This window comes from Sorex fumeus, unplaced genomic scaffold (assembly GCF_029834395.1).
Source record: "Sorex fumeus unplaced genomic scaffold, SorFum_2.1 ptg000051l, whole genome shotgun sequence".
NCBI lineage: Eukaryota > Metazoa > Chordata > Mammalia > Eulipotyphla > Soricidae > Sorex > Sorex fumeus.
Window position 1 is genome coordinate 263,369 of NW_026606108.1, and position 144,179 is coordinate 407,547.

The window sequence follows — 144,179 nt, forward strand, 5'->3', positions numbered from 1 at the left end:
TTATTCGAGCGGGTGCCAGTAATGTCTCCATTCATCCCGGTTGTGTGCTAGCGTAGCCCAATGGTATCTGTTCGTTTTAGGAACATGTAGAGCCTCAAACCGATCATTTAGGGTCTTGACGAAGAAGTCTGACCATCTTATAGGTGGGCGTCCACGTGATCTTTTGATGTCTCGTGGAATCCAATCAGTAATGGCTCTAGTCCAGCGGTTGTCTGTAAACCTCATTACGTGTCCAGCCCATCTGATTTTTGATGTCTTGGCAAATGAGACAGCGTCCCTGATTCTTGAGCGTTGACGAAGATCAGAACTCCGGATTCTATCTCTCATTTGAGTGAATCATGATATTCCAAGCATAGTTCTTTTGATTCCTCTTTGAGAGACCCGAATAGTGTTCTCATCCTGTTTTCGTAGGGTCCAGGTCTCTGAGGCATATGTTAATGCAGGAAGAATAGTGGAATCAAAGAGATGTGCTCGTAGCTGGAGGTTCTTTGTCCTTTTAGTTATTTCTTCAATGCTCTTGAAGGCATTCCAAGCCGCTCTCTTCCTCCTGCGCAACTCAGGTGCCAGGTCATTCATCATGTTGATTTCTCGACCTAGGTATATATAACTGTTGCATTCGGAGATGGTGATTCCATTGAGAGCAAATGGAGCGTCAGGAACAAGGCTGTTTCTCATAAACATTGTCTTCGCAAGATTCAGCTGTAGTCCGACCTTTCCACATTCACGGTCAAAGTCGTTCAGCATTTGTGCCGCTTGGTTGATGTTTGGTGTTATTAGAACGATGTCATCAGCAAAGCGGAGGTGGTGTAGTTGCCGACCATCTATCTTCACTCCCATGTTTTCTCATTCCAGCCGTCGCATGATGTTCTAACAATTTAATATTAATATTAATATTATAATTAGTATTAAATTATTAAATATTAATATGAATTAAAATATCAATATATTAATATTAATTTTATATATTATATGATATTATATATGAGGTATAATATTAATCAATATTAATTTATTAATATTAATATTAACTATTAATAATCATTAACTCCTTAATTATTATTAGATCATATACCTGAAGGTCTGTCTCAGGATATTCAAGTTATTGATCTAAGTGTTTGTGCATATGCCAACATCATGCTGCTGTACCTACTTGTGCTTTGCATTACATTTTTAAGTTGGGGAAAGTGATGTCTCCCTTTCCTCTCCACCCAAGTAATACTTCATTTACTTGTTGTGGAGAGGTGAGGGATATTTTTCTATATGAACTTCAGGAGTGTTTATCGCTTTCTTTTAAAAATGACATAGACATCTTTACAGGGACTGTTCCTTATCTATAACACTTTACTTTGAGCAAGGTGGCAATCTGGCCTTAGTACTGCCCACCTGTGTAACTGACTCAGTACTTTCTCTGACATGGCCACAAGCTCCATGTCCAAGAGTGGATGTGCCTGAAGGGCCGCCTCTCAGATGAAGCTCTACAGGAACATGATGCTGGAGACCTGCCAGCACCTGCGGGCTGTTGCTGAGGGCCATGTGGGGCTGACTTGCCGGGAAAGATCCACAGAGGCACCTGCGAGTTCAGAAGGGACCGGATTCTAATGGCCACAATGTTTGACAACAGTGGGGACTGCTGTTTCTCTGGGTCCTCTATTTTTCCGCTATTTTTGTTATTTTTCTTATTGGGCCACACCTGGAGATACACAGGACTTGTACTCCTGGCTCAGGGAACACTTTTGGTGGACTCTGGGTTCCAAATGGAATTCAGCAGATAGAATCCAGTTGGACACATCCAGGGCAAGCGCCCTCCACCCTCCACCCAATATGGTCGCTCGGAATCCTCTCAATAGTTCCCTTCTATTGCTTAATTATTATAGTATCCTTCACTTGAGTGTGTTCATTTTGGGTTTTGATTCGGGGGGCCGCATCCACATTTCTCCTGGCACTGTCCTGAAGAACAACACCTGGTAGTGCTCAGGGGCCCATGAGGGTACTGTGGTTAACCCTGTCAGCACCTTACGAGTGTGGTGCCTTTCCTACTGTACTACTGCACCAGCACTTCAACTTCATTCATTATTTTTTCCTTTGCTTCTATTTGATTTCCGGGCTACACCTGGTAATACTCAGAACATTCGTGAATATTTAGGAATTTCTCCCTACAGTGCTCCCGAACCATATAGAATACAGGGCTGAAATCCATAGTTGTGTATCAGGTGTGTGCCTGCCATGCTGTACTGTCACTGTGGTCACAGGTTCATTTTCTTTTCTATTTTTCTTTTTTGGGTATTTCAGTTTATTTCTGGCTATGATCAGTGATTGTTCCTGGCTCTGCCCTTAGGATTTACGTCTTGTGGTTCTCAGGGGACCATATGGAATACCTAGAATTGAACCCGTGTCAGCCATGTGCAAGGAAAACACCCTCCCTGTATTATCACTCTGGCTCTAAGAAGTTCGTTGCTTTGGGCCTCACCCTGTCAGCCGCTGCACTATTTCACTTTGTGGGTTTACTTCTGATGATCCTTGGGAGTCTTCAGCATGACTCAATATGTCTCTTAAACCTGGGTATTTTAACTCTTGATAGGCACCAATCTGGGCATATGTAAAATGGATATTTTCTTCATTCCTTTTCTGTATTTTTGAGGGTTTTATTAGGCACACAAGGGTGTTGACCTGTATCCTTTCCTTCTAACTAAGCTGAGCATTCATTTCTGTGGGGTCAGGATGTTCTGGAATGAAACCTTTATTAGTTGCTCAAACGTTTTGAGTCACAGGGAAACTCATCCTGGAAAAATGCTTTGTATATGTGAGAATCCTCTATTCTAAGCCTTAATGTGCATAGGAAAACTTATTCTAGAAAGAAGCCTTATATATGTCAGGAGTGTGGGAAGGGCTTCATTGACACCACCAGCCTTTGCCAGGATAGGATATTCTATACTGGAGAGAAATCTTTTCTATATCAGGAATGTGGGAAGATGTTTGCTCTTTCTTCAAGTCTTTGTAGTCATAGGAAAATACATACTGGAGAGAAACCTTTTTTTTGGCTTTTTGGGTCACACGTGGCAATGCACAGGGCTTACTCCTAGCTCTGCACTCAGGAATTATCCCTCCCAGTGCTCAGGGGACCACATGGGATGCTGGGAATCGAACCCAGGTTGGCTGCGTGCATGGCAAACATCCTACGCACTGTAATATTGCTCAAGCCCCAGAGAAACCTTATTTTTGTACGGAATGTGGGAACGTCTTCTCTCAATCTGGGGGCCTTACTAAATAGTGGAGAGAAAGTCCATCAATTGTCTGCCATGTGAGAAGGCCTTCACTCTTTCCGTAGGCCTTACTAGTTGTATGAGATTTTGTAGTGGAGAGAAACCTTATATATGTATGGTATGTGGGAAGGCCTTCCTTCATTCCTCAGCCTTCACCAGGCATATGAAAATGTATACTGGAGAGAAGCCTTTTGATTTTAAGGAATGGGTAGGTCTTTTCTCAGTCTGCATAGGTTTCTCAGCACAGGAAAATTGATTGTGGAGACAATCCTCATGCATGTCAGACATGTGGGAAGACCCTCAGTCTGTCCTCAAAACTTACTGAACATATGAAAATTCAGAGTGGAGAGAAACCTCATCAGTGTCAGGCATGAGGGAAGGCCTTCAATCTGTACTCAGGCTTTGCTGTGCATCTGAGAATTCACACTGGAGAGAAGCCTTATTTGCGTAAGGAACAAGGAAAGGCCTTTCTTGAATCTTCATGCCTTACTTGTCATGAAAATGCATACCAGTGTGAAATCTTACACATGTCAAGAATGTGGGAAGGCCTTTGTGTTCCACTCAAGCCCTAGTAGACAATGTTAATTTCATACTGGATGAGTGATGCCCTAATACCAAACCCCAAGAAAGTGATACCCTGACACCAAACCCATTCAGTAATACATGGTTTGTTTGTATAAGGATGTGGGATGCCTAATGTGGATATAAGATGGAAACTATCCCGATAGTGTGGGATACCAATCGCATGATGTCAGCACATAAGGGAAAAATACTTCTTGTTGTCACTCGGGTGCAGCTATATCACTGTTCCAGAAATTGGACTTGATGTGTCTGTTAATCTTTAAATAATGGATCTTGGTGATAGAACTCATGAAGCAGGTGATCAAATCAGAATTAAATAAACAGGTATGGAAACCTTCCCGCACTTCAGGCTGTCAAGTTTCACCACTGTTTCATTCTTTGCTTTAGTTCACAGGCCCTGGTTTGGTTTGCTGGGGCTCATGATAGATTAACCATGATGCCCAGCAAATCCTTTGAAATTAGAAAAACTGGTAAACATTCATTCTTCGGCCCCTCCTGTTGTGTTCTTGGGACACTCACTGAGCTGTGCTCAGGCCGTCATTCTGCCGCTAAGGTCAGTAGCCCATGACTGGGGGGACTCAGGGAAACTTATGGGGTCCTGGGGTTGGTGTCATGTCAGCTGTTTGCAAGGAAGCACCTTTCCTGCTCCAGTATGTCTGCAGTCTCTATATTCAGATTTCCATTAATTTTGTAAAACCATTAAGGAAAAAAATTCAGGAAGTACCAAAATGGAAGAATGGCCTAGGCAAGTTTCTTTAATAGGGTGGATAGCGACTTTACACGGACTTTACTGTGCATAGAAAGACATTTGGCAGTTCTTTGAGATGATACAGAGGCCCCTGAATTAAATGTTTTACAAATGGTGGGAACATGAGAGATTCACCAACATCTGCCCCCATCTCAATAGGCAATTCTACTTAACTGTGATTACTAGTAATAAAGAGTAATCACATACCTGGGATCCACTGACCTCAATTCAGCAGTAGTAGGGGTGGGCAGAAAAAGAAAGGTCAAACTTTTGCTTGGAAGTAGTAAAATTCCAACAAATTATTTTCACCAGAATGGTAAACACCATTGAGATCTCTCCAAAATGCCAAGCAAGGCCACAAAATGACCAGTCCAGTTTACTGCCTGTTAGCTTCATGTGTACCTCCATTCTAGGCTGGTCCACATGCTGCATATCATTCATTTAAATATATATGTATATACATATATATATATGTATTTAGTCTCCTGCCCCCCGCACCTGGCTGTCCTCACGGGGGCCCCTTGGAGGGAGGAGGGCTGAGTTTCTCCCCCCCCCCAGACCTGAGCAGAGCCCTAGCAGCAGAGGACCTCCAGAGACAGCCACGGCCATGCTGGGACCACTCTCCAAAGGTCCGGATGGGCCTCATGCATGAAAGAACTGGCAGAGGAACCCATGCATGCGGGTCCCGGGGCTGAGGTCTCCAAGCCTACTAGGATTGGGACTAGGCCTTCTCCAGCTAGATCCCCCATCTTCCAGTAGGTAGACATCACATCCACCAGCTGCCGCCAGTGCCAGTTTGGTCCCATCAATGGCCAAGATGCAGAGACTATAAAATCCAGTTCCTGGAGGAGAACAGCGCAGAGTCTCCTGCCCTCGCCCTTGGCTGTCCTCACTGGGGCCCCTTGGAGGGGGGAGGGTTGAGTTTCTCTCCCCCTTCCCTACCCCTAGCAAAGCCCCAGCAGCTGTGGACCTCGGGAGTCAGCCACGGCCATGCTGGGACCACTCTCCACACGTCCGAACGGGCCTCATGCATGAAAGAACTGGCAGAGGAACCCAGACATGAGGATCCTGGGGCTAAGGTCTCCAAGCCTACTCAGATTGGGACTGGGCCTTCTCCAGCTAGACCCCTCATATTCTAGTAGGTAGGTGTCACACCCACCAGCTACTGCCAGTGCCAGGTTGGTCCCATCAATGGCCAAGACGCAGAGACTATAAAACCCAGCTCCCGGAAGTGCGTGGCCACAGATGCAACCGTGCGACATCTTATTATCTTATTTTCCCTTTGGAGAACCTAGAAGGCTACCAAAAGTATCCTGCCCGCATGGCAGATTCTGGCAGACTTCCCGTGTCGTATTCAATATGCCAAATACCAGTAACAATGATGGGTCTCATTCTCCTAATCCTGAAAGAGCACTGAAACGGCACTTTAAAATCTCAGGGCTCGGGGGCTGGAGGAATAGCACAGTGGGTAGGGCATTTGCCTTGCACGCAGCCAACATGGCCGACACAAGTTCGATTCCCAGCATCCCACATGGTCCCCCAAGCACCGCCAGGAGTGATTCCTGAGTACATGAGCCAGGAGTAACCCTTGAGCATCGCCGGGTGTGACCTTCCCAAAAAAAGCAAAAAAAAAAAAAAAGAAAATCTCAGGGCTAGGAAGGAGACGTTACTGGTGCCTGCTCGAGGAAATCGATGAACAACAGGATGATCGTGATCGTGATATTTTTGTTTGTAGGCAAACTGGCAGTTCTTAAGGGTCACTCCTGGTGATGCTTGGGTCCCATTTGGGATGCCAGGGATGGAACTCAGGTCGACGAAGTTCATGGCAGGTGCTAACGCACTGTACTATCTCTCTGTGTTTTAATTTTTGTTCTTAAAATGCCCCCTGGGTTTTTCTTGTTGGCGAGAGTCTATTACTCGTGTGTTATCAAGGGGTAGAGCGGAGACTGAAAGTGCTCTCTGATGTTCTTACCAGCCTTTGCTTTTGTTCCAGCATCTCTCCAGCTGCTTGGGCTGCTGCTAGGCCAGTTAATCTGCAGTTCCTGGAGAGGGCTGGCTTCGAGTCACTGCTTTCACCCCATCTTGATTGATGTCTTCCCAGAGAAATTAATTGTCCCATGCCCCACCCGCTCCCTATCTGCCTGTTTTACTTTGAACGAACCACCTTTGCTTTTTTCCTGATGGACTGTGTGTTAGAGCATTCATTGTTTGTCCAGTACAAGACCAGGGGACTTCTCCTTACTTCCTGCTAGCCCCCACTGTGTGACAGGCCACTCCAGCATTGCCTCTCCACTCCTTTATGCGAGCCCATCCCCCTTGAGCCACCAATCCGTCTGGGTGGGCATAATGTTTCTCTGCACATCTGGGCTCTGGCCCTTTAATGCTGCTTTCTGAACCAGAAGTGACATCACAGTGGGCTCTTTCTGGTTCTTCTATTCCTGGAAACGTGGTGTGGGTAAAGGACAGAGTAGGGCCCTTGAGAAGAGGCAGGACTTTGAAGCCAATTTTCTGGAAGGCTGGGGACAGAATCCCGTGAGCACCCAGCACCTACCCATCTCCACACTGAGCTACGTGGGGGGCGCTTTAGCACCAGGATGGGGGGCACTTTTGCGCTTGTTTTTCACTTGTTCCCTCATATCCAGATGAGGTGCGGATCTTGGGGCGTGTAGTGGGACCTGTTCTGGGGTGCAGGTGTCAAGGGTGTGACTGTGTAATCCTGGGAGGCACCTATGGCACCCATTGCCCCCAGATCTGCGATAGGGCAGCAGCTGGTTGGCGCGGTGCTGGGTGTGGGGGCCTGTGGGCTACGGGCCTTGGGGCTGCAGGACCTGCTAAGTGCGGGGGCTTGGCTGACCCAACACTCAACGCTGACCCCTGTTGGGATCTTGGCCCTGGTCTCGCTGCTGTAGAGTCTCCAGATTCACTTTGAGGGGCAGAGCCACAGCTCCCCTGATGGCAAGACACCTTTTTCCTGTTCTACTTTCTCATTGGCTGCCCTGGTGGGATGGAGCAATTCTGAACAGTGGGTTTGTAGGTGACTGGGGTTTTCCAATGAAACTTTCCTTTGGGGGCTATTTTTGGTGTGGGGAATGCAGAGACTTTTATGGCCTGAGATACCCCGAGGGCTTACTCTGGCTCTGGCTCAGGTATTGTTCCTGGAGTGCTCTGGGGGCATGAGGTTGCAGAAGATTGTCTGGTGTGAGTGACACAAGCACCCTGCAGCTTTACTGTCTGTCTGTTTCCAGCGTTGGTGGATTTGTACATCAGGAATTTCTGCTCTCTCACATCAACTTGCAAAGCCTGTCGCATCTCTTCTCTCTCCCTGATCAGGTGTCCCAGGCTGTTTGGGTGATAATTGTAGGTAAAGGTAGTGTTTTTTTTTTAAGTATGCAAGGCCTTGGTTTTGTGAGTCCTTCCAAGGATAGGCAGCTTGGATTTCCTGCCCTCCCAACACAGGGTGTGCTGCTCCCTGACCTGGAGCCTTTGGCTTGGTCATCACAAGGGTAGAAAACTCAAAACTCTGATGGGCAGGAGGACACCCCATGAGACTTAGTTATCTTCTGTTCTCTCATTGTTTGCCATGATGAGTGCGGCCACCAGGCAGGTGGGTGGGTTTCCAAAATGAAACTCATTTTTTTATTATCATGTTTTTTAATTTCTGTACTACATTGAAAATGCTCAGAGCTTCCTCCTGGCAATGTGCTCAGGAATTCCTGTGGGCCCACTTAGTGGACCCTAAGGGATGCCAGGTATTTACTCGTGTTGACAGTGTGCAAGCAGCTTCCTCCCCACTTTACTGTCTCTTGCTCTAACTTTCTTTTCTTTTTTCTTTTTCCCAGTAAAGAATATCTCCTTCTGTGGATGTAATGACACTATAACAAGTAAGGCACTTTTCTTGCACGTGGCCAACCCAGGTTTGATCCCTGGTATCCCATATGTTCCCCTGAGCAACTGCAGGAATAATTTTGAGTGTAGAGCCAGGAGGAAACCCTGAACATTGCCAGGTATGATCCAAAAAGGAAAAAACAATATGTAGGAATATGTGCTTCTTAAAGTCAAGGAGCAAATTTCATCTCTCCCTTGCAATGCTAGCCCCGCTGTTGTTTTGAGTTGTGCTGGTAAATTAAGATATTTGAAGGAAGATATTTGATTTTTGAGAGGGCTTGGGGATGAACAGGAGCTTTGCCAAGGGCTCACTCCTTGTGTTCTAGAAATAATTTACTTAGAAAGGTCCAGATTATAGCAAGTATGGGGCTTGCCTTGCAAGCAGCCTACCCAGGTTCTATGTATGCCTGGTACCTCATATGGTCCGTGGACCCTACCAGGACTGATCACTCATCCCAGAGCTTGTAATACTCCCTGAGCACTATTGGCTGTTGCCCAAAAACTAAACACATACACCAAACTAACAAGTAAACACACACACAGAAACACACACACACACACACATACACACACACACCAGATGTGAGAGCAGAGAAAAAGAATGATCTGGCTGGAAGATGGAGCTCTGAGGCCAGGGAAGAGAGGTGTATGTGGAAGTGAGTTGTTTATGTTCATAAAATAAATGAGTGAGGTTGCGTAGACGCATGAAAGAGGGAACAGGCCTGCCAGGCTGGTTGGTGACCATTTGCAATTTATTGCATTCTGCACACACAACTGTTCCAGGTTCACTAAACTCCCCATTCCAGTCTCACCTTTCCCCTCAAACTTGTCTTCTTCTGTCCCCTATGGTGGTCTCTCCTCAGTCCATCTTGCAGCCTAGGTCTCCTGCCCACCCTGCAAGCATTCCTGGTAGCAGCTTCACCCAGGTGAGGTAGCACAATCAACACAGGAAAGCCATTCCTTCCCAGAGTACCCTTCTACGATAAGACAAAGACCTCCTCCCCAGTAGCCAGTCTGTGTCATTATCACAGGGTTCACAGGATTTATATAGAATTGGAATTTCTAGTGTCAGAGATAGGCCAGGAATGCATGCCCTGGCCATGGATGTAGCCTGCCACAGTCCAATCCTGGGAAAGCAGAGTCCCCTAGCACTTCCCAAAGTTCTTTCCCTGCTGTCCCCAAAACCAAAACCTGATCTTACAAGTTGCCTGTTGGACTTTGACTAATATCCACGTTCTTTTTTTATCTTTTGCTTTCTGGGTCATACCCTGTGGTAGCTGCTTCAGATACCCAGTTGATGCCGGGACTGACCCAGGTCAGTCATGTGTGAGGCCTTTAAGCTATGAGACTATAGCTCTAGCCTCTAAATGTATTGCTTTATTTTTGGTTGTTGGCCACTCCTGGTAATGCTAATAGGTTACTTCTGACTCTGCTCATTGATTACCCCATGAAGACGTGGGGACCCTTTGGTCTGATGGGGATTGAAACTTGGTTGAAGTGTGTGCCAGGCAGGCACCAAATGACCTGTGCTATTTCGGTGGCCATTAAAAAAAGCTTTTACTCTGGTTAAATTCCAGAAAGTTGTGATAGTAGAGGTTCTTATTTCTGCTAAGTACACAACTCACATTTCTTGAGCATGATTTTTTGTTTTGGGACCCCATCCAACAGTAGTCAGAGTATGGGCTTCCTTTTGAGTCTGCATTCAGGAATCTCTTGGTGGGCTTTGGGCGCCCTGTGGATGCGGGAATTCAAACCAGGGTAGCCCTGTGCAAGGCCAGTGGCCTCCTTCCCTTGTGTTCTATTTTCTGGCTTCCGCACTTAGGTTTTTGTTTTTTTTTTTTTAATGAATCAATTAATTTATTTTTTTTCTTTTTGGGTCAAACCTGGAGGTGCACAGGGGTTACTCCTGGCTCTGCACTCAGGAGTTACTCCTAGCAGTGCTCAGGGGACCATATGGGATGCTGGGAATCGAACCCGGGTCGGCCACGTGCAAAGCAAACACCCTACCCGCTGTGCTATCTCTCCAGCCCCTGCGCACTTAGTTTTTAGCCAGTCAGCTAGAAATTTCTGTTCAGATATTATAAAGTTTTCAGTTAGAATGGCATTAAGGGCCCTGAGAAACAGGATAGCAGGTCAGCTGCTTGCTTTTCCTTCCCTGAGAGAGATGGGCAGCCGGGATCCCAACCCACTTCTATGTCCCTGGAGGGAAATGAGGATCTGGCATCTGTGAGACATGCCTCAGGGTGGTCAGTGCCTTTCCAGCTTCAGTGCAGGGACTTCCGGTGACGGCTTTGGGGTTTGCTCCTCTCTAGTGCTCACGACTATTACTTCTTTTCCAGGGGTTTCCACGAAGCCTCCTGCTGATACTTGGGCACTACAGAAGCTGCAGACAATGGTGATGTGCCATGTGACACACTGTCCCCAGGTGGGAGGAGAAGGATCTGGTGACCTGACACAGTGACAGGCATGCACAAGCTTCTGCGGCCTTCTGTCTCTTGAGTTTCAGGAAGGAGGCCTGGGATGTAGTTTCTGGCATGTGTACTCATCTTTCTGCTATTTGTGGCCACTTTGTCCTTGTTTGTTTGTTTTGTTGTATTTGACTTTAGCCACAATGAGCAGTGCTCATGAATTCTCCAAACTCAGTGCTCAATGATCAATCCTGCCAGGTCTCAGGACCCTATTAGGTGCCGTGGATTCAAGACTGACTTCCGTTTCTTTTTGTTTTATGAGGTGTTGGGAGGGTCACTCCTAGTGATTGTCTGGGGTTTCCCCTGGCTCTGCATTTGACATTGTACTTGGCAGTGCTTGTGAGACCATATCAACACTAAATCCGCTGTACTGTAACTCTATCTGTTACTTTGTTTTCTGTTGTACTTGTTGTATTCCACAGTGGCAGTGCTAATGTGTTCCTCTTGGAGCTGTGCTCTGGATACATCTCTGATGGGCATGAAGGCCACAAGAGCCACATGATCCCAGATGTGCTCTGGCAGCTAAAATGACTTTGGGCACCGGGATATGTGTTTCCCTCTTTTTTCGTTTCCCTCTGGAGCGCATCACTTGCTCTGTCACACAGAATCATGCTGCTGTGTGCACCTTTTCAGGCATGCGACATTCCCAGGTACGCAGAGCAAAGCATCTCTGGGACCGCCAGAGAAGTTGGAGTTCAGGATACTTTCACATGGGGCCAGAGATCTAGGGCAGAAGTAGGCCTTTTGCCTATTACCCAGCTGGTCCAGGGTCAATTACATTCATCCCATATGTTTCCCGGACATCGCCAGTCATATGTCCGGAGTGCAGAGCCAGGAGAAACACCTGATCGTCACCAGGTGATTATCATATAAAGCTAACCAAATAATACAATTTTTCCTGATTCTGCAGGGTTTGGGGGCAGTCCGGAAATATGATTTCTAAGTCCTGCAGGGATATATGTCCTCACACAGCTTTGCATCACTTGCTGTATATCAAGTCTCCCTTTCTCATCCTTAGAACAGGGGATGTGGGGGTAGGACCCCATTAGGGTAATGTGAGTTAACCTGGGTCAACACCTACAAGGCAGGTGCTTTACCCGCTGTTCTAGTGTACCTGGCCTGCAACTTCATTTATTATTATGTTTTCGTTGTTGTTCAGTTTTGATTTGGTTCGGGGCCTACATCAAGCAGTGTTCATGGATTACTCATGGCTGTGCATTCAGGAATTTCTCATGGCAGTGCTCCTGGCCTATATGGTTACCAGGGGTCAAACCAATCTGTGTGTGTTACCAGGTGCCCGCCCTGCTGGATTGTCACTCTAAGCACGTGTTCATTTATTTTTTAGGTCCTCACCCCATCCGGTGCTATTGTATTTCAGTGCTGGGAGTCACTTCTAGTGCTTTGTGGGGATCTCAGATTGTCTCAATTGCAGATGAAATGAAAACCTGGGGGTTATGTCGCTAATAACTACCATTTTGGGGCATATCATGGGGTTGGCTTGTCACATTTTTCTTGGCACTAATAATACTTCGTCTCTGTGGGGACAGGGCTTTCTAGAGTGAAACCTGCTGTGGTCTCGTGGCTGGAAGGAGGAGCCCAGAGGCCGGGGAGGGTAGGTGTGCCTGCAAGTAAATGTCGGAGGACCCTCCCTAGCTCGGGCCCTGGGCTGTGTGTGGTTGCCCTGAGTGTGTATGAAATGCACTGCTGAGCCTGGGGCCCTCGAGCTCATGGATGCAGGCATCTGTGCCGCTTGCATGCTGATCTCCACTTCATGAACTGCCTGTCATGGAATGATCCTGCGAATTTCTTTCTCGTCTATGTCGTCATTATTCCATATCTGTTAGGCATGTAGAATATTCATTGGATTCACAACCCTTGTACCCCATCTATGATTCACCAGTCTGCCATACAGCTTCCAATAATGGCTTTCCCTTTCAGCAGCATCTAGATGCCACTCTACCCTCTCTTTAATGCTAATTTTTGCCCTCAGATCATTAGCAGGTTTTATCAGTATATTAACAGGGTTTTTTTGGTATTGGTTTTGGGTCCACGGTTTTTCATTGTTTACTCGTGGTAGTTTTCAGAGGTTACTTTTGGTGGTACTCAGCATCAGACCTTGTCAGCTTTATGCAAGTAAAATTTCCTATCTGCTTCCCTCTACTAAACTAAGAAATATCTTTAGCTTTTCTGTCTCAATAGTGAATGCATGAGTCTCTAACAAAGCTGATTTGAGATGGAGAGATAGTACAGCAGGGAGGATAGTTTCCTTGCATGTGGCAGGCCCAGGTTGAATCTCTGGCATCCCAAATGATCCCCATGTTTCACCATGACCGGTTAAAAAACAAAACTCAGAAGCTATTTAATGTATTCCCAATCTGCTCCCATCATTCCGGACAATGGACTTTATTCAACTATGTTCCATTGTTAATCATTCCATTTTGTTTTGTGTTTGATTTCAGAAGGCAAATTGCAGCTTCAGGGGTTTTCCCTGCAGCAATTTGATTTGAGAATTCAGACACCAAATACAAGTGTGCTGGTAAGATCCACATGTTGAATGTAACTATTATGTTGGCAGGATTATTCATGGGAACAAGAATATGACTTGAAAGGTGTCGTTCTGGCCACGCAAAGAGGAACTTTGCAGCCTAATGCTGGGAGTCGTGGGTCTGTAGTCTCACTGGGTGCTAAAATCAGTCATTTTAAAATCAAAGGATATAACTATTATTATGTTTATTATTTATTGTTCAACATTAACATACAGGCATGCTGATAGGAGCTTATATATGCGAGGAATGTGGGAAGACCTTCATTCTCACCTCCAGCCTTCATCAGAATAGCATACTTCATACTGGAGAGAAATCTTTTGTATATCAGGCATGTGGAAGGGTATTTCGCCTTTTCCCAAGTCTTTGTAAACATGAGAAAATACATACCAGAGAGAAACCTTATGTTTGTACTGAATGTGGGACTGTCTTCTCTCAGTCTGGGGACTATAGTAAATAGTGGAGAGAAATTCATCAGTGTCTGCCATTTGGGAAAGCCTTCACTCTCCCCTTAGGCCTTTCGATGCTTCTGAGAAGTTATACTTGAGAGAAGTCGTATCTATGTGAGGAGTGTGGGAAGGCCTTACTTCATTTTCAACCTTCATTAGTCATATGAAAATGCATACTGAAGAGAAAACTTTTGTTTTTAAGGTATGTGCGAAGATCTTTTCTCAGTCTCTATAGGTTCCTAACCCCCAGAAAATTCATTGTGGAGAGATTCCTCATGCATGTCAGACATTTTATTTTTTTATTTATTTTTTTTTTGCAGGAGTAAAAACGGGGTTTATTTAGACCAGCATGCTGGGGCTCCACAGCATACCCCAAAATGGGCAGTGGCTGAGAGCCCCGAACTTCTTCAAAGGGGATCTTATATAGGCCTTCACTGGCCGTTACAGAAAAGCCAGCGCATTTCATAGCCAATAGATTTGTAACAACATATACTTTCTTTTTTTATATTTATTTCTTTATTGAATCACTGTGGGAAAAGTTACAGAGCTTTCGGGTTTAGTCTCAGTCATGTAAATATCAAACACATTTCCCTTTATCAATACTTATTTTTAACCGCGAACCCCAATAGAACCCCACCTCCCACCCCTCCCAATTCCTGTGAGGCAGATGAGTTCTAGTTAATAGTCTATCTTACTTTGACTAGACACATTGTTTCGATAGAAGATGCACAATTATTGTTTAGAGTTTACGACCCCCCGCCCAATCAGATATGCTGAAACAGCGTTGTGAAATGATTTGCTTTCTACAGCTGGGTTTAAGAATAAAATGATGTCGCGCGGTTTTGGATTTCTGCTATTTTACTTATTAACCCTGGAAGTATTTCTATTAAAAGTTAGATAGTTAAGAGATTGGTTTCTGTGCTCTGGAGTCGTGGCCGTGCCGGAGAGCCGCTCGTGGGGGGCAGCTGGTGACCTCGGTCGGGCATGAAGGACGGCCCAGAATGCCCCCCTTCCCATGAGGCCCCTGCCGCCCCCCACCCCATGCTCAAACCTGCTGTCCACAAGGCTCCCGTGCGGCCACCATCTTTCTTTCCAGAGAGGAGCGGGTGAGTGGGTCAATACCCTTTCCCCTCCGGGCAGGCATGCTGGTGCGGTTTAACACATAGTCCATTTGCTTCTCTGCTCCAAGCGGGTGGCTCTATGTGCTAAGTCCTTGTGCTTCCGTGGCCGTGGCCGAGCCGGAGAGCTGCTCGTGGGGGGCAGCTGGTGACCTTGGTCGGGTGTGAAGGACGGCCCAGAACGCCCCCCTTCCCATGAGGTCCCTGCCGCTCCCACCCCCGGCTCAAACCTGCTGTCCACAAGGCTCCTGTGCGGCCGCCATCTTTCTTTCCAGAGAGGATTGGGCGAATGCAGCAACACCCTTTCCCCTCCACGCAGGCATGCTGGCACGGTTTAACACATAGTCCATTTGCTTTTCTGCTCCAAGTGGGTGGCTCTCTGTGCTAAGTCCTTGTGCCTCCGGGGCCGTGGCCGTGCCGTTGAGCCGCTCGTGGGGGGCAGCTGGCATGTCAGACATTTTAGAAGACATTTAATCTGCCCTCATGACTTAATCGACATATGAAAAGTCATAGTACAGAGAAACCACTTCAATGTCAGACATGTTGAAAGCCCTTTACTCAGGCTTTGCAATGCATCTGAGAACTCACACTCGAGAGAAGTTATATATATATATATATATATATATATATATATATATGAACGTAGAAAGGCTGTTACTGAATCTTCATGCCTTACTAGTCATGAAAATGAATACCAGTGTGAAATCTTATGAATGTCATATGTGGGGAGGTCTTTGTATTGCACTCACGCCCTAGGAGACAGTGTTCAATTCATACTGGATGACTGATATCCTAAGACCAAACCCCCAGTAAGAACAGGCCCCTTCAGTAATACATGGTTTGTTTGTATACGGAGGTAGGGGAGCCCCAATGTGGAGGTAAGAAGGAAGTAATCCTGGTAGTGTGGGACAACCTTCCCATGATGTCAGCCCATAAGGTAAAGGGACTTCCTTGTTATTGCCCAGGTGCATCTATGGCAATGTCCCAGCATTTGCACTTGATGTGTCAGTTAACTTATAATTAGTGGGACTTGGTGATAGAAGCCAGGAAAAATTAAAACTAAATAAACAGGTACCAAATCCTTACTTCACTTCAGATTGTCAAGACTCACCACTGTTTCATTCTTTGCTCCCACTCTGGTTTGGTTCACAGGCCCTACTTTGGTTTGCAGGACTTAATGACAGAGATTAACCATGAGGCTGCATGAAATTAGAAAAACAGGCAAACCTCCATTCTTCAAGCCCCACTGTACTATGTCTGGGGAGACACAGTGAGCTGTTCTCAGGGCCTTCTACTGCCTCCGAGGTCAGCAGTCCATGATTGGGGGTGCTCAGGGAAACTTATGGTGTCCTTGGGTTAGTGTCCATGTAAGCTGTGTGCAGGGAAGCACTTTACCTGGTGCAGCATCTCTGCACTCTCTATATTCAGGTTTCCATTAGATTTATAGAAGCATTAAGGAAAATAATCCAGAAGGTATCAAGTTAGCAAAATGAACTTGGCAACATTCTTTAATAGGCTGGATGGAGACACTTTGTTTGGACTTTGATGTGCATAGACTTTCGCTGGTTCTTTGAGATGATCCGTGGGCCCCATGAATCAAATAGTTTACATATGGTGGGAACATGAGAGATTCTCCAACTCCCACCCCCATCTCAGTAGGCCATTCTCAAAACTATGAATACTAGTAATAAAGGGCTGTTTCATACCTGGTTCCACTGTCCTCAATTTATCAGTAGTTGGGGGAGATAAAGAAAGGGCAAACTTTTGCTTGGAATCAGTAAAATTGCAACAATCTAATATTCACCAGAATGTTAAACACTATTGACATCTCTGTAAAATGCCAAGGAAGGCCACAAAATGACAAGTCTAGTTTACTGGCTGGTAGTTTCATGTATGCCGCCATTCTGGGATGGTACACATGTTTCAGTTAATTTACTTAATTCTATGTTTTTGTTTGGGGCACACCTGGCAGTTCTTACGGATCACTCCTGGTGGTGCGCAGACCCCATTTGAGTTGCCAGGGATGCAACTCAGGTTGACCAAGATCACGGCAGGTACCACTGCACTGTCCTATCTCTCTGTGTTTAAATTTTTGTTCTGAAACTGCCTCCTGGGTTTTCCTTATAGGTGAGAGTCCTGTACTCCTGTGCTATCAAGGGGTAGGTCCTTTACTAAAAGTGCTCTCTGTTGTTACCAGCCTTTGCTCCTGTTCCAGCATCTCTTCAACTCTCTGGGTGCTGCTAGGCAGTTCCTCACTGCATCTCCATAGATGCCTTGGGAGTCACTGCTTTCACCACATCTTGATTGATGACTTTCCAGAGAAACTCATTGTCCCATACCCCACCCACTCCCTGTCTGCATCTTTTACTTCGAATGACCCCCCTTTTCATTTTTTCTGATGGACTTTGTGTGAGAGGATTTGTTTTTTGTTTGTCCTGTACAAGACCAGGGGACTTCTCCGTACTGCCTTTTAACCCTCTGATGTGTTATCTGCGACTCCAGCATCAGCCTCTCCACCGCTTTTTGCGAGTCTATCCCCCTTGAGCCACAGCTCCACTTGGGTGGGCGTAATGATTCTCTCCACATTTCGAGTCTGGCCCTTTAAGGATTCTTTCAGGGAGGGAAGTGACATCACAGTGGGGCCTTCCTGGTGCTTGTATTCCTGGAAATGGGGTAAGAGAGTCATTGTTCCCGTAGGTAAAGGGTGAAGTAGGGCCCCTGTGAAGAAGTGGGACTCAGAAGGTCAATTCTGTAGCAGGATGGTGGTGGCCTCCTGTGAATGCCTGGTACCTCCCCATCTTCACACTGAGCTGTGAATGCCTGCTAGCTTGGGGGGGGCACTTTCGCTCTTGTGTTACACTTGTTCCTCAATATCCCAGTGGTTCCTGACGTGAGGCAGAGCTTCGGGGGGTGCTATGGGGGCTGTTCCGGGGCGCAGAGCTCGAGGGTGTGAGTGTGTGATCCTGGGGAGCTCCTGTGGCCACGTTGCCACCAGCTCTGCAATGGGGCAGCGGCGGGTGGGTGCGTGGCAGAACATGGGGATTGAGGGCCTTTGGTGTGAGGGACCTCCTGAGGGCCGGGGCTTGGCCATCCCGACCTTCCCAGGTGACACAGCAGTTTCACTGCTGTTGAATCTCTATATTCACTTTGAGGGGCAAAGCCGGAGCCCCCCCACCCCACCAATGGAAAGAGACCCTGTTTCCGTCGGCTGTTTCATTGGCTGCCCTGGGGTAACGGGGCCATCTGAAGCTCTGGCTCTTCAGGTACCTGGAGTTTGTCAATGCAATTTTCCTTTTACGGATATTTTTGGCGTGGAGAATGGGGGCTCTACATCCCTGGAGATACCCTGTGGGTTTAATCTGGCTCTGGATTTAGGTATTATTCCTGGAGTGCTCTGGGGGGCATCGGGATGTAAAGGAGTGATTGGTGTCAGCAAGACAAGCATCATACCAGCTTTACTGCCTCTCCGAACAGGAATTTCTGCAATCTTATCAAGTTATAAAGCCCTGTCCGGACCCCTTTCTATTGAGGTGAGTACTGTGGGTAAAGGTGGTGTGTGTATGTGTGTGTGTGTGTCTGTAGAAAGTTTGTTTTTTTGTTTTAGAGGAGAGGGGCTGCCCCTGTGATCAAGCCACATTCTGTGCTATGATTGCCATGGGAAGCCATCCTGCCAGCCTGCAGGTTGTGATGATGTGTGTGAGCTCCTGGATTTGGAGTCAGCCCCTGGCTGGGCCTGTAAGAACCTTCTAGGGGACCCAGGGAGGAGTCCACAGGCCAAGTCAGGGCTGAGTTTTCTCTCTTATAGCCATGCACAGGCCTGCTGGGAAAGGCAGAACAGATGCCAACCCACTTTGCTTCTCCTGGGGAAACAGAAGCATCTGGCATTGTCCCCAAGGCGGTTCTATGAGCCAGTGCTCAAGGGTGTGACTGGTCAGAGCTGGGGAGTAGTGCTCCTCTCCAGTGCTCACAGCTCTGACTTCTCCAATTTTCTGATTCTCAGGAACAACAGAGGCAGGGGAAGATGGTGACATGTCATCTGGTACACCATATCCAGGTAGGAGGAGATGCACAGGGCTTCCTCTTGGCTCTGTTCTCCGGATTCTGACCTGGTGTGTATCACAGGCCCCCTGGGGTCTGCTGGCCCTATTTGCTCCCTGGCAGCTACAGTGACTCATGTTCCAGGACATACATTTCTCTTATTTTGTCCTTCACGCTCTTGAGAGACTCACCTGCTCTGTCACACATTCCGCTTTTACTCGCTGCTCTGTGTGCAATTCTGGGCATGAGCTGGTCCAAGAGAGCCGGAACAATGGATATTAGGGGCCGGCAGAGCTATTGGGCTCTAGACACTTTTGCAGCTCCGGAGCCATTTGGGATGACCCTGAACCGTGATGAGAGTCCTACAGGCACATATGTGCATGCATAGTCGGTGACTGGACATTGAGTGTCCCCTTCTCCCTACAACATGGGCTGTGGGGTTCAGGGGGTGTATGTTTAGTGTTTGGGGCTGAAAGCAGGGTCACTCATTTGGGTCCCACTGGTTCCATGAAGTTGTTACTCTGCAGTGCTCATAGGAGCAGTGATTGGATGCCCTGGGGCCAGGTGCAAGACCACCACTTTTAGAAACCTTCTAGTAGAGCAAACTCAGATTTTATCAGATACAGTTGTCTTAGAAAGATGTTGGGGCCTGTCAGCCAGTAGTGTACATGGAGACTGGTTGCTCCAAAGGGAACAGAATCTGAGCCCCTCTAGGACTCTGTGGTCCTAGCCTCGCAGGCCAGGTCACAGAGTAGAAACAGACCCCGATTCTCGCTGCCCTGTGTGTTGGATCAGGATTTGTGACCTTCCCCGATGTGACCGTGCACTTCACCCCACAGGAGTGGATGTGCCTCTAAGCAGAAGCGCTACGGGTATATGGTGCTGTAGACCTACCAGCACTTACAGGCCATCGGTGAGAGCAGTGTGGGGCTGACCATGACTGGAGAGAACTGCATGGGCTCCCTGTCCCAGGCCTCAGCTGTGTATCCAACAGTAGCTGGGACTGTGATGGGCCAGGATATCAGACAGTCGTGTGGTAACTGTTCCTCTAGTTCCTTCCCTGGTTTTCTTTTTGGTGCAGTCTCTGGTGTGTTGGTGGGCCCCAGGCATGGCAAGGTCCCTATGTGCTGTACCATCACTCAGGTCCCTCTAAATAGTTCATGTCATTTCTAAGTTCACTTCTCAGTTTACTTCTTACGCTACATATTACTTCTGTGTATTTGTTTTGGTTTTGGTTTTATTTGGGGGCACATCGGCAATGCTCCTAATTGTGCTGAAGGATCACTTCTGGGAGTGCTCAGGGCCTATGGAGTGCTGAGTATTTAACCCATTTGCCAGGTTAAAAGGTTGCTGCCTTACTCCTCCTATTGTTGCATCTGTCCCTCAAGTTCAAAGTATTTGTTTTGCATTGATTTGGCTTTGGGATTACATCTGCAAGTATTCAGATTATTCCTGTCTTAGTATTCAGTTATTCATGCTGTAGTCTGGGACCATGTGTGATGCTGGGGATCAAATCTGTATGTGAGTGCACCGTCTGTGTCCTACCGCTGTGATGTCTCTCCTACCACAGTTCATTTATTTCTTAGGGTCTCACCTCATCAGATACTGCTCTATTTGAGTGCTCAGGATCACTTCCAGTGGTTCTTGCTTCATCAAGTTTCAAGGCTTACCTCTAGTGAGGGATCACAGCTGATGGCTTGAGGGACCCTATGGAATGTCACAATAAAACCTTTATTGGTTGTGAGCAAGGCCAGTGCCCCACATACTGTGCTGCCTGTCTGGATCCCTTTCTGTTTACTTTTTTTCATTTTTTTTCTTTTTATTAGTGAAACACCATGAAGTACAGCTGTAGATTTACTATATTTTGTGCTTGGGTTTCGATTATACAATGATCAAATACCCATCAGTGCCCACTTTCCACCACCATGGATAATATCCCTCCCACCCCCACCCCCCATCCCACCCTGCCTCTGTGGAAGGGCATTCCCTTTTGTTCTCTCTCTTCTTTTGGGTGTTGTGGTATGCAAAAGAGGCATTGAGTGACAAACATGTTCAGTCCATAGTCTACTTTCAACATGCATCTCCCCTCCTGGGAGGATCCTCCAAACACACTTTATTTGGTGCTCCCTTCTCTATCTGAGCTGCCCTTTCCCCTAGAATGACCGGCTGGCCTCTAAGCTATGGAGTAATCCTCCTGGTGCTGATCTCAGCTATTCTTGGGTATTAATCTCATATTTTGTTACTTTATATCCCCCAGATGAATGCAATCTTTCTATGTCTATCCCTCTCTTTCTGACTCATTTCACTTAGCATGATACTTTCCATGCTGTACCACATGTATATAAATTTTATGACTTAATCTTTCCTAACAGCTACATAGTACTCCATTGTGTAGATGTACCAAGGTTTCTTTAACCAGTCATCTGTTCTTGGGCATTCAGGTTTCTTCCAGTTTCTGGCTATTGTAAAGAGTGCTGCAATGTACAAACAAGTGCAGATGTCATTTCGAATATACATTTTTGCCTCCCTGGGATATATTCCCAGGAGTGCTATTACTGTGTCAAATGGGAGCTCAATTTCTAATTTTTTGAGAATCGTCCATACTGTTTTCCAGAGGGCTGAACCAGTCGACATTCCCACCAACAGTGAAGGAGTGTCCCTTTCTCGCCACATCTGCGCCAGCATCGGTTGCTTTTGTTCTTTTGAATGTGGGCCAATCTCTGAGGTGTGAGATGGTATCTCATTGTGGTTTTGATCTGCATCTCCCTGATGATTAATGATGTACAGCATTTTCTCATGTGCTTTTTTGCCATTCGGATTTCTTCTTTGAGAAAGTTTCTGTTCATTTCATTGCCCCATTTTTGAATGGGGTTGGATGTTTTCTTCTTGTGGAGTTTAACCAGTAATTTGTATATCCTTGATATCAACCCCTTGTCAGATGTGTATTCAGCGAATATCCTTTCCCATTCTGTAGACTGTCTTTGTATTTTGGTCACTGTTTCTTTGGAGGTGCAGAAGCTTCGTAGTTTAAGATAGTCCCATTTATCTATTTCTGCTTTCACTTGCTCGGCCAGTGGCGTGGCATCTTTGAAGATACCATTATCTTCAATGTCATGGAGGGTTTTGCCAACTTTGTCTTCAATGTACCTTATGGTTTCTGGTCTGATGTTGAGGTTTTTAATCCATTTTGATCTTACTTTTGTACACGGTGTTAGGCAGAGTTCTGAGCCCATTTTTTGCATGTAGCCGTCCAGTGATGCCAGCACAATTTGTTAAAGAGGCTTTCCTTACTCCACTTCACATTTTTTGCACCTTTATCAAAGATTAGATGATCATATGGTTGAGGGGAGATGTCAGTGTATTCAACCCTGTTCCACTGCTCTGCAGTTCTGCCTTTGTTCCAGTACCATGCTGTTTTAATCATTACTGCTTTGTAGTAGAGCTTGAAGTTAGGGAGGATGATTCCTCCCATTTTCTTTTTCCCAAGAATTGCTTTTGCTATTCGTGGGGGCTTATTGTACCATATAAAATTCAGGAGTGTTTGCTCCATTTCTTTGAAGAATGTCATGGGTTTCCTTATAGGGATTGCACTGATTTTATACAATACTTTCGGTAGTGTTGCCATTTTGACAATATTAAGTCTCCCGACCCATGAGCAGGGCATATCTTTCCATTTTCTCATGTCCTCTTTTATTTCCTGAAGTAGCGTTTTGTAGTTTTCTTTGTACAGGTCCTTTACTTCCTTAGTTAAGCTGATTCCTAGGTACTTGATTTTCTGGGGCACAATTGTGAACGGGATTTTTTTTCATGTCGCTTTCTTCTCTCTCACTGTTTGCGTATAGGAAAGCCAAGGACTTTTGGGTATTGATTTTATAGCCTGCAACTTTACTATACAAGTCTATTGTTTCTAGGAGTTTTTTGGTGGAGGTTATTGGGTTCTCTAAGTAGAGTATCATATCATCTACGAATAGTGAGACCTTTATTTCTTCCTTTCCTACCTGAATGCCCTTAATATCTTTTTTCTGCCTTAATCGCTATTGCAAGTGCTTCCAGTACTATATTGAACAGCAGTGGAGAGAGTGGGTATCCTTGTCTCGTCCCTGATCTTAAAGGGAAGGCTCTCAGTTTTTCCCCATTGAGGATGATGCTTGCTGTAGGCTTGTGGTAGATGGCTTTAACTATGTTGAGGAAAGTCCCCTCTATACCCATTTTGGCTAGGGTTTTCATCCGAAAGGGGTGCTAGATCTTGTCAAATGCTTTCTCTGCATCTATTGATATGATCATATGCTTTTTATCTTTTCTTTTGGTGATATGTTGGATTATGTTGATTGATTTTCGAATGTTAAACCATCTTTTCATCCCTGGGATGAATCCTACTTGGTCATGGTTTATGATCTTTTTGATGAGTAGTTGGATTCTATTTGCTAGTAGTTTGTTGAGGATCTTTGCATCTGTGTTCATCAGGGATATTGGCCTGTAATTCTCTTTCTTTGTGGTATCTCTGTCTGCCTTTGTGATATTTGCTTCGTAGAAACTGTTCGGACGTGTTTTTGATATTTCAATTTCGTGGAAAACCTTAAAGAGGATTGGGAGTAAGTTCTCTTGAAAGATTTGGAAGAATTCACTAGTGAATCCACCTGGACCAGGACTTTTGTGCTTGGGGAGACTTTTTATTACCATTTCAATTTCCTTGATGGTGATAGGTCTGTTCAAGTATTCCAGGTCTTCTTGGTTCTTCTTGTTTTGTGGCTCAGCATGTGGTCTATCTTGAAGAATGTTCCATGGACCCTTGAGAAGAATGTGTATTCAGCTTTTTGAGGATGAAGTGTCCTATACATATCTACTAAGTTCCTTTCTTCCATTGTTTCCCTCAGATGAAGTATATCCTTGCTAAGCTTGGGTCTGGTTGATCTATCAAGAGGTGACAAAGCGGTGTTGAAGTCTCCCACTAGTATTGTGTTGCTATTGATGTCTTTTTCCAAATCTATGAGTTGTTGTTTTAAGTACTTTGCTGGTCTCTCATTAGTTGCATATACATTTATTATTGTAAGTTCTTCCTGTTGTACAGATCCTTTGATCAATAAGAAATGGCCTTCACTGTCTCTTATCCTTTCTGTTTACTTTTAAAAACAATTGCAGTCTTTGGCCATCTTTGTCCATTTTTGGATTTGTTAAGCTTTTGGCTTTACTGCACTCAGGCATCACATCAAGTGTGCTGATGACATACCATGTGGTGCTGGGACTAGAGTGCCAGTTCAGTGGGTACGATGATTGTCTTGCAAGCAGTGGACTGGAATCCGATGAAGTCCCTGAGTAGCAGCATCAGAGGTGATTCCTGAGTACACCGTCAGGAGGAAGCCTTGAGCATCCCCAGGCGAGGATCCCAAACCAAACAAAAACAAAACTGCAAATTGTGATGCGATCAAACTCCTCTCAGCTTTGTGCACTGTCAGGGCTATTCTATCGCTGGTATTTTCTGGGGCCCCATATTACACTTATAAACTTAAAGCTAGATCTTAGCTCTTGGATAACCACAAATTTGTGGCATTCCAGAAGTGCAGATTCTATTCATGCCTTCCCACTCATTTACTCTGTTTTTGTAGTGACACACGGGGTTTACTTGTCACTTTTTACTTCTGACCAATCGATGCTCCATCTCTGTAGGGTTCAGGGCATTCTGAGTTGAAGCCTGCAGTGATATCCTGGCTAGAAGGAGGAGCCATGAGGCCAGTGAGGAAAGGCGTGCGTGCAGGTGAGTGTATGAGGACCTACCTGTCTCAGGCCCTGTTCAGTGTGTCGGTGTTCTAACGCATATGAAACACGCTGCTATACAGGCTAAATAGAGAGCACAGCTGTGGGGTCCTCAGGCTCCTAGATCCAGGTGTTTATGCAGCGCTCACACTGTCCTTCACACATTGGAATCTCCATCATGGAATGAGCCTATGCTTTACTTTCTTGGTTTGACATTATTTTTCCTTATCTGCCAGTCCATGAGATTTATGCTCTTTGTTTCCCCCACCTGCTGTACCTTACACCAGAACTGCATAGCCTATAATGTTGCTATACCTGCAAAATATTTTTTGCCTTTTTGTTTAGTGAATGAGTGAGCCCATAATAAAGCTATTTGGCTCTGAGAAATAGCAAGCAGGGAATGTGCTTGCCCTGCACACTGCTGACCCTGTTCAGTAATCTGGATTTCATATAGGTCCCCGAGCATCACTGAAATTGTTTCAAAAACAACACCCAAAAAGCTCTTGTAGAATTAATTGCCAAGTTTCTCACAGTGATCCTCCTAAGGGATCTTCCCTTTGCTCTGGGATGCTTTGGGCTATTACAACATAGAGTTGTCATCCATGTGCACTGCGCATTCAAGGCTGTTCCATTGGAAGTATTCTTACATTGGGTATTGTGTTTGGTTTCAGAACTTAAAGCATGACTTCAAGATTTGGCCTTTCAGCAGTTTGATTTAGGGACACAGTTCCTGAGTATGAGTGAGCTGGTAAGATTTGCAAATTAAAAATCAATATTATTATTCCAGTGAAGAAGATCAGTGGACCAGCATGTTATTTTTAACTTGCAGGGCTGTCGATGGCCGGGAAGAAATCCAGAATCCAATTCTTGGTGATAGAGGACCTTTAGTGTGTATTCTAAAAACAGATACCAATACCACAGCACCACTTGCCACCTATGTTCAGTGGTTTCACACTGCTTCCACCACCCTTAATGGCCACTGACCATGGGTCCACAAAGGAGGAAACATGGACTGGGCTGCTTGGTATCAGTTACAGTTTATTCCAACCTCATCTTCATTCACTTTTGATTTCCCTTCCCTCGATTCTCCCCTATTTTCTCTCTATTCTTCTTTATCCTCCTTCTCTTGATTCTCCTGGATTCCTCCTGGAGTCTTTCTTCTCTACTTTCCTCTCCATTCTTTCTTATTCTCCCCCTTGGATTCTCCTTCTAAAATTCTCCTTGGTGCTTGTCCCCTTGACCACTCTTCCAACCTCCTCCTCTTGATTCTTCCTCCTGCATTCTCCTCTGTTCTTCACTTGGATTCCTCCCTGATACCTCCTCCAACCTGCCCCCTGCCCACTGTTACAGCCTTATTTATATCCCAAGTCATAAGCCTTGGAAATATCATCAGGTTTATACTAGATAACCAAATCCCCTAATAAGAGCTTACAATGTCAAAACAGGCCCCCTCGGTAAAACCTGTTTTGTTTGCACCAGAGTGTTAGGTGTGCTTCAAAAGTACAGTCAAGGAAGGAAACAATCCTGGTAGTATGTGACAAGTTCCTGTGATGTCAGTCAGTAAGGGAAAGTCTATGTGAGTGTTCAGGCATTTGAATTTCACTCGTATGTTAACTTGTACTTTCTGGATCTTCTGGTGAAAGCCAGAAGGAATGTGGACAAATAAAAAGGCAAAACGGATGTTCCTTGATCAGGGGTGTCAAGACTCACCACTGTCTGATTCTTTGCTGTGACTCGGGCTTGACTTATTTCTTTTCTTTTTGGTCACACCCGGAGATGCTTAGCTTTACTCCCGCCTCCTAAGTCAGGAATAACTCCTACCATGGGAACCATATGAGATGGTGGCATTGAACTCATGCCGGGCTTTGTACAAGGCAAAAGCCCTCCCTGCTGGACTATCTCTCCAGCCCCTGTGGCTTGGCTTAGAGGCCCTAGGTTTTGGGGGATTATGGCAGAGAAACAGCCACACAATTATTCTTCAAATCCTCCTGATTCAATTTCAGTCTGGGGAGCCACACCCAGCTGAGCCCACTCCTGGCTCTGAGTTCAGGTATCTGTACCTCAGGATACTTATGGGGTACCTTATGGAATCCAGGTCTGCCATTTGTGACCATCTCCTTCCCTCCTGTGTCATCTCTGCCTCCCTTGTGTTCAGGTACTGATTAGCGTTGTGGAAGTATAAAGGATAAATATTTTTGAAAGTCTCTTAGCAAAATGGCACTAGCACGGTTCTTTAATGGAGTGAAATGAAGAGTTTGATTTTTAATTTTTAAACTTTTTTCGTCTTTTTGAGTCACACTGAGACATGCTAAGAGATTACTCCTGGTGGTGCTCTGGGGCCTGTTAAATCTGGTGGAAGACAGATATCCTACCTGCTGTCCTATCTCTCTACACCTAATGAAAACAGTTTAAATGAACTTTACAGTGTGTAGAAAGACATTTAAAAGGATAGAATGGGCCCCTTTATCAAATGTCTGACAGTGTTAGGAATATTGGTTAGTTTCCCAAGCTCCCCACTTCCCAGCAGGCTGTTCCATTTACCTGTTATTACTTGCAAGATTCGTCACCTTCCTGGATTCCAATAATTCATTCATTCATTCATTCATCATCCTGTTAATCGTCGATTGCCTCGAGCAGGCCCCAGTAACGTCTCTTTCATCCTAGCCCTGAGATTATATTCAAGGCTATTTAGGAGAATGAGACCCATCATTGTTACTGGTATTTGGCATATTTGGTGCACCACGGGGAGTTTGCCAGACTCTGCCCTGTGGGCAGGCTATATTCCATAGCCTGCAAGTTTGTCCAGATGTTCTGATAAGATGTCGCGCGGCCGCGAATGCGGCCGCGCGGTTCCGGGATCTGCATTTTGCAGGCTCTGAGTCTTGGCCGCTGATGGGATTACACGGCGCCAGGGAGCCAGGTGGTGGGTGTGACCCCCACCTACTGGAATTTGGAGGATCTGGGTGGAGGATGCTCGACTCCAATTCGAGTAGGCTTGGAGATCTCGGCCCCGGAACCCGCGTGGCTTTGTCCCTCTGCCAGTACCTTCATGTGTGCGGAGAGTGGTCTCAGCATGGTGGTGGCTGGTCCTGGAGGTCTTCGGCTGCTGGAGCCCTGGTCGGGGTGGGGAGGAAAGCTCAACCCGCTCCCCTCCAAGGGACCCCGGTGAGGAACAGCCAGGCGCAGGGACAGGAGACTCACTGCACTGGTCTCGTCCGGGATCTGCATTTTGCAGGCTCTGAGTCTTGGCCGCTGATGGGATTACACGGCGCCAGGGAGCCAGGTGGTGGGTGTGACCCCCACCTACTGGAATTTGGAGGATCTGGGTGGAGGATGCTCGACTCCAATTCGAGTAGGCTTGGAGATCTCGGCCCCGGAACCCGCGTGGCTTTGTCCCTCTGCCAGTACCTTCATGTGTGCGGAGAGTGGTCTCAGCATGGTGGTGGCTGGTCCTGGAGGTCTTCGGCTGCTGGAGCCCTGGTCGGGGTGGGGAGGAAAGCTCAACCCGCTCCCCTCCAAGGGACCCCGGTGAGGAACAGCCAGGCGCAGGGACAGGAGACTCACTGCACTGGTCTCGTCCGGGATCTGCATTTTGCAGGCTCTGAGTCTTGGCCGCTGATGGGATTACACGGCGCCAGGGAGCCAGGTGGTGGGTGTGACCCCCACCTACTGGAATTTGGAGGATCTGGGTGGAGGATGCTCGACTCCAATTCGAGTAGGCTTGGAGATCTCGGCCCCGGAACCCGCGTGGCTTTGTCCCTCTGCCAGTACCTTCATGTGTGCGGAGAGTGGTCTCAGCATGGTGGTGGCTGGTCCTGGAGGTCTTCGGCTGCTGGAGCCCTGGTCGGGGTGGGGAGGAAAGCTCAACCCGCTCCCCTCCAAGGGACCCCGGTGAGGAACAGCCAGGCGCAGGGACAGGAGACTCACTGCACTGGTCTCGTCCGGGATCTGCATTTTGCAGGCTCTGAGTCTTGGCCGCTGATGGGATTACACGGCGCCAGGGAGCCAGGTGGTGGGAGTGACCCCCACCTACTGGAATTTGGAGGATCTGGGTGGAGGATGCTCGACTCCAATTCGAGTAGGCTTGGAGATCTCGGCCCCGGAACCCGCGTGGCTTTGTCCCTCTGCCAGTACCTTCATGTGTGCGGAGAGTGGTCTCAGCATGGTGGTGGCTGGTCCTGGAGGTCTTCGGCTGCTGGAGCCCTGGTCGGGGTGGGGAGGAAAGCTCAACCCGCTCCCCTCCAAGGGACCCCGGTGAGGAACAGCCAGGCGCAGGGACAGGAGACTCACTGCACTGGTCTCGTCCGGGATCTGCATTTTGCAGGCTCTGAGTCTTGGCCGCTGATGGGATTACACGGCGCCAGGGAGCCAGGTGGTGGGTGTGACCCCCACCTACTGGAATTTGGAGGATCTGGGTGGAGGATGCTCGACTCCAATTCGAGTAGGCTTGGAGATCTCGGCCCCGGAACCCGCGTGGCTTTGTCCCTCTGCCAGTACCTTCATGTGTGCGGAGAGTGGTCTCAGCATGGTGGTGGCTGGTCCTGGAGGTCTTCGGCTGCTGGAGCCCTGGTCGGGGTGGGGAGGAAAGCTCAACCCGCTCCCCTCCAAGGGACCCCGGTGAGGAACAGCCAGGCGCAGGGACAGGAGACTCACTGCACTGGTCTCGTCCGGGATCTGCATTTTGCAGGCTCTGAGTCTTGGCCGCTGATGGGATTACACGGCGCCAGGGAGCCAGGTGGTGGGTGTGACCCCCACCTACTGGAATTTGGAGGATCTGGGTGGAGGATGCTCGACTCCAATTCGAGTAGGCTTGGAGATCTCGGCCCCGGAACCCGCGTGGCTTTGTCCCTCTGCCAGTACCTTCATGTGTGCGGAGAGTGGTCTCAGCATGGTGGTGGCTGGTCCTGGAGGTCTTCGGCTGCTGGAGCCCTGGTCGGGGTGGGGAGGAAAGCTCAACCCGCTCCCCTCCAAGGGACCCCGGTGAGGAACAGCCAGGCGCAGGGACAGGAGACTCACTGCACTGGTCTCGTCCGGGATCTGCATTTTGCAGGCTCTGAGTCTTGGCCGCTGATGGGATTACACGGCGCCAGGGAGCCAGGTGGTGGGAGTGACCCCCACCTACTGGAATTTGGAGGATCTGGGTGGAGGATGCTCGACTCCAATTCGAGTAGGCTTGGAGATCTCGGCCCCGGAACCCGCGTGGCTTTGTCCCTCTGCCAGTACCTTCATGTGTGCGGAGAGTGGTCTCAGCATGGTGGTGGCTGGTCCTGGAGGTCTTCGGCTGCTGGAGCCCTGGTCGGGGTGGGGAGGAAAGCTCAACCCGCTCCACTCCAAGGGACCCCGGTGAGGAACAGCCAGGCGCAGGGACAGGAGACTCACTGCACTGGTCTCGTCCGGGATCTGCATTTTGTAGTCTCTGAGTCTTGGCCGCTGATGGGATTACACGGCGCCAGGGGGCCAGGTGGTGGGTGTGACCCCCGCCTACTGGAATTTGGAGGATCTGGGTGGAGGATGCTCGACTCCAATTCGAGTAGGCTTGGAGATCTCGGCCCCGGAACCCGCGTGGCTTTGTCCCTCTGCCAGTACCTTCATGTGTGCGGAGAGTGGTCTCAGCATGGTGGTGGCTGGTCCTGGAGGTCTTCGGCTGCTGGAGCCCTGGTCGGGGTGGGGAGGAAAGCTCAACCCGCTCCCCTCCAAGGGACCCCGGTGAGGAACAGCCAGGCGCAGGGACAGGAGACTCACTGCACTGGTCTCGTCCGGGATCTGCATTTTGCAGGCTCTGAGTCTTGGCCGCTGATGGGATTACACGGCGCCAGGGAGCCAGGTGGTGGGTGTGACCCCCACCTACTGGAATTTGGAGGATCTGGGTGGAGGATGCTCGACTCCAATTCGAGTAGGCTTGGAGATCTCGGCCCCGGAACCCGCGTGGCTTTGTCCCTCTGCCAGTACCTTCATGTGTGCGGAGAGTGGTCTCAGCATGGTGGTGGCTGGTCCTGGAGGTCTTCGGCTGCTGGAGCCCTGGTCGGGGTGGGGAGGAAAGCTCAACCCGCTCCCCTCCAAGGGACCCCGGTGAGGAACAGCCAGGCGCAGGGGCAGGAGACTCACTGCACTGGTCTCGTCCGGGATCTGCATTTTGTAGTCTCTGAGTCTTGGCCGCTGATGGGATTACACGGCGCCAGGGGGCCAGGTGGTGGGTGTGACCCCCGCCTACTGGAATTTGGAGGATCTGGGTGGAGGATGCTCGACTCCAATTCGAGTAGGCTTGGAGATCTCGGCCCCGGAACCCGCGTGGCTTTGTCCCTCTGCCAGTACCTTCATGTGTGCGGAGAGTGGTCTCAGCATGGTGGTGGCTGGTCCTGGAGGTCTTTGGCTGCTGGAGCCCTGGTCGGGGTGGGGAGGAAAGCTCAACCCGCTCCCCTCCAAGGGACCCCGGTGAGGAACAGCCAGGCGCAGGGACAGGAGACTCACTGCACTGGTCTCGTCCGGGATCTGCATTTTGCAGGCTCTGAGTCTTGGCCGCTGATGGGATTACACGGCGCCAGGGAGCCAGGTGGTGGGTGTGACCCCCACCTACTGGAATTTGGAGGATCTGGGTGGAGGATGCTCGACTCCAATTCGAGTAGGCTTGGAGATCTCGGCCCCGGAACCCGCGTGGCTTTGTCCCTCTGCCAGTACCTTCATGTGTGCGGAGAGTGGTCTCAGCATGGTGGTGGCTGGTCCTGGAGGTCTTCGGCTGCTGGAGCCCTGGTCGGGGTGGGGAGGAAAGCTCAACCCGCTCCCCTCCAAGGGACCCCGGTGAGGAACAGCCAGGCGCAGGGACAGGAGACTCACTGCACTGGTCTCGTCCGGGATCTGCATTTTGCAGGCTCTGAGTCTTGGCCGCTGATGGGATTACACGGCGCCAGGGAGCCAGGTGGTGGGTGTGACCCCCACCTACTGGAATTTGGAGGATCTGGGTGGAGGATGCTCGACTCCAATTCGAGTAGGCTTGGAGATCTCGGCCCCGGAACCCGCGTGGCTTTGTCCCTCTGCCAGTACCTTCATGTGCGCGGAGAGTGGTCTCAGCATGGTGGTGGCTGGTCCTGGAGGTCTTCGGCTGCTGGAGCCCTGGTCGGGGTGGGGAGGAAAGCTCAACCCGCTCCCCTCCAAGGGACCCCGGTGAGGAACAGCCAGGCGCAGGGACAGGAGACTCACTGCACTGGTCTCGTCCGGGATCTGCATTTTGTAGTCTCTGAGTCTTGGCCGCTGATGGGATTACACGGCGCCAGGGGGCCAGGTGGTGGGTGTGACCCCCGCCTACTGGAATTTGGAGGATCTGGGTGGAGGATGCTCGACTCCAATTCGAGTAGGCTTGGAGATCTCGGCCCCGGAACCCGCGTGGCTTTGTCCCTCTGCCAGTACCTTCATGTGTGCGGAGAGTGGTCTCAGCATGGTGGTGGCTGGTCCTGGAGGTCTTCGGCTGCTGGAGCCCTGGTCGGGGTGGGGAGGAAAGCTCAACCCGCTCCCCTCCAAGGGACCCCGGTGAGGAACAGCCAGGCGCAGGGACAGGAGACTCACTGCACTGGTCTCGTCCGGGATCTGCATTTTGCAGGCTCTGAGTCTTGGCCGCTGATGGGATTACACGGCGCCAGGGAGCCAGGTGGTGGGTGTGACCCCCACCTACTGGAATTTGGAGGATCTGGGTGGAGGATGCTCGACTCCAATTCGAGTAGGCTTGGAGATCTCGGCCCCGGAACCCGCGTGGCTTTGTCCCTCTGCCAGTACCTTCATGTGTGCGGAGAGTGGTCTCAGCATGGTGGTGGCTGGTCCTGGAGGTCTTCGGCTGCTGGAGCCCTGGTCGGGGTGGGGAGGAAAGCTCAACCCGCTCCCCTCCAAGGGACCCCGGTGAGGAACAGCCAGGCGCAGGGGCAGGAGACTCACTGCACTGGTCTCGTCCGGGATCTGCATTTTGTAGTCTCTGAGTCTTGGCCGCTGATGGGATTACACGGCGCCAGGGGGCCAGGTGGTGGGTGTGACCCCCGCCTACTGGAATTTGGAGGATCTGGGTGGAGGATGCTCGACTCCAATTCGAGTAGGCTTGGAGATCTCGGCCCCGGAACCCGCGTGGCTTTGTCCCTCTGCCAGTACCTTCATGTGTGCGGAGAGTGGTCTCAGCATGGTGGTGGCTGGTCCTGGAGGTCTTTGGCTGCTGGAGCCCTGGTCGGGGTGGGGAGGAAAGCTCAACCCGCTCCCCTCCAAGGGACCCCGGTGAGGAACAGCCAGGCGCAGGGACAGGAGACTCACTGCACTGGTCTCGTCCGGGATCTGCATTTTGCAGGCTCTGAGTCTTGGCCGCTGATGGGATTACACGGCGCCAGGGAGCCAGGTGGTGGGTGTGACCCCCACCTACTGGAATTTGGAGGATCTGGGTGGAGGATGCTCGACTCCAATTCGAGTAGGCTTGGAGATCTCGGCCCCGGAACCCGCGTGGCTTTGTCCCTCTGCCAGTACCTTCATGTGTGCGGAGAGTGGTCTCAGCATGGTGGTGGCTGGTCCTGGAGGTCTTCGGCTGCTGGAGCCCTGGTCGGGGTGGGGAGGAAAGCTCAACCCGCTCCCCTCCAAGGGACCCCGGTGAGGAACAGCCAGGCGCAGGGACAGGAGACTCACTGCACTGGTCTCGTCCGGGATCTGCATTTTGCAGGCTCTGAGTCTTGGCCGCTGATGGGATTACACGGCGCCAGGGAGCCAGGTGGTGGGTGTGACCCCCACCTACTGGAATTTGGAGGATCTGGGTGGAGGATGCTCGACTCCAATTCGAGTAGGCTTGGAGATCTCGGCCCCGGAACCCGCGTGGCTTTGTCCCTCTGCCAGTACCTTCATGTGCGCGGAGAGTGGTCTCAGCATGGTGGTGGCTGGTCCTGGAGGTCTTCGGCTGCTGGAGCCCTGGTCGGGGTGGGGAGGAAAGCTCAACCCGCTCCCCTCCAAGGGACCCCGGTGAGGAACAGCCAGGCGCAGGGACAGGAGACTCACTGCACTGGTCTCGTCCGGGATCTGCATTTTGTAGTCTCTGAGTCTTGGCCGCTGATGGGATTACACGGCGCCAGGGGGCCAGGTGGTGGGTGTGACCCCCGCCTACTGGAATTTGGAGGATCTGGGTGGAGGATGCTCGACTCCAATTCGAGTAGGCTTGGAGATCTCGGCCCCGGAACCCGCGTGGCTTTGTCCCTCTGCCAGTACCTTCATGTGTGCGGAGAGTGGTCTCAGCATGGTGGTGGCTGGTCCTGGAGGTCTTCGGCTGCTGGAGCCCTGGTCGGGGTGGGGAGGAAAGCTCAACCCGCTCCCCTCCAAGGGACCCCGGTGAGGAACAGCCAGGCGCAGGGGCAGGAGACTGACTGCACTGGTCTCGTCCGGGATCTGCATTTTGCAGACTCTGAGTCTTGGCCGCTGATGGGATTACACGGCGCCAGGGGGCCAGGTGGTGGGTGTGACCCCCGCCTACTGGAATTTGGAGGATCTGGGTGGAGGATGCTCGACTCCAATTCGAGTAGGCTTGGAGATCTCGGCCCCGGAACCCGCGTGGCTTTGTCCCTCTGCCAGTACCTTCATGTGTGCGGAGAGTGGTCACAGCATGGTGGTGGCTGGTCCTGGAGGTCTTCGGCTGCTGGAGCCCTGGTCGGGGTGGGGAGGAAAGCTCAACCCGCTCCCCTCCAAGGGACGCCGGTGAGGAACAGCCAGGCGCAGGGGCAGGAGGCTCACTGCACAGGTCTCTCCGGGATCTGCATTTTGTAGTCTCTGAGTCTTGGCCGCTGATGGGATTACACGGCGCCAGGGGGCCAGGTGGTGGGTGTGACCCCCGCCTACTGGAATTTGGAGGATCTGGGTGGAGGATGCTCGACTCCAATTCGAGTAGGCTTGGAGTTCTCGGCCCCGGAACCCGCGTGGCTTTGTCCCTCTGCCAGTACCTTCATGTGTGCGGAGAGTGGTCTCAGCATGGTGGTGGCTGGTCCTGGAGGTCTTCGGCTGCTGGAGCCCTGGTCGGGGTGGGGAGGAAAGCTCAACCCGCTCCCCTCCAAGGGACCCCGGTGAGGAACAGCCAGGCGCAGGGGCAGGAGACTCACTGCACTGGTCTCGTCCGGGATCTGCATTTTGCAGACTCTGAGTCTTGGCCGCTGATGGGATTACACGGCGCCAGGGGGCCAGGTGGTGGGTGTGACCCCCGCCTACTGGAATTTGGAGGATCTGGGTGGAGGATGCTCGACTCCAATTCGAGTAGGCTTGGAGATCTCGGCCCCAGAACCCGCGTGGCTTTGTCCCTCTGCCAGTACCTTCATGTGTGCGGAGAGTGGTCTCAGCATGGTGGTGGCTGGTCCTGGAGGTCTTCGGCTGCTGGAGCCCTGGTCGGGGTGGGGAGGAAAGCTCAACCCGCTCCCCTCCAAGGGAGCCCGGTGAGGAACAGCCAGGCGCAGGGGCAGGAGACTCACTGCACTGGTCTCGTCCGGGATCTGCATTTTGCAGACTCTGAGTCTTGGCCGCTGATGGGATTACACGGCGCCAGGGGGCCAGGTGGTGGGTGTGACCCCCGCCTACTGGAATTTGGAGGATCTGGGTGGAGGATGCTCGACTCCAATTCGAGTAGGCTTGGAGATCTCGGCCCCGGAACCTGCGTGGCTTTGTCCCTCTGCCAGTACCTTCATGTGTGCGGAGAGTGGTCTCAGCATGGTGGTGGCTGGTCCTGGAGGTCTTCGGCTGCTGGAGCCCTGGTCGGGGTGGGGAGGAAAGCTCAACCCGCTCCCCTCCAAGGGACTCCGGTGAGGAACAGCCAGGCGCAGGGGCAGGAGACTGACTGCACTGGTCTCGTACGGGATCTGCATTTTGCAGACTCTGAGTCTTGGCCGCTGATGGGATTACACGGCGCCAGGGGGCCAGGTGGTGGGTGTGACCCCGGCCTACTGGAATTTGGAGGATCTGGGTGGAGGATGCTCGACTCCAATTCGAGTAGGCTTGGAGATCTCGGCCCCGGAACCCGCGTGGCTTTGTCCCTCTGCCAGTACCTTCATGTGTGCGGAGAGTGGTCTCAGCATGGTGGTGGCTGGTCCTGGAGGTCTTCGGCTGCTGGAGCCCTGGTCGGGGTGGGGAGGAAAGCTCAACCCGCTCCCCTCCAAGGGACCCCGGTGAGGAACAGCCAGGCGCAGGGGCAGGAGACTCACTGCACTGGTCTCGTCCGGGATCTGCATTTTGTTGTCTCTGAGTCTTGGCCGCTGATGGGATTACACGGCGCCAGGGGGCCAGGTGGTGCGTGTGACCCCCGCCTACTGGAATTTGGAGGATCTGGGTGGAGGATGCTCGACTCCAATTCGAGTAGGCTTGGAGATCTCGGCCCCGGAACCCGCGTGGCTTTGTCCCTCTGCCAGTACCTTCATGTGTGCGGAGAGTGGTCTCAGCATGGTGGTGGCTGGTCCTGGAGGTCTTCGGCTGCTGGAGCCCTGGTCGGGGTGGGGAGGAAAGCTCAACCCGCTCCCCTCCAAGGGACCCCGGTGAGGAACAGCCAGGCGCAGGGGCAGGAGACTCACTGCACTGGTCTCGTCCGGGATCTGCATTTTGTAGTCTCTGAGTCTTGGCCGCTGATGGGATTACACGGCGCCAGGGGGCCAGGTGGTGGGTGTGACCCCCGCCTACTGGAATTTGGAGGATCTGGGTGGAGGATGCTCGACTCCAATTCGAGTAGGCTTGGAGATCTCGGCCCCGGAACCCGCGTGGCTTTGTCCCTCTGCCAGTACCTTCATGTGTGCGGAGAGTGGTCTCAGCATGGTGGTGGCTGGTCCTGGAGGTCTTCGGCTGCTGGAGCCCTGGTCGGGGTGGGGAGGAAAGCTCAACCCGCTCCCCTCCAAGGGACCCCGGTGAGGAACAGCCAGGCGCAGGGGCAGGAGACTCACTGCACTGGTCTCGTCCGGGATCTGTATTTTGTAGTCTCTGAGTCTTGGCCGCTGATGGGATTACACGGCGCCAGGGGGCCAGGTGGTGGGTGTGACCCCCGCCTACTGGAATTTGGAGGATCTGGGTGGAGGATGCTCGACTCCAATTCGAGTAGGCTTGGAGATCTCGGCCCCGGAACCCGCGTGGCTTTGTCCCTCTGCCAGTACCTTCATGTGTGCGGAGAGTGGTCTCAGCATGGTGGTGGCTGGTCCTGGAGGTCTTCGGCTGCTGGAGCCCTGGTCGGGGTGGGGAGGAAACCTCAACCCGCTCCCCTCCAAGGGACCCCGGTGAGGAACAGCCAGGCGCAGGGGCAGGAGACTGACTGCACTGCTCTCGTCCGGGATCTGCATTTTGCAGACTCTGAGTCTTGGCCGCTGATGGGATTACACGGCGCCAGGGGGCCAGGTGGTGGGTGTGACCCCCGCCTACTGGAATTTGGAGGATCTGGGTGGAGGATGCTCGACTCCAATTCGAGTAGGCTTGGAGATCTCGGCCCCGGAACCCGCGTGGCTTTGTCCCTCTGCCAGTACCTTCATGTGTGCGGAGAGTGGTCTCAGCATGGTGGTGGCTGGTCCTGGAGGTCTTCGGCTGCTGGAGCCCTGGTCGGGGTGGGGAGGAAAGCTCAACCCGCTCCCCTCCAAGGGACCCCGGTGAGGAACAGCCAGGCGCAGGGGCAGGAGACTCACTGCACTGGTCTCGTCCGGGATCTGCATTTTGTAGTCTCTGAGTCTTGGCCGCTGATGGGATTACACGGCGCCAGGGGGCCAGGTGGTGGGTGTGACCCCCGCCTACTGGAATTTGGAGGATCTGGGTGGAGGATGCTCGACTCCAATTCGAGTAGGCTTGGAGATCTCGGCCCCGGAACCCGCGTGGCTTTGTCCCTCTGCCAGTACCTTCATGTGTGCGGAGAGTGGTCTCAGCATGGTGGTGGCTGGTCCTGGAGGTCTTCGGCTGCTGGAGCCCTGGTCGGGGTGGGGAGGAAAGCTCAACCCGCTCCCCTCCAAGGGACCCCGGTGAGGAACAGCCAGGCGCAGGGGCAGGAGACTCACTGCACTGGTCTCGTCCGGGATCTGCATTTTGCAGACTCTGAGTCTTGGCCGCTGATGGGATTACACGGCGCCAGGAGGCCAGGTGGTGGGTGTGACCCCCGCCTACTGGAATTTGGAGGATCTGGGTGGAGGATGCTCGACTCCAATTCGAGTAGGCTTGGAGATTTCGGCCCCGGAACCCGCGTGGCTTTGTCCCTCTGCCAGTACCTTCATGTGTGCGGAGAGTGGTCTCAGCATGGTGGTGGCTGGTCCTGGAGGTCTTCGGCTGCTGGAGCCCTGGTCGGGGTGGGGAGGAAAGCTCAACCCGCTCCCCTCCAAGGGACCCCGGTGAGGAACAGCCAGGCGCAGGGGCAGGAGACTGACTGCACTGGTCTCGTCCGGGATCTGCATTTTGCAGACTCTGAGTCTTGGCCGCTGATGGGATTACACGGCTCCAGGGGGCCAGGTGGTGGGTGTGACCCCCGCCTACTGGAATTTGGAGGATCTGGGTGGAGGATGCTCGACTCCAATTCGAGTAGGCTTGGAGATCTCGGCCCCGGAACCCGCGTGGCTTTGTCCCTCTGCCAGTACCTTCATGTGTGCGGAGAGTGGTCTCAGAATGGTGGTGGCTGGTCCTGGAGGTCTTCGGCTGCTGGAGCCCTGGTCGGGGTGGGGAGGAAAGCTCAACCCGCTCCCCTCCAAGGGACCCCGGTGAGGAACAGCCAGGCGCAGGGGCAGGAGACTCACTGCACTAGTCTCGTCCGGGATCTGCATTTTGTAATCTCTGAGTCTTGGCCGCTGATGGGATTACACGGCGCCAGGGGGCCAGGTGGTGGGTGTGACCCCCGCCTACTGGAATTTGGAGGATCTGGGTGGAGGATGCTCGACTCCAATTCGAGTAGGCTTGGAGATCTCGGCCCCGGAACCCGCGTGGCTTTGTCCCTCTGCCAGTACCTTCATGTGTGCGGAGAGTGGTCTCAGCATGGTGGTGGCTGGTCCTGGAGGTCTTCGGCTGCTGGAGCCCTGGTCGGGGTGGGGAGGAAAGCTCAACCCGCTCCCCTCCAAGGGACCCCGGTGAGGAACAGCCAGGCGCAGGGGCAGGAGACTCACTGCACTGGTCTCGTCCGGGATCTGCATTTTGTAGTCTCTGAGTCTTGGCCGCTGATGGGATTACACGGCGCCAGGGGGCCAGGTGGTGGGTGTGACCCCCGCCTACTGGAATTTGGAGGATCTGGGTGGAGGATGCTCGACTCCAATTCGAGTAGGCTTGGAGATCTCGGCCCCGGAACCCGCGTGGCTTTGTCCCTCTGCCAGTACCTTCATGTGTGCGGAGAGTGGTCTCAGCATGGTGGTGGCTGGTCCTGGAGGTCTTCGGCTGCTGGAGCCCTGGTCGGGGTGGGGAGGAAAGCTCAACCCGCTCCCCTCCAAGGGACCCCGGTGAGGAACAGCCAGGCGCAGGGGCAGGAGACTCACTGCACTAGTCTCGTCCGGGATCTGCATTTTGTAGTCTCTGAGTCTTGGCCGCTGATGGGATTACACGGCGCCAGGGGGCCAGGTGGTGGGTGTGACCCCCGCCTACTGGAATTTGGAGGATCTGGGTGGAGGATGCTCGACTCCAATTCGAGTAGGCTTGGAGATCTCGGCCCCGGAACCCGCGTGGCTTTGTCCCTCTGCCAGTACCTTCATGTGTGCGGAGAGTGGTCTCAGCATGGTGGTGGCTGGTCCTGGAGGTCTTCGGCTGCTGGAGCCCTGGTCGGGGTGGGGAGGAAAGCTCAACCCGCTCCCCTCCAAGGGACCCCGGTGAGGAACAGCCAGGCGCAGGGGCAGGAGACTCACTGCACTGGTCTCGTCCGGGATCTGCATTTTGTAGTCTCTGAGTCTTGGCCGCTGATGGGATTACACGGCGCCAGGGGGCCAGGTGGTGGGTGTGACCCCCGCCTACTGGAATTTGGAGGATCTGGGTGGAGGATGCTCGACTCCAATTCGAGTAGGCTTGGAGATCTCGGCCCCGGAACCCGCGTGGCTTTGTCCCTCTGCCAGTACCTTCATGTGTGCGGAGAGTGGTCTCAGCATGGTGGTGGCTGGTCCTGGAGGTCTTCGGCTGCTGGAGCCCTGGTCGGGGTGGGGAGGAAAGCTCAACCCGCTCCCCTCCAAGGGACCCCGGTGAGGAACAGCCAGGCGCAGGGGCAGGAGACTCACTGCACTGGTCTCGTCCGGGATCTGCATTTTGCAGACTCTGAGTCTTGGCCGCTGATGGGATTACACGGCGCCAGGGGGCCAGGTGGTGGGTGTGACCCCCGCCTACTGGAATTTGGAGGATCTGGGTGGAGGATGCTCGACTCCAATTCGAGTAGGCTTGGAGATCTCGGCCCCGGAACCCGCGTGGCTTTGTCCCTCTGCCAGTACCTTCATGTGTGCGGAGAGTGGTCTCAGCATGGTGGTGGCTGGTCCTGGAGGTCTTCGGCTGCTGGAGCCCTGGTCGGGGTGGGGAGGAAAGCTCAACCCGCTCCCCTCCAAGGGACCCCGGTGAGGAACAGCCAGGCGCAGGGGCAGGAGACTCACTGCACTAGTCTCGTCCGGGATCTGCATTTTGTAGTCTCTGAGTCTTGGCCGCTGATGGGATTACACGGCGCCAGGGGGCCAGGTGGTGGGTGTGACCCCCGCCTACTGGAATTTGGAGGATCTGGGTGGAGGATGCTCGACTCCAATTCGAGTAGGCTTGGAGATCTCGGCCCCGGAACCCGCGTGGCTTTGTCCCTCTGCCAGTACCTTCATGTGTGCGGAGAGTGGTCTCAGCATGGTGGTGGCTGGTCCTGGAGGTCTTCGGCTGCTGGAGCCCTGGTCGGGGTGGGGAGGAAAGCTCAACCCGCTCCCCTCCAAGGGACCCCGGTGAGGAACAGCCAGGCGCAGGGGCAGGAGACTCACTGCACTGGTCTCGTCCGGGATCTGCATTTTGTAGTCTCTGAGTCTTGGCCGCTGATGGGATTACACGGCGCCAGGGGGCCAGGTGGTGGGTGTGACCCCCGCCTACTGGAATTTGGAGGATCTGGGTGGAGGATGCTCGACTCCAATTCGAGTAGGCTTGGAGATCTCGGCCCCGGAACCCGCGTGGCTTTGTCCCTCTGCCAGTACCTTCATGTGTGCGGAGAGTGGTCTCAGCATGGTGGTGGCTGGTCCTGGAGGTCTTCGGCTGCTGGAGCCCTGGTCGGGGTGGGGAGGAAAGCTCAACCCGCTCCCCTCCAAGGGACCCCGGTGAGGAACAGCCAGGCGCAGGGGCAGGAGACTCACTGCACTGGTCTCGTCCGGGATCTGCATTTTGTAGTCTCTGAGTCTTGGCCGCTGATGGGATTACACGGCGCCAGGGGGCCAGGTGGTGGGTGTGACCCCCGCCTACTGGAATTTGGAGGATCTGGGTGGAGGATGCTCGACTCCAATTCGAGTAGGCTTGGAGATCTCGGCCCCGGAACCCGCGTGGCTTGGTCCCTCTGCCAATACCTTCATGTGTGCGGAGAGTGGTCTCAGCATGGTGGTGGCTGGTCCTGGAGGTCTTCGGCTGCTGGAGCCCTGGTCGGGGTGGGGAGGAAAGCTCAACCCGCTCCCCTCCAAGGGACCCCGGTGAGGAACAGCCAGGCGCAGGGGCAGGAGACTCACTGCACTGGTCTCGTCTGGGATCTGCATTTTGCAGACTCTGAGTCTTGGCCGCTGATGGGATTACACGGCGCCAGGGGGCCAGGTGGTGGGTGTTACCCCCGCCTACTGGAATTTGGAGGATCTGGGTGGAGGATGCTCGACTCCAATTCGAGTAGGCTTGGAGATCTCGGCCCCGGAACCCGCGTGGCTTTGTCCCTCTGCCAGTACCTTCATGTGTGCGGAGAGTGGTCTCAGCATGGTGGTGGCTGGTCCTGGAGGTCTTCGGCTGCTGGAGCCCTGGTCGGGGTGGGGAGGAAAGCTCAACCCGCTCCCCTCCAAGGGACCCCGGTGAGGAACAGCCAGGCGCAGGGGCAGGAGTCTCACTGCACTGGTCTCGTCCGGGATCTGCATTTTGTAGTCTCTGAGTCTTGGCCGCTGATGGGATTACACGGCGCCAGGGGGCCAGGTGGTGGGTGTGACCCCGCCTACTGGAATTTGGAGGATCTGGGTGGAGGATGCTCGACTCCAATTCGAGTAGGCTTGGAGATCTCGGCCCCGGAACCCGCGTGCCTTTGTCCCTCTGCCAGTACATTCATGTGTGCGGAGAGTGGTCTCAGCATGGTGGTGGCCTGTCCTGGAGGTCTTCGGCTGCTGGAGCCCTGGTCGGGGTGGGGAGGAAAGCTCAACCCGCTCCCCTCCAAGGGACCCCGGTGAGGAACAGCCAGGCGCAGGGGCAGGAGACTGACTGCACTGGTCTCGTCCGGGATCTGCATTTTGCAGACTCTGAGTCTTGGCCGCTGATGGGATTACACGGCGCCAGGGGGCCAGGTGGTGGGTGTGACCCCCGCCTACTGGAATTTGGAGGATCTGGGTGGAGGATGCTCGACTCCAATTCGAGTAGGCTTGGAGATCTCGGCCCCGGAACCCGCGTGGCTTTGTCCCTCTGCCAGTACCTTCATGTGTGCGGAGAGTGGTCTCAGCATGGTGGTGGCTGGTCCTGGAGGTCTTCGGCTGCTGGAGCCCTGGTCGGGGTGGGGAGGAAAGCTCAACCCGCTCCCCTCCAAGGGACCCCGGTGAGGAACAGCCAGGCGCAGGGGCAGGAGACTGACTGCACTGGTCTCGTCCGGGATCTGCATTTTGCAGACTCTGAGTCTTGGCCGCTGATGGGAATACACGGCGCCAGGGGGCCAGGTGGTGGGTGTGACCCCCGCCTACTGGAATTTGGAGGATCTGGGTGGAGGATGCTCGACTCCAATTCGAGTAGGCTTGGAGATCTCGGCCCCGGAACCCGCGTGGCTTTGTCCCTCTGCCAGTACCTTCATGTGTGCGGAGAGTGGTCTCAGCATGGTGGTGGCTGGTCCTGGAGGTCTTCGGCTGCTGGAGCCCTGGTCGGGGTGGGGAGGAAAGCTCAACCCGCTCCCCTCCAAGGGACCCCGGTGAGGAACAGCCAGGCGCAGGGGCAGGAGACTGACTGCACTGGTCTCGTCCGGGATCTGCATTTTGCAGACTCTGAGTCTTGGCCGCTGATGGGATTACACGGCGCCAGGGGGCCAGGTGGTGGGTGTGACCCCCGCCTACTGGAATTTGGAGGATCTGGGTGGAGGATGCTCGACTCCAATTCGAGTAGGCTTGGAGATCTCGGCCCCGGAACCCGCGTGGCTTTGTCCCTCTGCCAGTACCTTCATGTGTGCGGAGAGTGGTCTCAGCATGGTGGTGGCTGGTCCTGGAGGTCTTCGGCTGCTGGAGCCCTGGTCGGGGTGGGGAGGAAAGCGCAACCCGCTCCCCTCCAAGGGACCCCGGTGAGGAACAGCCAGGCGCAGGGGCAGGAGACTCACTGCACTGGTCTCGTCCGGGATCTGCATTTTGTAGTCTCTGAGTCTTGGCCGCTGATGGGATTACACGGCGCCAGGGGGCCAGGTGGTGGGTGTGACCCCCGCCTACTGGAATTTGGAGGATCTGGGTGGAGGATGCTCGTCTCCAATTCGAGTAGGCTTGGAGATCTCGGCCCCGGAACCCGCGTGGCTTTGTCCCTCTGCCAGTACCTTCATGTGTGCGGAGAGTGGTCTCAGCATGGTGGTGGCTGGTCCTGGAGGTCTTCGGCTGCTGGAGCCCTGGTCGGGGTGGGGAGGAAAGCTCAACCCGCTCCCCTCCAAGGGACCCCGGTGAGGAACAGCCAGGCGCAGGGGCAGGAGACTCACTGCACTGGTCTCGTTCGGGATCTGCATTTTGTAGTCTCTGAGTCTTGGCCGCTGATGGGATTACACGGCGCCAGGGGGCCAGGTGGTGGGTGTGACCCCCGCCTACTGGAATTTGGAGGATCTGGGTGGAGGATGCTCGACTCCAATTCGAGTAGGCTTGGAGATCTCGGCCCCGGAACCCGCGTGGCTTGGTCCCTCTGCCAATACCTTCATGTGTGCGGAGAGTGGTCTCAGCATGGTGGTGGCTGGTCCTGGAGGTCTTCGGCTGCTGGAGCCCTGGTCGGGGTGGGGAGGAAAGCTCAACCCGCTCCCCTCCAAGGGACCCCGGTGAGGAACAGCCAGGCGCAGGGGCAGGAGACTGACTGCACTGGTCTCGTCTGGGATCTGCATTTTGCAGACTCTGAGTCTTGGCCGCTGATGGGATTACACGGCGCCAGGGGGCCAGGTGGTGGGTGTTACCCCCGCCTACTGGAATTTGGAGGATCTGGGTGGAGGATGCTCGACTCCAATTTGAGTAGGCTTGGAGATCTCGGCCCCGGAACCCGCGTGGCTTTGTCCCTCTGCCAGTACCTTCATGTGTGCGGAGAGTGGTCTCAGCATGGTGGTGGCTGGTCCTGGAGGTCTTCGGCTGCTGGAGCCCTGGTCGGGGTGGGGAGGAAAGCTCAACCCGCTCCCCTCCAAGGGACCCCGGTGAGGAACAGCCAGGCGCAGGGGCAGGAGACTCACTGCACTGGTCTCGTCCGGGATCTGCATTTTGTAGTCTCTGAGTCTTGGCCGCTGATGGGATTACACGGCGCCAGGGGGCCAGGTGGTGGGTGTGACCCCGCCTACTGGAATTTGGAGGATCTGGGTGGAGGATGCTCGACTCCAATTCGAGTTGGCTTGGAGATCTCGGCCCCGGAACCCGCGTGCCTTTGTCCCTCTGCCAGTACCTTCATGTGTGCGGAGAGTGGTCTCAGCATGGTGGTGGCCTGTCCTGGAGGTCTTCGGCTGCTGGAGCCCTGGTCGGGGTGGGGCGGAAAGCTCAACCCGCTCCCCTCCAAGGGACCCCGGTGAGGAACAGCCAGGCGCAGGGGCAGGAGACTGACTGCACTGGTCTCGTCCGGGATCTGCATTTTGCAGACTCTGAGTCTTGGCCGCTGTTGGGATTACACGGCGCCAGGGGGCCAGGTGGTGGGTGTGACCCCCGCCTACTGGAATTTGGAGGATCTGGGTGGAGGATGCTCGACTCCAATTCGAGTAGGCTTGGAGATCTCGGTCCCGGAACCCGCGTGGCTTTGTCCCTCTGCCAGTACCTTCATGTGTGCGGAGAGTGGTCTCAGCATGGTGGTGGCTGGTCCTGGAGGTCTTCGGCTGCTGGAGCCCTGGTCGGGGTGGGGAGGAAAGCTCAACCCGCTCCCCTCCAAGGGACCCCGGTGAGGAACAGCCAGGCGCAGGGGCAGGAGACTGACTGCACTGGTCTCGTCCGGGATCTGCATTTTGCAGACTCTGAGTCTTGGCCGCTGATGGGATTACACGGCGCCAGGGGGCCAGGTGGTGGGTGTGACCCCCGCCTACTGGAATTTGGAGGATCTGGGTGGAGGATGCTCGACTCCAATTCGAGTAGGCTTGGAGATCTCGGCCCCGGAACCCGCGTGGCTTTGTCCCTCTGCCAGTACCTTCATGTGTGCGGAGAGTGGTCTCAGCATGGTGGTGGCTGGTCCTGGAGGTCTTCGGCTGCTGGAGCCCTGGTCGGGGTGGGGAGGAAAGCTCAACCCGCTCCCCTCCAAGGGACCCCGGTGAGGAACAGCCAGGCGCAGGGGCAGGAGACTGACTGCACTGGTCTCGTCCGGGATCTGCATTTTGCAGACTCTGAGTCTTGTCCGCTGATGGGAATACACGGCGCCAGGGGGCCAGGTGGTGGGTGTGACCCCCGCCTACTGGAATTTGGAGGATCTGGGTGGAGGATGCTCGACTCCAATTCGAGTAGGCTTGGAGATCTCGGCCCCGGAACCCGCGTGGCTTTGTCCCTCTGCCAGTACCTTCATGTGTGCGGAGAGTGGTCTCAGCATGGTGGTGGCTGGTCCTGGAGGTCTTCGGCTGCTGGAGCCCTGGTCGGGGTGGGGAGGAAAGCTCAACCCGCTCCCCTCCAAGGGACCCCGGTGAGGAACAGCCAGGCGCAGGGGCAGGAGACTGACTGCACTGGTCTCGTCCGGGATCTGCATTTTGCAGACTCTGAGTCTTGGCCGCTGATGGGATTACACGGCGCCAGGGGGCCAGGTGGTGGGTGTGACCCCCGCCTACTGGAATTTGGAGGATCTGGGTGGAGGATGCTCGACTCCAATTCGAGTAGGCTTGGAGATCTCGGCCCCGGAACCCGCGTGGCTTTGTCCCTCTGCCAGTACCTTCATGTGTGCGGAGAGTGGTCTCAGCATGGTGGTGGCTGGTCCTGGAGGTCTTCGGCTGCTGGAGCCCTGGTCGGGGTGGGGAGGAAAGCGCAACCCGCTCCCCTCCAAGGGACCCCGGTGAGGAACAGCCAGGCGCAGGGGCAGGAGACTCACTGCACTGGTCTCGTCCGGGATCTGCATTTTGTAGTCTCTGAGTCTTGGCCGCTGATGGGATTACACGGCGCCAGGGGGCCAGGTGGTGGGTGTGACCCCCGCCTACTGGAATTTGGAGGATCTGGGTGGAGGATGCTCGACTCCAATTCGAGTAGGCTTGGAGATCTCGGCCCCGGAACCCGCGTGGCTTGGTCCCTCTGCCAATACCTTCATGTGTGCGGAGAGTGGTCTCAGCATGTTGGTGGCTGGTCCTGGAGGTCTTCGGCTGCTGGAGCCCTGGTCGGGGTGGGGAGGAAAGCTCTACCCGCTCCCCTCCAAGGGACCCCGGTGAGGAACAGCCAGGCGCAGGGGCAGGAGACTGACTGCACTGGTCTCGTCCGGGATCTGCATTTTGCAGACTCTGAGTCTTGGCCGCTGATGGGATTACACGGCGCCAGGGGGCCAGGTGGTGGGTGTGACCCCCGTCTACTGGAATTTGGAGGATCTGGGTGGAGGATGCTCGACTCCAATTCGAGTAGGCTTGGAGATCTCGGCCCCGGAACCCGCGTGGCTTTGTCCCTCTGCCAGTACCTTCATGTGTGCGGAGAGTGGTCTCAGCATGGTGGTGGCTGGTCCTGGAGGTCTTCGGCTGCTGGAGCCCTGGTCGGGGTGGGGAGGAAAGCTCAACCCGCTCCCCTCCAAGGGACCCCGGTGAGGAACAGCCAGGCGCAGGGGCAGGAGACTCACTGCACTGGTCTCGTCCGGGATCTGCATTTTGTAGTCTCTGAGTCTTGGCCGCTGATGGGATTACACGGCGCCAGGGGGCCAGGTGGTGGGTGTGACCCCGCCTACTGGAATTTGGAGGATCTGGGTGGAGGATGCTCGACTCCAATTCGAGTAGGCTTGGAGATCTCGGCCCCGGAACCCGCGTGCCTTTGTCCCTCTGCCAGTACCTTCATGTGTGCGGAGAGTGGTCTCAGCATGGTGGTGGCTGGTCCTGGAGGTCTTCGGCTGCTGGAGCCCTGGTCGGGGTGGGGAGGAAAGCTCAACCCGCTCCCCTCCAAGGGACCCCGGTGAGGAACAGCCAGGCGCAGGGGCAGGAGACTGACTGCACTGGTCTCGTCCGGGATCTGCATTTTGCAGACTCTGAGTCTTGGCCGCTGATGGGATTACACGGCGCCAGGGGGCCAGGTGGTGGGTGTGACCCCCGCCTACTGGAATTTGGAGGATCTGGGTGGAGAATGCTCGACTCCAATTCGAGTAGGCTTGGAGATCTCGGCCCCGGAACCCGCGTGGCTTTGTCCCTCTGCCAGTACCTTCATGTGTGCGGAGAGTGGTCTCAGCATGGTGGTGGCTGGTCCTGGAGGTCTTCGGCTGCTGGAGCCCTGGTCGGGGTGGGGAGGAAAGCTCAACCCGCTCCCCTCCAAGGGACCCCGGTGAGGAACAGCCAGGCGCAGGGGCAGGAGACTGACTGCACTGGTCTCGTCCGGGATCTGCATTTTGCAGACTCTGAGTCTTGGCCGCTGATGGGATTACACGGCGCCAGGGGGCCAGGTGGTGGGTGTGACCCCCGCCTACTGGAATTTGGAGGATCTGGGTGGAGGATGCTCGACTCCAATTCGAGTAGGCTTGGAGATCTCGGCCCCGGAACCCGCGTGGCTTTGTCCCTCTGCCAGTACCTTCATGTGTGCGGAGAGTGGTCTCAGCATGGTGGTGGCTGGTCCTGGAGGTCTTCGGCTGCTGGAGCCCTGGTCGGGGTGGGGAGGAAAGCTCAACCCGCTCCCCTCCAAGGGACCCCGGTGAGGAACAGCCAGGCGCAGGGGCAGGAGACTGACTGCACTGGTCTCGTCCGGGATCTGCATTTTGCAGACTCTGAGTCTTGGCCGCTGATGGGAATACACGGCGCCAGGGGGCCAGGTGGTGGGTGTGACCCCCGCCTACTGGAATTTGGAGGATCTGGGTGGAGGATGCTCGACTCCAATTCGAGTAGGCTTGGAGATCTCGGCCCCGGAACCCGCGTGGCTTTGTCCCTCTGCCAGTACCTTCATGTGTGCGGAGAGTGGTCTCAGCATGGTGGTGGCTGGTCCTGGAGGTCTTCGGCTGCTGGAGCCCTGGTCGGGGTGGGGAGGAAAGCGCAACCCGCTCCCCTCCAAGGGACCCCGGTGAGGAACAGCCAGGCGCAGGGGCAGGAGACTCACTGCACTGGTCTCGTCCGGGATCTGCATTTTGTAGTCTCTGAGTCTTGGCCGCTGATGGGATTACACGGCGCCAGGGGGCCAGGTGGTGGGTGTGACCCCCGCCTACTGGAATTTGGAGGATCTGGGTGGAGGATGCTCGACTCCAATTCGAGTAGGCTTGGAGATCTCGGCCCCGGAACCCGCGTGGCTTTGTCCCTCTGCCAGTACCTTCATGTGTGCGGAGAGTGGTCTCAGCATGGTGGTGGCTGGTCCTGGAGGTCTTCGGCTGCTGGAGCCCTGGTCGGGGTGGGGAGGAAAGCTCAACCCGCTCCCCTCCAAGGGACCCCGGTGAGGAACAGCCAGGCGCAGGGGCAGGAGACTCACTGCACTTGTCTCGTCCGGTATCTGCATTTTGTAGTCTCTGAGTCTTGGCCGCTGATGGGATTACACGGCGCCAGGGGGCCAGGTGGTGGGTGTGACCCCCGCCTACTGGAATTTGGAGGATCTGGGTGGAGGATGCTCGACTCCAATTCGAGTAGGCTTGGAGATCTCGGCCCCGGAACCCGCGTGGCTTGGTCCCTCTGCCAATACCTTCATGTGTGCGGAGAGTGGTCTCAGCATGGTGGTGGCTGGTCCTGGAGGTCTTCGGCTGCTGGAGCCCTGGTCGGGGTGGGGAGGAAAGCTCAACCCGCTCCCCTCCAAGGGACCCCGGTGAGGAACAGCCAGGCGCAGGGGCAGGAGACTGACTGCACTTGTCTCGTCCGGGATCTGCATTTTGCAGACTCTGAGTCTTGGCCGCTGATGGGATTACACGGCGCCAGGGGGCCAGGTGGTGGGTGTGACCCCCGCCTACTGGAATTTGGAGGATCTGGGTGGAGGATTCTCGACTCCAATTCGAGTAGGCTTGGAGATCTCGGCCCCGGAACCCGCGTGGCTTTGTCCCTCTGCCAGTACCTTCATGTGTGCGGAGAGTGGTCTCAGCATGGTGGTGGCTGGTCCTGGAGGTCTTCGGCTGCTGGAGCCCTGGTCGGGGTGGGGAGGAAAGCTCAACCCGCTCCCCTCCAAGGGACCCCGGTGAGGAACAGCCAGGCGCAGGGGCAGGAGACTGACTGCACTGGTCTCGTCCGGGATCTGCATTTTGCAGACTCTGAGTCTTGGCCGCTGATGGGATTACACGGCGCCAGGGGGCCTGGTGGTGGGTGTGACCCCCGCCTACTGGAATTTGGAGGATCTGGGTGGAGGATGCTCGACTCCAATTCGAGTAGGCTTGGAGATCTCAGCCCCGGAACCCGCGTGGCTTTGTCCCTCTGCCAGTACCTTCATGTGTGCGGAGAGTGGTCTCAGCATGGTGGTGGCTGGTCCTGGAGGTCTTCGGCTGCTGGAGCCCTGGTCGGGGTGGGGAGGAAAGCTCAACCCGCTCCCCTCCAAGGGACTCCGGTGAGGAACAGCCAGGCGCAGGGGCAGGAGACTGACTGCACTGGTCTCGTCCGGTATCTGCATTTTGCAGACTCTGAGTCTTGGCCGCTGATGGGATTACACGGCGCCAGAAGGCCAGGTGGTGGGTGTGACCCCCGCCTACTGGAATTTGGAGGATCTGGGTGGAGGATGCTCGACTCCAATTCGAGTAGGCTTGGAGATCTCAGCCCCGGAACCCGCGTGGCTTTGTCCCTCTGCCAGTACCTTCATGTGTGCGGAGAGTGGTCTCAGCATGGTGGTGGCTGGTCCTGGAGGTCTTCGGCTGCTGGAGCCCTGGTAGGGGTGGGGAGGAAAGCTCAACCCGCTCCCCTCCAAGGGACCCCGGTGAGGAACAGCCAGGCGCAGGTGCAGGAGACTCACTGCACTGGTCTCGTCCGGGATCTGCATTTTGTAGTCTCTGAGTCTTGGCCGCTGATGGGATTACACGGCGCCAGGGGGCCAGGTGGTGGGTGTGACCCCCGCCTACTGGAATTTGGAGGATCTGGGTGGAGGATGCTCGACTCCAATTCGAGTAGGCTTGGAGATCTCGGCCCCGGAACCCGCGTGGCTTTGTCCCTCTGCCAATACCTTCATGTGTGCGGAGAGTGGTCTCAGCATGGTGGTGGCTGGTCCTGGAGGTCTTCGGCTGCTGGAGCCCTGGTCGGGGTGGGGAGGAAAGCTCAACCCGCTCCCCTCCAAGGGACCCCGGTGAGGAACAGCCAGGCGCAGGGGCAGGAGACTCACTGCACTGGTCTCGTCCGGGATCTGCATTTTGCAGACTCTGAGTCTTGGCCGCTGATGGGATTACACGGCGCCAGGGGGCCAGGTGGTGGGTGTGACCCCCGCCTACTGGAATTTGGAGGATCTGGGTGGAGGATGCTCGACTCCAATTCGAGTAGGCTTGGAGATCTCGGCCCCGGAACCCGCGTGGCTTTGTCCCTCTGCCAGTACCTTCATGTGTGCGGAGAGTGGTCTCAGCATGGTGGTGGCTGGTCCTGGAGGTCTTCGGCTGCTGGAGCCCTGGTCGGGGTGGGGAGGAAAGCTCAACCCGCTCCCCTCCAAGGGACCCCGGTGAGGAACAGCCAGGCGCAGGGGCAGGAGACTGACTGCACTGGTCTCGTCCGGGATCTGCATTTTGCAGACTCTGAGTCTTGGCCGCTGATGGGAATACACGGCGCCAGGGGGCCAGGTGGTGGGTGTGACCCCCGCCTACTGGAATTTGGAGGATCTGGGTGGAGGATGCTCGACTCCAATTCGAGTAGGCTTGGAGATCTCGGCCCCGGAACCCGCGTGGCTTTGTCCCTCTGCCAGTACCTTCATGTGTGCGGAGAGTGGTCTCAGCATGGTGGTGGCTGGTCCTGGAGGTCTTCGGCTGCTGGAGCCCTGGTCGGGGTGGGGAGGAAAGCTCAACCCGCTCCCCTCCAAGGGACCCCGGTGAGGAACAGCCAGGCGCAGGGGCAGGAGACTGACTGCACTGGTCTCGTCCGGGATCTGCATTTTGCAGACTCTGAGTCTTGGCCGCTGATGGGATTACACGGCGCCAGGGGGCCAGGTGGTGGGTGTGACCCCCGCCTACTGGAATTTGGAGGATCTGGGTGAAGGATGCTCGACTCCAATTCGAGTAGGCTTGGAGATCTCGGCCCCGGAACCCGCGTGGCTTTGTCCCTCTGCCAGTACCTTCATGTGTGCGGAGAGTGGTCTCAGCATGGTGGTGGCTGGTCCTGGAGGTCTTCGGCTGCTGGAGCCCTGGTCGGGGTGGGGAGGAAAGCTCAACCCGCTCCCCTCCAAGGGACCCCGGTGAGGAACAGCCAGGCGCAGGGGCAGGAGACTGACTGCACTGGTCTCGTCCGGGATCTGCATTTTGCAGACTCTGAGTCTTGGCCGCTGATGGGATTACACGGCGCCAGGGGGCCAGGTGGTGGGTGTGACCCCCGCCTACTGGAATTTGGAGGATCTGGGTGGAGGATGCTCGACTCCAATTCGAGTAGGCTTGGAGATCTCGGCCCCGGAACCCGCGTGGCTTGGTCCCTCTGCCAATACCTTCATGTGTGCGGAGAGTGGTCTCAGCATGGTGGTGGCTGGTCCTGGAGGTCTTCGGCTGCTGGAGCCCTGGTCGGGGTGGGGAGGAAAGCTCAACCCGCTCCCCTCCAAGGGACCCCGGTGAGGAACAGCCAGGCGCAGGGGCAGGAGACTGACTGCACTTGTCTCGTCCGGGATCTGCATTTTGCAGACTCTGAGTCTTGGCCGCTGATGGGATTACACGGCGCCAGGGGGCCAGGTGGTGGGTGTGACCCCCGCCTACTGGAATTTGGAGGATCTGGGTGGAGGATTCTCGACTCCAATTCGAGTAGGCTTGGAGATCTCGGCCCCGGAACCCGCGTGGCTTTGTCCCTCTGCCAATACCTTCATGTGTGCGGAGAGTGGTCTCAGCATGGTGGTGGCTGCTCCTGGAGGTCTTCGGCGTCTGGAGCCCTGGTCGGGGTGGGGAGGAAAGCTCAACCCGCTCCCCTCCAAGGGACCCCGGTGAGGAACAGCCAGGCGCAGGGGCAGGAGACTCACTGCACTGGTCTCGTCCGGGATCTGCATTTTGCAGACTCTGAGTCTTGGCCGCTGATGGGATTACACGGCGCCAGGGGGCCAGGTGGTGGGTGTGACCCCCGCCTACTGGAATTTGGAGGATCTGGGTGGAGGATGCTCGACTCCAATTCGAGTAGGCTTGGAGATCTCAGCCCCGGAACCCGCGTGGCTTTGTCCCTCTGCCAGTACCTTCATGTGTGCGGAGAGTGGTCTCAGCATGGTGGTGGCTGGTCCTGGAGGTCTTCGGCTGCTGGAGCCCTGGTCGGGGTGGGGAGGAAAGCTCAACCCGCTCCCCTCCAAGGGACTCCGGTGAGGAACAGCCAGGCGCAGGGGCAGGAGACTGACTGCACTGGTCTCGTCCGGTATCTGCATTTTGCAGACTCTGAGTCTTGGCCGCTGATGGGATTACACGGCGCCAGGGGGCCAGGTGGTGGGTGTGACCCCCGCCTACTGGAATTTGGAGGATCTGGGTGGAGGATGCTCGACTCCAATTCGAGTAGGCTTGGAGATCTCAGCCCCGGAACCCGCGTGGCTTTGTCCCTCTGCCAGTACCTTCATGTGTGCGGAGAGTGGTCTCAGCATGGTGGTGGCTGGTCCTGGAGGTCTTCGGCTGCTGGAGCCCTGGTAGGGGTGGGGAGGAAAGCTCAACCCGCTCCCCTCCAAGGGACCCCGGTGAGGAACAGCCAGGCGCAGGGGCAGGAGACTCACTGCACTGGTCTCGTCCGGGATCTGCATTTTGTAGTCTCTGAGTCTTGGCCGCTGATGGGATTACACGGCGCCAGGGGGCCAGGTGGTGGGTGTGACCCCCGCCTACTGGAATTTGGAGGATCTGGGTGGAGGATGCTCGACTCCAATTCGAGTAGGCTTGGAGATCTCGGCCCCGGAACCCGCGTGGCTTTGTCCCTCTGCCAGTACCTTCATGTGTGCGGGGAGTGGTCTCAGCATGGTGGTGGCTGGTCCTGGAGGTCTTCGGCTGCTGGAGCCCTGGTCGGGGTGGGGAGGAAAGCTCAACCCGCTCCCCTCCAAGGGACCCCGGTGAGGAACAGCCAGGCGCAGGGGCAGGAGACTCACTGCACTGGTCTCGTCCGGGATCTGCATTTTGCAGACTCTGAGTCTTGGCCGCTGATGGGATTACACGGCGCCAGGGGGCCAGGTGGTGGGTGTGACCCCCGCCTACTGGAATTTGGAGGATCTGGGTGGAGGATGCTCGACTCCAATTCGAGTAGGCTTGGAGATCTCAGCCCCGGAACCCGCGTGGCTTTGTCCCTCTGCCAGTACCTTCATGTGTGCGGAGAGTGGTCTCAGCATGGTGGTGGCTGGTCCTGGAGGTCTTCGGCTGCTGGAGCCCTGGTCGGGGTGGGGAGGAAAGCTCAACCCGCTCCCCTCCAAGGGACCCCGGTGAGGAACAGCCAGGCGCAGGGGCAGGAGACTCACTGCACTGGTCTCGTCCGGGATCTGCATTTTGTAGTCTCTGAGTCTTGGCCGCTGATGGGATTACACGGCGCCAGGGGGCCAGCTGGTGGGTGTGACCCCCGCCTACTGGAATTTGGAGGATCTGGGTGGAGGATGCTCGACTCCAATTCGAGTAGGCTTGGAGATCTCGGCCCCGGAACCCGCGTGGCTTTGTCCCTCTGCCAGTACCTTCATGTGTGCGGAGAGTGGTCTCAGCATGGTGGTGGCTGGTCCTGGAGGTCTTCGGCTGCTGGAGCCCTGGTCGGGGTGGGGAGGAAAGCTCAACCCGCTCCCCTCCAAGGGACCCCGGTGAGGAACAGCCAGGCGCAGGGGCAGGAGACTGACTGCACTGGTCTCGTCCGGGATCTGCATTTTGCAGACTCTGAGTCTTGGCCGCTGATGGGATTACACGGCGCCAGGGGGCCAGGTGGTGGGTGTGACCCCCGCCTACTGGAATTTGGAGGATCTGGGTGGAGGATGCTCGATTCCAATTCGAGTAGGCTTGGAGATCTCGGCCCCGGAACCCGCGTGGCTTTGTCCCTCTGCCAGTACCTTCATGTGTGCGGAGAGTGGTCTCAGCATGGTGGTGGCTGGTCCTGGAGGTCTTCGGCTGCTGGAGCCCTGGTCGGGGTGGGGAGGAAAGCTCAACCCGCTCCCCTCCAAGGGACCCCGGTGAGGAACAGCCAGGCGCAGGGGCAGGAGACTCACTTCACTGGTCTCGTCCGGGATTTGCATTTTGTAGTCTCTGAGTCTTGGCCGCTGATGGGATTACACGGCGCCAGGGGGCCAGGTGGTGGGTGTGACCCCCGCCTACTGGAATTTGGAGGATCTGGGTGGAGGAAGCTCGACTCCAATTCGAGTAGGCTTGGAGATCTCGGCCCCGGAACCCGCGTGGCTTTGTCCCTCTGCCAGGACCTTCATGTGTGCGGAGAGTGGTCTCAGCATGGTGGTGGCTGCTCCTGGAGGTCTTCGGCTGCTGGAGCCCTGGTCGGGGTGGGGAGGAAAGCTCAACCCGCTCCCCTCCAAGGGACCCCGGTGAGGAACAGCCAGGCGCAGGGGCAGGAGACTCACTGCACTGGTCTCGTCCGGGATCTGCATTTTGTAGTCTCTGAGTCTTGGCCGCTGATGGGATTACACGGCGCCAGGGGGCCACTTGGTGTGTGTGACCCCGGCCTACAGGAATTTGGAGGATCTGGGTGGAGGATGCTCGACTCCAATTCGAGTAGGCTTGGAGATCTCGGCCCCGGAACCCGCGTGGCTTTGTCCCACTGCCCGTACCTTCATGTGTGCGGAGAGTGGTCTCAGCATCGTGGTCGCTGGTCCTGGAGGTCTTCGGCTGCTGGAGCCCTGGTCGGGGTGGGGAGGAAAGCTCAACCCGCTCCCCTCCAAGGGACCCCGGTGAGGAACAGCCAGGCGCAGGGGCAGGAGACTGACTGCACTGGTCTCGTCCGGGATCTGCATTTTGCAGACTCTGAGTCTTGGCCGCTGATGGGATTACACGGCGCCAGGGGGCCAGGTGGTGGGTGTGACCCCCGCCTACTGGAATTTGGAGGATCTGGGTGGAGGATGCTCGACTCCAATTCGAGTAGGCTTGGAGATCTCGGCCCCGGAACCCGCGTGGCTTTGTCCCTCTGCCAGTACCTTCATGTGTGCGGAGAGTGGTCTCAGCATGGTGGTGGCTGGTCCTGGAGGTCTTCGGCTGCTGGAGCCCTGGTCGGGGTGGGGAGGAAAGCTCAACCCGCTCCCCTCCAAGGGACCCCGGTGAGGAACAGCCAGGCGCAGGGGCAGGAGACTGACTGCACTTGTCTCGTCCGGGAGCTGCATTTTGTAGTCTCTGAGTCTTGGCCGCTGATGGGATTACACGGCGCCAGGGGGCCAGGTGGTGGGTGTGACTCCCGCCTACTGGAATTTGGAGGATCTGGGTGGAGGATGCTCGACTCCAATTCGAGTAGGCTTGGAGATCTCGGCCCCGGAACCCGCGTGGCTTTGTCCCTCTGCCAGTACCTTCATGTGTGCGGAGAGTGGTCTCAGCATGGTGGTGGCTGGTCCTGGAGGTCTTCGGCTGCTGGAGCCCTGGTCGGGGTGGGGAGGAAAGCTCAACCCGCTCCCCTCCAAGGGACCCCGGTGAGGAACAGCCAGGCGCAGGGGCAGGAGACTGACTTTGGATTCCAATAATACCAGAGAAAAAATAAGTATTATAATTGGAATTAGCAAAGTCCCATCAGTCTAGTTGTCCCTAGAATGATAAAAATGATTCAGATCTTTTGAAGTTCAAAAAAGGCTCCATGGTGTCTGGAATGCTTTGCTGCCCATTAGTCTCCATTCATAGGGTCAGAATATACTCCAGAGTTTTATGTGTACATACATGTACACAAATCTAAGTAAATTATATATATGTAATTTATATGATATATTCATATATTATGTATAACAGACAAATACTCTCTCCATATCTTTGTTGTTGGTGCAAACCTGCACTGCTCAGGGCTTAATCATGGATTTGTACTTCTTTGGTGCTCAGAGGGCCATTTGGAATTCTGAGGATTGACCCCAGATTGACCACATGCAAGGCAAGCGCCCAACCCCTCTTGTTCCATACTGTTGATTTGGAATTGTGTTTCTGAAACTGCCTCCTGAGATTTTCCTAGTAGGCAAGAGTACACAGGTCGTGCATTTTCAAGAGGTAGTGTGTTGGCTAGACAGTGCTCTCTGATGTTCTTTACCAGCCTTTTCCCTTTTCCAATGTCTGTCCAGCTCTCTGGGCTTCTGCTAGGCCAGTTCCACTCTGCATCTCCAGGGCTAGCTTTGGAGTCACTGCTTTCGCCCTATCTTGATTAATTCCCCGGGAAACACAATGTCAGGTGCTTTGTACCAACCTGCCAGATGTACCTTGATTTTACCCACATGTGCTTTTTCTAATGGACTGTGTCAGAGCGTTGTTTCAATGTTCGACTGACCAGTACAGGATCAGTGGTCTTCTCTTTATCCCCAGCCCCCCGCTGTGTGAGCAACCACTCCAGCAGCTGCCTCTCCAGTCCTTTATCATTTCATCCTCCTTGCAGCACGGATTAACCTGGTTGGGCAAAGAGGGTCTCTCTGCATCTAAATCATGGCCCTTTAAGGCTCTTGGCGGAAGCACAAGTGATGCCATAGACGGGTCCTTCAGAAATCCTATCTATTCTAGCTGTGGTTGCTTGTCACCATTGGTCTCATGGGTAGAGGAGTAATTGGAGGCCAAGCAGGACGGCATGACAGAGCGACTGTGAAGGCTGATTTTGTGACAGGACATGAGCTGCGTCCCGGAGCACCCCGTGCCTCTGTATATTCACACTGTGAGCAACGAGGCCACGCCAGCTTTCTTGGCGGTTTCACGCTTGTTTTTCACTCATTCCCCGTCTCCAGGAGGTTTCTGAGGTGCGACAAAGGCTTTTGGGGGACCCAGAAGCTTTGGGCATTGCAGTGGGGGCTGTGCGGTGGTGCTGGGGTTGAGGGTATGAGTGAGTTACCTTGGCCAAGATCATTTCCAACTCCAGAAAGTGTCATAGGTGGAAAGGGTCAGAGGCTGGTGGGTGAAGTACTGCAGGACGTGCCAAGGGTGGGGCTTAGCCCTCCAGAATTTGCCAGCACAGACAGCACTACGCTCTGTCCGGAAACTTTTGTCCCTGGCATCGCTAGTGTAGACCTTCAGATTCACTTAGAAGGGCAATTCTGGGCCTCCCTACAGCTGGAGAACCAGTTGTTCTCTGTCCTTTGATTGACTGCTTTATGGTGCGGGTTCACCCTATGGCTTGGGACTTGGGGGTAGGTGGGGTTTACAAATGAAACTTTTTTCATTATTATTGTTGTTTTGGTTGGGCTGTGTACCATATCTGGAGATACTCTGGGTTTACTTTTGGCTCTGCACTCAGAAATTCCTGCTGGTGGTACTCGGGGACCAAATGGGATGTTGGGGATTAATATGGGTTGGTTGCATGCAAGGCAAGTTCCATACCCGCTTTGCTGTCTCTAGTCCCAAATTTTGTGTTTTTCCCTAGGTCAAGTATTTCTGCTTCCTAAGGTCCTGCTGCAAAGCACCCCATACATGGACTGACCAGACGACCGTCAGCTGTTGTGGTGAGTACTGGAGCTAAAGTTTTGGGGGTTTTATTTTGAAGAGAATGGTTGATTTTCAGGGTGGGTGGTGGTGTTGGGGAATCTTTGCTGGTGGCCACTCCTGATATGATTGCAATTATTCACTTAGAAAGCAATCCATACGTCAACTCCATGGGGATGCAAAGATAGGTGGGATGTCTTCTAATGGTGATCAGAATAGAGAGAGTAACCTGATCCTAAAGAAGCCCTATTCTAGGAAAAGCTCCTCCCAGTCCGCTGTCCACAGTTTTTGGACACAACTGCCCTGGGAATGTGGGAGGAGAGCACCATTTATAATGAGTCCCTCATGCCGACAGGTCCACAAGCAAAGTCACCATGGATAGTCACCCGTCCAAGACTAAAGAATGTGCAGGAGCATTTCTGTGTCCTTGGCACTGGGATGTTCCATTAGAAACCCACCGTGGTAGAATCCCCAGGATTGTTACCGGGGACAACAAACTTTGAATCATGTGTCATCCCATTGTGACAGTCTAAAGATCCAAACTGGAGAGAAACCATTTATGTGTATGGACTGTGGGAAGTTTTTCACTTTCCCCTCAAAATATATTATACACAGGAGAGTTCATACTACAGTTCATGCATTTGAGGAATGTAGACAGGCTTTTACTCAGTTCTCACAGCTTAGTGTCCACATAAAAATTCATACAGGAATGAAAACTTACTCATGTCAGGATGGTGGGAAGGTCTTCACTTGGTACTCAAACCTTTCTCGTCACAGGAAGTCAGTCTGCAGAGAAACCATATTCATGACTTGACTGTAGTAAGACCTTTGATTATCCTTTAAGCCTTTGTATCACACAAAAATTAATACTGAAGAGAAGGATTACGTATGTCAGGCGCGTGGGACGGCCTTTAGCACATACTCAGTGCTCACAGTACATCGAAGAACACTTTCTGGAGAAAAGCTTTTTGTATGTCAGGAGTGTGGGAAGGCCTTTAGCACACACTCATATCTTACTGTACATAGGAGACTTCACACTGAAGAGAAACCTTAGAAATGTAAGGCATGTGGAAAGGCCTGCAGTTAATTTTCAGGTCTTAAGAGCCAGATGAATATTCATACTGCAGAGAAGCCTTGTATATGTCAGGAGTTTGGGAAGCCTTTAGCACATCCTGACATCTTGCTGTACGTAGGAGAATACACACTTGAGAGATCTTATAAATGTAAGGTTTGTGGAAAGGCCTTCAGTAAGCAGTCAACCCTGACTGGGCATATGAGAAATCATATTGGAGAGAAGCCTTATGCTTGTCAGGAGTGTGGGATGGCCTTTAGCGCATCCTCAGTGCTCACTATACAAAGGAGAACTCATTCGGAAGAGAAGCCTTTTGTATGTCAAGAGTGTGTGAAGACCTTTCACACATACGCAATGCTTACTATACATAGGAGAATTCACACTGCAGAGGAAACTTATACATGGAAAGTATGTGGAAGGGCCTTCGTTCATTTGTCAGCCCTTCAAAACCCTATGAATACTCATACTGGAGAGAAGCCTTATGTTTCTCAGGAATTTGGGAAGGCCTTCACCAAGAACTCAGGTCTTGGTAGGCATATGTAAACACACAGTGGCAAGAACCCTTAAGTGTCTAAAGAATATGGGATGACCTTCATATTCTTCTGAAGCCTTAGGAAACATAGTCAAATTCAAAGTGAATGACTCCACCCCCTAATAATAATCCCTTGGGTAAGAACTAACCCCCTTCAAAAAATAATAGTTTTGCTTGTACATGGTTGATCAGGGGTTGCAAAAGTACAGTTGAGAAAGAACTCATCCTGGTAGAGAGTGCTTTGTTTCTGGTGGCCTTCAGTACTATGAGGGAAAGGTAATTGCTGATTATTGCACATACCTTGGCGTGCTAATGATTAGCATTACTATGGCAGCATCCCAACATTTAGACTTGCCGTGTATGTTACCTTGTGAACAATGGGTTATGGTAATGGAATCTAGGTGGAAATTGATTAAATAAGAACTGAATAAACTGGTATAAAAACCTTCCTTCAATGAAATGTCACTGTCTCATTTGTTTTGGCTAGGATTCTCGCTTGACTCAGACCCAGATTTGTGAGCTTTATGGTAGAGATCAATGAGGATGTTGCAGTGAATCCTTTGGAATGGAAAAATGGGGAACCTCCATTCTTTGGACCTTCCTTTGTTATGTTTCAAGGTGCCACACCTGCTTTCCTCAGTCCATATTCTTGGCTCTGAGCTCATCCATACCTGCGCAGGAGGAAACAGGTATCATTATGGGGATCTGGGCTTGGAATCCAGTCAGTCTTCTGTAGTCAAGTACCTACCCACTGTATCAGTTCTGCACTCCTTGTATTCGGATGTTTATTAGAATTACCTTAGCATGGAGGAGAAAAATTTCTGAAAAGTATAGGAAAATGACCCTGCCAGTGTTCTTTAATAGGGTGGATTGGATAGAGTTGAAATAGACTTGACTTTGCGTAGAAAGACCTCTGATGGTCCTATGACAGGATGGAGTGGGCACCTTGAACAAAATGGTTTACAAATGGTGGCAGCCTGGGAGAGCCCCCCAACACCCATCTCAGCTGGATATTACATCAGCTGTGATGACTGACAATAAAGGGTGGTCACATTCCTGGATTCCAAACTCCTAATTTCAGTTATACTAGGAGAAAAGAAGACAAAATGTTTGCATTTCGAATTAGGAAAATCTCTTTCAGACATTAGAATGATTAAAACCGTTTTGGATTTGTCCAAATGACCAAGTCTACCAAATGATGCAGTACGGTTTGTTACCCATTAGCTCTCATGTGCCTCTATTCTTAGGGTTGCTCCACACATGGGATATATTTATTGAAGTATAAGTAAAGTAAGTAAAGTAAAGGCCCTCCTGTTGATCATAGATTTGTTCGAGCGGGCCCAGTAACGTCTCCATTGGAGACTTTGTTGTTACTGTGTCTGGCATATCGAATACATCACGGGGAGCTTGCCAGGCTCTGCCGTGCGGGCGAGATACTCTCGGTAGCTTGCCGGGCTCTCCCAGAGGGGCGGAGGAATCGAACTCGGGTCGGCCATGTTGGCTGCATGCAAGGCAAATGCCCTACCCGCTGTGCTATCGCTCCAGCCCATATGTTTTATAAGTATGTTTGTTTTATATAATTCATGCCATACTTGGAAGGTCTTAGGAGTTTGTCCTTGTGGTGTTCTGGATGCCATGGATGAAACTCAGGGAAACCATTTTCATTACAAGCATTAGGCCACAGTAATAATACTCTGGGTTGAAAACGTTTTTCTAAAACTGCGTCCTGGAGTTTCCTTAAAGGTAAGAGTTCTCTGCTCACGTGTTATCTGCTAGAATATTCACTGTATAATGCTCTGTTATGTTCTTACCAGCCTTTGGTCCTATCCAGTGTCTCTCCAGCTCTCTGGGTGTCTGCTAGGCCAATTCCTTTCTGCATCTCCAATACTGTCTTCAGAGCCACTGTATTCATCCCATCTTGATTGACTACTTCCTGGAAACTCATTGTCCCAATACTAATTCACAACCTACTTGCCTGTTTTACCTTGAATCAACATGCTTCTGTTTTTCCTGATGTACGTGTGTGTTTGAGAGCATTGGTTCAGTGTTTGATCAGTAGAGATCAGGGGACTTCTCTGTACATCACTGACTTGAACTATGTGACCGGCCTCTCCAGCAGTTGCCTCTCCTCTCCTTTATCCTAGCTTGTTCCTCTTGTAGCACATTCACCTGGACTGGCTTAGTGGTCTATCTGCACCTGAAACCTGGCAATTTAAGGCTCCTTGTTGAATGAGATGATGTCACAGACAGGAGTTTTCCAGGTTCACTTATTCTTTCTGATGATGTCCAGTGTATCAGGCCACCTCTGGGCACGTGTGTAAAGGACAACTTGATACCCCACAGTGGAAGGGGGGCACTGAAGTGCAATTTCGCAGAAGGGCATGGGCACCTATCACTTTTAGTCTCCATACTGTGACCGAGGGGGCCATGCTAACTCATAATTTTTTCTCACTCCTCCACCCCCAACATCCAGGCGGTTCATGGGGTCCAACTTGCTCTGGAGGCTTTAGGAGGATGTGGAGCTTTGTTGTACGTAGTGGGATTTAGCAGGAATGGGGTCGCGGGTCTGAGTCACACGAGTTTTGGGGGCAGCTTCATCTCCAACTCCATGATGGGGCACTGTTCCCTGGTCATGGACGTGGTCATGGGAGTGCGGACTGTGGGCCTTGGGGGTGTGAAACCTGCCAATAGAGGGAGTCTTCGACATCCCCATCCATCGAACACGGGGCAGTGATGGGCTCTGTCGTGCAGCTTTTGGTGTAGACATGCTCATGTAGAATCGCCAATCACTTTGAGGGGCAGCGACTCGACACCCCCCGCATTGGTGAGAGACCCTGTCGATGCCTGTCATTTTCATTGGCTGCTGCAAGGAGGCAGGCCATCCTGGGGAACTGGTCCTTCCCTGTGGCTAGGGTTTGTAAATGAATATTTACTTTAATTTTCTGACAATTTTTGGTGTTTTTTGGAGGAGGGAATACCTATTGGTGCTCATAGGTTGCTCCTGGCTCTCTAGGATGTACACTCAGAAATAATTTCCATCATTCCATCAAAATAATTGTCATCCATTACATGAAACCATCTGACCATGGTTTCACATGGGATGCCAATGATTGATCTTTATCATTAAGGGAAGCACTGTATACTCATTTATTTTCCTTTTTGGGTCATACCCCGTGATGCTCAGGGTTTACTCCTGGCTCTTCACTCAGGAAGATCTCCTTGCACTACTCAGGGGACAATATGGCATGCTTGGAATCAAACACGGATTGGCTGCGTACAAGGCAAACACCCTTCTTGCTCTTCTATCGCTCAGCCCCAAGTACCATATACTCTTCTTTTTTAGTTTTTATTAGTGAAACACTATAAGGTACAGTTGAAGACTTCCAATTTTTTGTGCTTGGGTTTCAGTTATACAATGATCGAATACCCATCCTTCCATCAGTGCCCATTCTCCACCACTACTGATCCCAGTATCCCTCCTACCCCCCACCTCCCCATCCCACCCTGCCTCTGTTTCAGGGCAGTACCATAGACTCTTAATTATCTAACCTGCCTCACTTTGGTATCTTTTTTCCTGATAAAGAATTTATGGCCCCTCAGGTCAAGTTGAAAAAGTATTCTTCCATTCTTTATCAACTCCTTGACCCTGACTAGCGAGCCCTGGATGTAAGGATGTTATTGCATGTAGTGAGTTTCCTTTAAAAGGTAAGGTAAAGGTAAAGGCCCTCCCGTTGATCATCGATTTACTCGAGCGGGCCGAGTAACGTCTCCATTGGAGACTTTGTTGTTACTGTGTCTGGCATATCGAATACTCTCGGTAGCTTGCCGGGCTCTCCGAGAGGGGCGGAGGAATTGAACTCGGGTCGGCCATGTTGGCCGCTTGTAAGGCGAACGCCCTACCCGCTGTGCTATCGCTCCAGCCCTTCCTTTTAAAGCAAGCTATTTTTGTGTGTGGGTGGTAGGAGGAGATACTTGTTCAGGGGTCAATTCTGATTTGTTGGAATGAATTTATTTAGGAAGGACTGGAGTGGTAGTATTTCGGGGAGGGCACTTCCATTGCATAGGGTCAATCCAGGTTCAATTCCTGGATTTTCTAAAGTTCCTCAAGCCACACTACGGGTGATCCCTCAGTACGAAGCTAGGAATAAGCCCTGTGTGCTTCCTGTTTTGGCCCCCGAATCAAAACACTAAATACACACACAAAATTCTTTGAGCAAAATGAAGCTAAAAGTTTGTCCATCAGAGGCACTATGACTGCCCCTGTAGCAGAAACTCTTTGGAGACTGCGTTTGCTGCGAGTAACCTTGAAGCTCTCAGGGTGCTTACTCAAAGGAGCTCCTGGTCTAGGAGTCAAACCCTGGCTGGGCCCATAAGGACCTTCCTGTGGTGCCCAGGGAGGAATCCCGGGTCTCAGGGCTGCAGTTTCCTGCCCTGTAGATAGAGCCAGCAGTCCTGTCCCGACAGCCCGAATTCCAGCCTTATATGCATTCCCGGGAAAGGAAGGAGCATCTGGTATGTCTCTTCAGGTGGGGCCGTGACCTGGTACCCAAGGGAGCCTGCCATCTGGACATTTCCAGGTCCAAGGCAGGAACTTTCCAAGTCAGGGCTAGAGGTTTGTCCTTTCTCGGCTCACAGCTCTGACTTCTCCGGGTTTTTCTTGGGAGTCTAATGCTGATCCATGGAATAATGGGCAAGATAAGATAGTCCTGAGGCTTGGTCCTGGAGATTGTTGGCAAAAAATCTGGGTGAACTTTATTCCTTTAATAAAAACATTTAAAAAGACTTTCTGCTGCATATGCAATCTCCTCAGTCCCTCACTCTCCATCTCTCCTGGATCTGGCCGCCCCCAGATGTCCTGGTCACATGATTGAAAGCAAGAAAAAAAAATATGTTCCTTACCAGAAAGAATCTGGTCAGGAAAACTCGGAGCCTGGCCCTTTAAGCCTGTGACTAGCAGTGCTGGTGACTTCACAGAACCCAGGTCTGTCCCTCAGGCCATCCACCAGCAGAGGCTCCGCTTTTCCAGTGGCAGTTCCTCTCTGCCATCATTGTTGGCAAAGGTGAGGAGCTGGGAAGGGGCAGGCGTTGGGGTACCCACGGGAACAGAGGGTCCCGATTTCCCTGACGGCCACTTTGGGCGCCCTGGGCCTCCGTGGTCTCCACCTTGTGAGTGGCGGGGTCGCTCCGTGCTGGCTCGGGGTGGCGGCCTGAGCCCCTGCCCAGAGGTTTGTCTGATACATCAGTTGTTTTTTAAGAAACGAGGGGAGTTTCCTGAAGAAAACTGATTTAGGAAGATGCCTGAGGGGGGGCCCGAGTCTCGCAGGGGGTCACTGACCTCGCACGCAGCCCCCGGGTTTGATCTCGGCGACCACATGGGGTTCCTGAGTGGAAGAGTGATCTCCCCAACATCTAAAGAAAGTGGGTGGTCAGAAGCATCGGGTTGGGGCAGTGAGGGTTGCTTGAAAAGTTTCAGAGGCAACGAAAATAACGGAACAAACAAGAGAAAGAATTTAAATTATTGCTGTTTGTATTTCAAGGTGCCCTGGGACCGAATCAGTCACTCACCCAGACATTCACGACACAGACCAGAGTGTAGAAGACATCCCAATGTCCGAGCCAACTCTCAAAACCCAGAAAACCAGGAGTGTAGAAAAATGGTGCACAACCCCCAGAAAATAGTGCTGCCTCTGGAACAACATCAGAGGCCTCAGTGGCACCTGCATTCCTGTATTTCCTGTACAGGCCCAGTGCCACCTCTGGAACTCCTGTCAGAGGCTTCGGTTGCAAATCCTCCAGCAGGGAGATCAGTCCTGGGGAACCCAACTCATCATTCAAGGCACACCCAGCAGTGCTTGGGGTTACCCCTGGCTCTCCACTCAGGAATCACACCTGGCGGTGTGGGAACCTTGTGCCTACACCCCAATAAACGATGCCCCATGGCCCCCCGTGGGGTGACAGAGTAGAACCTGGCCCAGCCGTGTGCAAGGCAAACCATATCCATCCATGGGTTTTCAGCCACCATTACAGGCCTGTTTCCCAGGTTTTACTGCCAGCCTCCAGAACCCCAGCATGCATGCATGGCTTGGTGCTCATCATGTTCCACCAGCGACTCACGTGGCTGTTCCTGCCGCAACACTGTCAGCTTCCCGCTCCAGAGTGCCTGAGATGGAGGCACTGTGCAGTTGAGTCATCGCCGATCACACACAACGCACAAGTGTCACATGCTCATTTTCACATCACGTGGACAAGTTTTGTTCCATTCAACTGTGGTTAATCTTTTCCAATTTTTACAGTGCCTAAGTATGATTCAGGAATGAAGTTTCTCTATACAGTGAAACATGTGTAATGAACAGAACTTTGCTGCACGTCTTCTGTGTCTGTTCGTTTACATCATGCAGCTGTTTCCTGGGTGTGTTCATTGACATCACAATAGAACATGATAAGGGATTAGATTTTCAAAAATCCACCATTTGCTTCATGAAGGCGTAACAGTTGCCAGGCTCTAGGTTTTTTCCCCCCTAAAGTCCAGGCATTGAGCACCTGGGGTATGGTCCAGAAATGACCCCTAAGGCAGGATTGTGGGATTTCTGCTTCCCTCCAGGCGCTGCAGATGGGCCCATGGTAGCCCCAGGGCATGCTTGACTTGTCTTACAACTGAGCCACAGGGACCACAGAGCGGGCAGGTCAGGACCCTCAGGCTTGCACATTGCCTTGCTGTGGTTGGTACCAATGTGCCAGAGACTCAACGGACCCAGGGACAGAGATTCTGTGCTTGCTCCCACCAACCACAGGTGACAAAGGGATTATAAGCAGGAGCCCCACCCTACCCTGCCCTGTCTGCTTCCACCAACCACCAGAGACCCAGGGATCGGATTGCGCACAGAAGACCCACCCTACCCATACCGGGACCAGATAAATACCCCACTGGCAGACCTCCACTACCAACACAACCTCCTCTACCCAGCCGCCGCCACACTCCAGGATACTTTCCGGACCCATTGCCTTGTTGGACTGTTTATTGGGTTATAAAAGATCCATCTGAATGGTTCAGTCTGCTGTGATGTACTACTACTATACAATTGTAACCATTGCAGAGTCCTTTTATTGTGAAGTTCACCTCATGACTCTCAGTTGTTCAGATTGTATTTCCATGGTCTGTAAGCGGTAGCTCCACACTTTAGCTGTGTGCGTTTGTGCTATGACAATGTTGTTTCTGCTATGTTCAGTACCCAATGTCACTGTGAACTTTAATTCTCTGATTTTTCTCCTGCTGGTTTTAATGTTCTTGAAGCTTTCCGACAAACTACCTTAGCCTTGTCAAAGGACTGGAATGTACTCCCCGTCTTTGGGGGTACTTTGGCTGATTATTACCCTGAGTAACAAATCCCCAGAACACACTCAGTCTTGGAGCTTCACTCACTCTTTCATCAGGGATCCGCTCCTTCAGTTTTGGGTCCTCCTCACAGTTTATTGGGGTTTTCTGATTAGATTCTATATCAGAGAGTCCTTACCGTTGCGGTCCCTCTTCTGGTGCCAGTAACCTGGGACCAGACAGAGTTGAAAAGGCTTTGAAGCAGTAACATTGTGAGGATTCAGGAAAGAGACAGAAATGAGAGAGAAAACATGGGATCAGTCAGGGGCCTCATGAACTGAGGACCTGAATGTAAGCAAACACAGATGCTCTCACAAATTCAAACCTCACATAAGATGCATTTGCAGAAATCACCATTATCTAGCAGGCTGTTTGACACAAGAGTAAGTCATGACTCATTCTCATGTATATGCTTTTTTTTTGAAAAATGGCAGTATGTTCCATGCTCTGCAGCACTTTCTTTGCATGTTCATGGCTCCATGTCCCTCTGGTGGCTCTTGGTTGGACGTCGCATCTGATTGTCTGCATGGCATGCCTTGTTATTGTTCAGAATTTGTTTTGCAGTCTGTGCATTTTGATTTTGTGGCTTGCATTTACGTTTTAATGGCTTGATTTCTAACAGACGCACACAGAGCATCACTGCTCATGTGCCGTATAGTGGCAGTGCCTTTTCCACACAGTTGCACAGACCAACCCTATCACAGTGTCAGGTCAGAAATGTGTCTGCATCTTGTCTCAGGCACCATTACTTCATACTTTCTCCAGTGCTGTGTTCCTGTATATGCACTCTTGTGGCACATGTCTGTGACACATGATTTACTAATGATTTACTAACCACACATGCACACACCCATGCCTAGAGACACAGAACGTGGTTTTATGCCTTAGTTACTTGCACATGTACTTGCTTGTGTGTTTTCTCTTGTCACCCACATTCTGTGGTCTCCGGACCACCATTTCCCCCACCGTGGGGAGGCTGATGTCTATAGGTAGGCGAAGGAAGGAACAAGGACCAGGCTGGTTGGTTTTAATTGTAGTTTGTTCCAATCTTCACTCCCCTTCTGCTTCTCTCTCTCTCTCTCTCTCTCTCTCTCTCTCTCTCTCTCTCTCTCTCTCTCTCTCTCCTATTCTCCCCTCCCCCACCCCAAGCTCCGCTCACTTCTGACTCCCCCACCTCATTATCCTTCCTGTCTCTGGATCTGACTCTGACCGCTGGAGCCCGAGCTCCTTCCGACCTAACAGTCTTAGTTTATACAGCAATCATGTAGGTGGTGACACAAAGGTGGGTTGAACATTAACAAATCAACAAAGACAGGTAAGACCATTCCTCCAGGAGATTAAGTCAAGGATAAAATCTCATCTAAAGAGATGACTCCAGATTACTAGGAGATCTGCTCAAGGGTGGGATCCAACGAGGGTGTGTTCTTTCCTCAGCTAGTAATCCACTTAAATAGTTGTAGTAAATCTACTTCTAATATTTCTAGCAATTTAATTCTGTAGGAGAACAGTAAGAGAGATAAACTTAAGGTTTGGTTCTTTCTGAGGACATCTCGCTATATATTCCGCAGTCCTCAGGCCAGGTTAGTCTTCCTAACCCCAGCAGGGTCCTAGTCTCATCGTTATCATGGCAGCTCTTGTTCATGATAATGCCCTCAACTTATAGTTGAGTATTGTGGCGCTTCGGCCTGGCTCATTTTGATGCCAGGGTAGCTCACAGCTTGCCCTGGGTCAATTCAGTCCCTTGTCGGGACCCTGCTTTTGACGTGCTAGGAACTAAGGACAACTGAGTAAAGAAAGCAGATGCCCAGGTGTTAATATTATTTGGAGTCAATCAACTCCCAAGTTACAAAAGCATAACATTAACTGACTTCCTGTGTCCATACAGAAAGGACATTGCTTTAAGATGTAACTTAAACTACAAGTTCTGTGTTCTTAGAAGGATCTGATCGTATAAGCGAACAGAATCTGATTAGGGAGAAACGGTGATTAGCTGACTGGGGAGGAGAGCACAGAGAAGAGTTTACAGATAAATACAGATGAATGGGAGTGACTCTGGAGCACTGTGATGGGTGTAACCAATAAACCCAAGCTCCCTGTGCCATTATTATCCTACACTTGCTGGCATGTGGCCTGCAGAGCTCACCCTCTGGGTAGGATCGCCATTGCTTTATTTCCTGCATTTGGGTACAGGAAGTTTCAGGGATTGCATGCTGTCATCTGCATGTAACACAGCTGTACTTGCACTGAAGATTGGTCATCTTTTCCCACAAGGAGCTTCCTGGGAAGCACCATCTGTATTTTATGACAATAAGTACTGAAGAGCTTTTTAAGACTCTGCAACTCCATGACAAGCACACTTTGAAAGACCACTGTCAACATATGTACTATGTTGCAATATACATATATGTATATATGCAATAGATATGCAAAAATATATGCAATATTTCTGATGGATTTCCACTCTCACATGGATGCAAAGTGAGTCCTCGAGTTTCTTTTGGGGAGTCCAGACTTGTTGCATTCTTTTATGGATTTGACACCCCTGCATAATATGTGGCATGCTATACTGTTTCCATGTATTATCCAAGGGTGCTTTTATTCTCTACTGAGACTGTATTAGTAGTTGCAACAGTGTCAGTGTTTTGGATTGTCTGCTACTGCATTCATCCTGAAGGATGATTCGTCTATGGACTGGTTCTTTCAGTATGTGGCTTTGCAAGTTTTCTCCCTTTACTGCCATAGAAGTGGGCCAGAGAGGAAGTCCCAGTGAGAGAGGGGAAGTGAACTGGGGGACGTGGGAGGCCCATGTTTTCAAGGTACCCATCGATCCTGAAGAAGGTGCATTTATGACGACATTCAAGGCACGTAATGAATATGTATCAGAGTATTCACTGTAAGTACGAACACTTGGGAGGCCTTTATTTCTCTTTTCAGTTTACGCTGTGTCTTTTGCCAACTTGGAGTGAAACCAGACACTTTGGGTAGACTCCTGCAAGTTATGTGTGTATGGTCAAGTCTGTGGATGGGCATTTCAGTCCATGTTGCTCTATTTGGCATTCCGGTAGTAACTCAGGAATGCCCCTGGTGAGTGAATGGAGGAGTGTTAGCTGGGTTCCTAGTCTTACTCAGGACTGCCTCGTGGACATTTGCACATCTTTTATGATGCTGGCCATTGACTTGTATTCTGGACATCCTGTAGAAGTTTGACTTGGTGTGGTTGGGGTGCTGTTGCAGTGTGTCTTTCACTACAACTAGATGGTGTCGGGTGTTTTAAGTTTTCATTACAGTTTGGCTGTGTTTTCTCTCCTGAGCAGGGATCACCCATTCACCATCACTGGGTGTGTCTTGAGGAGACTGCTCCCATATATTTATGCGATGTGTTAGTGTGTGCTTCATGGTGCTGCTTCTTTTGCTGTTAGGTTTTCCATCGTGGCTGAAATGATCATGACTTAGTGTTTCTGAACATTGGTGTGGTTACATTAGATTAATGTTACAATGGTTATGTGGGGATGTTAAGATTGTGGTTACTGATGTTTATAAAACTCACTGAATCTGGGATTACAGGATACAGGCGAACACAGATGGTCTCGATAATTCATTGCTCATATAAGATGCATTTGCAGAAATCCCCTATTTCCAACCAGCTGCTGAAAACAGGGTTCAAATTATTACTTATTCTCACGTGGTTTGGTTTTCATGCTTTGGCTTTTACTTAAGTAAGCCATTGATTAACATGTAGTGCTAACCATTTTCTTAAATTCTCTATGCACCCTATTTCTTATTTTACCTGTATATTTTGTATTTCTTGCTATGCCTGTATATTGCATATTTCTTGTGTACCTATATTTTGCATATTTCTGTTCCATAATTCTCTGTCACAGAAATGACTTAATAATCATAAGTATTCTTTGCTTTATTTCCTGATCCTGATCCTTAGAGCAGACACAGGCATGCGTGTTCATTCACATGCCTGTGGACTCCCATCCACGTGAGCACATTCACTGAAGGTTCCTTTTAATCAGTCATGTTCTATGGAAGTAACTGGCAGATGCAAACTTCACAGCCAAATGTCGATCTACTATCTCTTGCATGTGCACTCCCCGCCCCCCCCCCCGGCACACACACCCCTACATGCACACACACGCTCAGACCATGGCAATTTATTTGCGTAGGAAACAGGAATTTTTGGCTAAGCTTCTCTGAGCCAGGCAGACTAACACACACCTTCTTGTGTTATGTTGGTGCTCACTTGGGTGTGCAAATTTGCTTTACCTTTCATTTTTATCACATGCTTAAATTGTATCCTAAGTGCTGTGTTAGTTTTTAGTGTGCAAACAGCTTAAGCTGTCACAAGCAGCTCTTGCTTCAGTGCTCATTGTACTGTTTTCAGGATAGTCTGGCTTATGGCACTTGAACTACTTTTCAGGATGCTGCTGCTGTTGCCTCTTGTGGCTCACACTTATATGTGACATTTGATAGACTAACAGGAATCAAATGTTCTGTTGTCCAACATCCCTATTTTGAGGTTGGCATCTTTATAATTTCATGGCACAAATATCATAGTTATAAATATTTTATTCCGTGATCACACATGCCCAGTGTTAGTACTAGTTAGCCACAGTTGAAGCATGCATATCTCAACTAGTGTTTCTCACATCAGTTCTAAAATCAGGGTCATGAAGGTGCAGTCCAGTGTATGGGCCCTTCTTTGGGAATCCTTTCCCTGAGCACTGCTGTGCACCCCTGTGTGCATTCCTGTGATATTTGTGTGAGCACAATTACTTCCTCATTGCAGAGAACATGGAGTTTCTCCTTTCTCACCTAGTCACATGCGAGCATTTGTTGTGTTTTGCCACCCCAGCATGTTTGCTAAGCAGACACCTGCTTGTGGTTACCTTAATCCTCATTTGGACATGCAAAGTTGATTTACCTTCCAGATTGTCACGTGCTTGAATTTGATTCTCAGTACTGCGTTTGGTTTGTGGAGTGTGATGATAGCTTAAGCTTTCGCAGGCAGGCCTTTCTTCAGTACACATTTCACTGGTTTACCTGTAGTCCAGCTCGCAGCACTTTACACTGTTGTGTTCACTGCAGTCGGCAGTAATAAGCACTGCACCTTCCCTCAGGTTCAACACCTGAACATAGGGGAAAATATTTTATTCTTCTTGACTTCACGTGGTAGGTTTCCCAAGTGGCATTTGTGACTAGACTTTGAAAAGGGCGTCCTTCAGCCTGTTCTTTCATTGATTAAACATTTTATACTACCGCTATTATTTATTTCCTGATACTTAACCTATGCTCTCTGTCTCTGACTTACCCTATAACACAGTGGCTATAATCGTCTCCTACTCATATCAATAACTGTTTATTTATGTTCTCTACTTTGTGGCTTGAAGTGATAGTGCAGCATGTAGAGCAGTTCCTTGCACCCTGGCCAGCTGGGGTTCAACCCATGACTTTCCATATGGAGTCATCACTGCCAGCAGTTATCACTTAACACAGAGTCATGCGTCAACCCTGACTGTGTAAGGTCCAGTAACATTAAGGAAAGGCATCTTTTTGTTGCCTGACGGTGAGCAGCTATCAGTACCCTCATTCCTGTGAACACAGTGATGCCTGCAGGCAAACTCTCATTTCTGTTCATGGCATACACTTAATGCATTCCTTATATTTCACGTTTGGTTTCACTTTGTATTATGTGATTTTGGTGCAAGGGATTAATGCCATGAAAGTATTTGGAGGATTTAGAGCAATTGGAGGATTTGGAGGATTTGGAGGCTGGAGCAATAGCACCGCAGTAGGACGTTTGCCTTGCACGCAGCTGGACTGTGGAGCCGGGTTCAATACCTCTGCCCCTCTCGGAGAGCCCGGCAAGCTCCCCAGAATATCAAGCCAGACGTGTCGTATTGGATATGCCAAACACAGGAACAACAAGTCTCAAGATGGAGACGTTATTGGGCACGCTCGAGAAAATCGATGAACAACAGGAGGACCGTGACTGTGTCCATCAGAGATATCGGCCAGTAGTTTTCTTTTCTTGTGGTGTCTTTGTTTCCTTTTGGTATTAGAGAGATATCATAGAAATTCTTTGGGAGAGTCTCTGTTTTTTCAATTTCCTGGAAAAGCTTGAGAAGGACTGGCAGTAGGTCCTCTTTATTTTTTTTAAATTTTATTTATTTATTTATTTTTAATAGTGAGACATCATGAGATACCATTACAGACTTACACATTTTTGTGCTTGGGTTTCAGTTATAAAATGATCAAACACCCATCCCCCCACCAGTGCCCATTTCCCACCACCACGGATCCCAGTATCCCTCCCACCCCCAATCCCCCATCCCACCTTGCCTCTGTGGTAGGGCATTCGCTTTTGTTCTCTCTCCCTTATTGGGTGTTGTAGTTTGCAAAAGAGGCAATGGGTGACAATCCTGTTTAGTCTATAGTCTACTTTCTGCATGCTTCTCCCATCCTGGGAGGATCCTCCCAACACCTTTATTTGGTTTTCCCTTCTCTATCTGAGCTCCCTTTTCCCCTAGTATGTGTGCTTGGCCTCCAAATCATGAAGTAAAATTTCTGGTACTAATCTCGGCCATTCCTGGGTGTTAGTCTCCTATTTTGTTACTTTATGTTCCCCAGATGAATGCAATCTTTCCCTTTCTTTCTGAGTCATTTCACTTAACATGATACTTTCCATGTGGTACCACTTGTATGTAAATTTCATGACTTCATCTTTTCTAACAGCTACATAGTACTGCATTGTGTAGATGTACCAAAGTTTCTTTAACTAGTCATCTGTTCTCAGGAACTCAGATTTTTTTCAAGATTCTGGCTATATTAAAGAGTGCTGCAATGAACAGACAATTGCAGATGTCACTTCGACTATACTTTTTTTGCCTCTCTGGAATATATTCCCAGGAGTGGTATTGCTAGATCAAATGGGAGCTCAATTTCTAATTTCTTGAGAATCGTCCATACTGCTTTCCAAAAGGGCTGAACCGGTTAGTCGGCATTCCCACCAGCAGAGGAGGAGGGTCCCTTTCTCGGCACATCCGCACCAGCACTGGTTGCTTTTGTTCTTTTCGATGTGGGCCAGTCTCTGTGATGTGAGATGATATCTCATTGTGGTTTTGATCTGCATCGCCCTGATGATTAATGATGGGGAGCATTTTCTTATGTGTCTTTTAGCCATTCGGATTTCTTCTTTGTGAAAGTTTCTATTCATTTCATCTTCCAATTTTTTGATGGGGTTGAATGTTTTCTTTTTGTGGAGTTCAACCAGTAGTTTGTATATCCTTGACATTAACCCCTTATCGGATGTGTATTTGGCGAATATCCTTTGCCATTCTGTAGACTGTCTTTGTATTTTGGTCACTGTTTCTTTTGAGGTGCAGAAGATAGTCCCATTTGTCTATCTCTGTTTTCACTTGCTTGGCCAGCGGTGTGACATCATTTGCTTCTATATCATGGATGATTTTGCCAACTTTTTCCTCAATGTACCTGATGGATTCCGATCTGATGTTGAAGTCTTTAATCCACTTAGATCTTACTTTTGTACGTGGAGTTAGTTAGAGATCTGAGCCTATTTTTTGCATGTAGCCATCCAGTTTTGCCAGCACAATTTGATAAAGAGGCTTTCCCAGCTCTACTTCATTTTTCTTGCCCCCTTATTGAAGATTAGGTGCTCGTATGCTTGCGTGGAGATGTTTGTATATCCAACCCTGTTCCATTGGTCTACAGCTCTGCCTTTGTTGTTCCAGTAGAGTTTGAAGTTAGGGAGGTTGATTCTTCCCATTTTCTTTCTCCCAAGAATTGCTTTAGCTATTCGTGGGGGCTTATTGTTCCGTATAAATTTCAGGAGTGTTTGCTCCAGTCCTTTGAAGAACGCCATGGGTATCCGAATAGGGATTGCGTTACATTTATGCAGTGCTTTGGGAAGTATTGCCATTTTGACAATGTTAATTCTTCTGATACATTAACAGGGGATATTTTTCCATTTCCTCGTAACCTCTTTTATTTCCTGAAGTAGTTAAGGTGATTTCTAAGTACTTGATTTTCTGGGACATAATTGTGAAAGGGATTGTTTTCTTCCTGTCACTTTCTTCTCTTTCACTGTTTTCAAATAGAAAAGACATGTCTTTTGGGCATTGATTTTATAGCCTGCAACTTTACTATACAAGCCTATTGTTTCTAGAAGTTTCTTGGTAGAGGTTTTACGATTCTCTAAGTATCGTATCATATCATCTGCGAATAGTAAGAGTTTGATTTTTTCCTTTCCTACCTGGGTTCCCCTAATCGTTTTTTTGCCTAATCCCTATTGCAAGTACTTCCAGTACTATGTTGAACAGCAGTGGAGGGAGTGGACATCCTTGTCTTGTCCCTGAGAAGGCTCTCAGTTTTTCGCCATTGAGGACGGAGCTTGCTGGGTGCTGGATCTTGTCAAATGCTTTCTCTACATCTATTGACATGATCATATGATTTTTATCTTTCATTTTGTTGATATGGTGGATTATGTAGATTGATTTCCGAGTGTTAAACCAGCCTTGCATCCCCGGGATGAATCCTACTTGGTCATGGTGTATGATCTTTTCGATGAGTAGTTGAATTCTATTTACTAGTATATTGATGAGAATCTTCGCATCCGTATTCATCAGGGATATCAGCCTGTAGTTTTCTTTTCTCATAGTGGGAGACACCGTTTTCTGATAGATCTTCAGGATCCGCTGAACTACTGTTAAATCTCCAGGTTGATGATGTAGTTTAGCTCTTTTCCTTAGTTTTCCATGAATAGTGGTGTGCTGACAACCCTGGGAAGGAATATTTTTCTCTCCTGGGGGTTCCAGACTCCAAAGCGGCTCACCTTTCATTGGACAGAGAACTCTTCATAAAGGCTCCACTAGGCTGAAATGGACATAATTCGGACCAGCAGCGAATTCTCCAAATACCTTTCCTGTCCCTATTCCCTCACGGTGGTGAGGATTTGGAGGATTTGCAGCATTTGGAGGCTGGAGCACTAGCAGAGTGCAGCCACAGCCGGACCCACCTTGCTGGCTTGAACTACCGCCACTCTCTCAGGATTCCAGCAAGCTCCTCAAAGTCTCTGGCCCGCAGAGAAATGTCTGGCAGGCTCCTCCTGTGTCCTAATTTTTGTATTCCCGAGGCCAAACACACAACAACCCAAGTCCCAAAATGGAGACATTACTGGGTCTGCTCGTGAAAATTGAGGAACCGCGGGAGGACAGTGCAGTGCTAACGCAACAGGAATCCCACCCTTCTTCAGAGTTTGGATCTGGGCATCCAATGTTCCATCTCCAATCCACCAATGTTTCCGGCCTCTCCTCCACCCCACCGCTGTCCGAACGTGCCTCCTTGACAGGCACCTTAAAAATCATGTGAGGAAGGTTTGAGTCTTGGAGTTGCAGGGTCAGTAACTGAATAGCCCTTTGAAGATTTTGCTCCAGCTTTTTGTCACTCACACAGATGTACCCGCGTCCCCTTTGCCACTGTCCCTAACTCTCTCCCTTCTCACACTTCCTGTCCTCCATCTCTATGCTCTGGGTCCAAGGGGCTACATATCTTCTCCAGTTCCCCAAAATACCGCTTCTAAGCAGTATCCTCTGATGGTTCTCCTTCTCTGGTCTTCCAGTGACCACGAAAAGGTCCGGTTCTCTTTCATGCTGCAGCAAGTTGCAGGACTTCTTCGTTTCTGAGAGCGGAGTAGAATATCTATGTACATGGAGACACCATTTTTCTGGTATGTCTTCAGGATCCGCTGAACTGCTGTTGAATCTCGAGGTTGATTATGAAACTTAGCTCTTTTCCTTAGTCTTTCCATGAATAGTGCTGTGCAGACAGCATTTGGAAGGAATAATTTTCTCTCCTGGGGGTTCAAGACCCCAAAGCAGCTCAGCTGGCAATGGACTTAAAACTCTCCATACCGACTCCGCCAGGCTGAAACGGACATAATTCGGACGTGTAGCTAATTCTCCATATACTTTTCGTGTCCTTATGCCCGGCTTAAGGACATGAAAAGGATTTGGAGGTTTTGCCGGATTTGGAGGCTGGAGTGCTAGAACAGCAGCGGGGCTTTTGCCTTCCGAGCAGCCGCAGCCAGCCCTGCCTCGCCGACTTGAACTCCTCCGCCGCCCCTCTACCAGCAAGCTTCCCAGAGTCTCTGGTCCTCCGGGAAACTCCTGGCAAGCTCCCCCGTGCCCTATTCCATGTATTCCCGAGGCCAAACACAACCAACCCAAGTCTCAAAATGGAGACGTTAACTGCGTCCACTCGTGCACATCGAGGAACCGCGGGAGGACAGTGCAGTGCTAACGCTAAACGAACCCCAACCTTCTTCATGTGTGGCTTTTGTCGTCCGATTTTGCATCACCAATCTCTCCACCAGTTTCTCTGGACTCTCGCTCCACTGCCCTTCTCTCAGTCCGAACTTGCCCTCTCCACTGGCACCGTGAATATATTGTGAGGAAGGCTTGCCTCTTGGAATTCCAGTGTGAGGAACTGAATATAGCTTTGAATATTTAGATCTAGCATTTTGTCACTCCCACGGATGTACCTGAGTTTCCTTCACCTCTGTTCCCAACTCTGTCTCTCTGTCTCTGTCACTGTCTCTCTCTCTCTCATCTCTATTACTCTCCTCAGACTTTCCTTACAACGTCTCAATGGTCTGGGTCCAAGGGAATAAACATCTCTCCAGATCCCCAAAATACCACTTGTGAGCGATCTCCTCCACTGTTCCTCCTTCTCCTCCCGTCCTCCAGTGAACACGATCTGGTCCAGTTCTCTTTTATGCTGCAGCACGTTGCAGGACTTCATCATTTCTGATAGCTGAGTAGGATATATATGTACACAGAGACACTCTTTTTCTTATCCATCTTCAGCATCCGCTGAATTGCTGTTGAATCTCTAGGTCGATTATAGAGGTTAGCTATTTTCCTTAGAGTTTCCATGAAGAGTGCTGTGCTGACAGCGTTTTGAAGGAATATTTTTCCCTCCTGGGTCTTCCAGACCCCAAGACGCTCACCTTTCAATGGACTGAAAACTCTCCATACTGAGAACTCTCCATACTGGTTTCACCAGTCTGAAACACACATAATATGGATGAGCAGTGAATTCTCCAAATCCTTGTTTGTGTCCTTATTCCTTCACGGGGAAATAAGGACATGAAAAGGAATTCGAGGGTTTGCAGGATTTGGAGGCTGGAGCTCTAGCACAGTGGCAGGGCGTTTGCTTTCCGCTCAGCCAGCCTTGCCGGCCCCCAGCCTTGCCAGCTTTAATTCCTCTGCCCCTCTCTCAAGAGTCTGGCAAGCTTCCCAGAGTCGTTGCCAGCTCGGGAAATGCCTGCAAGCTCCCCGTGTCGGATACCATGTAGTCCCTGTGCCAAACACACAATAATCCAATCCCAAAATGGAGACGTTACTGGGTCCGCTAGTGCAAATCGAGGAACCACGGGAGGACAGTGCAGTGCTAAAGCAACTCGAATCCCCAAATTCTTCAGAGTGTGGCTTTTGGCATTCAATGTTCCATCCCCAATCCTTCCACCAAGTATTTCTGAACACTGTCTCCTCCACCTCATAGTCCGAATGTGTCCTCTTGACAAGAACCTTGAAAATCTTTCGAGGAAAGTTTGAGTCTTGGAATTGCAGTGTTATGAACCAAATATCGGTTTGAATATTTAACTCTAGCATTTTGTCACTCCCACGTATGTACCTGAGATACCTTCACCTCTACCCCCATCTTTCTCTCTCTGTCTCTGTCTCTGTCTCTCTCTCTTTCTCTCTCTCTCTCTCTCCTTCCTCCGTCTCTATGGTCTGGGTCCAAGTGTTTAATGTCCTCCAGTTCCTCGAAATGCCACGTCTAAGCGATCTCCTCTGCTGTTTCACCTTCTCCTCCCGTTCTTCAGTGAAGACGATCTGGTCCAGTTCTCTTTCATGCTGGAGCAAGTTGCAGGACTTCATCATTTCTGAGAGCTGAGTCGGACACGTATGTCCACAGAGACCCCATTTTTCTGATCCATCTTCAGGATCCCCTGAACTGCTGTTGAATTTCCAGGTTGCTTATGTAGCTTAGCTCTTTTCCTTAGTCTTTCCATGAAGAGTGGTGTGCTGACAGCCCTTGGAATTGCAGTGTTATGAACTGAATACCGACTTGAATATTTAGCTCTAGCATTTCCTCTCTACCACGGATGTCACCTGAGTTCCCTTTGGCTCTGCCCCCACCTTCTCTCTTCTCACACTTTCCTTCCTCTTTCTCTATAATCTGGGCCCAGGGGTCTACACATCTCCTCCAGTTCCCCAAAATACACTTCTAAGCGATATCATCCAGTGTTTCTCCCTCTCCTCCAGTCCTCCATTGAACACGACATGGTCCGGTTCTCTTTCATGCTGCAGCAGGTTGCAGTACTTTATTTCTGAGAGCTGAGTAGGACACATATGTCCACGGAGACCCCTTTGTTCTGATCCATCTTCATGATCCACTGAACTGCTGTTGAATCTCCATCAGTGTTTTCTGGGCTCTCTCTCCTTCACCCCTCCCCTAGACTGAACGTGTCCTCTTGACAGGCACATTTAAAATCTGGTGAGCAGCGATTGCATCTTGATATTGCAGTGTTATGTACTGAATACGGCCTTGAATAATTAGGTCTAGCATTTCGTCACAACCGTGGATGTCACCTGAGTTCCCTTCTGCTCTTCCCCCACCTCTCTCTCTTCTCACACTTTCCTTCTTCCATCCCTATGATCTGGGCCAAGGGGTCTACACATCTCCAGTTCCCCTAAACCCCACTTCTAAACGATATACTCCGGTGGTTCTCTTCTCTGGTTCTCTAGTGAACATGACGTGGTCCAGCTCTCTTTCATGCTGCAGCAGGTTGCAGGACTTCATCATTTCTGAGAGCTGAGTAGGACACGTATGTCCACGGAGACCCCGTTTTTCTGATCCTTCTTCAGGATCCGCTGAACTGCTATTGATTCTCTGGGTTGATTATGTAGCTTAGCTATTTTCCTTAGTCTGTCCATGAAGAGTGGTGTGCTGACAGCCCTGTGAAGGAATATTTTTCTCTCCCGGGGGTTTTAGACCCCTACACAGATCACCTTTCAATGGACTGAGAACTCTCCATACTGGCTTCATCAGGCTGAAACAAACATAATTCGAACTATAGCAGTGAAGTCTTCAAATCGTTTTCGTGCAAAGGATTTTGGATGGTTTGCAGGATTTGGAGGCTGGAGCGCTAGCACAGCGGCAGGACGTTTGCCTGCAGCGCAGCAGCTGCCCGCCCCACCATGCTGGCTTTAACTGCTCCGCCCCTCTCTCTGGAGACTGGCCAGCTGCCCAGAGACTCTGGCCTGAAGGGCAACGCCTGGTAAGCTCCCCCATGCTGGATTCTATCTATTGCAGAGGCCAAATAAACAACAACCCAAGTTCCAAAATTGAGACGTTACTGGGTCCGCTCGTACAAGTTCAGGAACCGCGGGAGGACAGTGCAGTGCTAAAGCAATGGGAATCCCAAAATTCTTCAGAGTGTGGCTTTTGGCATCCAATGTTCCATCCCCAATCCCTCCACCAGTGTTTCTGGACTCTCTCTCCTCCGCCCCTTCCCCAATCTGAACGTACTGTTTTGACAGGCACCTTGAAAATCCTGTGAGGAAGGTTTGAGTCTTGGAATTGCAGTGTTAGGAACTGAATATCGCTTTGAATATTGATCTCTAGAATTCTGTCACTCCCACAGATGTACCTGAGTTCCCTTCAATTCTGCCCCCATCTCTCTCCCTTCTCACACTTTCCTTCCTCTGTCTCTATGGTCTGGTTCCAAGAGTCTACCCATCTCTTCCAGTTCCCCGAAATACCACTTCTTAGTGATATCCTCCGGTGTATCTCCTTCTCCTCCTGTCCTCCAGTAAACACGACATGGTCCGGTTCTCTTTCGTGCTGCATCAAGTGGCAGGTCTTCGTCATTTCTGAGAGCTGAGTAGGATATATAGGTACACGGAGACACCGATTTTCTGATACATCTTCAGGATCCGCTGAACTGCTGTTGAATCTCTAGGTTGATTATAGACCTTAGCTCTTTCCTTAGTCTTTCCATAAAGAGTGGTGTGCTGACAGCCTTTTGAAGGAATATTTTTCCCTCCTTGGGGTTCCAGACCACAAAGCCGCTTACCTTTCAATGGACTGAGAAGTCTCCATATTGGCTCCAACAGGCTGAAGCGTACATAATTCTGACCAGCAGTGAATTCTCAAAATCCTTTGTGTACCAGCAGTGAATTCTCAAAATCCTTTGCGTACCTTATTCCCTCATGGCCGTGACTGAAAAGGACACGAAAAGCATTTTGAGGGTTTGCATTATTAAAACCGAGAAAGAACCGCACAATGGGTTTTGGTGTGGGGAGGCTGGAGGTCAAGCGGTTCTTCATCTATTAGACTTTACACAGAGGTTTACATATATGTAGTTCAGGGAGCATTGTAGCACACATACCACGTTCACCTAGTCACAGCTCGGTACAGATTCAGCTAATTATTTACATTTCCCGCTTTCAGGACAGGTGTGCATCACAGGCAGACTGTAAATGTCACAACCGTTCCGTTATCTCTTCAACCAGAGTGCCTATGTGGGCAGAGTGCTGGGGAGAGTTTCTGGGCCACTATGAACAGGGCCCGCTCCTGTTCCCAGTGACAGGGGATTTGGTCAATGTCTTAGGCTCAATGCTGAGACCCTAACAGGGGATCACATGGGATGCTGGGAATCCAACCTGAGTTGGCTGCATGCACGATAAATACCCTCCCCGCTGTGCTAATGGCTCCACCCCCCTCACTTTTGTTTTCCCGCTTTTGTCCCACACCTGAAAGTGCTCAAGGCTTCTTCCTGGCTCTGTGGTCAATCAGACCTGACAGAGCTCAGGGAACCCAGTAAGTAGGGTGCCAGAAATCAAATCCAGGCTACCCACGTGTAAGGCAAGCACCCTCATAGAGACAATAGCCCCAACAGGCCCAACCCAACTTGGTCTCTTAAGAAACTTAAGGATTTGGGGACAGAGCCTTAGTCGAGCAGTGGAGGCATTTGTTTTACATGCAGTCGACCTGGGTTTAATCCCTGGCATCCCATATGGTCCCCTGAACATCACCAGGAGTAATTACTGAGTGCTAATCCAGAAGTATGCCCTGAGCACCTCCGGGTGTGGCCCAAAATGGGCAGCATGGGAGTGAGAGGGCGAAGAAAGAAAGAAACTGAGATTAACAGTAAACTGCTGGGGCTGGAGTAATAGTATAGCGGGTAGGCCATTTGACTTACACGCAGCCGACCTGGGTTCCATTCCCAGCAGCATCCCATATAGTCCCCTGAGCACCGCCACGAGTAATTCCTGAGTGCATGAGCCAGGAGTAACCCAGTGCCTCACCCGGTGTGATCCCAAAAAAAGCAAAACAAAACAAACAAACAAAAAGCAGTAAACTGCTGAGTATTCCCAAGTGCATGGCATGGGAATTCACCTGTGTCCCATCTCTCGAGACATCCGTTACAAAACAAATCGAAGCAAAAGACAGGACCAAAGAGAGCACACTGGAGGTTAAAGCACTTGCCTTGCATTGTAGCTACTTCAACCTCTTCACTGTCTAGAATCCCTGGAGCATGGCCTGGCTCACTCCTGAGCATAGAGCCAGGAAGAACTGAATCATTTCTGGTATCTCCCAAAGAAAAGTCACCTGTGACATCAAGCACCAATGTCCACTTGCAAATGGTCCCCCAGGCTTGGATTGCGTCTGCGTGCATAAAAAAGCTAAACAATCTTGAGGACATAATCAGCCACCGTGGTTGGACCCCCCCCCCCCAAGAAGGCACAGAATGAGTGACCAGTGAACCTATTTTCCTCCTTCTGATGTTTGGAGTATTATCACAAGCCACAGAGTGTTTTCATGTGTGGCCCCGGTACCCAAGCGTGTTGGTGGTCAGATGACCCTGTAGTAAATCCCAGCGTGTTTGTTACTCCCTGTCCCTTGGTAAATGTTCAGCCTCCTTCCCCCCTGAGACTGTTCGTTACCTCATATCTGTCAGGTGACAGACACTGACTTTATTGTTACACTTTCCTGTTCCTGTGTCATTGTATCACTGTTGTTCCATCAATCGAAGGGGACACCGGTAATGTCTCCATTCATCCGTGTCACGTGCTAGTGTGACTGTGTCATGTGATAGCTTCTGCTGGCTCCAGGAGCAACTGAGGCCAGTTATTGTTACTATTTTTAGCATATCAAATACACCACAGGTAGCTCGCCGGGCTCTTCGAGAGGGACTGAGGCTTTTGGGCTCCAGGAAAAAACTACCCATAACAGGAACATTTGTAAATGGCTGGGTCACAGACATAGCAAACTGGCTTCAGAAGCTTTCCTGCTCACAGCGAAGAGAACAGCAACAACAAAAGGACAATAATTGCATTCTTTGTTCCAGATCGGGATCAAACCCCTGCACTCCTCATTGTCCAGAGACCAAACTGGGACAAACCAACCAAACCCCAGAGGACATTTCGCCATGTACCCCACAAAAGTCTGAAGGTGGGAATCAAATTCTGGTCATCCGTGTGAATGACAAGCACTCACATGGGTCTCCTACCACTGCACCTGTAGAAGCTGCATGCTTGATCCTTAATTACCCCATTTGCCTTGCAAGCGGCCAACATGGCCGACCCAAATTCGATTCCTCCGCCCCTCTCGGAAAGCCCTGCAAGCTCCCGAGAGTATCTCGCCCGCACGGAAAGTCCTGGAAAGCTCCCCGTGACGTATTCGATATGCCAAACCCAGTAACAATTGTCACAATGGAGATATTACTGTGCCCGCTCGAGCGAATTGATGAACAACCGGGAGAACAGTGACAGTGATAATGTAAGACATTGACGCAAACCCAAGGGTGGGAAATTTTTAGAGAAAATGGCCTGGGGATGGATGGAAATGCCCACAGCAGCATATCTTACCAATTCACTGGAACTATTTAGGCTTGATTTTCCCACACTTAAGAAAGATTTTCAGCTCTATTTATTCTTCGCTTCAAGTAGCACTGTAGCACTGTCCTCCCGTTCTTCATCAATTTGCATCGATTTGCTCGAGCGGGCCCAGTAACATCTCCATTGTGAGACATGTTACTGTGTTTGGCATATGGAATACGTCACAGGGAGCTTGCCAGGCTTTGCTGGGTGGGCGAGATACTCTCAGTAGCTTGCCGGGCTCACTGAGAGGGGCAAAGGTATCAAACCCAGCTCGGGCGGGCCAGCTGCTCACAAGGCAAACGCCCTCCCGCTGTGCTATCACTCCAGCCCAATGTTAAGTATAGGGTCATTGAGAATCAAGCAAGCCACTTGGGCCTATATGCAGCGGAAGCAGAGCAGTTAGGGCTCTTGCCTGCAGTCACAAGACTCTGGTTTTTTCTTCGGCTATCCATAGGGTCCCACCCTCGTGTCAGAGTGGTTTCTGAGTGCAAACCCAGGAGAACCCCCTGAGCATATTAGGGTGTATCCTCAACCATAAACATCAAGCAAACAAAGAAATAAAAACAAAGCAGCTTCCGTTGCTTGATGGCAGATTCCCTCACCCCGACTTGAGGAGCTGTATCTTTGTCCATCCAGCACATCTTTCTAGACGAGGGTAGGCACACCCTCAGAATGTGAGGTTATCGGGTGTTGGTTGCCCAAAACCCAGAAACATTCAAAAGGCTCGGACACAGACATCACAATGTGGGTTCAGAAGTTTTCTTGCTCAAAGCGAAGAGAACAAAAAAATAAAAGAAAATAAACTTGCTTTGCTCGTTCTACACCAGGATCAAACCTGCACTGCTCGTTGTCCAGAGACCAAACTGTGTCAACCCACCCGAACGGTGGTACATTGGCGGAAGAGCCATGGCCCAACTTTCCTCCCTAAAGATTTCCAGCCCTTGGGTTCGCTTCCATGTGAACCTGTGGGTCAGGTGGATGCTGCAGGCCGCAGCGGTACCGAGCATTGAGGGCTCTGGCCCCGCATAGGGTGACCCAGGTTTCGGGACCGAAGCCAGTAGCATGGCAAAGTTCTTTGCCCTTTTGCGAACAATTCCTGTCCTGGTCACCCCACACCTTCGCAGTCTTCCTTGGAGGAAGGTGGTGGAAGCAAGACTCGACTCGGCATGCCCCCCTTTGACGTTAAGGAATCCTCCGTGAAAGGCTTTTGTTTGTGTTTCCGGGACCACACCCAGCGAGATTCGGTATCATCCCCGCCCCTGCATTCAGGAATCACTCCTAACGGTTCTTGGGGGAATGTATGAGGTTCAGGGATAGAACCCGGGTCATCCCATACAAGGCAAGCAAGCACCTTCCCGGCTCAAAATTCAATCCATGGCTGGTCCTAGGCTGCCTGCTTTGATCCTTAATGACCCTAATACTTAACACTGAAGCGAAGTAAAGGGCTGGAAATCCTTTTTTTTAATTCATTTATTTATTTTCCTTATGGGGGTCATACCCAGCGATGCACAGGTGTTCCTCTGGGCCCTGCACTCAAGAATTATACCTGCAGGTGCTCGAGGGACTATATGGGATTCTGGGAATTGAACCGGGTTGGCTGCATGCAAGGCAAACACCCTACCTGCTGCGCTATCGCAGGCTGCTCTATCGCACAAGATGGCGCTGTGGGGCATTTCTGTTGCTCCCCAGGGACATTTCTCTACAAATTTCCTCCCTTGGGCTTGCTTCAGTGTTAGATATGGGGTAATTAAGAATCAAGCACGCAGCTTCGGCCTTTCCCTGCCTTCACAGGACCATCATCTGTCCATCGGCTCCCCATCTGGTACCCCAGTTGTGCCAGGTGGGATTCCTGCAGAGCCAGGAGAGTCCCCTGAGCGTCTCTGGTGTGGCCCCAACCATAAACAAAAAGAAAATTAAAACAAAGTAGCCTCAGTCCTTTGATGGAGAATTCCATCGTCCTAAACTTGGGGGTTCCAAGTTGTAACTTCTTCCATGCCCCTCTCCTCCTTGTAGAAGAAGGTTGGGGCACCCTCTGAATGTAGGATTTGGGTTGACCATAACAAAAAACATTTGAAAATGTCTTGGTCACAGTCATAACAAAATAGTTTCAGAACTTTTAATTTATTTTTTATCTTTTGCCTATTGGGTCACACCCAGCGATGCACAGGGATTATTCCTGGCCCTGCACTCAGGAATTACTTCTGGCGGTGACAGGGGACCAAATGGAAGGCTGGGAATCATACCCAGATTGGCTGCGTGAAGGGCAAACGCCCTTCCCTCTGGGCTATCGCTCCAGCCCCTTCAGAACTTTTCTTGCTCAGAGCGTTAGTAGAGAACAAAAAATAATAGGAAAAATAACACTTCCTTGCTCTTTCCAGACAAAAATCAATCCAATGCACCCGTTGTTGTCCAGAGATCAAACCGGGGCAACCCACTCCAACTCCCAGAGGAGATTCAGCTATGTACCCCACAGATGTCTGAAGGCGGAAATCGAACGCCAATCGCCCGTGTGAAAGGCTCCCGTACTGCTGCACCTGTGGAAGCTGCATGCTTGATCCTTAATTGGCCGATACATAGCATTGAAGCAAACCTAAGGGTGGAAAATTCTTAAGAGAAACGAGTCTAGGGAGGGACGGAGATGTCCACAGCGCCATCTCATTGCAATTTACCGGAACTGCCGCGACCCGAATTTTCCCACGCTTAAGCTTTCCAGCCCTTTTCTTTCATTCAATGTGAAGTATAGGGTCATTAAGGATCAAGCAAGACGCTGTTGCCTAGGCAGCCGTAGCAGAGAGGTTATAGGCTGCTGGACTTGATTCATAGGACCCGGGTCCATTCATACCTCCCCACAAGGTTCTCCAGTCATGCTGGAGTGATTTCAAGTTAAGTGTAGGGTAATTTAGAATCAAGCACATAGTGGGAATGCCGACTGGTTCAGCCCTTTTGGAAAACAGTATGGACGATTCTCAAAAAATTAGAAATTGAGCTCCCATTTGACCCAGCAATACCACTCCTGGGAATGTATCCCAGAGAGGCAAAAATGTATAGTCGAAGTGACATCTGCACTTGTTTGTTCATTGCAGCACTCTTTACAATAGCCAGATACTGGAAGAAACCTGAGTGCCCAAGAACAGTAGACTGGGTAATGAAACTTTGGTACATCTACACAATGGAGTACTATGTAGCTGTTAGAAAAGAGGAAGTCATGAAATTTACACACAAGTGGTACAACATGGAAAGTATCATGCTATGCGAAATGAGTCAGAAAGAGAGGGATAGACATAGAAAGATTGCATTCATCTGAGGGATATAAAGTAACAAAATATGAGATTAATACCCAAGAATTGCTGAGATCAGCACCAGGAGGATTACTCCATAGCTTAGAGGCCAGCTGGGTGTTCTATGGGAAAGGACAGCTCGTATAGAGAGGGGAGCACCAAATAAAGGGTGTCTGGAGGATCCTCCCAGGAGGGGAGAGGCATGTTGAAAGTAGACTATGGACTGAACATGTTTGCCAAGCACATAGTTTGGGCATATGCAGCACGAGCAGACAGGGTGCTCTTGCCTGCAGTAGCAGGACCCCAGAACTTTCTCTGGATCTCCATACAGTCCTCACGTCATGCTGAAGTGATTCCTGAGCCAGATCCAAGAGAACCTCTGAGTGAAAGGAACTGGTGGTTGGTTAAGAAGAATTTCAACTAACACACAAATAATGAGCCCAAGATAAACAAGGGATGCAGGGGTTTGAGCTGGGCCTGGAAGAGCAAGGAAGGGCTATTTTCCTTTTGTTTTATCGTTCTCTTCGCTCTGAGCAAGAAAAGTTCTGAAGTGGCTGGTGTGATGGCACAGAGGGTAGGGCGTTTGGCCTGCATGCAGCCAATCCGGGTTCAATTCCCAGAATCCCATACGGTCCCTTGAGCACCACCAGGAGTGATTCCAGCGTGCAAAGCCAGGAGTAACCCTTGAGCATCTCCGAGTGTGACCTGAAACAGAAAAAAAATAATGAAAACTCAACCCACTCGTGGTGATGATCTGATGCATCTAAAACTCTTCAGGGCTGGGATTCTTCTGCATGTCCAAGTTACCAAATTCAGGTGTTCAGCCGCCTGTTCAAATTCTGCAGGTGTGGTGTTCTCTGGTATCCACACTACACTGGATAGCACTTCATTTCCCTGTCCACACAACACAGATTTCTGAAATCATTGAAATCTCCACTAAAGAATGTCTGTTCATTCACTGTGAGTCTGGAATTCATCTGAATCTCCACTTTAGGCATGCTTTCGTTTCTCAACTAGTGAGTCTACCCAGAAACTTGAAATCATCTGAATCTGCACTCTACAATCCTACATGGTCTCCTTTTCATCTTCCTATCCACACTGCTGATCTGGCGCAATAGCACAGTGGTAGCGCTTTTGCCTCGCGCAGCCAGCCTGGCCTAACCAGGTTCAATTATCACCTTATCAGAGGGTGCGGGAATCTACCATAGTTACTGTCTACAAGACAGAGCCTGGCAAGCTGCCCCTGAAATATTCCATATGCCAAATCAGTCACAAAAGGTCTCCAAACAAAGATGTTACTTAACGGCTCCAGCCAATCAATGAACACAGGTCGGACAGTGAGCTGTATTGCGGATTCACTACCAGGATCTCACCATTCTACAAAGAAGTGATCGTTGATGTCAAGAGAGGAGTGCGGCAGGGTGATACCATTTCACCAAAACTCTTCAGTGCCACCCTCGAGAACATCATGCGATGACTGGAATGGGAAGGAATGGGAGTGAAGATAGATGGTCGGCAACTACACCACCTGGATTTCATCTGCCTGTGCACTCAATCAAACCGAACTTTTCATCATCCCGTCCAGTCTACCCAGGCCTGGGGTGCATCTACCTCTGAATCAATTCAGACGATATATTACTCACCCTGTCCACTCAACCCAGTCGTGGTGATTACCGGATGCTGATAAAACTTTTCACAGCTGGTAATCATCTGCTGGGGGACCCACCAGAACACTCTCCGGCCTGCGGAGATGGCCCTAGTATCCCAAGATGCAGGGAAGGACTGACCGAATGAACACGAGACACAAGAAACAGAATGCATCTTAGAAACAAAGAGAAAAAGGTACAGTCTTTATTGAGGGTGATTGGGGGTATATATTAGTGAGGCAGCTACAGGATTACATACCACAGGCTTCACCTGCTGAGGGTCACGTAGGTCAGGATAGCCGTACCAAGCACAGGCACCTAGGCTCTTGGTTAGTTAAAGGGAAGCGTCCCACAATCATCTCCATGTCCAAATTACCAAATGCTGGTTTTCATCGACCTATTCACATATCACAGGTGTGCTGTTCACTGGCTGTCGACCCAACCCTGCTCAGCTATTCATTTCACTTTCAACACAACCCAGACTTCTGAAATCATTTGTATCTTCACTAGAGAATGTTCCATTCATTCACTGCAAGTGTGGAATACATCTTAATTTCCACACTACGTAGGCTTTCTTTTATCCACGGAGGAGTCTACACAGAAACTTGAAATAAACTGAATCTGCACTCTAAAATCCTACAAGATCTGCTCTTCCTATCCACTCTGCCATTCTGAAGAGATAGCACAGCAGTAGGGCGCGTGAGTCGCGCGGTCAGCCTGGCCGAGCCGGGTTCAATTCCTCGTCCTCTCAGAGGGCCCAGGGAAGCTACCGAGACCATCTGGCCCTCGCGGAAAAGCCTGGCAAGCCACCCGTGAAATATTCTATATGCCAAAATCAGTCATCACAAGTCTCCAAACGAAGACATTACTGAACCGCGCCAGCAAATCAATGAACTCCGCAAGGACAGGGAGAGTGACAGTGATCCACACTGCCGAGTGTTGAATTCATCTCAATCGCCAATGTAGCTGGCCTGTTTCTCATTTGTTTCTCTCAGAAATCGAGTCGAATAAGAAATCTGCCAAGTGAGAATTTGCTCTAAACTCTCCCCAGGCTTGATGTTCAGCTCCCTATCCACTCTAATTTAGTATAATGTTCATTAACCTTGCCACACGACCGAGCTACTTGAGTTCATCTAAATGACATAAACTATATATCTGGATTTCATCTGCCTGTACACTCAATCAAGCCGAACTTTTCATCATGCCGTCCAGTCTACCCAGGCCAGGTGTGCATCGACCTCTGAATCAATTCAGACAATATATTACCCTGTCCACTCAACCCTGTCTTGATTACCGGATGCTGATAAAACTCTTCACAGCTGGTAATCATCTGTGGGGGGGCCCGCCGGAACACTCTCCGGCCCGCGTAGATGGCCCTTGGACCCATAGGTGCAGGGAAGGACTGACCAAATGAACACATGACACAAAAGACAGAATGAAGATTAGAAACAAAGAGAACAAGGGACGATCTTTATTAAGGGTAATTGGGCATATATATTAGTGAGTCAGCTACCGGATTACCACACCACAGGCTTCACCTGCTGAGGGTCACGAAGGTCAGGATTACCATACCAAAGACTTCACCTGCTGAGTGTGACATAATTCAGGATTACCATACCACAGGCTTCACCTGCTGAGGGTCACGTAGGTCAGGATAGCCCTACAAAGCACGTAGGCTCTAGGTTAGTTAATGGGCCCATTTCCCACAATCACCTCCATGTCCAAGTTACAAAATCCTAGATTTCATCGACCTGTTCACATATCACAGGCGTGCTGTTCACTGGCTATCCACCCAACCCTGGTCAGCTATTCATTTCCCTTTCAATACAACCCAGACTTCAGAAATCATTGGTATCTCTACTACAGAATGTTCCGTTCATTCACTGCAAGTCTGGAATACATGTGAATCTCCACTCTACACAGGCTTTCGTTTTTCCACGGAGGTGTCTACACAGAAATTTGAAATAAACTGAATCTGCACTCTAAAATCCTACATGGTCTGCTTTTCATCTTCCTATCGACTCTGCCATTCTGTCGAGATAGCACAGCAGTAAGGCGCGTGACTCGCGCTGCCAGCCTGGCCGAAAAGGGTTCAATTACACGCCCTCTCAGAGAGTCCAGGAAGTTACGGAGAGCATCTGGCCCTCGCGGCAAAGCCTGGCAAGCCACCCGTGACATATTCCATATGCCAAAATCACAGTCACCAAAAGTCTCCAAATGAAGACATTACTGAACCGCGCCAGCAAATCAATGAACTCCGCAAGGACAGGGAGAGTGACAGTGATCCACACTGCCGAGTGTTGAATTCATCTCAATCTCCAATGTAGCTGGCCTGCTTCTCATTTGTTTCTCTCAGAAATCGAGTCGAATAAGAAATCTGCCAAGTGAGCATTTGCTCTAAATTCTCCCCAGGCCTGATTTTCAAGCTCCCTATCCACTCGAATTTAGTATAATATTCATTATGCTGGCCAAACTAACGAGCGACTTGAGTTCATCTAAATATTTATCTCTAATTCAACTATGTATCTGATTTTCATCTCCCATTGCACTCAATCAAGCCGAACTTTTGATGATCACGTCCACTCTATCCAGGCCTGGTGTGCATCAACGTCTGAATCAATCCACACGAAATATTATTCACCCTTTCCACTCAACTCAGTCCTGGTGATGATCGGATGACAATAAAACTTCACGGCTGGGAATCATCTCCATTTCCAAGCTACCCAAAGCTTGTCTTCGACGGCCTGTTCACATATTGCAGGTGTGCTTTTCACCCAGGTCAGCTCTCTATTTCCCTGTCCACACAACCAAAACGTTCAAAATCATTGGAATCTCCACTACAGAATGTTCCGTTTAGAGTTAGGAAATCATTGATATCTCCACTAAAGAATGTTCCATTCTTCACTGCGAGTCTAGAATTCATCTGAATCTCCACTCTACTCAGCCTTTCGTTACACCACTGGTGAGTCTACCCAGAAAATTGAAATCATCTGAATCCGCACACTACAATCCTCCATGGTCTGCTTTTCATCTTCCTATCCAAACTGCCGGTCTGGCCGATAGCACAGGAGTAGCGCATTTACCTCCCGCAGCCACCATGGCTGAGCCGGGTTCAATTCCTTGCCGTCTCAGAGAGCACAGAAACTACTTCGAGTATCTGGCCATAGCGTCAAACACTGGCAAGCCACCCGTGAAATATTCCAAATGCCAAAATCACAGTCACCACAAGTCTCCAATCTAAGACATTATTGAACCGTGCCAGCAAATCAATGAACAATGTTCCATACTGCTGAGTGTTGAATTCACCTGAATCTCCAATGTAGCTAGCCTGCTTTTCATTCCTTTCTCTCAGAAATAGAGTCGAATTAGAACTCTGCCAAGTGAGCATTTGCACTAAACTCTCCCCAGGCTTGATATTCAGCACCCTAGCCACTCTAATTTAGTATAATGTTCATTAATCTTGCAACATGACCGAGCGACTTGAGTTCATCTAAATGTCATCAACTATATATCTGGATTTCATCTGCCGCTTGTACTAAGGTCTTCCCTACTCACATCCGCTTGTACTCATGACCTTCATACTGACTTCCGCTAGTACTCACGTCCTCTTTACTTACTTCCATTTGTACTTCCGCTTGGACTCACGGCCTTTTACCCACTTCCGCTTGGATTCACGTCCTTTCTGCCCACTTTGCTTGGATTCATGTCCTCCCTACTCACTTCCGCTAGGACTCACGTCCTCTCCACACTCTTCCGCTTGGACCCATGTCCTGTCTACTCACTTCCGCTTGGACTCACATCCTTTCTACCCACTTCTGCTTGGACTCACGTCCTCTCTACTCACTTCTGCTTGGACTCACGTCCTGTTTACCCACTTCCGCTTGGACTCAGGTCCTCCCTAAGCACTTCCGCTTGGACTCAGGTCCTCCCTAAGCACTTCCGCTTGGACTCATGCACTGCCTACACACTTCCGCTTGGACTCACTTCCTCCCTACACACTTCTGCTTGGACTCACATCTTCCCTACTCACCTCCGATTCAACACACGGCCTGTCTACTTACTTCCGCTCAATTCCGCTTGTACTCACATCCTCCCTACCCACTTCTGCTTGGACTAACGTCCTCTCTACTCAACTCCGCTTCAACACACGGCCTGTCTACTCACTTCCGTTCAATTCAGCTTGTACTCACATCCTCCTTACTCAGTTCCGCTTGTACTCACGTCCTCCCTACCCACATCCGTTTGGACTCACGTCCTGTTTACTCACTTCCGCTTGGACTCACGGCCTCCCTACACACTTCCGCTTGGACTCACGTTATCGCTACTCACATCCGCTTGAACTCACAATTTTTCTATTTACTTCCGCTTCTACTCATGTCCTGTGTATTCACTTCCGCTTGTACTCACGTCCTGCCTACTCACTTCCGCTTGTACTCCCGTTCTCCCTACTCACTTCCGCTTCGACTCATGACCTGTGTACCCACTTCCGCTTGGATTCATGTCCTTTTTACCCACTTCCGCTTGTATTCACGTCCTTTCTCTCCACTTCCGCTTGGATTCACATCCTGCCTACATACTTCCACTAGGACTCACGTCCTCTCCACTCATTTCCGCTTGGACTCATGTCCTGTCTACTCACTTCCACTTGGACTCACGGCCTTTTACCCACTTCCGCTTGGATTCACGTCCTTTCTGCCCACTTTGCTTGGATTCACGTCCTCCCTACTCACTTCCGCTAGGACTCACGACCTCTCCACTCTCTTCCGCTCGGACCCATGTCCTGTCTACTCACTTCCACTTGGACTCACATCCTTTCTACCCACTTCTGCTTGGACTCACGTCCTCTCTACTCACTTCTGCTTGGACTCACGTCCTGTTTACCCACTTCCGCTTGGACTCAGGTCCTCCCTAAGCACTTCCGCTTGGACTCAGGTCCTCCCTAAGCACTTCCGCTTGGACTCAGGTCCTCCCTAAGCACTTCCACTTAGACTCACGCCCTGCCTACACACTTCCACTTGGACTCACTTCCTCCCTACACACTTCCGCTTGGACGCACATCTTCCCTACTCACCTCCGATTCAACACACGGCCTGTCTACTTACTTCCGCTCAATTCCGCTTGCACTTACATCCTCCCTACCCACTTCTACTTGGACTAACGTCCTCCCTACTCACCTCCGCTTCAACACACGGCCTGTCTACTCACTTCAGCTCAATTCCCCTTGTACACACATCCTCCTTACTCAGTTCCACTTGTACTCACGTCCTCCCTACGCACTTCCGTATGGACTCACGGCCTTCATACTGACTTCCACTTGTGCTCACATCTTCTTTACACAATTCCAATTGTACTCACGTCCTCTTTACTTACTTCCGTTTGTACCCACGGCCTCTCTACTCACGTCCGCTTGTACTCACATCCTCCCTACTCATTTCTGCTTCTACTTTTTCCTCCCTACTCACTTCCGTTTGTACCCACGGCCACTCTACTCACGTCCGCTTGTACTCACTACTTCCCTAATCACTGCATCTAGTACTAACGTCTTACCTACTCACTTCCGCTTCTACTCCCGTCCTCCCTATTCATTTCCTCTTGTACTCACGGCCTCCCTTCTCACTTCCACTTGTATTCATGTCCTCTATAATCAATTCCGCTTGTACTAAGGTCTCCCCTACTCACTTCCGCTTGGACTCACGTCTACCCTACTCACATCCGCTTGTACTCAGGTCCGCCCTACTCAATTCCGCTTGGACTCACAATATCCCTACACACATCCGCTTGTACTCACATCCTGTCTATTTACTTCCGCTTCTAATCATGTCATGTATATTCACTTCTGCTTGTACACTCGTCCTACCTACGAACTTCCGCTTGTACTCATGTCTTTTCTACTCACTTCCGCTTATACTCATGTCTTACCTACTGATTTCCGCTTTTACTCATGACTACACACTTCCGCTTGTACTCACGACTTCCCTACTCACTTCTGCTTGTACTCACTTTAGCTGTATTCACTTCCTTCCTACTCTCTTCCAATTTTACTATGTTGCTCCGTACCCACTTCGCATTAAAGTCAATTCCTTTCTACTCACTTCCGCTACTACTCACGTCCTTTCTAATCACTTCCGCTTGTACTAACATCATTTCTACTCATTTCCGCTTGTACTCACTTCTTCTATACTCACTTCCGCTAGCCCTCATGTTCTGTCTGCTCACTTCCACTTCGGGTCACGTCCTGTCTACACACTTCCGCTTGGACTCACGTCCTCCCTACACACTTCCGCTTGGACTCACGTCCTCCATAGACACTTCCGCTTGCACTCATGTTATCCCTACTCACATCCGCTTGTACTCACACCCTGTCTATTCACTTCCGCTTGTACTCAAGTTCTGTCTACACACTTCAGCTTGTACACTCGTCCTTCCTACTCACTTCCGCTTCTACTCTCGTACTCCCTACTCACTTCCGCTTGTACTCACGGCCTCCCTTCTCAATTGCGCTTGTATTCACGTCGTCTTTAATCAGTCAGGTGTTCCCTACACACTTCCGCTTCCACTCAACTATCCCCTATTCACATCCGGTTGTAGTCATGTCCTCCCTTCTCACTTCTGCTCGTACTCACTTTTGCTATATTCACTTCCTTCCTACCCTCTTCCGATTGTACTCCCTTCCTCTGTACCCACTTCCGATTACAGTCAATTCCTTTCTACTCACTTCCGCTTCTACTCACGTCCTTTCTACTCACTTCCGCTTGTACTCACATCCTTTCTACTCATTTCCGCTTGTGCTCACTTCTTCTATACTCACTTCCGCTAGCCCTCATGTCCTCTCTGCTCACTACGGCTTCGGATCACTTCCTGTCTACACACTTTCGCTTGGACTCAAGTCCTCCCTACACAATTCCGCTTGGACTCACATCTTCCCTATACACTTCTGCTTGGACTCATGTTGTCCCTACTCACATCTGCTTGTACTCACATCCTGTCTATTCACTTCCGCTTGTAGTCAAGTCCTGTCAACACACTTCCGCTTGTACACTCATCCTCCCTACGAACTTCCGCTTGTACTCATGTCTTCTCACTTCCGTTTATACTCGTCTCTACCCTACTAACATCCGCTTTTATTCACGACTTGACTGCACACTTCCGCTTGTACTCACGACTTCCCAATTCACATTCGCTTGTACTCACGTGCTCCCTACTCACTCCCGCTTCTACTGTTTCCTCCCTACTCCCTTCCATTTGAACTCACGGCCTCTCTACTCATGTCCGCTTGTACTCACGTCTTCCCTACTCACTTTCACTTCTATTCACGTCCTGCCTACTATCTTTCGCTTCTACTCCAGTCCTCCCTACTCACTTCCGCTTGTACTCCTGTCCTCCCTACTCACTTCCGCTTGTACTCACGGCCTCTCTACTCACGTCCACTTGTACTCACGTCTTCCCTAATCACTTCCACTTCTATTCACGTCCTGCATACTATCTTTCGCTTCTATTCCAGTCCTCCCTACTCACTTCCGCTAGTACTCAGGTCTTCCCTACTCATTTCCGCTTGTACTCACGTCTTCCCTACTCACATCCACCTGTACTCATGTCCTCCCTTGTCACTTCTGCTCGTACTCATTTTCGCTGTATTCACTTCATCCCTACTCTCTTCTGATTGTACTCCCAACCTCCGTACCCACTACTGATTAAAGTAAATTCCTTTCTACTCACTTCCGCTTCTACTCACGTCCTTTCTAAACATTTCCGCTTGTAATCACATCCTTTCTACTCATTTCCGCTTGTAGTCACTTCTTCTATACTCATTTCCGCCAGCAGTCATGTCCTGTCTGTTCACTTCCGCTTCAGCTAACTTCCTGTCTACCAACTTCCGCTTAAACTCACGTGCTGTCTACCCACTTCCGCTTAAACTGACGTACTGTCTAATCACTTCTACTTGGACTCACGTCCTGTCTAACCACTATGGCTTGGACTCACGTGCTCCCTACACACTTCCTCTTGGACTCATGTTATCGCTATTCACATCCGCTTGAACTCACATTTTTCTATTTATCTCCGCTTCTACTCATGTCCAGTGTATTCACTTCCGCTTGTACTCCCGTCCTCCCTACTCACTTCCGCTTTGACTCACGACCTGTGTACCCACTTCCGCTTGGATTCATGTCCTTTACACCAACTTCCGCTTGTATTCACGTCCTTTCTCTCCACTGCTGCTTGGATTCACGTCCTGCCGACTCACTTCCGCTAGGACTAACACCCTCTCCACTCACTTCAGCTTGGACTCATGACCTATCTACACACTTCCGCTTGTACTCAAGTCCTGTCTACACACTTCCGCTTGTACACTCGTCCTACCTACGAACTGCCGCTAGTACTCATGTCTTTTCTACTCACTTCAGCATATAATCATGTCTAAGCTACTCACTTGAGCCTTTACTCACGATTTGACTAAACACGTCGCTTGTACTCACTACTTCACTACTCACTTCCGCTTGTGCTCACTTTCGCTGTATTCACCTCCCTACTCTCTTCCGATGGTACTCCCTTCCTCCGTACCCACTTCACATTAAAGTCAAATCTTTCTACACACTTCCGCTACTACTCATGTCCTTTCTACTCACTTCTGCTTGTACTCAAATCCTTTCTACTCTTTTCCGCTTGTAATCACAGCTTCTATACTCACTTCCACTAGCCCTCATGTCCTGTCTGCTCACTTCCGATTCAGGACACGTCCTGTCGACACACTTCTGCTTGAACAAACGTCCTCCATACTCACTTCCGCTTCAACTCAAGTCCCCCTACACATTTCCGCTTGGACTCACGTTATCCCAACTCAAATCAGCTTGGACTCACGTTATCCCAACTCAAATCAGCTTGTACTCACATCCTGTCTATTCACTTCCAGTTCTACTTAAGTGCTGTCTACACACTTCCACTTGTACACTTGTCCTCCCTACCAACATCCGCTTGTACTCATGTCTTTTCTACTCCATTCCGTTTATATTCATCTCTACCCTACTCACTTCCGCTTTTATTCACGACTTGACAGCACACTTCTGCTTGGACTCACGACTTCCATACTCACATCCACTTGTACTCACGTGCTCCCTACTCACTCCCGCTTCTACTTTTTCCACACAACTCACTTCCGTTTGTACACATGCCCTCTCTACTCACGTCCACTTGTACTCTCGTCTTCCCTACTCACTTCCACTTCTACTCTCGTCCTCCCTACTCACTTCCACTTGTACTCACGGACTCCCTTCTCAATTCTGCTTGTAATCACGTCATCTTTTATCACTTCCGCTTGTACTCAGGTCTTGCCCACTCACTTCCGCTTGTACTCACGTCTTCCCTACTCACATCCGATTGTACTCATGTCCTCCCTTCTCGCTTCCGCTTGTACTCACTTTCGCTGTACTCACTTCCTCCCTACACTCTTACGATTGTACTCCCTTCCTCTGTACCCACTTCCGATTAAAGTCAATTCCGTTCTACTCACTTCCGCTTCTACTCACGTCCTTTCTACACACTCCCACTTGTACTCACATCCTTTCTACTCATTTCCGCTTATACTCACATTTTCTATACACATTTCTGCCAGCAGTCACGTCCTGTCTGCTGACTTCTGCTTCGGATCACTTCCTGTCTACCCACTTCCCCTTAAACTCATGTCCTGTCTACCAACTTCCGCTTCAACTCACGTCCTCTCTAATCACTTCCGCTTGGACTCACTTCCTGTCTACCCACTTCCACTTAAACTCATGTCCTGTCTAATCACTTTCGCTTGGACTCACGTTATTGCTACTCACATCCGCTTGGACTGACATCCTTTCTATTTACTTCCGCTTTGACTCATGTCCTGTCTACACACTTCCGCTTGTACTCACATCCTGCCTACTCACTTCCGCTTGTATGCCCGTCCTTCCTACTCACTTCCGCTTTGACTCACGACCTGTCTACCCACTTCCGCTTGGATTCATTTCCTTTTACCCACTTCCGCTTGTATTCACGTCCTTTCTCTCCACTTCCGCTTGGATTCACGTCCTGCCAACACACTTCCGCTAGGACTAACGTCCTCTCCACTCACTTCCGCTTGTACTCAAGTCTTATCTACACACTTCCGCTTATACACTCGTCCTACCTACGAACTGCCGCTAGGACTCATGTCTTTTCTACTCATTTCCACATATACTCATGTCTAACCTACACACTTCCGCATTTACTCAAGACTTGACTACACACTTCGCTTATACTCACTACTTCACTACTCACTTCCGCTTGTACTCACTTTCGCTGTATTCACTTCCTCCCTACTCTATACGGATTGTACTCCCTTCCTCCCTACCCACTTCGCATTAAAGTCAATTCCTTTCTACTCTCTTCCGCTACTACTCACGTACTTTCTACTCACTTCCGCTTGTACTCAAATACTTTCTACTCATTTCCGCTTGTACTCACTTCTTATATACTCACTTCCGCTAGCCCTCAAGTCCTGTCTGCTCAATTACGCTTCGGGTCACGTCCTGTCAACACACTTCTGCTTGGACTCACGTCCTCCATACCCACTTCCGCTTCGACTCAGGTCCTCCCTACACACTTCCGCTTGGACTAACATTATCCCAACGCAAATCAGCTTGTACTCACATCCTGTCTATTCACTTCCGGTTCTACTCAAGACCTGTCTTCTCACTTCCACTTGTACACTCGTCCTCCCTACCAACTTCCGCTTGTACTCATGTCTTTTCTACTCACTTCCGTTTATACTCATCTCTACCCTACTCACTTCCGCTTTTATTCACGACTTGACTGCACACTTCTGCTTGGACTCACGACTTCCATACTCACATCCACTTGTACTCACGTGCTCCCTACTCACTCCCGCTTCTACTTTTTCCACACAACTCACTTCCGATTGTACCCACGCCCTCTCTACTCACGACAGCTTGTACTCACGTCTTCCCTACTCACTTCCGCTTCTACTCTCGTCCTCCCTACTCACTTCCACTTGTACTCACGGACTCCCTTCTCAATTCTGCTTGTAATCATGTCGTCTTTTATCACTTCCGCTTGTACTCAGGTCTTGCCTACTCACTTCCGCTTGTACTCACATCTTCCCTACTCACATCCGCTTGTACTCATGTCCTCCCTTCTCAATTCCGCTCATACTCACTTTCGCAGTACCTAATTCCTCCCTACTCTCTTCCGATTGTACTCCCTTCCTCCGTACCCACTTCCGATTAAAGTCAATTCCGTTCTACTCACTTCCACGTCTACTAAGGTCCTTTCTACTCACTTCCGCTTGTACTCACATCCTTTCTACTCATTTCCGCTTGCACTCACATTTTCTATACTCATTTCTGCAAGCAGTCACGTCCTGTCTGCTCACTTCCGCTTTGGCTCACTTCCTGTCTACCCACTTTCCCTTAAACTCACGTCCTGTCTACCCACTTCCGCTTCAACTCACGTCCTCTCTAATCACTTCCGCTTGGACTTACCTCCTGTCTACCCACTTCCACTTAAACTCATGTCCTGTCTAATCACTTCCGCTTGGACTCACGTTATCGCTACTCACATCAGCTTGGACTCACATCCTTTCTATTTACATCCGCTTCTACTCATGTCCTGTCTATTCACTTCCGCTTGTACTCACATCCTGCCTACTCACTACTGCTTGTATGCCCGTCCTCCCTACTCACTTCCGCTTCGACTCACAACCTGTCTACCCACTTCTGCTTGGATTCATGTCCCTTTTACCCTCTTCTGCCTGTATTCTCGTCCTTTCTCTGCACTTCCACTTGGATTCACGTCCTGCCAACTCACTTCCACTTGGACTCATGCCCTGTCTACACACTTCCACTTGTACTCAAGTCCTGTCTACACACTTCCGCTTGTACACTTGTCCTACCAACGAACTGCCGCTAGTACTCATGTCTTTTCTACTCATTTCCGCATATACTCATGTTTAACCTACTCACGCATTTGCTCACGACTTGACTACACAATTCGCTTGTACTCACTACTTCACTACTCACTTCGGCTTGTACTCACTTTCGCTGTATTCACTTCCTCCCTACTCTCTTCCAATTGTACTCCCTTCCTCCCTACACACTTCGCATTAAAGTCAATTCCTTTCTACTCACTTCCGCTACTACTCACGTCCTTTCTACTCACTTCCGCTTCTACTCAAATCCTTTCTACTCATTTCCGCTTGTACTCACTTCTATACTCCCGCAAGCCCTCCTGTCCTGTCTGCTCACTTCCGCTTCGGGTCACGTCCTGTTGACACACTTCTGCTTGGACTCACGTCCTCCATACCCACTTCCACTTCTACTCACGTCCTTCCTACACACTTCCGCTTGGACTCACGTTATCCCAAATCAAATCAGCTTGTAATAACATCCTGTCTATTCACTTCCGGTTCTACTCAAGTCTGTCTACACACTTCCACTTGTACACTCGTCCTCCCTACGAACTTCCACTTGTACTCATGTCTTTTCTACTCCCTTCCGTTTATACTCATCTCTACCTTACTCACTTCCGCCTTTATTCACGACTTGACTGCACACTTCTGCTTGGACTCACGACTTCCATACTCACATCCACTTGTACTCACGTGCTCCCTACTCACTCCGGCTTCTACTTTTTTGCCCAACTCACTTCCGTTTGTACCCACGCCTTCTCTACTCACGTCCCCTTGTACTCACGTCTTCCCTACTCAAATCCGCTTCTATGCTCGTCCTCCCTACACACTTCCACTTGTACGCACGGGCTCCCTTCTCAATTCTGCTTGTAATCACATCGTTTTTTTATCACTTCCGCTTGTGCTCAGGTCTTGCCTACTCACTTCCGCTTGTACTCAACTTCGACCCTACTCACATCCACTTGTACTCATGTCCTCCCTTCTCAGTTCCGCTCGTACTCACTTTCGCTGTACTCACTTCCTCCCTACTCTCTTCCGATTGGACTCCCTTCCTCCGTACCCATTTCCGATTAAAGTCAATTCCATTCTACTCACTTCCGCTTCTACTCACGTCCTTTCTACACACTTCTGCTTGTACTCACATCCTTTCTACTCATTTCTGCTTGTAATCACATTTTCTATACTCATTTCTGCCAGCCGTCACATCCTGTCTGCTCACTTCTGCTTCGGCTCACTTCCTGTCTACCCACTTCCCCTTAAACTCATGTCCTGTCTACCCACTTCCGCTTCAACTCACGTCCTCTCTAATCACTTCCGCTTGGACTCACTTCCTGTCTACCCACTTCCACTTAAACTCATGTCCTGTCTAATCACTTCCGCTTGGACTCACGATATCGCTACTCATATCCGCTTGGACTCACATCCTTTCTATTTACTTCCGCTTCTACTCATGTCCTGTCTATTCACTTCCGCTTGTACTCACGTCCTGCCTACTCACTTCCGCTTGTACGCCCGTCCTCCCTACTCACTTCCGCTTCGACTCACGACCAGTCTACACACGTCCGCTTGGATTCATGTCCCTTTTACCCACTTCCACTTGTATTCAGGTCCTTTCTCAGCACTTCCGCTTGGATTCACGTCCTGCCAACTCACTTCCGCTTGGACTCATGCCCTGTCTACACACTTCTGCATGAACTCAAGTCCTGTCTACATACTTCCGCTTGTACACTCGTCCGACCTACGAACTGCCGCTAGTACTCATGTCTTTTCTACTCACTTCCGCATATACTCATGTCTAACCTACTCACTTCCGCCTTTACTCACGACTTGACTACACACTTTTCTTGTACTCCCTACTTCCTACTCACTTTGCCACGCCGGCAACGGCGTCGCCCACGGAGCAACATGCTGCAAGGGGGCTCAGGCAAGGGCCTGGGTCCCTGGGAATGGGAGGTTCGCGACCCACGGGTCTATGCCTTCGGCAGCCCCCTTTCTCTGTTTTCTAGGCGCCTCTGACATGCAGTCTTCACTTGCCATTCTGTGGGAATAGGAGCCTGCTTGTTAGATATTTTGATTTAACTTTTGGCCTTGGAAAGATGCTTGCTAGTAGAGTTAATATTAGTTTTTGTAAAGTCCTGATTTTTATATGCTTGCTAGTAAAGTAGAGTTAATATTAGCTTTTGTAAAGTCCTGATATTTTTTAGTTTATGGGTAGGCGTTTTTAGGGAAGTAAAAACTTAAATGTCAGTAAAAGTAGACAATAAAGGAATTATAAGGAACATAATATTTTACTCAGATATTTTATTGGAACAAGCGGATCTTCTGCCATAATCTTAGAACGTTTACGTGCCCCTTGATGTCTTGGGAACATGACCCATGGTCTGATGTAATGTGTGCTTTCCCACGTTGTTTCTGTAACTGTATAAAAGAAGAACTCTGGATGCAATAAACCGCAGCAGCACTCACTTCTCTTGTGTTGGTGTCTGTCTGTCCAACACACCGAATATCCTGCTTTCCTGTGCACCTTCGCCTGGTCTCCCCTCAGCCTGGTGGTCTTCGACCGAGCCAGTCTGCGGCATCACTTCCGCTTGTACTCACTTTCACTGTATTCACTTCCTCCCTACACTCTTCTGATTGTACTCCCTTCCTCCCTACACACTTCGCATTAAAGTCAATTCCTTTCTACTCACTTCCGCTACTACTCACGTTCTTTCTACTCACTTTCGCTTGTACTCAAATACTTTCTACTCATTTCCGCTTGTACTCACTTCTTGTATAGTCACTTGCGCTATCCCTCATGTCCTGTCTGCTCACTTCCGTTTTGGGTCACGTCCTGTCGACACACTTCTGCTTGGACTCACGTCCTCCATACTCACTTCCGCTTCGACTCACGTCCTCCCTACACACTTCCGCTTGGACTGACGTTATCCCAAATCAAATCCGCATATACTCACATCCTGTCTATTCACTTCCGGTTCTACTCTAGTCCTGTCTACACACTTCCACTTGCACACTCGTCCTCCCTACGAACTTCCGCTTGTACTCATGTCTTTTCTACTCCCTTCCGTTTATACTCATCTCTACCTTTCTCACTTCCGCTTTTATTCACGACTTGACTGCACACTTCTGCTTGGACTCACGACTTCCATACTCACATCCACTTGTACTCACGTGCTCCCTACTCACTCCCGCTTCTACTTTTTCCACCCAACTCACTTCCGTTTGTACCCACGCCTTCTCTACTCACGTCCGCTTGTATTCACGTCTTCCTTACTAACTTCCGCTTCTACTCTCGTCCAACCTACTCACTTCCACTTGTACGCACGGCCTCCCTTCTCAATTTTGCTCATAATCACGTCATCTTTTATCACTTCCGCTTGTACTCAGGTCTTGCCTACGCACTTCCGCTTGTACACACGTCTTCCCTCCTCACATCCCCTTGTACTCATGTCCTCCCTTCTCACTTCCGCACGTACTCACTTTCGCTGTACTCACTTCCTCCCTACTCTCTTCCGATTGGACTCCCTTCCTCCGTACCCACTTCCGATGAAAGTCAATTCCGTTCTACTCACTTCTGCTTCTACTCACGTCCTTTCTACACACTTCCGCTTGTACTCACATCCTTTCTACTCATTTCCGCTTGTACTCACATTTTCTATACTCATTTCTGCCAGCCATCACGTCCTGTCTGCTCACTTCTGCTTCGGCTCACTTGCTATCTACCCAGTTCCCCTTAAACTCACGTCCTGTCTACCCACTTCCGCTTCAACTCACGTCCTCTCTAATCGCTTCCGCTTGGACTCACCTCCTGTCTACCCACTTCTACTTAAACTCATGTCCTGTCTAATTCCTTACGCTTGGACTCATATTATCGCTTCTCACATCCGCTTGGACTAACATCCTTTCTATTTACTTCCGCTTCTACTCATGTCCTGTCTATTCACTTCCGCTTGAACTCACGCCCTGCCTACTCACTTCCGCTTGTACGCCCGTCCTCCCTACTCACTTCCGCTTCGACTCACGACCTGTCTACCCACTCACTTCCGCTTGGATTCATGTCCCTTTTACCCACGTCCGCTTGTATTCAGGTCCTTTCTCTGCACTTCTGCTTGGATTCACGTCCTGCCAACTCACTTCCGCTTGGACTCATGACCTGTCTACACACTTCCGCTTGTACTCAAGTCCTGTCTACACACTTGCGCTTGTACACTCGCCCGACCTACGAACTGCCGCTAGTACTCATGTCTTTTCTACTCACTTCCGCATATACTCATGTCTAACCTACTCACTTACGCATTTACATACAACTTAACTACATACTTCGCTTGTACTCACTACTTCACTACTCACTTCGGCTTGTACTCACTTTCGCTGTATTCAATTCCTCCCTACTCTCTTCCGATTGTACTCCCTTCCTCCCTACCCACTTCGCATTAAAGTCAATTCCTTTCTACTCACTTCCGCTACTACTCACGACCTTTCTACTCACTTCTGCTTGTACTCACTTCTTGTAAACTCATTTCCGCTAGCCCTCATGTCCTGTCTGCTCACTTCCGCTTCGGGTCACGTCCTGTCAACACCATTTACTTGGATTCACGTCCTCCATACTCACTTCCGCTTCAACTCACGTCCTTCCTACACACTTCCGCTTGGACTCACGTTATCCCAAATCAAATTCACTTGTACTCACATCCTGTCTATTCACTTCCGGTTCTATTCAAGTCCTGTCTACACACTTCCACTTGTACACTCGTCCTCCCTACGAACTTCCGCTTGTACTCATGTCTTTTCTACTCCCTTCCGTTTATACTCATCTCTACCTTACTCACTTCTGCTTTTATTCAAGATTTGACTGCACACTTCAGATTGTACTCACGACTTCCATACTCACATCCACTTGTACTCACGTGCTCCCTACTCACTCCCGCTTCTACTTTTTCCACCCAACTCACTTTCGTTTGTACCCACGCCTTCTCTACTCACGTCCGCTTGTACTCACGTCTTCCCTACGCACTTCCGCTTCTACTCTCGTCATCGCTACTCAATTCCGCTTGTACTAACGGCCTCGCTTCTCAATTCTTCTTGTAATCACATCGATTTATCACTTCCGCTTGTACTGAGGTCTTCCCTAATCACTTCCGCTTGTACTCACGTCTTCCCTACTCACATCCTTTGTACTCATGTCATCCCTTCTCAATTCCGCTCATACTCACTTTCGCTGTACTCACTTCCTCCCTACACTCTTCCGATTGGACTCCCTTCCTCCGTACCCACTTCCCATTAAAGTCAATTCCGTTCTACACACTTCCGCTTCTACTCAGGTCCTCTCAAATCACTTCCGCTTGGACTCACTTCCTGTCCACCCACTACCACTTAAACTCATATCCTGTCTAATCACTTCCGCTTGGACTCACGTTATCTCTACTCACATCCGCTTGGAGTCACATCCTTTCTATTTACTTCCGCTTCTACTCATGTCCTGTCTATTCACTTCCGCTTGTACTCACGTCCTGCCTACTCACTTCCGCTTGTATGCCCGTCCTCCCTACTCATTTCCGCTTTGACTCACGACCTGTCTACCCACTTCCGCTTAGATTCATGTCCCTTTTACCCACTTCCGCTTGTATTCACGTCCTTTCTCTCCACTTCCGCTTGGATTCATGTCCTGCCAACTCACTTCCGCTAGGACTAACGTCCTCTCCACTCACTTCTGCATGGACTCATGTCCTGTCTACACACTTCCGCTGGTACTCAAGTCCTGTCTACACACTTGCGCTTGTACACTTGTCCTACCTACGAACTGCCGCTAGGACTCATGTCTTTTCTACTCACTTCCGCATATACTCATGTCTAACATACTCACTTCCACCTTTTCCACCTTTACTCACGACTTGACTATATACTTCGCTTGTACTCACTAATTCACTACTCACTTCCACTAGTACTCACTTTCGCTGTATTCACGTCCGCCCTACCCTCTTCTGATTGTACTCCGTTCCTCCGTAGCCACATCGCATTAAAATCAATTCCTTTCTACTCACTTCCATTACTAATCACGTCCTTTCTACTCACTTCCGCTTTTACTCAAATCATTTCTACTCATGTCTGTTTATACTCACTTCTTCTATACTCACTTCCGCTAGCCTTCATGTTCTGTCTGCTCACTTCCGCTTCGTGTCACGTCCTGTCGACACACTTCTGCTGGGACTCACGTCCTCCATACACACTTCTGCTTCGACTCACGTCCTCCCTACACACTTCCGCTTGGACTCACGTTATCCCAAATCAAATCCGCTTGTACTCACATCCTGTCTATTCACTTCCGGTTCTACTTTAGTCCTGTCTACACACTTCCACTTGTACACTCGTCCTCCCTACCAACTTCCGCTTGTACTCTTGTCTTTTCTACTCCCTTCCGTTTATACTCATCTCTACCTTTCTCACTACCGCTTTTATTCACGACTTGACAGCACACTTCTGTTTGGACTCACGACTTCCATACTCACATCCACTTGTACTCACGTGCTCCCTACTCACTCCCGCTTCTACTTTTTCCACCCAACTCACTTCCGTTTGTACCCACGCCTTCTCTACTCACGTCCCCTTGTACTCACGTCTTCCCTACTCAAATCCGCTTCTATGCTCGTCCTCCCTACACACTTCCACTTGTACGCACGGCCTCCCTTCTCAATTCTGCTTGTAATCACATCGTTTTTTTATCACTTCCGCTTGTACTCAGGTCTTGCCTACTCACTTCCGCTTGTACTCAACTTCGACCCTACTCACATCCACTTGTACTCATGTCCTCCCTTCTCAGTTCCGCTCGTACTCACTTTCGCTGTACTCACTTCCTCCCTACTCTCTTCCGATTGGACTCCCTTCCTCCGTACCCACTTCCGATTAAAGTCAATTCCATTCTACTCACTTCCGCTTCTACTCACGTCCTTTCTACACACTTCTGCTTGTACTCACATCCTTTCTACTCATTTCCGCTTGTACTCACATTTTCTATACTCATTTCTGCCAGCCGTCACGTCCTGTCTGCTCACTTCTGCTTCGGCTCACTTGCTATCTACCCAATTCCCCTTAAACTCACGTCCTGTCTACCCACTTCCACTTCAACTCACGTCCTCTCTAATCGCTTCCGCTTGGACTCACCTCCTCTCTACCCACTTCCACTTAAACTCATGTCCTGTCTAATTCCTTACGCTTGGACTCATATTATCGCTTCTCACATCCGCTTGGACTAACATCCTTTCTATTTACTTCCGCTTCTACTCATGTCCTGTCTATTCACTTCCGCTTGAACTCACGCCCTGCCTACTCACTTCCGCTTGTACGCCCGTCCTCCCTACTCACTTCCGCTTCGACTCACGACCTGTCTACCCACTCACTTCCGCTTGGATTCATGTCCCTTTTACACACGTCCGCTTGTATTCAGGTCCTTTCTCTGCACTTCTGCTTGGATTCACGTCCTGCCAACTCACTTCCGCTTGGACTCATGACCTGTCTACACACTTCCGCTTGTACTCAAGTCCTGTCTACACACTTGCGCTTGTACACTCGTCCGACCTACGAACTGCCGCTAGTACTCATGTCTTTTCTACTCACTTCCGCATATACTCATGTCTAAACTACTCACTTACGCATTTACATACGACTTAACTACATACTTCGCTTGTACTCACCACTTCACTACTCACTTCCGCTTGTACTCACTTTCGCTGTATTCAATTCCTCCCTACTCTCTTCCGATTGTACTCCCTCCCTACCCACTTCGCATTAAAGTCAATTCCTTTCTACTCACTTCCGCTACTACTCCCGTCCTTTCTACTCACTTCTGCTTGTACTCACTTCTTGTAAACTCATTTCCGCTAGCCCTCATGTCCTGTCTGCTCACTTCCGCTTCGGGTCACGTCCTGTCAACACCATTTGCTTGGATTCACGTCCTCCATACTCACTTCCGCTTCAACTCACGTCCTCCCTACACACTTCCGCTTGGACTCACGTTATCCCAAATCAAATTCACTTGTACTCACATCCTGTCTATTCACTTCCGGTTCTACTCAAGTCCTGTCTACACACTTCCACTTGTACACTCGTCCTCCCTATGAACTTCCGCTTGGACTCATGTCTTTTCTACTCCCTTCTGTTTATACTCATCTCAACCTTACTCACTTCTGCTTTTATTCAAGATTTGACTGCACACTTCAGATTGTACTCACGACTTCCATACTCACATCCACTTGTACTCACGTGCTCCCTACTCACTCCAGCTACTACTTTCTCCACCCAACTCACTTTCGTTTGTACCCACGCCTTCTCTACTCACGTCCGCTTGTACTCACGTCTTCCCTACGCACTTCCGCTTCTACTCTCGTCCTCCCTACTGACTTCCGCTTGTACTAATGGCCTCCCTTCTCAATTCTTCTTGTAATCACATCGTTTTTATCACTTCCGCTTGTACTCAGGTCTTCCCTAATCACTTCCGCTTGTACTCACGTCTTCCCTACTCACATCCGTTTGTACCCATGTCATCCCTTCTCAATTCCGCTCGTACTCACTTTCGCTGTACTCACTTCCTCCCTACTCTCTTCTGATTGGACTCCCTTCCTCCGTACCCACTTCCCATTAAAGTCAATTCCGTTCTACACACTTCCGCTTCTACTCACGTCCTCTCTAATCACTTCCGCTTGGACTCACTTCCTGTCCACCCACTTCCACTTAAACTCATATCCGGTCTAATCACTTCCGCTTGGACTCACGTTATCTCTACTCACATCCGCTTGGAGTCACATCCTTTTTATTTACATCCGCTTCTACTCATGTCCTGTCTATTCACTTCCGCTTGTACTCACGTCCTGCCTACTCACTTCCGCTTGTATGCCCGTCCTCCCTACTCACTTCCGCTTTGACTCACGACCTGTCTACCCACTTCCGCTTGTATCCACGTCCTTTCTCTCCACTTCCGCTTGGATTCATGTCCTGCCAACTCACTTCCGCTAGGACTAACGTCCTCTCCACTCATTTCTGCATGGACTCATGTCCTGTCTACACACTTCCGCTGGTACTCAAGTCCTGTCTACACACTTGCGCTTGTACACTTGTCCTACCTACGAACTGCCGCTAGGACTCATGTCTTTTCTACTCACTTCCGCATATACTCATGTCTAACATACTCACTTCCACCTTTGCTCACGACTTGACTACATACTTCGCTTGTACTCACTAATTCACTACTCACTTCCGCTTGTACTCACTTTCACTGTATTCACGTCCGCCCTACCCTCTTCTGATTGTACTCCGTTCCTCCGTAGCCACATCGCATTAAAATCAATTCCTTTCTACTCACTTCCGTTACTAATAACGTCCTTTCTACTCACTTCCGCTTTTACTCAAATCATTTCTACTCATGTCTGTTTGTACTCACTTCTTCTATACTCACTTCCGCTAGCCTTCATGTTCTGTCTGCTCACTTCCGCTTCGTGTCACGTCCTGTCGACACACTTCTGCTTGGACTCACGTCCTCCATACTCACTTCCACTTCGACTCACGTCCTCCCTACACACTTCCGCTTGGACTCACGTTATCCCAACTCAAATCCGCTTGTACTCACATCCTGTCTATTCAGTTCCGGTTCTACTCTAGTCCTGTCTACACACTTCCACTTGTACACTCGTCCTCCCTACCAACTTCCGCTTGTACTCTTGTCTTTTCTACTCCCCTCCGTTTATACTCATCTCTACCTTACTCACTTCCACTTTTATTCACGACTTGACTGCACACTTCAGATTGTACTCACGACTTCCATACTCACATCCACTTGTACTCACGTGGTCCCTACTCACTCCTGCTTCTACTTTTTCCACCCAACTCACTTCCGTTTGTACCCACGCCCTCTCTTCTCACGTCCGCTTGTACTCTCGTCTTCCCTACTCACTTCCGCTTCTACTCTCGTCCTCCCTACTCACTTCCGCTTGTACTAACGGCCTCCCTTCTCAATTCTGCTTGTAATCACGTCGTCTTTTATCACATCCACTTGTACTCAGGTCTTGCCTACTCACTTCCGCTTGTACTCATGTCCTCCCTTCTCACTTCCGCTCCTACTCAATTTCGCTGTACTCACTTCCTCCCTACTCTCTTCCGATTGTACTCCCTTCCTCCATACCCACTTCCAATTAAAGTCAATTCTGTTCTACTCACTTCCGCTTCTACTCAGGTCCTTTTTACTCACTTCCGCTTGTACTCACATCCTTTCTACTCACTTCCGCTTGTACTCACATTTTCTATACTCATTTCTGCCAGCAGTCACGTCCTGTCTGCTCACTTCCACTTCGAATCACGACCTGTCTACCCACTTCCGCTTGGATTCATGTCACTTTTACCCACTTCCGCTTGTATTCACGTCCTTTCTCTGCAGTTCCGCTTGGATTCACGTCCTGCCAACTCACTTCTTCTTGGACTCATGCCCTGTCTACACACTTCCACTTGAACTCAACTCCTATCTACACACTTTCGCTTGTACACTCGTCCGACCTACGAACTGCCACTAGTACTCATGTCTTTTCTACTCACTTCCGCATATACTCATGTCTAACATACTCACTTCCGCCTTTACTCACGACTTGACTAAACAATTCGCTTGTACTCACTACTTCCTACTCACTTCCACTTGTACTCACTTTCACTGTATTCACTACCTCCCTACTCTCTTCCGATTGTACTCCCTTCCTCCCTACCCACTTTGCATTAAAGTCAATTCCTTTTACTCACTTCCGCTACTACTCACGTCCTTTCTACTCACTTCCGCTTGTACTCAAATCCTTTCTACTCATTTCGGCTTGTACTCACTTCTTGTATACTCACTTCCGCTAGCCCTCATGTCCTGTCTGCTCACTTCCGTTTCAGTTCCCGTCCTGTCGACACACTTCTGCTTGGACTCACGTCCTCCATACCCACTAACGCTTCGACTCACGTCCTCCCTACACACTTCTGCTTGGACTCACGTTATCCCAAATCAAATACGCTTGTACTCACATCCTATCTATTCACTTCCGGTTCTACTCAAGTCCTGTCTACACACTTTCACTTGTACACTCGACCTCCCTACGAACTTCCGCTTGTACTCATGTTTTTTCTACTCACTTCCGTTTATACTCATCTCTACCCTACTCACTTCTGCTTTTATTCACGACTTGACTGCACACTTCTGTTTGGACTCACGACTTCCATACTCACATCCACTTGTACTCACGTGCTCCCTACTCACTCCCGCTTCTACTTTTTCCACCCAACTCACTTCCGTTTGTACCCACGCCCTCTCTACTCACGTTTGCTTGTACTCACGTCTTCCCTACTCACTTCTGCTTGTACTCACGGCCTCCCTTCTCAATTCTACTTGTAATCACGTCGTCTTTCATCACTTCCGCTTGTACTCACTTCTTCCCTACTCACATCCGCTTGTACTCATGTCCTCCCTTCTCAATTCCGCTCATACTCACTTTCGCAGTACCTAATTCCTCCCTACTCTCTTCCGATTGTACTCCCTTCCTCCGTACCCACTTCCGATTAAAGTCAATTCCGTTCTACTCACTTCAGCTTCTACTCACGTACTTTCTACTCACTTCCGCTTGTACTCACATACTTTGTTACTCATTTCCGCTTGTACTCACATTTTCCATACTCATTTCTGCCAGCAGTCACGTCCTGTCTGCTCACTTCTGCTTCGGCTCCTTCCTGTCTACCCACTTCCCCTTAAACTCACGTCCTGTCTACCCACTTCCACTTCAACTCACGTCCTCTCTAATCACTCCCGCTTGGACTCACCTCCTGTCTACCCACTTCCACTTAAACTCATGTCCTGTCTAATCACTTCCACTTGGACTCACGTTATCATTACTCACTTCCGCTTGTACTCACATCCTTTTTTACTCATTTCCGCTTGTACTCACATTTTCCATACTCATTTCTGCCAGCAGTCATGTCCTGTCTGTTCACTTCTGCTCCGGCTCACTTCCTGTCTACCCACTTCGCCATAAACTCACATCCTGTCTACTCACTTCCGCTTCAACTCACGTCCTCTCTAATCTCTTCCGCTTGGACTCACGTTATCGCTACTCACATCCGCTTGGACTCACATCCTTTCTATTTACTTCTGCTTCTACTCATGTCCTGTCTATTCACTTCCGCTTGTACTCACGTCCTGCCTACTCACTTCCGCTTGTACGCCCGTCCTCCCTACTCACTTCCGCTTCGACTCACGACCTGTCTACCCACTTCCGCTTGGATTCATGTCCCTTTTACCCACTTCCGCTTGTATTCACGTCCTTCCTCTGCACTTCCACTTGGATTCACGTCCTGCCAACTCACTTCCGCTAGGACTAACGTCCTCTCCACTCACTTCCGCTTGGACTCATGCCCTGTCTACACATTTCCGCTTGTACTCAAGTCCTGTCTACACACTTCCGCTTGTACACTCGTCCGACCTACGATCTGCCGCTAGTACTCATGTCTTTTCTACTCACTTCCGCATATACTCATGTCTAACCTACTCACTTCCGCCTTTACTCACGAGTTGACTACATATTTCGCTTGTACTCACTACTTCACTACTCAATTCCGCTTGTACTCACTTTCGCTGTATTCGCTTTCTTCCTACTCTCTTCCGATTGTACTCCCTTCCTCCCTACCCACTATGCATTAAAGTCAATTCCTTTCTACTCACTTCCGCTTGTACTCAAATCCTTTCTACTCATTTCCGCTGGTACTCACTTCTTCTATATTCACTTCCGCTAGCCCTCATGTCCTGTCTGCTCACTTCTGCTTCGGGTCACGTCCTGTCAACACACTTCTGCTTGGACTCACGTCCTCCATACCCACTAACGCTTTGACTCACGTCCTCCCTACACACTTCCGCTTGGACTCACGTTATCCCAAATCAAATCCGCTTGGACTCACATCCTGTCTATTCACTTCCGGTTCTACTCAAGTCCTGTCTACACACTGGTACACTCGTCCTCTCTACGAACTTCCGCTTGTACTCATGTCTTTTCTACTCACTTCCGTTTATACTCATCTGTACCCTACTCACTTCCGCTTTTATTCACGACTTGACTGTACACTTCTGCTTGGACTCACGACTTCCATACTCACATCCACTTGTACTCACGTGCTCCCTACTCACTCCCGCTTCTACTTTTTCCACCCAACTCACTTCCGTTTGTACCCACGCCCTCTCTACTCAAGTTCGCTTGTACTCACGTCTTCCCTACTCACTTCCGCTTCTTTTTTTTCCCTTTATTTTATTTTATTTTATTTTTTTTAAAGTTGTAGATTTACAATTTTTTGTGCTTTGGTTTCAATTATACAATGATCAGATACCCATCCCTCCACCAGTGCCCATTTTCCACCACCATGGATAATATCCCTCCCACCCCCATCCCCCCACCCCCCCTGTCTCTGTGGCAGGGCAATCCCCTGTGTTCTCTCTCTCCTTTTGGGTGTTGTGGTCTGCAAAAGAGGCATTGAGTGGCAAACATGTTCAGTCCATAGTCTACTTTCGACATGCATCTCCCCTCCAAACATCCTTTATTTGGTGCTCCCTTCTCTATCTGAACAGCCCTTTCCTCTAGGATACCCGGCTGGCCTCTAAGTTATGGAGTAATCCTCCTGGTGCTGATCTCAGCTATTCTTGGGTATTAATCTCATACTTTGTTACTTTATATCCCCCAGATGAATGCAATCTTTCTATGTCTATCCCTCTCTTTCTGACTCATTTCGCTTAGCATGATACTTTCCATATTGTACCACTTGTATGTAAATTTCATGACTTCATCTTTTCTAAGAGCTACATAGTACTCCATTGTGTAGATGTACCAAAGTTTCTTTAACCAGTCATCTGTTCTTGGGCATTCAGGTTTCTTCCAGTTTCTGGCTATTGTAAAGAGGGCTGCAATGAACAAACAAGTGCAGATGTCACTTCGACTATACATTTTTGCCTCTCTGGGATATATTCCCAGGAGTGGTATTGCTGGGTCAAATGGGAGCTCAATTTCTAATTTTTTGAGAATCGTCCATACTGTTTTCCAGAAGGGCTGAACCAGTGGACATTCCCACCAACAGTGAAGGAGTGTCCCTTTCTCGCCACATCCACGCCAGCATCGGTTGCTTTTGTTCTTTTGAATGTGGGCCAGTCTCTGAGGTGTGAGATGGTATCTCATTGTGGTTTTGATCTGCATCTCCCTGATGATTAATGATGTAGAGCATTTTCTCATGTGCTTTTTTGCCATTCGGATTTCTTCTTTGAGAAAGTTTCTGTTCATTTCATTGCCCCATTTTTGGATGGGGTTGGATGTTTTCTTCTTGTGGAGTTCAACCAGTATTTTGTATATCCTGGATATCAACCCCTTGTCAGATGTGTATTCGGTGAATATCCTTTCCCATTCTGTAGACTGTCTTTGTATTTTGGTCACTGTTTCTTTGGAGGTGCAGAAGCTTCTTAGTTTAAGATAGTCCCATTTATCTATCTCTGTTTTCACTTGCTCGGCCAGTGGCGTGGCATCTTTGAAGATACCATTAGCTTCAATGTCATGGAGGGTTTTGCCAACTTTATCTTCAATGTACCTTATGGTTTCTGGTCTGATGTTGAGGTCTTTAATCCATTTTGATCTTACTTTTGTACATGGTGTTAGGCAGAGTTCTGAGCCTATTTTTTTGCATGTAGCCGTCCAGTGATGCCAACACAATTTATTAAAGAGGCTTTCCTTACTCCACTTCACATTACTTGCACCTTTATCAAAGATTAGATGAGCATATGATTGAGGGGAGATGTCAGTGTATTCAACCCTGTTCCATTGGTCTGCAGTTCTGCCTTTGTTTCAGTACCATGCTGTTTTAATTATTACTGCTTTGTAGTACAGTTTGAAGTTCGGGAGGTTGATTCCTCCCATTTTCTTTTTCCCAAGAATTGCTTTAGCTATTCGTGGGGGCTTATTGTTCCATATAAATTTCAGGAGTGTTTGCTCCATTTCTTTGAAGAATGTCATGGGTATCCTTATAGGGATTGCATTGAATTTATACAATGCTTTCGGTAGTATTGCCATTTTGACAATGTTAAGTCTCCCGACCCATGAGCAGGGGATATCTTTCCATTTCCTCATGTCCTCTTTTATTTCCTGAAGTAGCGTTTTGTAGTTTTCTTTGTACAGGTCCTTTACTTCCTTAGTTAAGCTGATTCCTAGGTACTTGATTTTCTGGGGCACAATTGTGAACGGGATTGTTTTTTTCATGTTGCTTTCTTCTCTCTCACTGTTTGCGTATAGGAAAGCCATGGACTTTTGGGTATTGATTTTATAACCTGCAACTTTACTATACGAGTCTATTGTTTCTAGGAGTTTTTTGGTGGAGGTTATTGGGTTCTCTAAGTAGAGTATCATATCATCTGCGAATAGTGAGAGCTTGATTTCTTCCTTTCCTACCTGAATGCCCTTAATATCTTTTTCCTGCCTAATCGCTATTGCAAGTACTTCCAGTACTATATTGAACAGCAGTGGAGAGAGTGGGCATCCCTGTCTCGTCCCTGATCTTAGAGGGAAGGCTCTCAGTTTTTCCCCATTGAGGATGATGCTTGCTGTAGGCTTGTGGTAGATGGCTTTAATTATGTTGAGGAAGGTCCCCTCTATACCCATTTTGGCTAGGGTTTTCATCATAAAGGGCTGCTGGATCTTATCAAATGCTTTCTCTGCATCTATTGATATGATCATATGCTTTTTATCTTTTCTTTTGTTGATATGGTGGATTATGTTGATTGATTTCCGAATGTTAAACCATCCTTGCATCCCTGGGATGAATCCTACTTGGTCATGGTGTATGATCTTTTTGATGAGTAGTTGGATTCTATTTGCTAGTAGTTTGTTGAGGATCTTTGCATCTGTGTTCATCAGGGATATCGGCCTGTAATTCTCTTTCTTTGTGGTATCTCTGTCTGCTTTTGGTATCAGTGTGATATTTGCTTCGTAGAAACTGTTTGGAAGTGTTTTTGATATTTCAATTTCGTGGAAAAGCTTAAAGAGCATTGGGAGTAAGTCCTCTTTAAAGATTTGGAAGAATTCACTAGTGAATCCATCCGGGCCAGGACTTTTGTGCTTGGGGAGACTTTTTATTACCATTTCAATTTCCTTGATGGTGATAGGTCTGTTCAGGTATTCCAGGTCTTCTTGGTTCAGCCTTGGGAGTCTGTAGGAGTCTAGGAATTTATCCATTTCCTCGAGGTTTTGATGTTCCGTGGCATAAAGCTTCTCAAAGTACTCCCTGAGGATCCTCTGAATTTCTGTGGTTTCTGTTGTAATGACCCCCTTTTCATTTCTGATTCGGTTTATTAGGGTTTTCTCTCTCCCTTTCTTTGTGAGTTTTGCTAGAGGCTTATCGATCTTGTTAATTTTCTCGAAGAACCAGCTCTTGGTTTCATTGATCTTTCGGATTGTTTTTTGGGTTTCCATCTCGTTAATCTCTGCTCTGAGTTTTATTATTTCCTTTCTCCTGTTCGGGTTGTGCTCCTTTTTTTGGTCCTTCTCCAAGCTCTTAAGCTGTGAGGTTAGGTTACTTATGTGTGCTCGCTCCTCCTTCCTGAGGAATGCTTGTAGAGCTATAAACTTTCCTCTTAACACAGCCTTTGCTGTGTCCCATAAGTTTTGGTAACTCGTGTTCTCATTTTCATTCGTTTCTAGGAATCTTTTGATTTCCTCTTTGATTTCCTGTCTAATCCACTCGTTGTTCAATAGTGCACTGTTTTATTTCCAGGTGTTTGATTTAGTTTTCTGTTTTTGTGTGTGATTTACTTCTAATTTCAGCGCATTATGGTCTGAGAAGATTGTTGATACAATCTCTACCTTCTTCATTTTATGGAGGCATGTTTTGTGGCTCAGCATGTGGTCTATCTTGGAGAATGTTCCATGGACGCTTGAGAAGAATGTGTATTCAGCTTTTTGTGGATGAAGTGTCCTGTATATATCTACTAAGTCCCTTTCTTCCATTGTTTCCCTCAAATGAAGTATGTCCTTGCTAAGCTTGAGTCTGGTTGATCTATCAAGAGGTGACAAAGCAGTGTTGAAGTCTCCCACTAGTATTGTGTTGCTATTGATGTCTTTTTCGAAATCTATGAGTAGTTGTTTTAAGTACTTTGCTGGTCTCTCATTAGGTGCATATACATTTATTATTGTAAGTTCTTCCTGTTGTACAGATCCTCTGATCAATAAGAAATGGCCTTCACTGTCTCTTATGACCTTCCTCACTCTGAAATCGATGTGGTCTGATATAAGGATGGCTACCCCAGCTTTTTTATGGGAGCTGTTTGCCTGTAGGATTGTTTTCCAGCCTTTGACTCTGAGTCTATGTTTGCTTTGACTATTGAGATGCGTTTCTTGCAGGCAGCAGAATGTTGGGTTCAATTTTCTAATCCATCCTGCCACTCTATGTCTTTTAATTGGTGCGTTTAGCCCATTGACATTGAGAGAGATTATTGTTATGGGATTTTGTCCCATTGTTCTGTTAAAATTTGGTGTATTTGAGGGGCCTTTCTTGCCTTAAAGTAGCCCATTTAGTTGTTCTTGTAACCATGGTTTTGAGTCTATGAAGTTCCTGAGCTGTTGTTTGTCTGTGAAACTGTGTGTTGTTCCTTCTATTATGAATGAGAGTCTTGCTGGGAAAAGTATTTTGGGGGAGGCATTTATTTCATTGAGTTTTTTTACTATGTCCCACCACTGTTTTCGGGCCATGAGGGTTTCATCAGAAAAATCAGCTGTGAATTTTAAGGATACTCCTTTGTAAGAGATTTCTTTCTTCGATCTTGCTGCTTTCAGAATTTTGTCTCTGTCTAAGGTTTTGGTCATTTTGATCAGAATGTGTCTTGGGGTATTTTTATTCGGATTTCCTCTAGCTGGTACCCTTCGGGCCTCCTGAATGTGGTCACAAGTTTTCTTCAGCTCTGGAAATGTTGTAGCAATGATGTCTTTGACAGTTTCTTCTTCATCGAGGTTTTCTTCCTGTCCCTCTGGGACTCCAATAATTCTTATGTTACCCCTCTTGGCTTCATCACGATCTTCTCTTGCCATCTGTTCCCGAATTGTGAGTCTCTTTTCCATTTTCTGCTCTTTTCTGGAGAGTCTCTGAACTTCATCTTCGAGCTCACTGATTCTGTTCTCAGCCGCTCTTACTCTGCTGCTGAGGCCTTCCACTGAGCTTTTCAATTCGCCTACGAGATTTTTCAGGTCTGACATTTCTGATTGCATTTTCCTCATTTCTGCCTTCAGATCCTCTTGTCTTCTATTGGCATTGCTTTCCATTGTTTCTTTTAATTCCCTAAGCATCCTAAGTAGCTCCCTTCTGAATTCCTTGTCAGAGAGGTTGTCTAACACTACAGTACTGTTGGTGTCATCTGGGCTAGACTCTTCAATGTGAATGTTTGGTGGGCTTTTGCGTTGCTTTACCATGGTGAGAGGTGTGGTTTAGTCCTTCACGTTCAGTGTTACTATTCTGCTTGATATGCAGTGTGAGTTAAGATAGGCTTATGAGTTATTGGCAACTGTGTTTCTAGTTGCTGAGCTAAAATAGAGAAGTTTCCATCTAAGAAGTTAGCTTATGGTTCCTATGGCATATGTAGTGGGAAAATATTTCGCGGCCGCGTTAGCGGCCGCAGCTCCAGAAAGAGTCCCTGGCACTGGGCGAGGAGTTGGGAATGTCTCCTGTTTGGAATTGGAGCCGTTCAGCTTTGTTGCCCAGAGCTGGGCCTCTGTGCCCATCCCACGCAGATCAGGGGTTGAAAACCGGCTGTCTAGGGGCTGTTTCTAGCTGCGCGTGCCCAGAGAGGAACCCAGGCCCTTGGGGGCGGGCTGTACCTGTTGGAATTGGAGCCGTTCAGCTTTGTTGCCCAGAGCTGGGCCTCTGTGCCCGTCCCACGCAGATCAGGGGTTGAAAACCGGCTGTCTAGGGGCTGTTTCTAGCTGCGCGTGCCCAGAGAGGAACCCAGGCCCTTGGGGGCGGGCTGTACCTGTTGGAATTGGAGCCGTTCAGCTTTGTTGCCCAGAGCTGGGCCTCTGTGCCCGTCCCACGCAGATCAGGGGTTGAAAACCGGCTGTCTAGGGGCTGTTTCTAGCTGCGCGTGCCCAGAGAGGAACCCAGGCCCTTGGGGGCGGGCTGTACCTGTTGGAATTTCACTTCCGCTTCTACTCTCGCCCTCCCTACTCACTTCTGCTTGTACTCACGGCCTCCCTTCTCAATTCTGCTTGTAATCACGTCGTCTTTTATCACTTCCCCTTTTACTCATGTCCTCCCTTCTTACTTCCGCTCGTACTCACTCTCGCTGTATTAACTTCCTCCCTACTCTCTTCCGATGGTACTCCCTTCCTCCGTACCCACTTCCGATTAAAGTCAATACCTTTCTACTCACTTCCACTTCTACTCACATCCTTTCTATTCACTTCCGCTTGTACTCACATCCTTTCTACTCATTTCTGCTTGTACTCACTTCTTTTATACGCACTTCCGCCAGCAGTCACGTCCTGTCTGCTCACTTCCACTTCGGCTCACTTCCTGTCTACCCACTTCCGCATAAACTCATGTCCTGTCTATCCACTTCGGCTTAAACTCACGTCCTGTCTACCCACTTCCGCTTGGACTCACGTCCTCACTATATACTTCCGCTTGGATTCAAGTTATCGATACTCACATCTGCTTCTACTCACACCCTTTCTATGTACTTCCTCTTCTACTCATGTCCTGTATATCTACTTCTGCTTGTACTCAGGTCTTCCCTACTCACTTCCGCTTGTACTCACATCTTCCCTACCCACATCCGCTTGTACTCATGTCCTACTTTCTCACTTCCGCTCGTACTCACTTTCGCTGTATTCACTTCCTCCCAACCCTCTTCCAATTGTACTCCCTTCCTCTGTACCCACTTTCGATAAAATTCAATTCCTGTCTACCCACTTGCGCTTGCATTCATGTCCTTTTTACCCACTTCCGCTTGTATTCACGTCCTTTCTTTCCACTTCCACTTGGATTCACGTCCTGCCTACTCACCTCCGCTAGGACTCACGTCCTCTCCACTCACTTCCGCTTGGACTCATGTCCTGTCATCTCACTTCCGCTTGGACTCACGTCCTTTCTACCCACTTCCGCTTGGATTCACGTCCTTTCTGCCCACTTCACTTGGATTCACGTTCTCCCTACTCACTTCCACTAGTACTCACGTCCTCTCCACTCACTTCCGCTTGGACTCATGTCCTGTCATCTCACTTCCGCTTGGACTCACGTCCTTTCTACCCACTTCCGCTTGGATTCACGTCCTTTCTGCCCACTTCACTTGGATTCACGTTCTCCCTACTCACTTCCACTAGGACTCACGTCCTCTCCACTCACTTCCGCTTGGACTCATGTCCTGTCTTGTCACTTCAGCTTGGAATCACGTCCTCCCTACTCACTTCAGCTTGGACTCACGTCCTCCCTACACACTTTCGCTTGGACTCACGTCCTCTCTACTCGCTTCTGCTTGGACTCATGTCCTGATTACCTACTTACACTTGGACTCAGGTCCTCCCTAAGCACTTCCGCTTGGTATCACGTCCTATCTACCCACTTTCGCTTGTACTCACATCCTCCCTACCCACTTCCGCTAGGACTCACGTCCTCCCTACTAACCTCTGCTTCAACACACGGCCTGTCTACTCACTTGCACTTGGACTCACGTCCTTTCTACCCAGTTCCACTTGGATTCACATCCTTTCTGCCCACTTCGCTTGGATTCACGTCCTCCCTACTCACTTCCGCTAGGACTCAGGTCTGCTCCACTCACTTCCGCTTGGACTCATGTCCTGTCTACTCACTTCTGCTTGGACTCACGTCCTTTCTACCCACTTCTGCTTGGACTCACGTCCTCTCTACTCACTTCTGCTTGGACTCACATCCTGTTTACCCACTTCCCCTTGGACTCAGGTCTTCCCTAAGCACTTCTGCTTGGTATCACGTCCTGTCTACCCACTTCCACTTGTACTCACATCCTCCTTACTCAGTTCCACTTGTACTCACGTCCTCCCTATGCACTTCTGTATGTACTCACGGCCTTCATACTGACTTCCGCTTGTACTCACGTCCTCTTTCCTCAATTCCGATTGTACTCACGTCCTCTTTACTTACTTCCGTTTGTACCCACGGCCTCTCTACTCATGTCCGCTTGTACTCACGTCTTCCCTACTCACTGTCGCTAGTAATAACGTCTTCCCTACAAACTTCCGCTTCTACTCCCGTCCTCCCTTCTCACTTCCGCTTGTATTCACGTCTTCCCTACTCACTGCCGCATGTACTCACGTCTTCCCTACTCACTTCCGCTTATAATCCCGTCCTCCCTACTCACTTCCGCTTGTACTCATGACCTCCCTTCTCAATTGCACTTGTATTCATGTCCTCTTTAATCCCTTCCGCTTGTACTCAGGTCTTCCCTACTCACTTCCACTTGTACTAACGTCTACGCTACTCACATCCGTTATTACTCATGTCCTCCCTACTCACTTCCGCTTGGACTCACGTTATCCCTACTCACATACGCTTGTACTCACATCCTGTCTATTCACTTCCTCTTCTACTCATGTCCTGTCTATTCACTTTCGTTTGTACACTTGTCCTACCTACGAACTTCCGCTTGTACTCTTGTCTTTTCTACTCAGTTCTACTTATACTCATGTCTAACCTACTCACTTCCTCTTTTACTCACAACTTGACTAAACACTTCCGCTTGTACTCATGACTTCCCTACTCACTTTTGCTTGTACTCACTTTTGCTGTATTATCTTCCTCTCTACTATATTCCGATTGTATTCACTTCCTCCGTACCCACTTCCAATTAAACTCAATTCCTTTCTACTCACTTCCGCTTCTACTCACGTCCTTTCTACTCACTTCCGCTTGTATTCACATCCTTTCTACTCATTTCCGCTTGTACTCACTCCTTCTATACTCACTTCCACTAGCCCTCATGTCCTGTCTGCTCACTTCCGCTTCCGGTCACGTCCTGTCTACACACTTCTGCTTGGACTCACATCCTCCCTACCCAGTTCCGCTTGGACTCACATCCTCCCTACACACTTCCGCTTGTACTCACATCCTGTCTATTCACTTCCGTTTCTGCTCATGTCCTGTCTATTCACTTCCGCTTGTACACTCGTCCTCCCTACAAACTTCCGCTTGTACTCATGTCTTGTCTACTCAATTCCGTTTATACTCATCTCTACCCTACTCACTTCCGCTTTTATTCACGACTTGACTGCACACTTCCGCTTCTACTCACGACTTCCCTTCTCACATCCACTTGTACTCACGTGCTCCCTACTCACTCCCGCTTCTACTGTTTCCTCCCTACTCACTTCCATTTGTACTCATGGCCTCTCTACTCACGTCCGCTTGTACTCACGTCTTCCCTACTCACTTCCGCTTGTATTCATGTCCTGCCGACTATCTTCCGCTTCTACTCCTGTCCTCCCTACTTACTTCTGTTTGTACTCACTTCTTCCCTACTCACTTCCGCTTGTACTCACTTCTTCCCTACTCACTTCCACTTCTACTCTCGTCCTCCCTACTCACTTCCGCTTGTACTCACGACCTCCCTACTTACTTCCCCTTGTACTCACGTCCTCCCTACTAACGTACGCTTCTACTCCCGTCCTCCCTACTCACTTCCGATTGTACTCACTTCTTCTATACTCACTTCTGCTAGCAGTCACGTCCTGTCTACTCACTTCGGCTTGGAATCACAGCCTGTTTACCCATTTCCACTTAAACTCACGTCCTGTCTAACCACTTCCGCTTGGAATCACGTCCTGTGTACCCACTTCCACTTGGATTCATGTCCTCACTACCCACTTTCAATTGAACTCACCTTATCCCTACTCATGTCATGTCTACTCACTTCCGCTTGTACATTCATCCTCCCTACGAACTTCCACTTGTACTCATGTCATTTCTACTCACTTCCGCTTACACTCATGTCCACCCTACTCATATCCGCTTGTACTCACGTCCACCCTACTCATTTCCGCCTCTAGTTTTTCCTCCCTACTCACTTCCGTTTGTACTCACGGCCTCTCTACTCATGTCAGCTTGTGCTTACGTCTTCCCTACTCCCTTCCACTTGTACTCATGTCCTGCCTACTAACTTCTGCTTCTACTCCCGTCCTCCCTACTCACTTCCACTTGGACTCCCGTCCTCCCTACTCAATTCCGATTGTACTGACCTATTCCCTACTCACTTGCGCTTCTACTCTCGTCCTCCCTACTCACTTCTGCTTGTACTCACAACTTCCCTACTCACATCCGCTTGTACTCACATCCCCCTACTCACTTCCGCTTCTACTTTTTCTGCCCTACTCACTTCAGTTTGTACTCATGTCCTCCCAACTAACTTCCGCTTCTACTCCCGTCCTCCCTACACACTACCGCTTGTAGTCCCGTCCTCCCTACTCACTTCCTCTTGTACTCACGTCTTCCCTACTCCATTCTGCTTCTACTCTCTTCCTCCCTACTAAATATGACTCATGTGCTGTCGACCCACTTCTGCTTCAACTCACGTCCTCTCTAATCACTTCCGCTTGGACTCAGGTCCTGTCTACAAACTTCCACTTGGACTCACGTCCTCCCTACACACTTCCTCTGGGACTCAGGTTATCGCTACTCACATCCGCTTGGACTCACATTCTTTCTATTTACTTCCGCTTCTACTCATGTCCTGTCTATTCTCTTCCCATTGTACTCACGTCTTGCCTACTCACTTCCGCTTCGACTCACGACCTATCTACCCACTTCCGCTTGGATTCATGTCCTTTTTACCCACTTGCACTTGTATTCACGTCCTTTCTCTCCACTTCCGCTTGGTTTCACGTCCTGCCTACTCACTTCCGTTAGGACTCACGTCCTCTCCACTCACTTCTGCTTGGACTCATGTCCTGTCTACTCACTTCCACTTGAAATCACGTCCTTTCTACCCACTTCCACTTGGACTCACGTCCTTTCTGCCCACTTCACTTGGATTCACATCCTCCCTACTCACTACCACAAGGACTCACGTGCTCTCCACTCACTTCCGCTTGGATTCATGTCCTGTCTACTCACTTCCACTTGGACTCACATCCTTTCTACCCACTTCCGCTTGGACTCACGTCCTATATATCCACTTCCGCTTGGATTCATGTCCTCCCCACCCACTTCGCAATTGGACTCACGTCCTGCCTACACACTTCTGCTTGTACTCACGTCCTGTCTTCTCACTTCCGTTTGTACTCACCTCCCCCCAATCATTTCTGCTTGTAATCACTTCCGCACACTTCCACTTGCACTCACTTCCTCCCTACTCCCTACTTGTACTTACTTCCGCTTATACTCACTTCCACTGTACTCACTTCTATTTTACTCACTTCTGCTTGTACTCATTTCCTTCGTACTCACTTCCGCTTGTACTCACTTTCGCTGTATTCACTTCCTCCCTACTCTCTTCCAATAGAAACTCCCTTCCTCCCTACCCACTTCCATTAAACTCACTTCCTTTCTACTCACTTTCGCTTGTACACACTTCTACCCTACTCACTTAGGCTTGTACTCACTTCCTTTCTACTCAATTCCGCTTGAACTCACTTCTTCCCAAAACTTCTGCTTGTACTCATTTCCTTCCTACTCATATCTGCTCACTTCCGCTTGTACTCACGGCCTGCCTACTCACTTCTGCTTGTACTGCCCGCCTCCCTACTCACTTCCGCTTGTATTCATGTCCTCCCTACTGATTGCCGCATGTACTCACAGCCTCCCTTCTCATTTCTGCTGGTATTCACGTCCTCTTTAATCACTTCCGCTTATACACAGGTCTTCCCTACTCACTTCCGCTTTTCCTCAAGTCTTCCGTACTCACATCTGCTTGTACTCATGTCCTCCCTATTCACTTCCGCTTGCTTTCACTTTCGCTGTATTCGCTTCCTCCCAACTCTCTTCAGATTGTAATCCCTTCCTCTGTACCCACTTCCCATTAAAGTGAATTCCTTTATACTCACTTCCGCTTCTACTCACGTCCTTTCTACTCACCTCCGCTTATACTCATGTCCTATCTACTCATTTCCGCTTTTACTCACTTTTCCATACTAATTTCCGGTACCACTCACATCCTGTCTACACACTTCCGCTTGGACTCACGTTCTGTCTACCCACTTCCGCTTAAACTCATGGCCTGTCTACCCACTTCCGCTTGGACACACGTCCTTTCTATCCACCTCTGCTGGAACTCACGTCCTCCCTACCCACTACCTCTTGGACTCACGGCATGTCTACCCACTTCTGCTTGGACTCACTTCCTCTTTACTCAATTCTGCTTGTACTCAGGTCCTCTTTACTTACTTCTGCTTCTATTCATGTCATCCCTACTCACATCCGCTGTACTCACATTGTGTCAATTCACTTCCACTTGTACTCATGTCCTATCTACTCACTTCCGCTTGTAAACTCGTCCTCCCGACACACTTACGCTTGTACTCATGTCTTTCCTACTCAATTCCGCTTGTACTCACGTCCTCCTACTAACTTCCGCTTCTACTTCCTTCCTCTCGACTCATTTCCGCTTGTACTCATATCTTATCAAATCACTTCCGCTTGTACTCACATCCTCCCTACTCACTTCTACTTCTACTTCCGTCCTCCCTCCTCACTTCCGTTTGTTGTCATGTCCTCCCTGCTCACTTCCGCTTTCTACTCACGGCCTCTCTACTCACTTCCGCTTGTACTCACGGCCTCCAAACGTACTTCCGCTTGAACTCACGTCTTCCCTATGCACTTCCGCCTCTACTCACGGCCTCTCTACTCACTTTCGCTTATACTCACATCCTCTCACATCCTTTCCACTCATTTCCGCTTTTTCTCACTTCCATACTCAATTCCTCTAGGACTCAGGTACTGTCTACACACTTCCGCTTGGACTCACGTCCTGTCTACCCACTTCCGCTTGAACTCCGTCCTGTCTACCCACTTCGCCTTGGACTCACGTCCTCCCTACTCACTTCCACTTCGAATCACATCCTGTCTACTTACTTCTGCTTTGACTCACAGCCCGTCTGCTCACTTCCGCATCAACTCACGGCCTGTCTACTCACTTTCGCTTGGACTCACGTCCTCCCTACACACTTCTGCTTGTACTCCCGTCCTGTCTACTCACTTCCACTTGGACTCACGTCCTCCCTACACACTTCCGCTTGGACTCACGTCCTGTCTACTCACATCCGCTTGGACTCACGGCCTCCCTCTCACTTCTGCTTCAACACACGGCCTCCATACTCACACTGCTTCGACTCACTTTCTCTGTTCTCACTTCCACTTCGACACACGGCCTCCCTGCTCAAACTGCTTCGACTCACTTTCTCCGTTCTCACTTCCGCTTTGACTGACAGTGTCCCTACTCACTTCCATTTCGACTCACATCCTGTCTGCTCACTTCCGCTTCGGTCCTCCCTACTCACTTCGGCTTCGACACAGGTCATCCCTACTCACTTTCGCTTCGACACAGCGCCTCCCTCTCACTTTAGCTTTGACATATAGCCTCCCTACTCACCCCCGCTTCGACTCAGGGACTCCTTCTTACTTCTGCTTTGACACACGGCCTCCCTACTCACTTCTGCTTTGACTCACGGCCGGTCTACTCACTTCTGCTTCAACTCAGGGCCTCCCATCTCACTTCCACTTGGAATCACGGTCTCCTGTCCGCTCACTTCCACTTCGACTCACGTCCTGTCTGCTCACTTCCGCTTCAGCTCACGTCCTGTATACTCACTTCGGCTGCGACACAGGTCCTCCCTATTCACTTCCACTTTGACTCAGGGCCTCCCTCTCACTTCCACTTCGACATACAGCCTCCCTACTCACTTCCGCATGTACTCACGGCCTTCACACAGTCTTCCACTTGTAGTCACGTCCTCTTTACTCAATTCCGCTTATACTCACGTCCTCTTTACTTACTTCCACTTGTACTCAGGTCAGACATACTCACATCCGCTTGTACTCACCTCCTGTCTATTCACTTCCGCTTGTACTCATGTCCTGTCTACTCACTTCTGCTTGTAAACTCGTCCTCCAGACTCACTTCCGCTTCTGCTTTCGTTCTCCCTACTAACTTTCATTTGTACTCACGGCCTCTCTACTCACATCTGCTTGTACTAACGTCTTCCCTACTCACTTCCGCTTGTAATCACGTCCTCCCTACTAACTTTCTCTTCTACTCCCATCCTTTCTACTCACTTCCGCTTCTACTCCCGTCCTTTCTACTCACTTCTGCTTCTACTCCCGTCCTTTCTACTCACTTCCAATTGTATTCAGGTCTTCTCTACTCACTTCCGCTTGTATTCACGGCCTCCCAACTTATTTCCGTTTCTATTCACGTCTTCCCTATGCACTTCCACTTGTACTCAAGGTCTCTCTAATCCCTTCTGCTTCTAATCACGTCCTTTCTACTAATTTCCGCTTGTACTCACTTCTTCCATACCTACTTCCGCTTGCACTCACGTGCTCCCTTCTCACTTCCACTTGGACTCACGTCCTGTCTAACCACTTCGCCTTGGACTCACGTCCTTTCTACTCACGTCCGCTTCTACTCATGTTCTTTCTACAGAGTTCCTCTTGTACTCACTTCCTTTCTACTTCTTCATTTCCACTTGTACTCACTTCTTCAATATTCATTTCTAATAGCACTCACGTCCTGTTTACACACTTCGCTTGGAGTCACGACCTGTCTACCCACTTCCGCTTAGACTCACAACCTATCTACCCACTTCCACTTGGACTCACGTCCTTTCTACCCACCTCTACTTGGACTCACGTCCTCCCTACCCTCTTCGTACTTGGACTCACGTCCTCCCTACCCACTTTGCGCTTGGAGTCACGTCCTCCCTTCTCACTTCCGCTTGGACTCACGACCTCCCTTCTCACTTCCGCTTGGACTCACATCCTTCCTACTCACTTCCGCTTGGACTCAGGGCCTCTCTACTCACTTCTGCTTCAACTCACGGCCTGTCTACTCACGTCCGCTTTGACTCACGTCTCCCCTACTCACTTCCGCTTCGAGTCACGACCTCCCTACTCACTTCCGCTTCAACACACGGCCTGTCTACTCACGTCCGCTTTGACTCATGGCCTCCCTACTCACTTCTGCTTAGGCTCACGTCCTGGCTACTCACTTCCGCTTCGACACACGGCCTCCCTCCTCACACTGCTTCTACTCACATTCTCCGTTCTCACTTCCGCATCAACTCACGGCGTCCCTACTCACTTCCGCTTCGACTCACGTCCTGTCTGCTCACTTCCGCTTCGTCTCAGCTCCTGTCTACTCACTTCAGCTTCGACACAGGTCCTCCCTGCTCACTTCCGCTTCGACACAGGGCCTCCATCTCACTTCAGCTTTGACATACAGCCTTCCTACTCACTTCAGCTTTGACTCAGGGCTTCCCTCTCACTTCCGCTTCAACACACGGCCTCCCTATTCATTTCCGCTTTGACTCATGGCCTGTCTACTCACTTCTGCTTAGACTCAGGGCCTCCCATCTCACTTCCGCTTGGAATCACGGCCTCCTGTGCACTCACTTCCGCTTCGACTCACATCCTGTCTGCACACTTCCACTTCGGCTCAAGTCCTGTCTACTCCCTTCGGCTTCGACACAGGTCCTCCCTATTCACTTCGCTTTGACTCAGGGCCTCCCTCTCACTTCCACTTCGACATAAGGCCTCCCTACTCACTTCCGCTTCAATTCAGGGCCTCCCACTCACTTCTGCTTCGACACACGGCCTCCCTACTTCCGATTTGACTCACGTCCTGTCTACTCACTTATGCTTCGACTCAGGGCCTCCCTACTCACTTCCGCTTCGACTCACGGTCTGTCACCTCACTTCCACTTGGACTCACGGCCTCCCGACTCACTTCCGCTTCGAATCACGGCCTGTATATGCACTACCGCTTCAACTCATAACCCGTCTATTCACTTCCGCTTCGACTCACAGCCTCCCTTTTCACGTCCGATTCAACTCGGCCTGTCTACTGAATTCTGCTGCGACTCACATCCTTTCTACTCACTTCCGCTTCAACTCACGGCCTTTCTACTCACATCCGCTTGAACTCACATCCTCCCTAATCACTTCCGCTTGTACTCACCTCCATTCTACCCACTTCCGCTAGGACTCCCGTCCTCCCTACCCACTGCCGCTTGGACTCACGTCCTCCCATCTCAGTTCTGCCTTGACTAACGGCCTGTCTACACACTTCCGCTTCGACTCATGTTCCCCTACTCATTTCCGCTTCAACTCATAACCCGTTTACTCACTTCCGCTTCTACTCACTGCCTCCCTACTCACTACCGATTCGACTCACGTTCTCCCAACTCACTTCTGCTTCACTCATAACCCGTCTACTCACTTCCGCTTCTACTCACGGCCTCCCTACTCACTTCCGCTTCGACTCACGGCCTGTCAAGTCACGTCCGCTTCGACTCACAGCCTCCCTACTCACGTCTGCTTGTACTCACTTCTACCCTACTCACTTCCGCTAGCACTCAGGTCCTGTCTACCCACTTCTGCTTGGACTCACGTCCTCCCTACCCCCTTTTGCTTGGACTCACGTCCTGTCTCCGTACTACCGTTTCGACGCATGTCCTTCCCACTCACTAACGGCCTGTCTACACACTTCCACTTCGACTCATGTTCCCCTACTCACTTCCGCTTCAACTCATAACCCATCTATTCACTTCCGCTTCTACTCACGGCCTCCCTACTCACTTCCGATTCGACTGTCTACTCAATTCTGCTTCAGCGCACGTCCTACCTACTTGCTTCTGCTTCGAAGCATGGCCTGTCTACTCACGTCCGCTTTGACTCACGGCCCGTCTGCTCACTTCCGCTTCAAGTCACGGTCTGTCTACTCACTTTCGCTTGGACTAACATCATCCCTACTCACTTCCCCTTGTACTCATGTCCTGTCTACTCACTTCTGCTTGGACTCACGTCCTCCCTACTCACTTCCGCTTGGAATCACGTCCTGTTTTCTCACTTCCGCTTGGACTCACGTCCTCCCTTCTCACTTCCGCTTGGACTAACGTCCTCCCTACTCACTTCCACTTGGACTCACGTCCTGTCTACTCACTTATGCTAGGACTCTTGGCCACCCTTCTCACTTCCGCTTGGACTCACGTCCTCCCTTCTCACTTCGGCTTCGAATCCCGTCCACCGACTCACTTCTGCTTCGACTCACGGCCTCCCTTCTCACTTTCGCTTCGACTCACAGCCTCCCTACTCACTTCTGCTTCGACTCACGGCCTGTCTCCTCACTTCCGCTTGTAATCTCTTCCGCACTCTTCCACTTCCACTCACTTCCTCCCTACTCTCTACTTGTACTTACTTCCGCTTATACTCACTTCCACCATATCACTTCTATTATATTCACTTCTGCTTGTACTCATTTCCTTCCTACTCACTTCCGCTTGTACTCACTTTCGCTGTATTCACTTCCTCCCTACTCTCTTTCGATTATACTCCCTTTCCGCCTACCCACTTCCATTAAACTCACGTCCTTTCTACTTACTTACGCTTGTGCTCATGTTCTTTCTACTCATTTCCGCTTGTACTCACTTCTTCCATACTCACTTCCGCTAGCACTCACGTCCTGTCTACACACTTCCACTTGGACTCACGTCCTGTCTACTCACTTCCGCTTGGACTCATGTCTTTTCTACTCACTTCCGCTTGTACTCACTTCCGCTCACTTCCACTTGCAATCACTTCCTCTCTACTCTCTGCTACTGGTACTTACTTCCCCTTATACTCACTTCCACTGTACTCACTTCTTTTGTACTCACTTCTGCTTAGACTCATTTCCTTCCTTCTCACTTCCACTTGTACTCACTTTCGCTGCATTCACGGCCTGCCTACTCATTTTAGATTCAGCTCACGGCCTGTCTACCCACTTTGCCTTGGACTCACGTCATTTCTACCCACTCCGGCTTGGACTCATGTCCTCCCTACACCCCTCCGCTTGGACTCACGTCCTCCCTACCCACTTCCGCTTGGACTCACGGCCATTCTCTCCACTTCCGCATGTACTCACGTCCTCCCGACCCACTTCCGCTTGGACTCACGTCCTCCTTTCTCAGTTCCACTTCGACTCACGGCCTCCATACTCACTTCCGCTTTGACTCCCGGCCTGTCTAATCACTTGCATTCGAATCACGGCCTCCCTACTCATTGCCACTTCGACTCAGGGCCTGTCTACTTACGCATGCTTCAACTCACGTCCTCCCTACTCACATCCGCTTGTACTCACTTCTACCCTACTCACTTCCGCTAGCACTCAGGTCCTGTCTACTCACTTCCGCTTGTACTCAGGTCTTCCCTACTAACATCTGCTTCCACTCCGTCCTACCTACTCACTTCTGCTTGTACTCATGGACTCCAAACTTACTTCCGCTTGTACTCACGTCCTCCCTAGGCACTTCTGCTTCTTCTCACGGACTCTCTACTCACTTCCGCTTGAACTCACATCCTTTCTACTCATTTCCGCTTTTTCTCACTTCCATCCTCACTACCACTAGGACAAAGAAGGTACTGTCTACACACTTCCACTTGGACTCACGTCCTGTCTACCCACTACCACTTGAACTCACGTCCTGTCTACCCACTTCGCCTTGGACTCACGTCCTCCCTACTCACTTCCGCTTCGAATCACGTCCTGTCTACTTACTTCCGCTTTGACTCACGGCCCGTCTGCTCACTTCCGCTTCAACTCACAGCCTGTCTACTCACTTTCGCTTGGAATCACATACTACCTACTGACTTCCGCTTGTACTCACGTTCTGTCTACTCACTTTCAATTGGACTCACGTCCTCCCTTCTCACTTCCGCTTGGACTCACATCCTCCCTACTCACTTCAGTTTGGACTCACGTCCTGTCTACACACTTCCGCTTGTACTCATGTCCTGTCTGCTCACTTCCGTTTGTACTCACATCCTCCCTACTCACTTCAGTTTGGACTCACGTCCTGTCTATACACTTCCGCTTGTACTCATGTCCTGTCTGCTCACTTCCGTTTGTACTCACCTCCCCCTACTCACTTCAGATTGTAATCACTTCTGCACACTTCCACTTGCACTCACTTCCTCCCTAATCTCTACTTATACTTACTTCCGCTAATACTCACTTCCACTGTACTCAGTTCTATTGTACTCACTTCTGCTTGTACTCATTTCCATCCTACTCACTTCCGCTTGTTCTCACTTTCGCTGTATTCACTACCTCCCTACTCTCTTCCAATTGTACTCCCTCCCTACCCACTTCCGAATAAACTCACTTCCTTTCTACTCACTTTCGCTTGTACACACTTCTTCCCTACTCACTTCCACTTGTACTCACTTCCTACCTACTCACTACCGCGCATGTACACAGGGCCTCCCTACTCACTTCCGCTTGTATTCATGGCCTCCCTACTCACTTCCACTTCGACTCAGGGCCTCCCTCTCACTTCCGCTTCGACACACAGCCTCCCAACTCTCTTCCGCTTCGACTAAGGTTCTCCCTCTCACTTCCGCTTCGACTCATGGCCTGTCTACTCACGTCCGCTTTGACTCACGGCCTGTATGCTCACTTCCGCTTCAACTTACGGCCTATCTACTCACTTTTGTTGGGACTCAGGTCCTCCCTACCCACTTCCGCTTCGATTTACGTCCTCCCTACCCACTTCTGCTGGGACTCATGTCCTCCCTACCCACTTCCGCTTGTACTCACGTCCTCCGTACGCACTTCCGCTTGTATTCACGGCGTCCCTACTCACTTCCGAATGTAATAATGGCCTTCATACTGACTTCCGCTGTTACTCACGTCCTCTTTACTCAATTCTGCTTGTACTCACGTCCTCTTTACTTACTTCCGCTTGTACTCACATCATTCCTACTCACATCCGCTTGTACTCCCATCCTGTCTATTCACTTCCGCTTGTACTCATGTCCTGTCTACTCATTTCCAATTGTAAACTCGTCCTTCCTACTCACTTCTGCTTGTACTCATGTCTTTCCATCTAACTTCCGCTTCTACTCCCATCCTTTCTATTCACTTCTAATTGTACTTATGTCTTCCCTACTCACTTCCGCTTGTACTCACGTCCTCCCTACTCACTTCTGCTTGTACTCCCGTCCTCCCTACTCACTTCCGCTTCTACTCCCATCCTCCCTACTCACTTCCGCTTGTATTCACGGCCACCCTAATTATTTCTGCTTGTATTCACGTCATCCCTACGCACTTCCGCTTGTACTCACGGCATCTCTACCCACTTGTGCTTGGACTCACGTCCTGTCTACCCACTTCGCATTGGACTCACGTTCTTTCTACTCCCTTCTGCTTGTACTCACTTCCTTTCTACTCAATTCTGCTTTTACTCTCTTCTTCAATACTTATTTCTGCTAGCACTCACGTCCTTTCTAGACACTTCCACTTGGACTCACGTCCTGTCTACCCACTTCAGCTTGGACTCACGTCCTTTCTACCCACCTCCGCTTGGATTCACGTCCTCCCTACCCACTTTGCGCTTGGACTCACGTCCTCCCTAAACACTTCTACTTGTACTCACGTCCTGTCTACACACTACCTCTTATACCCATGTCCTGTCTGCTCACTTCCGTTTGTACTCACCTCCCCCACTCACTTCCACTTGTAATCACTTCCGCACACTACCACTTGCACTCACTGCCTCCCTACTCTCTACTTGTAATTACTTTCGCTTATACTCACTTTCACTGTACTCACTTCTATTATACTCACTTCTGCTTGTACTCATTTCCTTCCTACTCATTTCCACTTGTACTCACTTTCGCTGTATTCACTTCCTCCCTACTCTCTTCTGATTGTAACTCCCTTCCTCCCTCCCCACTTCCATTAAACTCACTTCCTTTCTACTCACTTTTGCTTGTACACACTTCTTCCCTACTCACTTATACTTGTACTCACTTCCCTTCTACTCACTTCCGCTTGAGCTCACTTCTTCCCTAAACTTCTGCTTTTACTCACTTCTTTCCTACTCACTTCTGCTCACTTTTGCTTGTACACACGGCCTTCCTACACACTTCCGCTTGTACTCACGGCCTCCCTATACAATTCTGCTTGTACTCACGTCCTCCCTACTCACTTCAGCTTGTATTCACGTCCTCCCTACTGACGGCCGCATGTACTCATGGCCCCCGTCTCAATTCCACTTGTATTCACGTCCTCTATAATCACTTCCGCTTGTACTCAAGTCTTCCCTACTCACATCTGCTTGTAATTATGGCCTCCCAACTCACTTCCGCTTGTACTCTTTCGCTGTATTCACTTCCTCCCGACTCTCTTCCGATTGTACTCCCTTCCACCGTACCCACTTCTGATTAAAGCGAATTCCTTTCTACTCCTGCTTCTACTCATGTTCTTTCTACTCACTTCCGCTTATACTCACGTCCTATCTACTCATTTCCACTTGTACTCACTCTTTCCATACTCACTTCCAGTAGCACTCACGTCCTGTCTACACACATCAGCTTGGACTCACGTTCTGTCTACCCACTTCCGCTTAGACTCCCCTCCGGTCCTGTCTACCCACTTCCGCTTGTACACACGTCCTTTCTACCCACCTCCACTGGGACTCACGTCCTCCTACGCACTTCCACTTGTATTCACATCCTCCCTACTCACTTCCGCTTCAAGTCACGGGCTCTCTACTCACTTCTGCTCACTTCCGCTTGTACTAACCTCCTTCCTATTCACATCCACTTGTACTCACGGTCTCCCTACTCACTTTCGCTTCAACTCACGGGCTTTCTACTCACTTACGCCCCCTTCCGCTTGTATTTACGTCCTCCCTATTCACTTCTGCTTGTACTAACGGCCTCCGACTCACTTCCGCATGTACTCACGGCCTTCATACTGACTTCCGCTTGTGCTCACGTCCTCTTTACTCAATTCCGCTTGTACTCAGGACCTCTTTACTTCCGCTTGTACTCACGTCATCTCTACTCACAACCGCTTGTACTCACGTCCTGTCTATTCACTTCCGCTTGTACTCATGTCCAGTCTACTCACTTACGCTTGTACTCACGTCTTCCCTACTCTCTTCTGCTTGTCCTCACGTCCTCCCTACTAATTTCCGCTTCTACTCCCGTCCTCCCGAATCACTTCCGCTTGTACTCACGTCTTCTTTACTTCACTTCTGCTTGTACTCACATCCTCCCTACTCATTTCCGCATGTACTCACGTCCTCCCTACTCACTTCAACTTCTAGTCACGTCCTCCCTACTCACTTCCGCTTCTACTCCCTTCCTCCCTCATCACTTCCGTTTGTTGTCACGTCCTCCCTGCTCACTTCTGCTTGTTACTCATGGCCTCTCTACTCACTTCCGCTTGTACTCATGGCCTCCCTATGCACTTCTGCCTCTACTCACGGCCTCTCTACTCACTTCCGCTAATACTCACATCCTTTCCACTCATTTCCGCTTAATCTCACTTCCATACTCACTTCCGCTAGGATTCAGGTACTGTCTACACACTTCCGCTTGGACTCACGTCCTGTCTACCCACTTCTGCTTGAACTCCCGTCCTGTCTACCCACTTCGCCTTGGACTCACATCCTTCCTACTCACTTCTGCTTCGAATCACGTCCTGCGTACTTACTTCAGCTTTGACTCACGTACCATCTGCTCACTTCCGCTTTGAGTCACGTCCTGTCTACTCACGTTCGCTTTGACTCACGGCCCGTCTGCTCACTTCCGCTTCAACTCACGGCCTGTCGACTCACTTCCACTTGGACACGCGTCCTCACGTCTCCCTTCCGATTCGACTCACAGCCTTTCAACTCAAGTTCGCTTTGACTCACGATCTCCCTACTCACTTCTGCTTCAACTCACGGCCGCCCTACTCACTTCCGCTTCAACTCACGGCCGCCCTACTCACTTCCGCTTCAACTCACGGTCCGTCTGCTCACTTCCGCTTCAACTCATGGCCTGTCAACTCACTTTCGCTTGGACTCACGGCCTGGCTCCTGACTTTCGCTTGGACTCACGTCCTCCCTACTCACTTCCAGTTGCACTCACGTCCTCCCTACTCACTTCCACCTGTACTCATGTCCTGTCTATTCACTTCCACTTCGACTCAAGTCCTGTCTACTCACTTCCGCTTGGACTCACGTCCTCCCTTCTCACTTCTGCTTGGACTCACGTCCTCCCTACTCACTTCCACTTGGGTTCACATCCTCCCTCCCTTCGCACTCACGTCCTGTCTATTCAGTTCCGCTTGGACTCACGTCCTGTCTACTCACTTCCGCTTGTACTCACTTCCGCTCACTTTGACTTGCACTCACCTCCTCTCTACTCTCTGCTACTTGTACTTACTTCCGCTTAAACTCACTTCCACTGTACTCACTTCTTTTGTACTCACTTCTGCTTGGACTCATTTCCTTCCTTCTCACTTCCGCTTTACTCAATTTTGCTGTATTCACAGCCTGCCTACACATTTTCGTTTTGACTCACGGCCTGTCTACTCACTTCGCCTTGCACTCATGTCCTTTCTGCCCACTCCCACTTGGACTCATGTCCTCTCTACCCTCCTCCGCTTGAACTCAAGTCCTCCCTATCCACTTCCGCTTGGACTCATGTCCATTCTACCCACTTCCACTTGGACTCATGTCCTCCCTACCCACTTCCGCTTGGACTCACGTCCTCCCTTCTCAGTTCCACTGTGACTCACACCTCCCTACTCACTTCCGCTTCGACTCATGGTCTGTCAAATCACTTGCATTCGACTCATGGCCTCCCTACTCACTTCCGCTTCGACTCACGTCCTGTCTACCAATTTCGCCTTGGACTCATGACCTTTCTACCTACTTCCGCTTGGACTCATGTCCTCCCTACCCCGTTCTGCTTGTACTCACGTCCATTCTACCCACTTCCGTGAGGACTCACGTCCTCCCTACCCACTTCCGCTTGGACTCACGTCCTCCGTTCTCAGTTCCGCTTCGACTCATGGCCTCCCTACTCACTTCCGCTTCGACTCACGGCCTGTCTAAGCCCTTGTATTCAACTCACGGCCTCCCTACTCACTTCCGCTTCAACTCACGGCCCGTCTACTCACATCCGCTTCGACTCACGGCCTCCGTACTCACATCTGCTTGTACTCACTTCTACCCTACTCACTACCGCTAGCACTCAGGTCCTGTCTACCCACTTCCGCTTGGACTGACGTCCTGTCTACCCACTTCTGCTTGGACTCACGTCCTGTTTACCCATTTTGCCTTGGACTCATGATCTTTCTACCCACTTCCACATGGACTCATGTCCTCCCTACCCCCTTCTGCTTGGACTCACGTCCTGTCTACCCACTTCCGCTTGGACTCATATCCTCCCTTCTCACTTCCACTTGGATTCACGTCCTCCCTACCCCTTCCTTTTGGACTAACGTCCTTCCTACTCATTTCTGCTTGGACTCATAATCCGTATCACGGCCTGTCTGCTCACATCTGCTTCAACTCACAGCCAGTCTACTCACTTCCACTTGTAATCACATCCTCCCTACTCACTTCCGCTTGGACTCACGTCCTGTCTACACACTTCCCCTTGTACTCATGTCCTGTCTGCTCACTTCCATTTGTACTCACCTCCCCCCTACTCATTTCTGCTTGTAATCACTTCTGCACACGTCCACTTGCACTCACTTCTTCCCTACTCTCTACTTGTACTTACTTCCGCTAATACTCACTTCCACTGTACTCACTTCCGCTTGTACTCATTTCCTTCCTACTCACTTCCACTTGTACTCACTTTTGCTGTATTCATTTCCTCCCTACTCTCCCTACCCACTTCCGATTAAACTCACTTCCTTTCTACTCACTTTCACTTGTACACACTTCTTTCCTACTCACTTCCGCTTCTACTCACGTTCTTTCTACTGACTTCCGCTTTTACTCACTTCCTTTCTACTCGTTTCCACTTGTACTCACTTCTTCAATACTCATTTCTGCTAGCACTCTCGTCCTGTCTACACACTTCGCTTGGACTCACATCCTCCCTACCCCCTTCCGCTTGGAATCACGTCCTTTCTACCCACCTCCGCTTGGACTCACTTCCTCCCTACCCACTTCACTCTTGGACTCACATCCTCCTTTCTCACTTCCGCTTGGACTCACGTCCTCCCGACCCACTTCGCACTTGGACTCACGTCCTTCCTACTCACTTCTGCTTGGACTCAGGGCCTCTCTACTCACTTCCGCTTTGACTAAAATCCTGTCTAATTACTTCCGCTTTGACTCACGTACTCCCTATGCACTTCCGCTTCGAGTCACGGCCTCCCTACTCTCTTCCGCTTCGACGCATGGCCTGTCTATTCACGTCAGCTTTGACTCACGGCCTCCCTACTCACTTCCTCTTCGACTCACGGCCTCCCTCTCATTTTTGCTTCAACACACGGCCTCCCTACTCACTTCTGCTTCGACTCACGTTCTCCATTCTGACATCCGCTTGGACTCACGTCCTCTTTACACAATTCCGCTTGTACTCACATCCCCTTTACTTACTTCCACTTGTACTCACATCATCCCTACTCACATCCGCTTCTACTCATGTCCTGTCTATTCATTTCCGCTTGTACTCATGTTCTGTCTACTCACTTCTGCTTGTAAACTCGTCCTCCCATCTCACATCTGCTTCTGCTTTCGTCCTACCTACTCACTTCCATTTGTACTCACGGCCTCTGTACTCATGTCCGCTTGAACTCACGTCTTCCTTACACACTTCCGCTTCTACTCACTTCCGCTTCTGCTTTCGTCCTCCCTACTCACTTCTGTTTGTAGTCACAGCCTATCTACTCACGTCCGCTTGTACACACGTCTTCCCTACTCACTTCCGCTTGTATTCACAGCCTCCCTACTTACTTCCGCTTCTATTCACGTCCTCCCTACACACTTCCGCTTGTCCTCACGGTCTCTCTACTCACTTCCCCTTGTACTCAAGTTCTTTCTACTAATTTCCACTCGTACTCACTTCTTCCATACCTACTTCCGCTTTCACTCACGTCCTGTCTACCCACTTCGCCTTGGACTCACGTCCTTTCTACTCACTTCCGCATCTACTCACGTTCTTTCTACTGACTTCCGCTTGTACTCACTTCCTTTCTACTCATTTCCGCTTGTACTCACTTCTTCAATACTCATTTCTGCTAGCACTCACGTCCTGTCTACACACTTCACTTGGACTCATGTCCTGCCTACCCACTTCCACTTGGACTCACATCCTGTCTACCCACTTCCGCTTGGTCTCACATCCTTTCTACCCACCTCCGCTTGGACTCACATCCTCCCTACCCACTTCGCTTGGACTCACATCCTCCCTTCTCACTACCACTTGGACTCACGTCCTCCCTTCTCACTTCTGCTTGGACTCACGTCCGCCCTTCTTATTTCCGCTTGGACTCACGTCCATCCTACTCACTTCCGCTTGGATTCATGGCCTATCTCCTCACATTTGCTGGGATTCACGGCCTCCCAACTCACTTCCGCGTTGAATCACGTCATGTCCAATTACTTCCGCTTTGACTCACATCCTCACTACTCATTTCCGCTTCGAGTCACGGCCTCCCTACTCACTTCCGCTTTGACGCACGGCCTGTCTACTCACTTGAATTGGACTCATGGCCTACCTCCTCACTTCCGCTTTCGCTCATGTCCTGTCTACTCACTTCCGCTTCAACACACGGCCTCCCTACTCACTTCCGCTTCCACTCACGGCCTCCCTCTCATTTCCGCTTCGAAACACACAGCCTCCCTATTCACTTCTGCTTCGACTCACGTTCTCCGATCTCACTTCGACTCACGGCGTCCCTACTCACTTCCGCTTCAACTCACGTCCTGTCTGCTCACTTTCGCTTCGGCTCACGTCTTGTATACTCACTTTGGCTTCAACACAGGTCCTCCCTATTCATTTCTGCTTCGACTCAGGGCCACCCTCTCACTTCCACTTCGACACACGGCCTCCCTAGTTACTTACACTTTGACTCACTGCCTGTCTACTCAATTCTGCTTCGACTCGGTGTCTCCCATCTCACTTCCGCTTCGACTCATGGCCATCCTTCTCACTTTCGCTTCGACTCACAGCCTCCCTACTCACTTCCGCTTTGACTCACGGCCTATCTCCTCACTTCCTCTTCGACTCACGTTCTCCCTACTCACTTTCGCTTCAACTCATAACCCGTCTACTCACTTCCACTTCGACTCACGGCCTCCCTTTTCACTTCCTATTCGACTCGGCATGTCTACTCAATTCGGCTTCCCCACTCACATCCGCTTGTACTCACGTCCTCCCTACTCACTTCCGCTTCGACTCACAGCCTGTCTAATCACGTCCGCTTTGACTCACGGCCCGTCTGCTCACTTCCGCTTCAACTCACTGCCTTTCTACTCACATCCGTTTGAACTCACGTCCTCCCTACCCAATTTCGCTTGTACTCACGTCCTGTCTACACACTTCCACTGGGACTCACGTCCTCCCTACTCACTTCCGTTTGGACTCACGTCCTCCCTACTCACTTCCGCTTTGACTCACGGCCTATCTCCTCACTTCCTCTTCGACTCACGTTCTCCCTACTCACTTTCGCTTCAACTCATAACCCGTCTACTCACTTCCACTTCGACTCACGGCCTCCCTTTTCACTTCCTATTCGACTCGGCATGTCTACTCAATTCGGCTTCCCCACTCACATCCGCTTGTACTCATGTCCTCCCTACTCACTTCCGCTTCGACTCACGGCCTGTCTACTCACGTCCGCTTTGACTCACGGCCCGTCTGCTCACTTCCGCTTCAACTCACTGCCTTTCTACTCACATCCGTTTGAACTCACGTCCTCCCTACCCAATTTCGCTTGTACTCACGTCCTGTCTACACACTTCCGCTGGGACTCACGTCCTCCCTACTCACTTCCGCTTGGACTCACGTCCTCCCTACTCACTTCCGCTTGGACTCACGTCCTGTCTATACACTTCTGCTTGTATTCATGTCCTGTCTGCTCACTTCCGTTTATACTCACCTCCCCCCTGCTGACTTCCGCTTGTTATTACTTCTGCACACTTCCACTTGCACTCACTTCCTCACTACTCTCTACTTGTATTTACTTCCGCTTATACTCACTTCCACTGTATCACTTCTATTATACTCACTTCTGCTTGTACTCATTTCCTTCCTACTCAGTTCCGCTTGTACTCACTTTCGCTGTATTCATTTCCTCCCTATCTCTCCCAATTGTACTCCCTTCCTCCATACACACTTCCATTAAACTCACTTCCTTTCTACTCACTTTCACTTGTACACACTTCTTCCCTACTCACTTACGCTTGTACTCACTTCCTTTCTACTCACTTCCGCTTGAACTCACTTCTTCCCAAAACTTCTGATTGAACTCACTTCCTTCCTACTCACTTTCACTCAGTTCTGCTTGTACACAAGGCCTCCCTACCCATTTCTGCTTGTACTCAATGTTTCGACACTCACTTCCGGTAGCACTCACGTCCTGTCTACACACTTCACTTGGACTCACGTCCTGTGTATCCACTTCCGATTGGACTCACATCCTGTCTACCCACTTCCGCTTTAACTCACGTCCTCCCAACTCACTTCCGCATTGAGTCAAGGCCTCCCTACTCACTTCTGCTTCAGCTCACGTCCTGTCTACTAAGTTCAGCTTCGACACATGTCCACTCGACGCACGAGCTCCCTCTCGCTTCCGCTTCGACACTTGGCCTCCCTACTAACTTCTGCTTCAACTCACATTCTCCGCTCTCACTTCCACTTCGACTCACGGCGTTCCTACTCACTTCCGCTTCGACTTTCGTCCTGTTTGCTCACTTCCGCTTTGACTGACCTCCTGTCTACTCACTTCTGCTTCGACACAGGTCCTCCCTACTCACTTCCACTTCGACTCAGGGCCTCCCTCTCACTTACGCTTCAACACACGGCCTTACTACTCACTTCCGTTTCGACTCAGGGCCTCCCTCTCACTTATGCTTCGACACTAGGCCTCCCTACTCACTTCCTCATTGACTCACGGCCTGTCTACTCAATTCTGCTTTGACTCACGGCCTCCCTTCTCACTTTCACTTTGACTCACAGCCTCCTTACTCACTTCTGCTTCGACTCACGGCCTGTCTCCTCACTTCTGCTTCAACTCAAGGCCTCCCTACTCACTTCCGCTTCGACTCACGGCCTGTCTACGCACTTCCACTTTGACTCACGTTCTCCCTACTCATTTCCGCTTGAACTCATAACCCGTCTACTCACTTCTGCTTCGACTCACGGCTGCCCTTTTCAATTCCTATTTGACTCGGCCTGTCTACTCAATTCTGATTCAACTCACGTCCTCCTACTCACTTCCGCTTCGACTCACAGCCTGTCTACTCACGTCCGCTTTGACTCATGGCCCGTCTGCTCACTTCCGCTTCAACTCACGGTCTTTCTACTCACGTCCGCTTGAACTCACGTCCTCCCTACTCACTTCCTCTTGTACTCACGTCCTGTCTACGCACTTCTGCTTGGAATCACGTCCACCCTACTCACTTCCGCTTCGACGCACAAGCTCCCTCTCGCTTCCGCTTTGACACACGGCCTCCATACTAACTTCTGCTTTGACTCATGTTCTCCGTTCTCACTTCCACTTCGACTCACAGCCTCCCTACTCACTTCCGATTCGACTCGGCCTGTCTCCTCAATTCTGCTTTGACTCACGTCCTCCCTACTCACTTCCACTTCGAATCACGGCCTGTCTACTCACGTCCACTTTGACTCACAGCCCGTCTGCTCACTTCCGCTTCAACTCACGGCCTTTTTACTCACATCCGCTTAAACTCACGTCCTTCATTCTCACTTCCTCTTGCATTCACGTCCTGTCTACACACTTTCCTGTCTACACACTTCCACTTGCACTCACTTCCTCGCTACTCTCTACTTGTACTTACTTCCGCTTAAACTTACTTCCACTGTATCACTTCTATTATACTCACTTCTGCTTGTAATCCTTTCGTTACTACTCATTTCCACTTGTACTCACTTTCGCTGTATTCACTTCCTCCCTACTCTCTTTTGATTGTACTCCCTTCCTCCCTACTCACACTTCCTTTCTACTCACTTTCGCTTGTACACACTTATTCCCTACTCACTTACGGTTGTACTCAACTTCCTTTCTACTCACTTGCACTTGAACTCACTTCTTCCCTAAACATCTGCTTGTACTCACTTCCTTCCTACTCACTTCCGGTCACTTCCACTTGTACACACGGCCTCCCTACTCATTTCCCCTTGTACTCACTACTTCCAAACTCACTTCCGGTAGCACTGACATCCTGTCTACACACTTC